The sequence below is a fragment of the Pseudonaja textilis genome, chromosome 5, assembly GCF_049901715.1.
Source record: "Pseudonaja textilis isolate UNSWEBS1 chromosome 5, rPseTex1.2, whole genome shotgun sequence".
Lineage (NCBI taxonomy): Eukaryota > Metazoa > Chordata > Lepidosauria > Squamata > Elapidae > Pseudonaja > Pseudonaja textilis.
In genome coordinates this window covers 52,857,911-52,995,245 of record NC_141994.1, presented here as the reverse complement: position 1 = coordinate 52,995,245, position 137,335 = coordinate 52,857,911, and the positions used below count along the sequence as shown (strand labels likewise).

The window sequence follows — 137,335 nt, the reverse complement described above, 5'->3', positions numbered from 1 at the left end:
CAAAAGATGCTTTACAAAAGATAATCTGAAAAGAGGTATTTTGCTCATGTTCCCACATGCTGTGAAATCATTCATAGTTTGTGCTACCCTAATAAAGAATTTCTTCATGAAGACATCTTTTGGAATACAACTGAAGTGCATGCTCACAGACATACAGATGCACACATACTTTTTTTCATTGAAAATAATATCTCAAAGTTTTTATATGCATCAGACTGAACAGTGTATTTAAAAATGCAAAATAAATTCTTAGTGCACACTAAATTGCTGCTAATCCTGTTGGATTGAAGATGCACATAAACCTCGGTAAATAAGTAAATTAATTAATTAATCTACAGGGCTAAATAATCATTCTTATGCAGTGCAGCTGTCACAGAATCCATGCAAGGTTACTAGAGTAACCAGAGTAGTAGAATAATTTCCTCCTTTTTTAAAAAAAATGGTAACTTTCTTTGAAAACAATAAAGACTATGGCTGATTTCTACCGTATTGGCATCTTGCACACCAGTTTTGTATGAAAAGACAGACAGGTTTATGCATGCAATGAAGCCACACAGCTGGCTGCAACAGATGGCCTTTCTGTAGAGACAGGTTGACATATTAGCATGTTTGCCACACTTTACATAATATCATCTGCCTCTTGCTGCTTTGATAAGCCTGCCAAGCGCATGTTGCAGGAACAAGGGTGGCCCGCTTTGTAGATTCATGTGTAGGCTGTTCCGCAAAGAAGTCATCCTTACTTGATGGTGGTTTGCCCGACTTACTTGTTTTTCAAAATACTAAAGCTATATAAAAAAGACTTTCATAATGATTAGAGATCTGAACAGGTGATTTAAATTGTTAAGCAAGTCATTTCTTGCTTATCTTATCTGCTTTTATTTACCTCACAGGTTATAGTGAGGAAAAAAAAACTGCTATGAATGCTGTTCAAGACCAGCTTAGAGTAGAAGTTCATACACCCTGAGGTTGCTCAGCCCGGGCAAAACTAACTTTGCACATCTACACACTTTCAATGTAATTCCTTGGATGAGTCAAAAGAAGCAAGATGGTGGTGCCACACTTTATTTGTAAACATACCAACATTGCATATACAAAATGGCATGGCGTTGATCACAATGTGATTGTCATATTGCCTGTTTTGACTACCCTGAGACTACCACTCTTTCCAGTTATGCCCTCTATACCAGCAGTTGCCAAGCAGTGGGCTGCGTCCCACTGGTGGGCCGTGAGAAAATTTTGGTAGGCCGCAGAGAACTCTCACCCCCAGAGTACCCCTCCAAAGTAATTAATCCAGGCTGTGCAGAAACACAAGGCTGCGTCATCCACATGGCCCGCCGGAACCCTCCCTGCTCACTCATTCCTTACCCAGAAAACTTGCCTACTAAATTGCTATTTTTCCTTTTTCTGACCATCATCTTTTCTGCTGTGCCGGGAGATTTAGATTAGCTAGGAAGCAGGAAATGGTTGGATTTCTTGCTTTCTAGCTAGTCTTTAGATCTTCAGCTCTGCTTTTAAGCACAGATGAACCTCCCTTAGGAGTGAAAGTTCTATTATTCAGTGCAGACTCATGGCAAGCAAATTTGAGAGACTGAGCTAGCCGATGACAGATAGATAGATAACTGAATGATTCTGTGAGCAACTCAATCTGCTTGCCTGCTTTGCCTGATTTTGTAAAAGTTGCTATTTTTTTTATAAAAAATTCAATATTTATATAAATGTTTATAATATTTACATACAAGCCATGCCCAGCCAGTCACATGACCACCAAGCGACACCCACAAATTAGGCCACGCCCACAGAACCGGTTAGTGGTCCCTGGGATTTAAAATTATGAGTTTGGTGGTCTCTGAGGTCCAAAAGGTTGGCAACCCCTGCTCTACACTTCTGATACTTAATAGCTAATCTTGCCATCCACAAATTGTCTACTGCTCATTAGACAATTTGTTATCCAGTCTCTTCTTAAAAACTTCCAGTGTTGGAGCATTTACAACTTTTGGAGGCAAGTTGTTCCACTGATTAATTGTTCTGTCAGGAAATTTTTCCTTAGTTCTAGATTGATTCTCTCCTTGATTAGTTTCCACCCATTGGTTCTTGTCCGGCCCTCAGGTGCTTTGGAGAATAGCTTAACTCCCTCTTCTTTGTGGCAGCCCCTGAGGTATTGGAACACTGCTATCATGTCACCCTACATGGCGACCAAAACTGGATGTAGTATTCCAAGTGTGGCCTTACCAAGGCATGATAAAGTGGTATTAACACTTCACGTGATTTTGATTCTATCTCTCTATTTATGCAGCCTAGAACTGTGTTGGCTTTTTTGGCAGCTGCAGCACACTGCTGGCTCATATTTAAATGATTGTCCACTAGGACTCCAAGATCCCTTTCACAGTTACTACTATTGAGCAAGGTAGCACATATATTGTACCTGTGTACTTTGTTTTTCTTGCTAAATGTAGCACCTTACTTTTTTCACCATTGAATTTCAATTAAAAGCTATCATAATTGAATACCACCTTTATATCCTACTATTGTGAATTCCATGGTCAAAGAATGTACTACCTGTGTGTGTCCTGCATTTTTCATCCTTTGCATGTACTAACTTGTAGTATTATGAAAGGAAATATATCTCCCTATCTATTTTCTCTCAGGTTATTGATCATTTTGAAAGAGTTAATAGCCTGAGTTACTCCCTGGATGCACAATGTTTAAGTACATTGTGTACCTTGAAACAAGACAAGGGGGTTACTTTAATTTGGTTTTTGCAAGCCTGTTAGGTCTTCTTAACTTTGCCAAAATAATTTGAGCAATATGTTGGAAAGATAGGGGAAATAGCTGAGCAATGTGAGTTTTAAGCTTTCTAGCCTTGATTCTCTTTCAAGCTAGACATTGGCCATTTTCTCATTCTGTTCTTTTTTTCTGAAAAAGGAAAGTTAAAAAGAATCAAAACATAAAAGGATGTGCTTTGGATATGGTTATTCTAGCTGGGTTTGTTCAGTTATTTCATTATCATCCTCCTTCTGAAAGTTCTACTGAGAGATGAAAAATGTATGACTCAGATGAACATAGATCAGCATAGATGAACATAGGGGTTTTTTTTTTAATATAAAACTGTAATTAGTATCACAAACAATGTCAGTAATTTCAGGAACCAAGGACAGTTTGAGTTCAAGGCCATAGGATAAAAGAGTCCATTGAAAGTTGGGAAGAAGGGGCAACATATTTAAACTGCTATGGGAATAAGAGGGGAAACAGCAATCAAATCTTCAAAAAGGTCAAACAACTGCTCGTTTTAGTTTGCAATAAAGATTCTAATCTACATTGAGAAACTTCAATTAAGTCTGTCCCCTGCAGCCAGATTAAATCATGCAAAGGCAGGGGATTGACATTCACTTCCAAGTTCCAGGCTGGGAAACATGACGCCTCCTACATGCTAAAATCAAAAGGAAGCTGCTGCATTGCTTTGTTTGCATCAACTTGACTCTCTTGTATGCATGTAGAAGCTTCTTCTAGCTGCTGCTAGAATGGAATTGCTGGATGGAAGGCCTGGGATGGAACAATACACCATGTTGAGAATTCTGTTGCTTTATCCTCTTACCAAAAATTACATTTGCAACTGTGGTATGAAGTGGTTTGTTGACCTCAGGCACTTGACATAGGCCTAGCATGGATTATTATGGTTTGTATTGTATTCTGCTGCTAATCTTTTGCATTTCAGGAGACTGATTGATTATATACACATTTTTATTGATGTGTTATTTTGAAGGGCCCTTGATGTGTAACATTGGATTTTTCAAATAACTACAGTGTAATTTAGAGCAAATGTGGGGTTCTTTTAAAGGAAAACATCTAAGGCATTTTGAGAGAAGCCAAATGGGGAAATAAGTTCAAAGAAAACTCTCAGGGAAGTTTTATTTCTTCCCACTTATGATCTTTATGAACCAGTCCATAAATTAACAAATTTATTATCCAACACATTTTGGATATTTAAAAGAAACTCTAAAGCAGTCAACGGTTCATTTAATCTGTCCTGGATTGGCCAGTTTGAAACAAGAAGAATAAATGAAATGGCTGATCAAATAGAATCATTCACCAGTTATTTTGTATAGAAAGTATTCTTCTTTTAAAAAGAAATGCACAATTTAACAGCCAAAAGAAAAAGCTGGACCATAATCAGTAACTATATAGCTCTGGTGCAACTGTAATTATAGGTTTCTACAGAGTTAAACAGCTTGGTATTTATATTTGAAGGTTCCCAAAATATCATTTAACACGTGTCCTGGTTTGTAAGTCTAAAATAATGAGGAGTTTACTTGATGGTTCCATGGTGCTTACCACATATGTGTTCTGCCAATACATGATAGTAATATACCCTATTATTAAGCGATCAACAATTCATCAGGTTGTATAAAGTATTTCTCAATGTTTTGTCCAATCCACTGGGGCTACATTGGCAGCTCTGTGCAATTCGCAGCATCATATTGCTAAAGAAGAGCTTCAGAAATCAAATCTGTATATTTTGACTAGTACAGTGAGAAGAAAATTTCTTTTCTTCACTTTATTTAAGTGAAACCATTCACTTGTTTATTCTCTCTCAAAAAAGAAGCCATACGCTAGACAATTAAATTCCATGGACCTGAATGGATCTTCATATCTATAAGCCAGCATGCATCAAAATATGAACACATTTTCTTCCCTTCTTCTCCCAGTTTGGGTTGTCGTCTAAGTCAGGGTGCCAACAACACTGTCTCAGAGTTAAGTGGAATAAAAATAAATAGCAATGTTAATATTGCCAAATCACTGAGGCATGTGAAGTTTCAATGATGCAAGAACAATGAGGTCTTACATGAAATTTAATATGAATCAAGGTGGTGATCAGGTCCAAACCTGAATATTTGAGTCTACCTGCAATCTAAGAGGAAATCCTGTTAAATACAATACTGCCTATTTCAATATAAACATGCATAAAGTTGTGTCATTAGTTTTGAAACCTCTTCATAATTGGATGCTTCGGGTAACAATAGTGAACCCACTAAACACTTTAAAACACATTTTTAAGCTTTCCTGTCATAAACTATGAAGATGGGGGGAGGGGGGAAACCACAACAGTTTTCAGGATTAGTGTGGAGCTCAACACTGTGAAAGAAGGCTGGTAGTTTATTTCACTCATGATCACTGGGTTTCAAATAGCCAAGAAAATGGAACCTCATTATGGTTTTTTTTTAAGTACATTTATACAGAGGATTAAATTCTGGATAGGACTGGTTGCCAATTTCTTGGCCTTTACATCAATTAGTTGCTGTTTTGGCAATTCCCAGAAAGTCCGTCTCTTTTCAAGAGTTGGTCGTGTGCAGACGTGAGAAGCATTTTCCCAATTAAGCAATTCACTTTGAATGGATGCAAGTAGATATTTTTAATTGTTGGCTTAACTCTGTACTTTTTGTGGATGGAAAAAATGTATTATTAAACCTTGGACTGATTAGTGAAGAAAAGAAAAAGAACATATTTGTTTTGATTTAATTAGGAATGGAAAAAGGGGTTAGTGGGAGAGTCCTTACCTTGATTCAATAAAGGATAAAAAGATATCAGTAGAAAGACTAACATTTTGAGGTCCAATGGTTATTAGTCAATGAGCAAGGCTTTGAGATGTATGAAGGAAAAATGATTTATTCTTATGTGACTTTTGCATGGTGAAAATGTTATTTTTACAATATAATTTTCTCCATTCTATTGTAAACTATTACTCAGAACTTCTCTTCAATCAACGAAGGATGAAAAAAGGCAGATTGATTTGTTACTTTAGTATTATATTCATCTGCCAATGAGTTCCAGGCAATACACATAGATCTACAGCTACCTATTGTATCCTCCCATTAGACTGAGACACCATATTCACATTTGACATTAGCTTATACTATGACTTGTTTAGTTTGGGTGTGGAGTGTTTATAAAGCCAATCATTCTGATTTCTAAACTATGATTTACAGTTTAGCATGGTGCATAAACCATGCAGTTTAGCATAGTGTATAAATTATGCTTTAATCATAAAGCACGGTTAAACAAATCATGCTTACACAGTGTAAACCAGTCTAGAATAATGAATTCTAGGTCACCCAGTAAGCTTTGAGGCTGAAGTCCATCAGAGCTTAAAGGGGATTCTCATAAGGTTGACAAAAGTGCAGAAAAATTCAAAGCCAAAATTGATTTCTGGGACGGTAGCCAGTAAATCAGTTGTAGCAAAACAAAAGCATCTTCATGGCTATGTTTCATAGGTCTTTAAGATGTCACAAAGGTCTTATTGTCGCAAAGTGCTGAAATAACTCCATATAAGAAATGTTTACATAAAGGTTATATAAAGGAAGCAAGATTTCTCTGTAATAGTACATAGTACTATTATCCACCACGTCTGCTAGATCATAGTTAATTGGTGGGCCACTAGGACACTAGATCATGAGAGGTGGCAGCTGTGGCCAGAAAGGCCTTTTAGCACTTCATAACTTCATAAGCATCTTGTTTTGGTTCAGGAGACATTTGACTTGCTGACCTAAATTTTACTATTATATTTTAATCCTATTATTTTATTCTTTAGTCTGCTGTTAACATTTTTTTTTTGTATTTTAGAGTAAATGGCTTGGAATGATACCAAATACTATATATGGGAGCCCATAAGCTTCCACTAAATTTCCCCTGCTTTTCTTAAATTTTACTTTTTCAAAAATAATTTAAGTATTCTCTTAAACTTTTTGTTTTTTTTTCTGTCTCCTTCTCTTTCCTTTCTCCTCCATTAGATTTTTTTCCCCTTTCTGACCAGAAAACTATTTCAGTAATATTCCAAGTATGAGAACCCTTGGGAAACATAGTTTCTGCATAGTTCTCATGTCTATACCAATATCAAATGCACTGACAATGTCTTTTCTGCCTGAAAAACCAAGGAGGGAGGAGGGAATATACAGAGATAGGGCCGGGATTAAAAATTAGACACTTCCCTCCTTTATAATACCATTGCTACAACATTTATATAATTAAGTGAGATAAAAGATTTTTAACCTACTTAAATCCAAACTGGAGCAAAATTCAGGAATGTCTATGAAAAATGTGTTTTATATATTTCCCGAGTCTATCTTGTAATAATTACAACATTTAGTGATGGACATAAGTTTTTGTGAGCTACAGTTTATGCTTGTTAATAACATCTGTTATTCTAAAAGGCCCAAGTAGACTCCTAATTTTTGGATACCAAAGACTAACATGGTGTTCTTCCAATAAGACCTGGTGACTTTTACAGCTTTCATGATGTACATTTTCTTAATGTAAGTTCCTTGTTCTTTAAGACATCTTCCCTGGAGCTGATCTAATTTGAGCAACCATTTAGAACAGCAGGGATTTTTCAAAAGTGGATTTTTGTATTTTGAGAACTTTTAATTTTCCCATATTACTCAACAGACTTTTGTGCAAATATACAAGGCTGTGTACAGCAACCCAAGAACTGAGTTGGGAGGCCTTAGATTTTCTCACATAAAGTAAGTTTAGAATCCAAACAGTTGTTTCTCAGAGATACACCTCTGAGTCAATATATCTGTGTTGCTTTGATATTAAATTCCATTGCTATTAAATTAACCACCCACGCAATAGATCAACTGGATTAAACAATGCATTAGGGAAGGTCAGATTTAAATGATTCATCCACTCACCACTTCACTACAATCTTTTTTTTTATTACATTTGAGAACAGGTGTAGATATATAGGGTGGTCTTTTTATCACCTCCTGACCCAGAGTTAATGTAGCTAGATTACATTACAATAGGGGAAATAGAGTGATGGCAAGTGTATTGGGTTTGGCAGGAAAAGGCCCATATTGAAGCTGCCATTCATTCTCAGTGAAGCTTACTGGGTGGCCTTGAGCAAATCCCTAAACCTCAAATGAAACCTCCTTCAGAGATACTGTAATTGTGAAAGAACTGTAAAGATTGTATGAATAGCTCCTGGTGATGTTATATGTAATGGTTAGCAAGAGTTCAGGCTCAAGATTAATGAAATAAATTCTGATTTCATGAAGCATTTCTAATATTTAATTCTATGTAGTAGGGGAAACTATCTTTATGAGGGTTAGATAGGATCACCCCCAGATGGATTCATAGCTGGCTGACCAAATGCACTCAACCTGTAATCCTTAATGGAACTGCATCTCCACTGAGGGAAGAATGGGGTGGGGATACCCCAAACCTCAGTCTTAGTCCCGGTACTGTTCAATGTCTTCATGAATGATTTGGGTGAGGGGATAGGTGGGGAACATCAAATTTTCAGACAACACCAGTGAACAATCACTGAAATATGAGTCAGCAGTGTTGATGCAACTGCCAAAAAAGTCAATGCAGATAAATTCAAGATCATGTGAAGTGTTATACCGCTTTATAATTCCTTAGTAAGACCACACTTGGAATATTGCATTTAGTTTTAGTCACCAGAATGAAAAAAGACGTTGAGGCTCTAGAAAGAATGCAGAGAAGAGCAACAAAGATGATTAGGGGACTGGAGGCTAAAACATATGAACAACAGTTGCAGGAATTGGGTAGACCTAATTTAATGAAAAGAAGGGATTACAGGATTAGGCCAGTAATTTCTTTTAACAACCGGTTCTCTGAACTGCTTAGAATGTTAACAACTGGTTCTAGCGAATAGGTGCAAACTGGTAGAATCCCACCCCTGAGTTGTCCATGAAATCTGGTTGACATTTAACAATACAATTGCAATTGATATTATCCTTGGTTAATGACTGTCCTGTTTAGCAACAATTTAAACTTACAATAGGTTTATGATTGGTTCTCAAACTTACAACAGTTGCAGCATCCTTGTGGTCATGTGATTGCAATTTGAGCTCTTGGCAACCAGAGCATATTTATGACTATCCCAGCATGCCATGGCCACATGATTGCCATTAGTGACATTCATAGCCAGCTTCCAAAGTAAAGCCACAGTAAAGCCAATGGGAAGGCTGACAGCAAGTCACAAATCATGGTCACATGATGCCAGACTTAACAACTGCAGGTGATTTGCTTATTAATCTCAATGGAACTGATGTTGTAAGATATGATCACACCAGAGGTGGTATTCAGCAGGTTCTGACCAGATTTGGAGAACTGGTAGTAGAAATTTTGAGTAGTTTGGAGAACCAAATCCCACCTCTGACTGGCCCCGGCCCCATCTCTTCTCTGCCTCCCGAGTCCCAGCTGATCGGCTGGGTCTCCTTTTGCTGCCCTACACAGGAGAACGAAGCTGGAAAGCAGGTTAGTGGGATGGGGAGGGAGTGTGGATTTTGCAGCACCCTTCCCCTACCATGCCCACTAAGCCACACCCACAGAACCAGTAGTAAAAAAAAATGAATCCCACCATTGGATCACACGATATCTCTTTTAACAACCTCATTAATTAATGACAGAGTGGCTGGTCCCAGTTGCCATCATTAAGTTAGGACTACCTCTATTCAGTCATTAACCACAGTGTACCCAACACACTGCCACTGATATATCCTTCTTGATCACGAAAGCAATGTCATTTTTCATGTCCTGAATAATAAGTAATATGATTTTTCAGTTCAGTTCATTGATATGCAAGATATCAAGATGTAGTCAATTCATTTAATCATAGTGTTCAGCTTTCCCATGCCAAATGGTTTATGCAAAGCAAGCTTCACTCTTCTATACAGACTTAAAATCAAAAAAGCCATGTTCTGAGATATCACCGTCATCTATTGCTTTTCTCACAATTTCAGTTTTCATGCCGGTACACATCAACTTTTCAGCTCTGCTAAGTTCACCAACATCAGAACATTTGGTATGGATGGATGGCACTAGCTTGTGCCATAGACCTGGTAGACCTGTGCTGTACAACATTTGCCTCCTGGTCCATTTTAAACAAAAATATAATCAAATGGATGCCTGAGAAATGAAAGTGTGTCCAGTAGAGATGATCTCTTTGAGGTTTTGGTAATGGTTGGTGGATCCTGTGTTGGTATCCAAAAAATAAAACTGCATCTTACAAAGTCAGCATCTGACCACTGTCAGAACAGGAAAACTTGCCACAGCCAACTCACTGCAGCCAACTCATCATGGCAACTCACTGTGGGACAATTCACTACAGCCAACTTGCCACAGGGCAATTTAACAATGCAATTTAAGATAAGATAAGATAAGATAAGAATTTATTTGTCATTACACTCGCAAGCGGGTGCAACGAAATGAGGTGCTCTTCCACAAGTAAAACTGGACAACACCATTGAAAGAAAAATAAAACTAAACACAACAGACCATACAATAACCTCTATACAGTTTAAAAATGTAAATACCCCATTACTCTCAGCCATTAAATTCCACAAAAATCTTATGACCCTGCATTCAAACTCAAAACTGCACTTGGATTTAATTATTTAAAATAAATAAAAACCATTTTAATTTTTGTCATTCACATTTCATTCTGTCCCTCCTTTTGCATCCTTTCTTTAATTATTCTATTCCACCATTTCTTTTTTTAATGATTCTATTTCCACCATTTCTTTACTACTAAGTGTAATTCTTGTCCTGCAGTGAGTTGCTGCATGGCAAGTTGACTGTGGTGAGTTGGCTGTGGTGAGCTGACCATGGCAAATTGTCATAAACCTGTCCAATGTCATCTTATCTCACCTCATCTCAGCATCTTCCATCACTTTGGTAACAGAAACAATGACTTTGCACTTTTGCCTTAGCAATTGTTTAGAGCTTCTAATCCAAGAAATACATCTACATAAGGTTTTTCTATTTGCTCAAAAGAGAATTAATAGCCCCCATTTTTACTTCAACCTCCCACATCCACCCTAGGTATGAAAAGCAGACAAAGCCAGGCTACTAGAGTACTTAAGTAGTGTTCTAAAACTAAAGTACTACATGCCATGTAGGATGGCTGCTAATGAGACCTAATCATTCTCTCATTGTTATTCTAACACTGTAACTGCACCAAGACAAGTGAGCCTGCAAACAGAGATCCAAGTAAAATAAAACCATTACAATCACACCCTGGGCTGTAAATCACTGGCTGGGGTATTCTATTGTGGTTTGACGGAAAGCCAGGAATAGTCAAATAATCAAACTGCAGATGGTAAGGTACTTTCTTTTAAGCAGTGGCAATGCTCCAAACACACTGGAAAAATGCTTTGTATGATACAGGAATTCTCCCATCTCTCAATTTCCTCTTAACTAGCTCTATAAAATAACCAGAAGCATTAACCAATAATAACGTTGTCCCTTAACAAGTGTGTGTGCCAGGGTGGGTTCCAGTGGTGGGGTTCAAAGAGGTTTACCATTGGTTCAGTGGGCGTGGCTTATGGGCATGCTTTGTGTGCACGTGCCAAATGCGCACTTTGTGCATGCACAGAGGCTTTCCTACTTACCTCCTACAATCCCTGTAGCTTCAACAGCTGACGTGTGGCAATCTGCTGTGCCATGCAAAGCAGCTACTCTTCAAAAGCAGGAAATAAAGGTCAGTAAGTGAGCCCAGGTGGGCAGGTGGACATAACAGCAGTTTGTCAGAGAGAACCAGTTCAGTCTTGGCTGATCTTCGGAGATACTGATACACCAGAACCAGGCCGAACTAGTAGAATAGCACCACTGGTGGGTTCACAGGTTTGGCTGACCCATTAACCTCTGTACTGCCATGCTCTGGAAACGTGATTCTTGGTATGAGGAAATATCCAACCATTTTAAAGCAGAAGTTTAGTTGGGACACATAAAATAAAATGAGAATTCTTTGCTTCCATTATTCAAGTTATGGTTGCCAGGACAATAAACGAATTGACTGCAGGCCCTACCATTGACTTAAGACTGTTAAGATGCCCACCGAGGGATGAAGCCAGATAGAGCAAAATCTGAAAATGAATATAATGGTGTGATTATAAAAATGTCTTTTGTTCTGGTAATGGCCTACACCTATCAGTTTTTCTTTATTTGATATTTCAGGAGAGGATAATATATAAACAGCACCTGAAGTCCCATGAGGCTTTGGGGATAGAAAGCAGCCTTAGAATGATATATGACTTTATTGAGTGGAATTGCAAAATATTTATTCACATTCTGTGTGTTTCTGTTGATGGATTCCAAATAATTTCAACTTCTCTGGAGCTGTTTCCCCAATTTATCATTTTCTTGGTGGTGCAGTGGTTAGAATGCAGTACTGCAAACTATCTCTGCCCATAGCCAGGGGTTTAATCCTGACTGGCTCAAGGTTGACACCCTGTCCTTCAAGTTTGATAAAATGATATTGGAGGCAATATGCTGACATTTGTGAACCCCTCAAAGAGTGCTATAAAGCATTGCAAAGCAGTATATAAAACTAAGTACTACTGCTAAGTGCTAAATTACCTATGTTATATTTATATTGATATGTTCACTTCAGTTACACCCTTGTGATTTTGGAAAGTTAGCACTGGACGAGCATTCTTGAAATAAACATAGAATTTAGTGAAAGAATATGGCATGGATCATGTGGAAATATATTTAGAATAGTGGGAATAGTGCCCACATTTAATAAAACCATGAGGAATCACTGTCAAAATCTAGTGCGGTTAGTGGTTAAGATGTTGAAGTAGGTAGACTTGGATTCAAAATCACTACCTATTCATCTGTGAAACCAATGAATTTAAATGGGTTTCAAGGGCTTCAATTAAGCATCCTGATGTCTATGACTGAAGTGGAATTTAATTTCTGCAGAAATCTACCAGCTTGCTCCCTTGCTTCTGGTTTCTTACTTCAGATTTATTTCCTTTATTTGGAGACTAAGACAATAATCTTTATGATTCTTGAAATCTTCATCTAAACAGGAATCCTAATGGCCATAACAATGTCTTTCTTGATGTGTTTTGAAAATTAAAGGGAAAAAAAACATTTTAAAAATCTGGTGCAAGATGTTGATTTGAACTGGGAATGGATTTGAAGAGATGATCCAGGGGTGGGATTCTACTGGTTCAGACCAGTTCAGGCGAACCCTTGCTCCAAAGATCAGCTGGCAGCAAACCGGTTTGCTGCAATAAGCATGTGGGCCTGGCCACCCACCCTTGCTCTTTCCTGTGGTTTATTTCCTTTTGTTAGAGCACAGCTGATTCAAGTGGCAGAGCAGTTTGCCGCATCTCAGCTGTTTTATTCACAGGGACTGCAGTAGAAGGTAAGTATTAGTGCTTTTTAAAACGCAGAGCGCATGCGCGGAGCGCAGTCACCAAACCAGTTGTTATACTGGTGAAATCCCACCCGAGTTGATCATATAGAATAAATTGTACCTTAGAAGATATATGGAACTGTTTCCTGGTGCCACACATTTTATACTAATTATTAGTAATAGCAAACTGTGGTGTCAGTGTTCTGGATAATGCACCCACTGAAAACAGAATTCAAGGCAGGTAGATTCCTCAAAGAACATGTTTATTGGATACATCATATCGGCACAGCAGTGAAAACCAACTCTAAAAGTTCCCACGGTGTGCACCTAATTAAAAGAGCAGAAGTCCTCCCTCCCAGATGTTACTGGTCACATTGTCCAATGAATATACCTGGCAGGTTGCTTGGTCACTCCTCTCCTCCTTCAACAGCCACCTATTACAATGACCTTGGTTCTCATAGGAAAATTTTCTTGTTTTAGCGGTTAGCCAGGCTATCCACTTCCGCTCTCCCTTCCCCCTCTCAGGCTTTGTGGCACCTATGAGGCAGTACAAGATGGCTTCAGCCAGGTTCGCTTACGAGTTGACAGGTGTGTTGGCATATATCACTTCTTTTCCTATTGTTTCACAATAATATTAGTATTAATTATAAACTTCTTTGGAGTGGTGCAGGGGCAGATACTTGCCTCCCACTTGGAAGATTGAGAGTTCAGTCATAGGTAGCAGCAGATGTTTCTCTATCAAGATGCAGAAAGAAAATATATGCTGCAACTCTGTGTAGGCGTCAGGAAGGCCTCCAGCCAGTAAATGCTCAGCACTATTCAGTAGCCCCCAACTCCACCCCAAGAAAAGGAATTACAGAGTTGTAAAAAGAAAAAATATAAACTTCTTTAAGGCTCATCTGTATTTATTTCTCTGCTGATCAAAGGCAATAAAAATGACTGGGTCATAATCTTGTGATCCGCAAATGTAAATAAATATATAAATAATGTTCTCTGTGGCAAATTTGTAATATAAAGTAATAAAATAATTGTAAAATGTAGCAACCCAGTATGTTTCTATAAAATAAGTTCTTTTCTTCTTCTTTCTCTTCCAGAAATATATAGTATTTATCCTATCAATCATTTTGAGGTTTTAAAAGAGATTTATTTATTTAGCATATGGCATACAATGTCAGGGAAATCTATACATGCTAGACATAATGCAGTTTGGACAGCTAGGTTGCTAGTTCATTCTGTTAGGCACTTGCGCACCTATTTTGGGGGCAACAGAGGGGGGGCAAACTAGCTCTACACCAATTAGCTAGCAGCGCTCGAGTTGCTGGCTCTTCCAGGCTCCTCTTCCTTTCTCACCTCACCTTACCTTGTGTTGCATTGCCCCTTCTCTGGCCAGGTCTGGAGCTGGCTTGTGCTCTCCACATACATGAATACAGCTAGTTTTTTCCCACTGAAGTGGTACCCATTTACCTACTCACAAGATTGCATGCTTTTGAACTGCTGGGTGGGCAGGAGCTGGGGATCGAGCAATGGGAGCTCACTCCATCTCAAGAAGCTGGGCTCAAACCGACAGAGTGAGAACTATTTGTAGCCAGCAATTCCAGGGTCATTAAGTCACTACACCACTTCCTCCCTCTTTAAAAGAGACAAATCCCATTAATCAAAAGCGTTCTCCTTAAACTAGTCACTGGTGTAAAAGTAATCTCAAATAATTTAACAAGAGTAGCTTTTCAGTTGTGGAACAAGTCTTATTTTATTCATCCCCAAATAGACTCATACATTAAGTAATTTTACCAGATTATTCTAAAACCTCAGAGGTTTTTCATGCTTGCTCTAAAGTGGAGGTAACTGATGAGAAATGCATTTTAAAGTTTATGCCTACTATTGTTAAAGTAAAACATGACATTGACTTTACTGTGTCTCCAGTGTAGTATTTTCCATAATAGGTTAGATGTTGGATTTGCTTTTGTCACCAGGGGAGAATTTATCCTTTGTCTGTGAAGAGCAAGAGAGAGGCTTTACATCCTTTTGTAGAAACTCCTGGTCAACAGCTTTAGTTCGGAATAAATTACCGATAAATTACTTTTGCTGCTCTTAGGAAATCTGTTGCAGCTCTTTGCAGGAGAGCCTTTGTCAGAATAAAAGACTCAAAGATGTCAAGGCAAGAAGGAATACAAAATGTTTTCGGGTTGGACGGATACTGATTAATTAAATTAATTAAAACATTTAATTAAAAAAATAAACTGTCTTTACTCTGTCTCTGGTGCAGTGCTTTCCATAAAATGTTAGATGTTGCACTTGCTTTGCCACCAGAGGAGAACTTATCTGTTATTAATTTTATATTAGCTTATTCTAATTATGGCATATATTTAATTATTATAACAATTGTGTATTATTTATTAAATAATAATTAATTGAACAAAACACTTCAATGTGGTTTTGTAATGTTGTAAACCACCTCAAGTAACCTGTGTATGAGATGGACAGCCCCATTGTTTGTAAATTATAGTAATAATTAACCCTTAATAGGCTATCTGACCTTTAAGCATTTTGCTGTTTATTTATTTATCACATTTATATGCTACTCACCTCGTGGTACAAGGCAATTGTTTTGTGGATGCACTCTCCTACCACATATTAGTTCGCCTTCCTTGCTTCTTATTCCCCTCTGAATATGATTTTTCAGTTCTCAAAACCCAAGATTAGACAAGGTTCTAAGGACTTCTAGACACAGCAATGGCCAATGTGCCACTGATTTCCACAAAGCAGACAAGAAGATGCACTCTAAAAATATCTAAGTAGTTCCAATTTGATCATCTTACCAGCCTCCTAAAACTTGGGGACATCCTTGATAAGTTGCATGGTATTCCCCTGGTTTCTTTGTGATTTGTTTGAATCCAAAAGCTGCAATCATCAATATAAAGGTTTATCTGTAAAATAGGTGTGATTACTTTTTATTACCATGTAGGTAGTCTTTGTTTAGCAAACACATTTGGGACTCATAACTCAGTCATTAAGTGAAGCAGAATCTAAGTGAAATTGATATTGTGTTTATGATCTTGCTTCAGGCTTTCTTTTGCTTTACAGACCTGGAAAGATTGTAAATGCAAGCATTAGTTGCAAAATTATTTTTTCATCACCATCATAATTGCAAATAGTCACTAAATAAGATAGTTGCTAAACAAGACCTATCTGTAATAAAACTTACATTATTGTTTAGAAGGAACATGCTCACTAAAGGATTCTTCTAACTGCAGGGTAACATCAAGAAATGTTATTGCCTGAACCGAAGACGAGTTATTCCCATATTATATGCAAAGCCAACTAGACTGATGGCTGAATCTAACAATATTGGCAGAGGTGGTATTCAGCAGGTTCTGACCTGTCCTGGAGAACCGGTAGTGGAAATTTTGAGTAGTTTGGAAAACCGGAAAATACCACCCCTGACTGGCCCTGCCCCCATCTATTCTCTGCCTCCCAAGTCCCAGCTGATCGGCTAGGTCTTCTTTTGTTGCCTTGTACAGGAGAATGAAGCTGGAAAGCAGGTTAGTGGGGTTGGGAAGGAATGGGATTTTGTAGTAACCTTCCCTCAGGAATGGGGAGGGAATGGAGATTTTACAGTAACCTTCCCCTGCCATTCCCACCAAGCCATGCCATGCCATGCCCACAGAACTGATAGTAAAAAATTTTGAATCCCACCATATTGGGACAAGGTGGCATTCATGATGACATTTAAAGGGATCAAAGTAATCTAAGGCATACAAGGCAGGGCTGTATGATGTTAAAATTATTGTGCTAAGGAAAAATGGCAGGATTGCCTCTGCTACTTTATCCAGACCCTGTCTATGGTAAATATATATATTCCTACAGTCTAGAGACAGCAGGATTTAGATAAGCACTTTTAGATCAAAATCAGTTATTTCTCTGCAGATCTAAGTTCCAATATATGTTCTTTTCCAAGAAATAAAGCACTGTGTACTCCCAACCCAAGTGCGGAAACTGCTGTCTGGACAAGTCCCTACTTTTACTTCCTTTACAAAGGTCATTGAGTTATTTACAAAATGGAAAAGTCTACAGAATTCCCCTCTTAAATATAACATTTAAACGGAAGCAAACTTTATACGGGAAAGCATGACTTCTACCTTATTATGTTGGTTTGTACACTTCCAGTATTTCCTCTCTACTGGATTGAAGTTGACACATGTTCTCATTTTTTTAATGCCATTCTTTCAGACATAGATTTACTGTAAATCAGCATTGCCGAAAGGAAACTAGCAGGGAAGCCCTCATTTCCTTTAATACATTCCTAAGTCTTTTATTTGGAGAACAAAATTGGTCTGGTATGTGATTCAGTGCATCATCCTCCGATTGGCATCTTCAAAATAAAAACAATGTAATCTATAATATTATGCACAGTCACTGTGGATCAAATTAAGTTGGCATCTTTGGGGAAAAAATCAAAAGGTAAAGAAACCTATTTGTTTCTTTTGCCGTAGTTCAGAGCATGAAAAAAAAAAAAAGGAGATACTTGAACCTTAGTTCAAACTCCCTGACAAGACCATAAAATTCACTGGGACCTTTGGAGTCATTATTCTCTCTTAGATAATTAATTTTATAAAATATTTCTGTGGTGAATCCTAAGTCTAATAACCACATTCCTAAAGAAGGCCTGTCTTTTCCTGCCATCTTTCTAAAAATTGGTAAACATATTCCTTTCCAGGAATTTTGATATATATACTGAACATCCCATTCCAATCAATCAATGAATCAATGAATATTTGTAGCTTGGATTTAGGCACTTGGTGCTTTTTTGCAGAAATGTTATTATCAGGCTATGTAACACTATTAATGCAAGGGAGAGTGAAGTTTTTTGGCTTCTATAAAGAGAGCATTATTTAGAGAAGGCATGCAAAGCTACTGACTAAATATCTATTCTTGAGAAATAATTGCATCTCATTCATTATAAAATATAAATGACAAGTTCCTAAATGCTCTTAACATATCAAGTATTTACGTATGTGAGTAAGTAGTTTAAAGCATCAAACTACAATCTTCCCAAAAGCATTTATAGATGTAATACACCAGTACCAAATATAGGTAGCCCTCGCTTAATAAAGGTGTAAGGTGTAATGTCACATGTCTACACCAACTTATGACATCAGTTCCACTGCTCCCAGTTGCCATTGGGTGAATTCCACAGGGTTGTTGTCCAATGGTCAAATGATCACAATTTGTGCATTTGACAAACAGCTCACAGTTATGAGATCACAGGTTCCTGCTGTTGTGTGACATCCAATCTTTATTGTCAGCTTCTGACAAGAAAAATAAATGAATAGGCTGGCAGGAAGTTACAAATGACAATAAGGTAAACCGCAGGACATTGCAATGTTCTAACTGCAAGCTGAGTGGTGGCTCGGTGGCTAAGATGCTGAGCTTGTGAATCAGAAAGGTTGGCAGTTCAGCGGTTCAAATCCCTAGCACTGCGTAACGGAGTGAGCTCCTATTACTTGTCCCAGCTTCTGCCAACCTAGTAGTTCGAAAGCATGTGAAAAATGCATGTACAAAAATAGGGATCACTTTAGGGGGAAAGTAACAGTGTTCTGTCCATCTTTGGCATTTAGTCATGCCTGCCACATGACCACAGAGATGTCTTCGGACAACATTGGCTCTTTGGCTTTGTTACGGAGATGAGCACCACCCCCTCGAACCAGAAACGACTAGCACGTATGTGCAAAGGGAACCTTTACCTTTAGCTGTGAGCTGATTTCCTGAATTGTGATCATGTGACTGTGGGTGGGATGGGATGCTGCCATGGATATGCTTATGATATTATGATATGTCATAAGTTCCCCTTGTTCATCACTGTTGAAACTCTGAACGCTTGCTGAACAAGTGGGCGCTAAGCGCAGACTATCTTTATGTCTTTCCTTCTCAGTAATATCTTGGTTCATGTGTTTCTGGGAAGGTGGGGAGATGAGGGTAAGAACAGGGAATAGAAGAAAGGCAAAGAAGGCCACAGAAACCCAGCAGCTGCCAGTTTTCACATTAGAACTGACAAAAATGATTGAACAGGGACACTCTTTAATATTCACCAGCCAGTGCTGACAGAAAATATGAACTGCAGAAGGGAGAAGCTGATATAGCTAACATAATAGTTGAGATTTTTAGAATGCTAATCTGGAGGAAGTAGAGGTTTGGAGCCCTGCCTTCTCAGACAAAGGATGCATACTTCAATCATGATATTTAACTGGGATACTAGCTACCCCTATTTCTATTATAGCAAGCTCCTGATACAAATACACGAGGAATGCGTAGACCATGCTACCATCTGAGCCCAGAAGGACTTTTCTTAGGAAATAAACATTCTGCTGTCTTCGCAGGGCCAGATTTGCAATAACTTCTTTAAAATGTGTTATTTTTTGCAATTTGTCCCTCTTCAACAACCAAAGCAAATGATGACCTTTAAACAATAGTTTGTTTCTGCTCTGCTGGGTCTGAACAAAAAGCTTTCTATTTCATATGCATGTCTATGCAGCTGGAGATATTTCTATGGTGAAAGGTCAAGGCTTTTCATGATCTTTGCAACAGATAACCTAATTGAAAAATCACTATGGTCTTTTCTATTTTTTTAATTATTGTTGCAATTTTAGAAAGGATAGTTCATTTCTCAAAATGTTCTAATTCCTTAAAATTTGTGGAAATTACTGAAATGTATCTAGCTGTTTTCATTTTTGGACCGACAAAAATTGAGTCAAATTATAGTTCAAGTTACCATGAATGAACACTAAGCCTTGAAGCTTGTTACTTACAAAGATGTTAACTTACAGTTAGAGCAATTTAGTAATTAAAGTGAAAGAAACAAGGTCATTTCATTCTCTTCCTTGCGCACACAAAAATGAAGCACTCTATGTTCTTTCCTTTAAGCATTTTTCAATGCACTGAAAGCAGAAGTTATTTTTACTCATGAAGTAATTTAGCTTTCATGAAGGCACTCATAAATTCACAAGAACTGCATTTCTGGAGTATCAATGGCCTCACAAATAGAATTTTTCAGACTTTTATGGAAATATACTATATGTGACAAACCTCTCACATACTCTGAAGAATTATCTATTAGACTGAACTGACTACTGTGGATAGATATATAGCTTCACATTCTCAGTGCATCTGAAAATTACCACATTGAGAAAGATAAACAGTCAGACTTACATTCCTGACATCACAGCTGTCTAACCTTAGAAATATTAAACACATTATGAACAGTCTTTAAATTAACTTTGATTCCCGCTTTCCAAGAATCTATTGTTTTTTCTTAAATGACAGTTTCTTTAGTATGATTATAGAGAAGATTGCCACTGACAAAGACAACAGAGAAACTGTCTTATAGGAGGAAATATATCTTACCAGGGGAAAGTTAAAGCTATTAACTGTGTACCTGTTAATAAACATTAGCTTGAATTGAATTTAAATTTCATTTTAAAATACTCCAATAGCAATACAATCACAATAAATGAGTAACGTGTGCCAAAGGATGATGTTGCTAAGATTCATTTTTTAAAATGCAGGATTAGTTAAGTACAGATCATCTTCAATTTACAACTATTCATTTGGTGACCATTCAAAGTTTCAGTCGCATTGGGAAAAAAAGTGATTTACAACCAGTCCGGGCAATAATGACCATCGCAACATCCCATGGTAATGTGATCAAAAGCAATCAGCATGTATTTACAATAATTGTAGCATCCTGGGGCCAGGCAACGACCAATGGCAAGTTTACCATCCAACTTCTGTCAAGCAAAGTCAGTGGGAGAAGCCAAATTGGCTTAAACACTATGTGATGCACTTAGCAGTTGCAGTGATTTGTTAAACAACTATGGCAAAAAAAAAGTTGCGAAATCGGGTGCAACTCACTTAACTACTATCTTGGAATAAAAATTCTGCTCCCAATTGTGGTCATAAGTCAAGGACTAACTATTATATTAGCCACACAGTGCAAGTGATAAATTATTCTGTTTATGTGTCTGAATATTCCTTCTTCCCTTTGAGTACAGTCATAACCATTTTTTTCCCCAGACCTCATGTTATTATTAGTCATTTCAAATTAAGAAATTATTTCTATTTTGAAAATTTAAAAAGAATTCATCTGAAAAAGAGATTCTATTTTAACATCATAAAAGAAAAATGTGATTTTCAGATTATTGCCAACAGTTCTGACATAATTTAGAGTCAATCAAGGAAAATCATTTTTTTATGTTAGTAAGCCTTACCTCCTCCCAAACCTAACTTTAGTTATAAAGGCTCAGGGTCAGAGGTGGTATTCAGCAGGTTCTGACCAGTTCTGGAGAACCGGTAGTGGAAATTTTGAGTAGTTTGGAAAAACAGCAAATACCACCTCTGACTGGAGATTTTATAGTATCCTTCCCCAGCCACGCCCACCAAGCCACGCCCACAGAACCGGTAGTAAAAAAAAATTGAATCCCACCACTGCTCAGGGTTCTTGTTATAAGTAAATCTTATTCTGCATAAAATACTGTGAATATAATTTTCATGTCTATAATTAACTGCCAATATCACACCTAGAGATTTATATGTCAGTCATCTGCTAGGCTTTCACTGATCAGGCTGTATCAATTTAATTCAATTTGATTTTTATTATGGTCTGCATTTTTGAAGTCAGCATTAATATTAACAATTTAGTTAAACAAGTCAGCCATTCTATTTCTATGGGTCAAAGGAAGTTCAGAGGTTACTAATTCATTCTGCCTCAAATGGGGAAAAAAAAGTAAAAACAGAAATGTGGTGGCATTCATGAGCAATGGCACTATCATGGATACTGGGTGCTTCATCCTGTAATAGGGGATGAAATATAAAAAGATGCCCCATATTTACCTGGAATGGCACATGGCACATATAGCGAACATTAACAAAAAATATCTGATCTTTTTGTGTCAAAGCTAAAATCAAGAATATGACAATAAAATGAAATAAGATTATATGGGAACAAAACAAAATGGCTTTCAGAAATAATACTTCTGTCAAAAACAATGTAATAAATAAAATATGGATTGGTAGGGGTGGGGATTTTGGGGAGGGTATTTTCTCAGGAGGCCATGTTTCTGAAAATTAAATTTTGTTGTCCTTCAGTCACTGAACATGATAACTTGTAGCCAGAATTAGAACTTGTATTATACTAAAATTAACAGATTTTTTTCCCTTTTAGTATAAGACTGAATAGCAATAGCAGTAGCACTTATATACTGCTTCACAGTGCTTTATAGCCCTCTCTAAGTGCTTTACAGAGTCAGCCTATTGGGCTGATAACCTGGCTCCTGATTTTAGTGGCCTTGGAAGAATGGAAGGCTGAGTCAACCTTGAGCCTGATGAGATCTGAAGTGCCAAACTATAGTCAGCCAGCAGTCAGCAGAAGTATGTATGATTTCTACTCTTTTACCACATATTAGCAAGGTCCACATATGAAATTGTAAAATTAAATACAATTTTAAAATTAAAATTAAAAAAATTAAGCTGCACTTTCATTAGAAACCAGAAACCCCTTTAAACTTTAAGTTTGTTGCACAAGTTTGGGAAGTTGCAAAGAGGGGGATGTGCAAAACATCAAGAGGGAAACAAATGTGTCCTGCTGTAAACATTTAAATGGCTTGTAGGAAATGATACTGAATTTATTATCAGGAAGAATGGGAAGAGGATTGGTGAAACTCAACAATTGGAAAATGGGTTGAAACTGTCTACTCACATGCTCTGCAAACTTCCATGTTTATTAGGAAATCAACTTCAATGTCGTTCCAGGTGCTCTACATCTTAAGCTGAAATTTAAGAGATTGAGATGCCAAACAATGGTGTGAGATGACAAAGATGCTCACTTATTTTTAGAGCATTCCACAAACTGTTTGTCAAGATGACGTCAACTCTTTAGTGCACATTCTAGGACACTTCACAATGTTCCTTAAAGTAACCATTAAACACTACTGCAAAGCGGATCTCTTATAGAGTATTGAAGATGGGAAACAGACGCCATTCACATTTTATCAAATTTTATTTAATAAAAAAGACAAGATCAGATTAAAAATACAAACACTTTGGGTGATTATCCAGCGTTTCCCTCTGCTTCAAAATAATCAAACCAACCAATAAGCAAAATGAAAAACAAAACATTTTCTTAAGGCAATGTTTTGGCCAAAGCTGTAAAATAATGCAGAACCAATTAAATTATACCAAAATATATTATTATACCTTTGAAATGGCTTTCAGACCAATAAATTAAAGGAAAACAAATACAAAAGTCAACTTTAAAGACAAAAAAAATTCTTTGCAAATTAAATAAGGAAAAAAATTACACAGCACTATTAATAACAATGTGCAGTCAAGAGTTCTGGTTCTTCTAAGAATGATAATATGCCAGTAAGTCCCTACAGAACATTTTTCCAGTTTGGCAGCAATCAGTTAAACCAGTGTTTCTCAACCTTCCTAACTTTTAAGATGCGTGGACTTCAACTTGCAGAATTCTAGGAATAAAAGTGCACACATCTTGAAGTTGCCAAGGTTGAGAAACACCGAGTTAATCAGTCATTCACATTTGTATACAAGATGACAGGCCTGGGCTACAACACAGAGCTAAATGTAAGAACAATTCTTAGTTCTTCCCAGGAGCTGTTGAGAGTTCCCTTTTCTTCTCAATGTTTATCAACTGCATGTTAAACTGGGCTTGCTGAAGACAAGTAGCAATTAGCACTATTCTACTTTAAAACAACTGAGACCAATCCTTAGTTCTGAAATGAAAAAGGGTTGCCTATTCATGAATCAAAACCTGGTCTTTATTAATAAATCTTAAATTTATCCAAATTACTGAACTATGCTTTTTTTTTAAGCTGTGCGTTGAAACATATGTACCCTTCTAAGGTGGAAATCTCTGAACAAATTTGCTTACCAGTCAATCCAGTGAGGCTGACTAAGTAAACATAGTTCTGGGCTTCATATTTAGCACTTGGAATTTAAATTCAAAAAGACTTGGATGAACTCATTATGAAGGTAAAAATAAAAAGTGAGACATCCAAGATAACATTAAATATTAAGAAGACAAAGTGTGAATATGAAGGTGTTTTTAGTTTTTTGAACTCAATAAATAAAGACGAGCTGTATGCAATCTAAAGCATAGGTTGGTTAAGAAAGAAGACAGTAATAAAACTTATATAAAATCGTGAAAGAGACCTCAATGTCAACAAAGTTCAGAATACTTGAATTGTAATTGTTGTGGCAATGTACAGCTGTGAAAATGGATACTGAAAGACAATGAGAAGGTAGATGACTTTGAACTATGGATTTGGGTTTTTTTAAATATATCATGACTTGCTGGAAGAACCAGTAAATTAGTCCAAATAAAATCAGATTGTTCATTTTAGGCATATGGTACAAGTAGATGATGGAATAGAAAAAAGAATTGCTTGGCAAGGTTGAAAGATGTATAAGAACTGGAAGACAAAGGATATGGTAGGTGGATACAATCAATTACTATATTACTAGAATACCTTTGGAAGCATTTCTATTTAGTATCAATGACAAGTCCAGCTGGATAGTACTATAGGGATACTATTATCATTTGGTACCATTTTGGATTATTTGATCCAATATGTTTTGGAAGAATACAATGATCTTTCTGTTATTTGGGAAAAGGAAATCAATTAATTCACTAATCTTAATGGTAGCAACAAGTTGTCTACAGATACCTGTCATAGTGCCCATCATGTTCCCTGCTGCTTCTGTTTACTTTTTAAGACGGTCTTTTAATTTTTATAAAGAGAAGCTAATCTGCTACAAAGCAAACCTCTATAGGTTTCAGAGGCATTCTTTGAACATAAAAATGTTTGGATATGTGCACATCTGTCCAGAAATAATGCAAAATTAAGCTGGAATATACAGCATTCGGTGGACAGAAGCTAGAGAAGGCTTCAAAAGAGACTTATTAGTCTTTCAGTTACAGTACGTTTTGTCATTGAACAGGATCATACATCATTCATTTTAAGAACATTAAATTTCCCTCCTCACACCAGCTGTTTCATGAAAGCATCTACATCATAGTCCCCAAATTCCAAGTGCATCCATTTTTTCAACAAAATTATGAGAACTGTACAACCACACTGTCAGTTAATTCTAATATTTTAGTATCTTTGCTTTGAAATCCTTTGGAATTGGCACTAGATTCCTGTAATTTGGGAGCCTCAAATTAAAGGGAGGGGAATTATGTTCTTTGTAATGAAACTGGCATAGCTTAAATGAAGGAAGTACTCTTAGCCTAGTTAGATTTGAGTTGGCCTATTTTTTCAACAAAGGGTTACAACACTGATTCTGTAAACTACCTTAATAATGTTACTGTACTGAAACTCTGAACTGCTTTCTGGGATATGTGTGACCTAAAGTAAGTCAGAAGTCTCCATTGCCCAGGCCTATCAACCACATAGTGCCTATTTAAAAAGAGGCTTACATTCTTTCATATAATCCAGTAAACCCAAGTGGTATCTTTATGGGAGTTGAAACCTTTAATTGAAATTTTAGAATGACATCCATGAATCATGTCTTGTTTTCTCCAATTTGATTCAACTGATCTAACAATATCATCTATAATACACATATATTCTTAAATTGAATTCCTCATGAAGTCCACTACCCTATTATCTTTTTCTTACACGTAAACTGTACTCCTTCTAAATATCTATGGAGATTCTCAGTCATCCAGGTTATGGTTATCCCAAAGGTGCTTTTCAAAAGACAACTGGGCTTTCAGAACTGAAGAAGCTTCTTGGATGAGAAGCGAAACATCTTCAAAGACAAAACAAGGAAGTCCAATTGCCTTTTGAAAAAGCACCTTTGGGTGTATTCCTTCTAGTCATCCTCATCACTTTGTTTCATCTAGCCATTCACACCACTGCCTATTAACAGGGCTCTGGAAATCTGTCCTAAACTGAGGTCTGCAAGAACTAAACTCAAAGTCTTTGATAAAACTTAAATTCTGCAGCTCATTAAATCAGCATTAGATCACTTTGCATAACATACTTATGGTTTCATAAATTATCCTTTAGAAAAACTTTATGGTTTCTATAACTTACATAAACGCACAAGTGGTGAAAAAAAACCTGTTAAAGGTTCTTGGCACTTCAAACAATTTATTTTTAATTGCAGACATACAGATTTCCAGAGTCCCCACTAATTGGGAAAAGAATATGGTTCTTGTCTCTCAACTCATCATTTTTACTACATTACTATTTCTTGCTAACTGAAGTTCTATAAAAAATGAAATATTTCCCACTTAAATTGCTAAATGCTTTTCAAAAGAAAAATATTATAACCAGCATTTCCAATAAATGGCTAGGCAAGTATGCCCACAAAGTTTTTAGCCCAGTCCTTTTTGCATGTATTTTTCAGTTAGGATCTCCTTTGGTTGAAATTCAACTTAATTAGCTGAAGTTTAATTCATCAGTATAGATACTGATAAATCCATTCGCCAATAATTTATTATTTTTAACTGTTGATTATTTTTTACTCTTAAAGTTATAGCTTTTCCACTAGTTAGTTACCTTCTCTAACAAAAATGAAAAGTACCTTTTTTCAGTTTATATTTTATCTAGTTTCAACTTACTACACTGGAAGATTTTATTTTTTTTCTATCTGCCAGAGTTTTCTTCATATATTACCATAATTTCTTTGTACATTAGGTAGTATTTTAACTGCATGAACTCCAAGTTTGAATAATAAGCATGAGGTGGTATTTTCAAAGGACTTCTCCTTATAACAATGTTGTTACTTTCAGCTAATTGATAATTGGGCCAACTCCATCATAAAGGTATCCAAGACCCTTTCTCTCCAGTCCTACTTTTTCCCCATCTGCTAATTAAATTTATTACAGATCTCTAGAGCCTTCTTGTAGACCTGAGTGACATCATCCATGTCTGTAAGAAGAGAAAAACTATCACTTGTCCGATTTCGGTAACGCTTCAGGTACTGTGGTCGTGAGCGGTTTTTTTGAAGTCCTTGGAAATCTTGGATCTGGAGGAAGTTTTCAGCAGACACACAGCTTTTTATTTTAAGTTTGTTCTCTTGCAAGTCCACCAAGTCAAAAGAGTCACTGGAAAGAATGCTGTCATCACTAATCACACTAGAAGGGCGACTGTAACTTCGAGATAATCCATCTACAGCCAGACCTGCTTCCTCCATGCCTTTCGTCACTGGTCTATCAGAATGGATCAAAGCTGAATGTGCAGTAGTGGTGGAATACTTGCTACTGTGTTTTAAAATACCCTTCCGTCTGTAGGAATGACTGTAAGACTCTATCCTTAACGTTTCGATGATATTTGGGGATGTATCACTGTTTCCTACCTCCTCATTATGATCCAGGAGTTCTGAAGATTCACTCCGTTCTGGAGATGAGTAGTATCCCGATTCTCTTTGCTGAGTCTTCTTGAGGATTCCCTTTTTTGGCATTAAAGAAGACTGCTTAGTGCTGTATTTACCCGTTATATCCCCTTCCAAAACACTCTTAATTGGTATACCTGTTCTACATAATTCTTGTTCTTTTTTAAAAGTGGAGGGCAATACTGGATTGACTACTCCTTCTATGAATCCTGCACTGTGAGATCGATGTTCACTATTGCTCCTCTTCTTCAAAATACCTTTTGGCCTCTTGGAATTTAATTTGCAGGAGTTGTCAACTCCTTCTTGGATAGACTGTGCAATGTCATTTTCCTTCTTTGATTTTTTGAGGGATCTCTGTCTCTCTAAATGGACTTCGGATCCTTTTGGTTTAGAAAGGCACTTCATTTTGGTCTCAGTCTCTGGCTGAAGGCCACTGGATCGATGATGCCAGTCTATGAATCTAGACAGCAGAGGGGACTCAGAGTCTTGCAAGGCATCACAATCACAAACAGTACTCTTATAGCCCCAGTTAACCCACCAGTGGTTGGCAATGTCTTCAATGGTTGCTCTGCGCTCAGGATTCACCATCAGCATCCATCTGATCAGGCCGCGAGCATCTATTAACAAATAATATACATTAAAGACTTTTGAGCTTAAGATTTTACATTAATACAGAATCTAACATATAATGGATAGTTGCAAATGACACGAAAATTACGCAGGGCAGTATATTGGCCTGGAAGAAAGGGATTAAGTAGGTAGGTAGTTGACTGACAGATTTCCTAGGGGTAGATTCCTGGTACAAACTGACACTAAATTACTTTTCCATATCATGAAAACGGTTCATACATAATATTTAATAATACTGGTCTGTTTTTTTCCCCAAGGTTGCTGAATGAATATAGTAAAGGGAAGCACATATGAAGAAACACAGATTCAGAAAATCTGTCAATTTTTGCATGTAGATTGTAGGGATAAAAGCAAATGACAATCCTTTTCTTAATATATATCTATAGAAATATTTATTATGTAAATATTTATCAGTAGTTTTAAGTGTTATAAGACTTTCCTGAACAACTATACAAATCTTGAATTTAATCTGCTTTTTAAAGGAAAACAACCTGAGTTGCACTCTGGAGGCTAATATGTGAGATTTATCTTTCAGTAAAATTAGAGTTTGTAATAGAATGTATAAAAATCAAAACATATATATTTGTCAAATATAGTCTACTTGGAGACTGACTGTATATAAGGAATGTATATTTGTGTGTGTATGAGAGAAAGCCTATGTATTATTTCTAATAGCTAAATGCATATAACCTGGAATACAACTAGTCCAATTCTTCTACCTTTAACCATCAGATTTACCATCTCCGTGAGAACAATGTTAAAATATTTGGTAGATTTTGGTGTTCCCATGTCAAACCAAATGGTGCCTTTAATTTTTCAGCCTAGTTTTTTAATTGCTGTCATCAACATCCTTCTGTATTTTTAATAAATTGTGAAAGACTTGTTGATGGTCAACATAGGACTAAATTCTTAAGCCAAAGTTTGCTCTCCAAAGTCTGTTATTATTTTTTTAATTTACACACATGTGCACACCCACACACACACACAATTCTAATGGCTGAAATGAATCTCTATCAAGTAACACTTTGTAGCTTCCTTGTAAAGACTAAGAGACTTTTGACTATCACCTAGTTAGATGAAACAAATTTGAAACAAATTCACTGTCACTCAGATTTGCTATGGCACATGAGAGAAAAAAAGCAGATATGTCTTGGTCAATGTTTAGGACATTAGACATTATGATCAGCAGCAACATTTCAGCCTGTCAACAGAAGTCCGTGGCAATAAATCTGTTGTGGCCCGACAGCAGCCAGCAGAGCTGGCAGCAGATTCGGACAGTGGGGAGGTTGGGAAGGAACATGGGCCAGTCCTGGAGTCTGGGGAAGGCTCTGACAAGTGCTCTGCGTAGGAGGCAGAGATGGGGCCAGGGCCATCTGACAGTTATCAGCTGCCTTCAGAGTCAGACATCAGTGAGGCAGAAGAGCTGGAGCCTGTTTCCAGTGTGCATATGTGCAGAATTGCCAGAAGAAGGGAACAGCTGAGGGACAAGGGCCGACTTGGGAGTAAAGCCACAGGTGGATGGTGAATGGCCCCTCCCATAGGGAATAAAAGAATGAAAGGGGAGTGGGGCTTTGCAGGAGACAATTAGTTCCTTCTGGCATCCTTGCCAAGTATTGCAGGATCTGAAAGATATCGGCCTGGCCATGCTCCAAGCCTGATAAAGGTTTGTAATTGGGAACTATCTTGAAAGACTGTTGGCCAGAATTTTGTTGGAGAGGAAATTCATTGTAAATCAAATAAAAGGTTTTGTGCTGTTGGGGAAGCCTAGGTCAGAACAAAATGACCTGGCAATCGACATTTTAAGAGGGAAACTGTAATACAATTCAATCTGTCTTCAAATTATCTATTATAGGAGTTCTGCATTACAGAACTAAAGAATTGAATAATGTTTGGCCAGTAAGTATTAGATATAAAATTAGAATTTACTTTCAAGTCAATATTTCATAGACATTGTTAGAACCTAGGTACCCCAAGACTGTGAGAAAGAAATTAAAACGGGTCACAGAACAGGCAAACTGCTTATTGGTGAACAATTTTCAACAAAACCTTTATATTCCTATCTGCTTTATTGGGGCTTCCATTTGTAATCTAAGAGGTGAAAACTGACTGAGAATGAATCACAAAACATGAAGTCCTTATGGTACCCACATAGTTAGGGAAAATTAAACATCAGAGAGAATCTTACAATTGTGATGAATATTCAACTGGAATATATGTCTTTATTTCTGTGGTCACCTTTTAAAAATGATTCAGGACAGTGTACAAATAAAACAAGAAAACAAAAATAATTCCATATAAAATATAGTAAAACTAACAACAAAAATTCTATCTAACAAAAAGGATGAGAACCAAATCCTCCTGATCCAGTGTCTGGGGAAAAGATGGATTATGTATTGTCATGGTTTTGGTGACTTAATTCCTTGAAGAATAGTTCTACATCTAGTAGCTTGCAGCTCTGCCTAACTAATGGTACTTGTAACCCTCTAGAATCCACCATTTTCCTTGTACTATTCCAAAGTGCTTGTCTCTTTCTGCTGAGAAAGACTGTGGACTTACACAATGTCATATTTTCAAGTATAGACTTAAGAAATAATGTATGACTTCTCCTTGCCTCTTTAGGGCAGTTGATAATACTTTCCAGCTATCATACATCAGAAATACTTGTTGCTTTAAACAGATCTTCCTCAAACTTCTCACAATACCCTTTGAAAATCAAAAGCATCCAGATAGCCTTTGATGCAAATTGAGAATCCTTAGTTTGTACTGCAGTATTTCTGTTTTATCCATCCAACTCCTCCACATAGCAAACATCAGAAAGGATGTAAAACAAGCCATTAGAAACCCCTATTATGTCAATGCACCATGCATGACACATCTTTTGATACCTGAGGGCTGTGTTGGCTCACGATATTCTCCACTACTGATCTGCCTGATCAGATTTTTGTGATCAAAGCCATCAAAGGGCATTGTTCCATAAACCAGAGTATAAAGTAAAACACCAAGAGCCCAGCTGTCAACCTAAAGCAGAAAGAAACATAAGGAGTAAAATATGGTGACTCCTGAAGATGCTGAAATTACTAAAGAAACAAAACATCCATCTACCATTATTTAAAAAGGTATAAGTATTCTGTAGAAAATCCAGCAATGAAGAATGAAAACAAGACTTTAAAGCATCTTGTATGCAAAGATTATTACTTTTTGGATTATCAAAAAAAAAAAAACATTTTCACTGAATTCCATACACACAGAATATTTACACAAACCAGCTATATAAAATGAATTAATCAATACATAAATTTATACTTTTCATTCCATTTTTAAAAAATGTTTATTTCTTCTGAATTTTGTTTACCTCTGGTCCTCGATAAGGTCTTCCATTAACAATTTCAGGAGATGCATATAGTGGACTTCCACAGAAAGTCTGGAGAAATTTATCCTTCTGATAAAGATTTGAAAGACCAAAGTCTGCAATCTGTAAAGACAAATTTAGAAGCGGTTGGCTATGGATAATATGTAACATTAATACAAGCCTTTTTTCCATTCTGTTTCTTTCTTAGTTTCAGAATAGTAGCACGAGGAGTTTATAACAGCTGTTATATTTCTTTTAATTCTCGTTTTCAATTACATTATATATTATATTATATTTCAGTTATATAAAGTATGTGTTATTGTATTAGTAAAACATCTACGCCAAAATGCATCTTCTTTCATTTGTTTTCCATGGGCAACTCAAATGTACATGTATATTATGAATAAAATAAACATTGGAACCATACAGCACATATTTGTAATGCTAAAAATATTTTCATGCAAAATAATTTATGCTTGCATACATATCATACTGCTAATTGAATAAGAATAGTAGTTAGAGGCTGCAAAATATTTTTGAACAGTTTTGAAAAATTGGAAAATAAAAACTTAGAATGAAAATGACTTTCTAATATTTTGTTCCGGCCTTTTGGCTGCCAGCAGAGATAGCTGCAGAGTCAGGAGGTTGGGGGAGGAGGAGGAGGTTGAGGCAGAGCCTGGGCCAGCTTCAGAGCCTTTGGAAGGCTCTGATAAGGAAACAGCACCAGAGACAGAGGCAGAGCCAGGGCCTCCGTCCTTCCCCAGGTGGAGAGAAAGCTGTCTTTGGGGCCTGACCTGAGTGAGAGGGAGGAACAGAAGGGGTCATCCCAGATGCGCATATGGAAAGGAGAGGAGAACAAAGGAGAGGAGAGCAAAGGAAAGCAATAAGCTGGCTCTCAGGGATACACATATCTCTGGTTCACAGATGATAGCCAGCCCCTCCTCTCTGGGAAATAAATAGGAGGTGTTTGGGAGTGGCCGGTTGTTGCAGACAACCATTTGTTTCTAATATACAGCAAGCAATTCATATTTATTGGATAAGCCCAGGATTGTTGGGACCAATTACATTTGATTTTTGTTTATCCCTGTGAATAAAAGACTATTACTGCCCTGTTATAAAAAGGGGTTGTTTTACTTGTGAGCAAAAATTTTATCACTACTTGCAAAGGCTGGGTCAAAACATATTTGGGGTCTTTCTTGGAGCGAAGCAATTTAGAAGTCTAGTTGATCCAAATATGTGCTTAGAAATAAGAAAGAGTGAGAAGATTCCCAAAGTTATCATTAAATAAAATTTGGATGAATGACAAGGTGGGATAAAAATCCAATGAATAAGAATATAGAATAATAGAGTTGGAAAGGACCTTGGAGGTCTTCTAGTCCAACCCCGTTTGAGCAGGAGACCCTATACCATTTCAGAATAAATAAACTCCAGCTTGTTTGGGAGAAACTCTATTCAATAGCAAATAAGAGGTCACACAAACAGAGGGAGGATCACATTGGTCACCTCCTATATTTGAGATTTTGAGTCTTTGGGGCTTAGTGTTAGTGTTTAGTCACAGCAATCTGTGTCCCTATAGAACAGGGGTGTCAAACTCAAGGTCCATGGGCCAGAGCCGGCCCACAATATGGTTGAATCCGGCCTACAGGGCTGTTCTGGAAAATGTAAGGGGCTGGCCTGTGTCGCTTCAGTCCAGTCTACCCAGTGCGAAGAGGAAAAACGCCAGCAGTTTGGGGAGTGGCATCGAGCTGAACATGCCCACCCAGTTGGCCACACTGCCCGACCCCCAGAGGTCAACCACAGCCCTGATGCAGCCCTCAATGAAACTGAGTTTGACACTCCTGCTATAGAAGAAAAATAAATAAAACTAGGGAAGAGTATTCTTTCAATTTCAGTACACTTGTATCTTGTAGGCTAATGAAATATGAACACTTTTTACCTCATACTGGCAAGGTTTCTACAATCCTCCCCTCTGATAGGAATGTTGCCTTCTCTACAGCATATAAATTGACAGGGTCATTTGTCGAAGTGGCCTACTGTTTTATTAAAGTGTTCTGTGAATTTAACATGCATTCCTAGCAGGAGATAATTATTGAGTATCTACTTCTTGAACAATATAATAGAGAGTATATTAAACTAATGATTGAATGTGGTGGAAAATCCTACTCTGAAGTAAAAAAACTGCATAGGTGGGCTATAGGACATTTTCCAGGCTGTGCTTTTTGATATTTCATTACAAGGACATTACAAGACAAGCCAGTAGCTATATTTTATTTATTTATTTTATTTGTTTGTCAAACATGACAAGATAACAAGTATAGGTATGAACATAAACATGAAGAAAGGAAGTAAATACAGATAAATGGGACAGTAGGACAGGGACAGTAGGCACACTGGTTCCTGATGCACACACCCTTTAAGGACCTCTTAAGAATGGGGTGAGGTCCACGGTGAGACAGTTATATTCATTTCAAAATCAATGTCTCAATTCATGTCCCATGGTTTTGGAATTGCATGCAGAAAGAAATCCTAGAAAAAAAGTCCCTGTGTAAAGCCTTCACTGTATGTCTCAAATCCCATTAGAAGCAGCTGATGTAGAACTTCAGTCTGCAAATTTTAAAAGTTCAGTTTGCAGTTAATTTCCTTAAGTTCTTATCAAATCACTCTGAGGGAGTTTGCTGGAACTTTATCTTGAGCTCATAATCACAACTCCATGAATCAGTAGATTTCCTTTACTTAAAGAAACTGTAGAGCAGATTGTTCTGACATTCATTGTACAGTTTATTAAGACAATCTGTGGTCTTATTGTCCTACAATCTACAAAATACATAGGCAAATGGGTGTGTAAGTTTAAATCTCAAACTGGCTCCAAAGCATTTTCATTTTTGACCTTCAGGAAAAAGTGTTTCTATTTCAGCCAACTCCTATATTCACAAGTTTATCCGATTTTCTAGTTAAAACTGACATTTCCCCTCCCCTCTACGGAGAACAAAATCATAGTAGCCAAGATTCCTTCAAGTTCTTCTCACTTAAACAGAGCCAAAGAATTCAAATGTTTCCCAAACAGGGAGGGGTTGCTAAAAAACCAGATGCTATATTCCCTTATCCTCAAAGAAATGATTGTTTCACTACTTATATTAAATGTGATGAAATTTACTCACTGAATATGATGCTTATACCTTCTCAATATTTGAGCTTAGGGTAATCTGAATTAACTCAAAATTGGATGGAACATAAGTTTCATACTCATTGAGTAAATTTCATTGTATTTGTAGTGTAAAGGAACATTTTTAAGGGAACAATTTCAAGCTTAACCTAAATTGTAATACTGGAAAAAGCACTAGCTTTAAGCTTTATACTCAGTGAGTAAATTGCTCAGCAAGTCAAATTTAAACAAATAATATTAAGAAAACAATTTTTAAAAAGGTAGTCCTAAGCACTGTGAAAATTGAGAAATATAAGACTATAGGTGTAGATGTGTACTGTATATGTACAGAAATTTCAAAATAGGACTGCATTGTCCTGTTGGACAAATGGTTGCATTGTTCCACTATATAAATGGAATAATAGCAAAATTGAATCCAAGATTAAAGGGGTTTTGGCTAGAAAGGGATTTTACAATTAAAAGAGTGCAAAGAGTAACAAAACAACTTTTGGTTTTATATATAATCCTCAACTTTATATATATAGTCCTCACAATTGGGACCAGAATTTCTGTTGCTAGGCAAGGCAGTTGTTAAAAAGCTGTGCCCAATTCTGTGACCTTTTTGCCACAGTTGTTAAAAGGATCACTGAAGTTGTTAAGTAAATATGGCTTAACTATGTAGGTCACTGGAAAAGTTATTTTTCATACCTAGTTCAGGTACTGTTTCTGTTAAGTTTCATTTTTTATCTCTTGAAATTCACATTAGGAAAAATACATAATGGGAGGGAGAAAGCGAAGAGGCTGTAAGAGAGATGCCACATAACCGAAGGTGACTCCTTCTCTAGCAGACATAACAAATTTGTCCGCTTTCAGACTGGGAGAGAGAGAGAGAGAGACAGGGAGGGGAATTCAATGCGTGTTGGACAAGACCCATCAAATGTACTTACATCTTTTACAATGGAAAAGAGACAGAAGCAGAAGGAAGACGGTTCCCATCTTACATTTCTTACAAGGAAGTAACAGATATGGTGAGATCCCACAAAGGGTATCTTGAAGAGGACTGAATTCAATTTCCATGATTAGGAAGAAAGACTGTTGCCAGAAGGGTTCTGGTTTTGGCCAAATTATTTTGGGGAATTATGATTTATATATAAAAAAAATACAAACCTCATTTCAAACATCAAGAGGAAAAAAATCTAGGCAATAGTGCAAAAACCAAACACTGGTCTATCTCTCAGAGCACACTGTCAAAGGCTGCCAGTTTTATTATAATATAGTATTTATCAGTTATATATCCATGACATAAAAAGCACTGGTTTGTATTACGTTAAAATTACACTTTAATAAAGGTTTTATGATTTTCCCCCCACAAAAGGGTATCCTTCTATAGACTTCTGTGGAAAAATATATACCCCAAAGTGTCTTAAAACCACCTAAATGCATATAATGTACATTTTTATAGGATCCCAGTCCACATTGTGATACTGAAAAATGTGTTTCATGTATATGTACATACTGTATAGCGTGAGGGGAGAAGGAGAGAAACAGAAAACATAGGTAGAAATATAAAGGTGAGATGAGAAGCAAGAATTACAATGACCTTGAAGCAGTGGTTAGCTGTGACAGAGGCATTCATGTATTGAAGATAAGAAACATCAGACTTTGTTTAACTCACAGAAAAGATAGAACTTTTAATGAATTCTCATTCAATTTTTTCATAAAGAATTTAATTAGTAGAATACAATGTTTCATTATGCAATTCTTCGTTCATGCTAACACAAATACAAGAATCAAATACTAGGCACAGCCCTCAACCTATAAAAGGGGTGTCAAACTGGCGGTCCACGGGCCAGATGCGTCACGCACAGGCCACACCCACCCCAGCTCCGTGAATGGGAAAAACATAGCAATACACATGACAGCAATGTGACGCAGTGAGTTTAACACCCGTGACCTATAAGAAAGCCAAAATGATGATATGTATAGTAATATCACAATGTAAAAGCCACCATTCTGTGTTTGAGCCGCAAATTCTGATGCAACTACATAGGTTGCTACAATTAGATGATGACACCAGGCACATTTTATAATTTTCCCACCCGCCTCTGCCTCATCCATGTCCTGAAGCAGATTCCAATGTTACTTCCACCAAATAACTGCCTGAGAAACACTAATATTACTCAGAACCTCAAGGGACTTTCATAGGAAGAACCTTACAATTACTAGTAGTTCAATGTAATATATACAATCAATATCTATATATACCTTATATTAGATCACATGGAGTCTGGTAGCATCTTCCAAGTTATCACATTTTATTTAACGGTATAAGCTTTTATGAACTACAGCTCATTTTACCAGATGCATCTTCTATTCTTCTCCTACACTAGGGGTATAAACTTGATTTCATTGAGGGCCACATTAGGGTTGTATTTGACCTCGGAGGGCCAGGGTGGGCATAACCAGTTCGATATCACTCATGTCAGGGTACCTGTGGTGGCCCAAACCTTCTGCCAGTGAAAATGGCATCCCAAGCTCCGCTTTTGGCTGCAATGGCTTCCTGCAATCCTCTGCACTGCAGACTGGTCCTTTGCTGTTTCCAGGGCAGCCCCGTGGGCCAGATCTAAGCACACCATGGGCCAGATTCAGCCCTTGGGCTTGAGTTTGACATCCCTGTCCTCTATACTGGACAAATTGATCAATCCCTATGGAATATATGCACCCAAATCTGACAACCAAAATAGCAACTTTACAATGAAATACAATAAATGTGTGATATGTTTAATAATACATTTCTTGGATTTTCATGAATCACTAGAACCCCTGGAAGGAAAGAATTCTTACTAAGAGTGTTTCTTAGATATGGACCAATACCACCCATTAAGTATTACATATATTTGAGGAAAAAGGGATTTATTTACATTCCAAGTACCACTAATGGGGTTCTTAGATGATATGCCAATTGTAGTTATTGACCAGGTTGGGATCTGTTTTATATCACCTTGGTTACAGCATCATGTGCTTTCATGCTATACCTTAAGGACCCTGATCCAAGATAAGAAAAATTTTATTATATAATTATAATATTATATAATTAAGCATACTTAGAAGTTTAAACAATGGAATGTGGATTTTTGGAAGCAGGAAGAGTTTCCCATAAAGCATCACGTAGCTTGTATCTTAGCCATCCCTTTTTCCAAGAAGAATGAAAAGGTCATTCCCATGCTTTTACTAAAGATTTTTGACATAGTTATGACATCACCAAAAACTAATCTGAAAGCTATCATTGTGCCTAGAGTTCTAAGGCCACTTCCTAATGAAGGGCATGTGCTCTGCTTGAGTTTATTTTGAAAGTGGATTTGCTTATTTTTCAGATGCAATCAAAGGAATGTTCAGAGGGTGAAATAAGCACTTGAAACCTGTAAGCCAAAAAAGTGTGCATGGTCCCAGCAGCCAGCAAAAAGTCATCTGTAAAATACATTATCTTGCGAAAGGGATCTACTAACCTTTGTGTTGATTGCTTAAAGGGGAGGAAAACTACTACTTTAGTTTTAAAGTAAATAAAAGTCTTAATTCATTTTTAAATCATCACAAAGATAGTCTGTTTATTCTGTAAACAGATGCTTCAAAGTAACAACTTTGATAAAAAATGTTTAAGGCAATATATATTTAAAGATTATGAAGGCTGTTTACCTTGATGTTACAATTGTCATCAAGAAGAATATTTTCCAGTTTTAAATCCCTGTGAACGACTCCATTCTGAAAGAAGAAATAAAGAAAACATGCAGATGAATATAAAGGAGATTCTAGAGGAGGGGTTTAATATTGACTGGATTAAAGAAGCAAAGCATCAGGGTGGTCTTTGCATTTACACTTCAGTCATAACACTAGTAACTAGTGACAGGAGATGCATTAGTCACTTGCTGTGTGGTTAGGAGAAGAATGACTGGAATTTGTCCTCCCACAAAGCCTGTAAAACAGCAGGGGAACTCTTTTCGGAACTTAATCCCAACCCCAATCTGCCCTCACAATGTAAAAGTAATATATTCTTCCCAGGCATTAGAAAACAATCCCTATCAAGGTATGTTAGTACAGTACTTGCAAAAGGCCCAGTAATTCTAGCTGCTAGCCTTTTTAGGCATGATGACTTATACTGTACCCTTCAAAGGCTGCTTCAATATGAGCCTGAAATCCCATAACTTCTTCAAATTCATTAATATTAAAATTATAAAAGTAAAAACTACAATCTGTGTGTTTTAAGTGGTTTTGTGTATTTCATGCTATGTTCCTCATGCATAAATTAATCCTATTGGAACAACTTCATAACAATATAATCAGCCTGGAGTGTTCTCTTAATATGCCATTATTATGCAAGGACAACTTGCAGGGATTCTTCTGATCTTGTGAACTCTGTGGACAGAGTTTTTGGCAGCATGAGCTCTCTGGGTGGACCCCAGGCTGCACTAGGCTCCTTCAGGAAGGTAGATAGGGTGATTGCATGTGAATTTGAGAGGGATTGTGCTTCTTGTCTTGAAGATTGTGGTATACCCCTTCCTGCAGAGAGCACTTTTTCATCTCATCATTTTGGATAAATCCTGTATAGTTTCCAACTTTCCCTTCTTGCACAGAAGCTAGAAATAATCCTGAAGCTCAACCCTTTCACAGTTGAGCTTCAGACCTAGGCATGAGATTGAAACTGAAGTGGTCACTCTTATGAAACACTGTTTTACAGCCCTCTCTAAGTGGCTTAGAGTCAGCATATTGCCCCCAACAATCTGGATCTTCGTTTTACCGACCTTGGAAGGATGGAAGGCTGAGTCGGTCTTGAGCTGGTGAGACTCAAACTGCCAAACCACTAGCAGCTGGCAGTCATCAGAATTACATGAAACTACTGAAAGAAGATACAGGTAGTCCTTACTTACTTATCACAACTGGCAACTCCATCTCTAAGTAATACAGTCATAATATGAAACATGACTGAATCCAACTTACAGCACTTCCGGCTGCAGTTTTGAAGCAAATAACCTGCAGTCATTAAGTGCAACATCACATGACCACTACTTGCAATTTCCTGCCAGCTTTCCCATTGTTTATGCGAAGCTGGCTATGGAGGTTGCAAATAGTGAACCTGTGACCACAGGAGACTTTGACTATTCTAAATGCACACTGATTGTGTTCAAGCACCCAAATTTGCGATCAGGTGACCATGGGGATGCCGCGACAGCTGCAGGTTTGAGGTTGTAAATCTCATTTTTCAGCAGTGAGTAAGCAAAGACTATGCTATATTGGTCAGTTCAGAATGAGGTATCATTTTATTGGACAGGAAAAGCAGTGGAAACAATGGAATGAAACAAAACAGACTGAAACTGCATTTTTAAAAGATGGAGTTGCTATTTGTCTAGAAGCCAACTTGCTTGAAAGAGGGGCCTACACTAAATTGAAACCTATTTTTAGTTGCTCTGATATAATTTCATCTTACAGTCTGAAATCAGGTATGAAAGGAAGTGCACACATAATGCAAAGATTATCACCACACACCTCCAAATATTTTTACTCACCTTATGACAATAATGAACTGCTGAAACAATTTGCCGGAAAAAGTGTCTTGTCTCCCTTTCATTTAGCCTTCTCTCACTGATGTAATCATACAATTCCCTTTTACTTGCATATTCCATGATGATCACTATTTTATCTTTGTTCTCAAATACTAAGATAAAATAGAAACAAATACTTTTATTATATTGATGAATTAAATACAAAATACTCATATACCATTATAAGCAATCGGAGCTAGCATCTTCTAATGTAGAAAGCACAAATTACTCAGTTTCAAGTCAAGAGCAGCTTTATGTTCTTTCTTAATTTATCATTTTTGCAGTTTAGACACAGAATTAGGCACATTTTTAAAATTTTTAAATACTTTTAAAAGTTTATAATACTTTGAAATATTTTCACAATTCTAAGCATATTTTCTCTCAAGATATGTATTTCAAGAGAAATTTTGTCATAGATACCTTTTATAAACATCATACCTTATAAATACTCTGATACAGTTTTGAACCATAAATTGAAACAAAGGATTTAAAATAGTGAAAATTAATTCCAATCTGCCTACTACTCAACAGATAGTGTTTCAATGCAAATACAAATAAAAATTCAGTAACATTTTCCCATAATGTTTCCCTAGGTTCTTCTAGTAACCTCATAAAAATTGTTGTGACTACATTTTTTTCTCATTTTCATAAATATAAATAGGCATTTTATTTGAAGGCCTGTTTTTAATTAGGAAAGAACAAGCAAAAAGAAATATATTGTGAATAGGGAGAAAATGTTTAATAAATGACTTTGATTGCCACAGGTAACCAATCAAGTAATTTATATGAGCTGCAGAATTTGCTTCAGGAATATAATAAACTAACAACACAATATTTAATACATTTCCTTCCTTGCTTAATAAAAAATATGAATTTCCCACTTGGAGCACAAATGAGGTCTGAAACTGAAATCACACCTTTTTCTTGGTCATGCTGCCATTAATAGAGAAAATCGATTACTATTAGCAATCAACGTATAATATAGAAACTTACGCAGTCGGTTGATGCTCTTTTGAAGAGGAGTAAATAGGTAAAATATAAAATAATGTGTGCTATGGATAAATTATGTCACTTATACAAAAATAAGGAAGCACAGTATCCAGTGAGCTGTTGTGCTTGACATATTCTGCTTGCCTTGCCTGTCTTCATGATCCAGGTTTTCACTATGGAATAAGTGTATTACTATGTCAAGGAAAATGAATATTCTATTAAAATTAAATGTGTGTGGATATTCAAGGCCAATGAAATCTTTAACTGTACATAGAGCTTTGGGGGTTATGCGTCACACAGACAGTTTCATAACATTTCACGAGGCAACTGGCATCTTCAGAGAGCTGTGTGGTACATAATCCCAAAGCTCTATGGAGTTATGCAGCGTCATACAAACCACCTTGCCTCTGAAGATGCCAGCCACATTGCCTGTGAAATGTCAGGAAACTGGTATCTGAAGCTCAACACGGTCCAATAGTTAAAAATGAATTAAATTTCTATTCTTTCCTATTAAAATCTAAATTTCAAGCTTCATTTAGTATTAGTTATACTATAACCAATTCTGGTATAACTATTTGGAATGCTTGGCTCACTGTGTTTTTGCTCCATTTGATTTATGACCTGTCATCATAATGCAGATTATTCTAAATCCGGGACAGCTTCTACTTAGGCTCTGTGCTGTTGCTACCACCAACTACTTCAGAGAAAAAAAATTAATGATACAAGATACTATAGAGATGTGGATCAATGACTATGATACACAACAGATTACTATTTAAAAACGTTAGGAATCTGTTCACCAGAACGGTTTGTTTGTTCTTTTCTTGAGAATTGGACAAACAAAAACCTTCTTTATATTCTTTGAAATTGCATTGGTTATGCTTTTGACGATGTCTGGCAGGAGCAGGATGGGTAGTGCATGCATCTTTGCTGTATTTGATCTCTCTACAGCCTTCAATACCATCAACTATGGTATCCTTCTGGAGTGGCTTTGGGTGTTGGAAGTGGTGGGTACTATGCTGTTCTGTTCAAGTCCTTCCTCTGTGATTGATCTCAGTCAGTATTGATAGGAACCAAGAAATCTGAGCCCTCATCCATGGGCTTCTGCAGACTCATTGGGGTGGGGGGTGAGGCGATGGCTCAGCAGTTAAGACACTGAGCTTGTCAGTTGGAAGGCTGATAGTGTGAGTTCAACCCCAAGCACCACACATTGGGGTGAACTCCCATTACTTGCCCTGGTTCCTGTCAACCTAGCAATTGAAAGCAAGCAAATACAAGCAGATAAATAGGTACTGCAGTACTTTCTCTGCTTCCTCTTCCCTTAGGAAGGTCCCCGTCTAAGGAGGTCCATCTAGCAGGACCAAGAAGACTTAGGGAATATCATTCCTGCAGAGGTAAGTTTGGCTACTACACTCTGACATTCTTTTTTAATGTCCTGAAGACATGGTTCTGCCTACAGGCTTGAGGACCCTAGAATGGTATGTAGCCCATCAAGTGGCTGGTCTGATTGTTGTGGCCAGGGCTGTTGGGAGCCATAAGGATTTATATTGGGATTTTATCTTTAAGACACCCAGAGTCACCAACAGTGAGTGGGACAGCCATATACATTACCTAAATGGATGGGTGGATGAATTCGATATAAGAAAAATAAAAAAGTAAGCAACAAACTCGTATTTTTGAAGGATCTGAATAGAACTTATATAATATAATAAAACTGCCAACTAAGAATGTCTATTTACTACGCTACATTTCAGTTCTGTCTACATTGCCTTTTAGCAATCGATCAGAACATCACCCTAGATCAGTGTTTCTGAACCTTGGCAAATTTTTAAGATGTGACGACTTGAAAACCAGTCCATACATCTTAAAGCTACTAAGGTTGAGAAACTGAAGTATTCTCAGTCCCTACACTGAATTCATCTACCTAAGATTGTTACAAGGCTCCTAGCCTGGAAAGATTACAAATTCAACTTGGGATGAGATTCTGTTTGAGAAACAATAGATTTTGTGGTTATGTGGGATTCTTTGGCTCTGATTCTTAGTTATTCTCTAACAGCTGCCTACATTTCAGTCTTGGCAATACATGTTAATCATCTTGTTTCAATGTACAAATGTTTTCCATCTTCACCTGCCCCCTGTCCACCCACATCCTTTTCAAAAGAAAGTTCCTTAAATAAGAATCTTGTTATGTAAATAAATACTTTACTTTAAAATAGAACTTGGATTTTTTGATGCAGCTTGAAGAATTTACAGGATAACTAAATATTTCTGACAAATATTTATTTACCTGTTCAGATATTACCACGTTGCTATTTATCCAGCAAAGTAAATTTCATTTCATCTCTATAGAAGTCATGTTGGAGCAGGGGAGGAAGCCACTTTGATGTAGTGGTTCAGGCATCAGGCTAGAGAAAGGCAGCATATGAGTTCAAGTCCTGCCTTAGCTATGAATGCTGGCTGGGTGACTTTGGGACTTTGGTAATTCTCTCAGCCCAACCCACCTCACAGGGTTGTTGTTGTTGTGGAAAATAGGAGGAGGAAGAAAGTGTGTTGGATGTGTTCACTGCTTTATTTGTAAAAATGATAAAGGTGGGGATACAAATAGTAATAGCACTTAGAATTATACCTCTTCACAGCGCTTTTACAGCCTTCTTTAAGCGGTTTACAGAATCGGCGTGTGCCCACAACAATCTGGGTCCTCATTTTACCTACCTTGGAAGGATGGAAGGCTGAGTCAATCTTGAGCCTGGTGAGATTCGATCTGCCAAATTGCAGGCAACCAGCTGTCAGCAGAAGTAGCCTGCAGTACTACATTATAACCACTGCACCACCACAGCTCTTAAATAAATACTGCAGGAAAACCTAAAATGTGATAAAGGTGGTCCTCAACACAACCACAATTGGGATCAGAATTTCTGTTGCTAAACAAAGCAATTATTAAGTAAATCTCACAGTCATTAAGCAAATCCAGCTTACCTCACTGACTGCTTGTGGAAATTGTTTGAAAAAGTTCTAAAATGGCAATCACACTGACCTCAGGATGATGCAAACCATCCTAAATACATACCAGTTGTCAAGCAACAGAAACCTGATCACATGACTGTGAGAATGCTGCAATCAATGGTCAGAAGTGTGAGAACTGGTCATAAATCACTTTTTGTTAAAGGAATGTTCGTAAGTCATGAACTACCTGTACAATTCTTCAATAGGATGTGTATATATGCTTTTTCCAGTTCCATAAACTATTCCAGAAGGTCTTTATGCAATTAGTCTAAAGTATTTATGTTTCAAACACTGAATATATTTACTTCTGCCTTAGACTCTAAAAAGAATTTGTTTATTTGATATCTTTGTCTCTGCATTATTTTTAATTCCTTGTTTCTGAACAGCTAATTGAAAACACATATTTTGGCTTTGGATTTTACTAAAACATAAGGAATGTAAAACTGGGAAAGAATTTAATTCTTAAGTTACCAAGGATATGTCTGAGTCGAAGTACATTTTGTAACACAGTGTTTCTCAGCCTATTATTCTACTATTCATAATAATTCCTGAATGTAATTTGTCTAACTATATTTAGAATGTTGAAATGATGAGCTCAGCTTCTATTTAGAGCTATAAAACAGAAAACCTCACTGCACAAAGACTTCCTCTACTTCTGCCTATTAAAAGTTTTTGAATTCTTTGCATCCAGTGAGGCATCATATTCTCTTTAAAACATACTTGGTCATTAAAAGGAAAACTGAGACTTCATTATTAAGCCAACATGTTTTTAAAGCAAAACTGGTACATTGGTATGCGCAGTGACATACCCTACTGAACAGCCATGGACCATTCTGCCTAATTCTTACATGGTTTTTAGATCCTTTATAAGTGTTATTTTATAACTAAGATGGGAATTTATTTTTCTATTTTGGAATCCTAGTTTTCACTGAAAGCTGCAGATGCTTATTTTTTATTTTTATTTTTCAAAAAAAACCCAGACATCTACCTTGAGAGTTGATTGCTTTTTGTTTACACATGTAACCTCAGGATAAGAATTTTGATTTTGTTATTTTAAGAGAGGCAATCAATCGCCTCACACTAGAACATCTGAATTCTCCTCATGCCTTTGCTCTATATCAGAACAATCTCCCTAGAATTAGTTTCAGTGTGTTGACATTCCTTCCATCTGGTGTCTTTTCCATAATGGGGTTTTTATTACCACCACCACCCCAATAGCTATAGTCAGAAGTACCATTGCAATGATACAAAGAGCTCCTATATTAAAGGATAGTCGAATCAGAACAGCAAATAAATACAATTTCAGAGACACATAACCGGTATAACTTTTTCACACGACCAAAAGCTAAAATTCTTCAAGTAAAAAAGCCTTTTTTTCTTACATATATTTAAAATTGTTGGAAAATATTATCTAAAATCTATTACAATTTATCTGTTCAGTCCAATATGATTAACATTGCTAGAATAAAACTTTACCAATGCTCTAGAACATAGCTTCAAATTATTACATCAATGCTGTAAACTTTATCAAATAATGTTTTTCTGTAATTTAATATAACCAACTGTGTCCCTCAAACCTTCACTTAATTAAGTACCATTCAGATCATCATCATCTTATGTTTAAACATAATATTATAAAGCATTTGTTAATAGCAATACTTATTAACCACAAGAAGATTGTTTGCTTTATGAATTGACTAGATATAGAATGCTGAGCACAATGCCATAAATAAAATATAAATAAAATTTGGAAATATTTTTTTGATTGGTTTTGTTCATATCAAAATCCTAACCAAAAATGTCAAGTTTTAGATTCCTATTAATTCTGGAGTTCTAGACCTGAACTCAGGCATATTCATGTCTCTTCTAAAAAGTTAAACATTTTGTTAGTTATACCTTTTCAAAAATCAAAGTGCCATAGTTAATAACTATAATTATATATGTGTCAATTAAACATTTCTACGAGCGGTTTCATATAATCATGACTGATATCATTCACTTACTTCCTTCTAGAGGCCCTTATCCTACTTTTGATAAGATCTTACAACAGTACAATATGTATGAGAGTCAACTAATGCATACCATAATAGCTTAGCTCTTTCAGCAAAGAAAAGTCACTCTATAGCATGACTTCACAAAGAGAATGCAATGCTTGCCTACTTTCCCACAACAATATTTCTCAGAAAAATATTCTAATATTCTATTATTTATCCCCTGGTTTTATAAACCAGGTTTTTCCTCCAGGAGCTCAAGCAATATAATATTTCTTTCTCCAATAAACACTAACAAGTTTTTTTTCAGATTTTCAGGCAAATTATTTTGCCATCATAACAAACTTTCATAACATTTATCTGGACATTAGAGAAGATGCTTTTTTCCACCTACAACTAGGTTACAGGAATTGAACAACAAAGATGAGAGGCCCAGGTCTGAGAAACCCAGAGTCACAGTGGCTCAGGCGTATGATATAAATTATTTAAATTTTGAAAATATGGCAAATTGCCAATTTTGTTTTAACCTTGATAGTCTGAATTTCTTTGAATAACGAGTTTTAGGTGTTAAATTATACTGACTGCAAGGATGTGAAGGATATTGATGCTGTGGAGCATGTGATTTTGAGATTAGATTCATTCTCAATCATCAGGTTTTATACATACAGACACAGATAGACACACAGACACCAGTCTTGGGTGTTACCAGGTACAAACAATAGAAATAAGTGCCAAAAGTTGAACTAAAAGGGAACTGAGTTATGTAATAGTTAAATACTATTTTTAAAACAACTAAGCTAAATGGCTGACACCATCAATTCATAGAGTTAACAGAGATGACCCTCAGCACAACATGATTTTCCTGTTTAATTTAATAAAGATTTTTATGAAGAATACCAATGAATAGGCACTAAAGCATTTAAGATGAAATGTTAGGTGTGCTATTTTGAAAAAAAAATCCAGAATGAAGTATTGGAATCAAATTCTACACATATTAATATAGTCAGCATTTTATGTGTGCAATGTAATCTATACATTCTGTTCACAAAGCAACTTTTCCAGTTTTTTTAACTTAATTAACTTAATTATATATCTGATGTACTATGAAAACATGTCCTGATGATTTTATGTATCAATTAATTTATTGATCATCTTTCTTCATCACAATTTGAACACAATATGTCAATAATATTTCTCAATAGAAACTTCTGAGTAGTAAGGAGGTGAAGTGAATGCATCACCAGCACAATTAAATCCCATGTTTAGATATATATTATCATATTTATTACATTTCTGGGAGGGAGGTTAGTATATGTGAGATTGCAGTTCTATTTAACATAGAACATACAAACTCATCATTGGCCAACTGAACTCAAGATTGTCCTTCACCATGTCAGATTTCTGAATATTTTGCTCATAATTCTCCATTTAATGCTTCAACCACTAATCCAATTTTACGAATCAGTTCTCAGAGTGCACGCAGAGAGGCAGGGCTAAGGTGACAGTGGACTCCCTCTGTCTGACTGATAACATGCACAGGCAGTCAGCACTAAAGCCAGAGGTGGGTTTCTCCGGGTTGGGATTGGTTAGGGCGAGCCTCTTGTTCTGATGATCAGCTGGCTCTTTTGAACCAGTTTGCTCCAACTAGCATGTTGGCCCTGCCTGCCCTGCTCTGTCCTGTCCTTTATGTTTTTGTTGAGAGCACAGCTCATTCGCGTAGAAGAGCAGTTTGCCGGCGCCTCAGCTGTTTTCTTCAGCTGCCGTTGAAGGTATTAGCTTTTTTTAAAATGCAGAGCACATGCATGCAGCGTGCACTCACACGAACCGTTGTTATGCTGGTTGAATGCGCACCCTGACTAAAGCAGTAACCAGGGTTCTAACCAGCTGATTGTAAATGCTTTTAGTACAGTTGTGTTGAGGCAGTTAGTATGCTCTCACACATCAACCTGCAGAAACTGCAAATGAATGGTTTACCTAGCTGACCTTCCCAGATCCAGATTCAGCAACATTGCTTTGAATTGGCATATTTTTCATGCTCACATGTACAATGACTAGCAGACAGATGCTTCACTGACATAAGATGACATGCATGTCTTCGTCATTTCTGAAACACAGGTAGCACTAAAATGTAAGGGCCCTTAGGCAATATCCCTGTAGCCACTGGGAGTCTCTGTAGATTAAAGACCTATAGTTACCTCTGAGACATTAACTCCAGTAAAAGGATTTTTCAGTCTTCAAATCACATTTTTAGGAAGTATAAGTTCCTGTTTGCTATAATTTAGCATATACTGTTTTCTATTTATTTATGTTATTTTGTCAAATTTATTAGCAACCCATCTACTTGAGTTCAGGAGATTTTGAGTGGACTTTTCCACTTTTCACACAAATTTAAGATATATTGGAAATAAGAGTTGCTATTAAAGTTATTGTCTTCATACCAAGCTTCATCAATATTATTCTTCCTCATGAGAAGATGTCTGATTGTGAAGTTCTGCAAATGCCATTCCTCGATGATGAGACCATATTAATCTTCTCTCCTACTTCAAACTGGGATGGGCAGACTCAGCCAGGGAGCAAAATGTCATAACATGATTTTGAATTGCACAGAATCAGACTGAGCTCCATATGTACAGTAATCTCTCATGGACAAATACAGGGACATCTATAACTACATGGGACACTGCATGGGCCACCAACTGAAATTTGGATGGTGTTTAAGGATAGACACATACAGAGACAAACTACAACAGTCTAATTGTTGCAAAGTAAGAGAAGGCTAATAACCATGTGCCATGCTTCCTAATCCAGAAAGTGCACAGTTGTTGCAACATGTGGAAAGGAAGGTCCTCTGGCCACAGACTCCACCTTCTGCTCAAGCAGGAGGACTCCTAAACTACAATCTCTATCAGGAAGAGAACAATACTCTCATGAGCTAAAGAAGGATTATTCTAAAATTCAGCTGAACGTTGAATACATAATCACTCCCATCTCACCATGATTCAGTTTGAGCTTGTTATTCCCACTCAGGCCCTAAGAGCTACCAGATACTGTATTTACTACAACCAAATATGAAGATGTAATTAGTGGATATGTCTATATGGTAATGATGGGTTGTCCATGCCAATGGAAATATTACATACTTTAGATGTTGCTTTCCATTTGTAACCTTTCAATATTGTCTTCCATCCTTTTTCCCTTGTCACAGAAAACATGTTAAGAAGGTAGATTAAGATGTTGAATTAGGAGCACGAAAACCCACTTAACAGGATCTCAGACCACAACCTGTCCCCCCATTTTTTATGCTGCTCTTTCAGTCCCCAGGAAGATTAAGACAGTTCACAGGTTCTACCAAAGTGCTGGCCACGCTTAACAAGCCACCTAGGGCAAATAGTTAGGGTTAGAATATTTACATCCCAATGACTCTCTGCTTACTCACTAATAGGCCTATCCAGATTAGGTAGTAAACTCTTCTGGAGGACATATATGGGGTTCCCATAACCTTGTCCATACGAAGAAGCTACTTGGATAAACAACAAAACAACAAGTCAAGTTGCCATAATGCAACTTCCAGACAACTCTACCTGGGTGACTGATAATCTTCACTGACATCAGCCATGGTAGTTTCAAGTTCACTTTGTGTCAGGCACTATTGGCCCAACCTATTTTTGGTAGGTTACTGTTGTGGGGAAAAAAGAAGAGAGTGCTATATGCAACACTTTGGGATTCAAAATAAAAAGTGAGCTGTGACTCCTATTGAACAAATGAATAAATGAATGAAGGAATAAATAAATGATTTTTGAAATGATCCATCTACTAACACCTTAGTTAATATCACTTTTATTATTGTCTTCCCACATGAAGTGAGAACTATGTAATTATTTTTCTTCAAATTCTATAAGTATATAGTATTGCCAGATGGGTAATTTTCTGCTTTTTTATTCCATAGCATGATGTTTCTGTTCATCTGGTTATTTGAATACAGGACATGGGAGGGAGGAGAGTTAAAAGAAAAGTAAGGGCTTTTTTTTTTAGTTGAAATGTATGCCATGATAATCAAAACACTTCTGGAGAAGCCAGCTTAATCCATCCAATCCTTAAAATTACTTGAAAGTACTTTCCTTTGGCTGCCGTCAAAAGGCTGCCAATTACAATCCTGAGAAGAAGATGGAGATTTCTTCTGATTATGAATGGTAAGCCTGCACTTCTTACCAGTAATACAAGATACATTGTTTTTAATCAAGTTCCCAAAAAGAATTCTGAAAAATCCTTTTTATATACATGTGGATTTAGCTACAAGTGAAAATGGCTAGTTTGTCTTGATGCTAAGTTGATAAATGCAAGTGAATCACCACATTAACCACACAAGGTTAAGATTCAAAAAACATGGATTCTGTTTAAGAAAGCACATGTTTGGAATCCACAATGTGATAAAGGTCCTCAGCTCATATAATGCATTCATTGTATTGTCTTCATTTTTCCAGATGCAGAACCTTCAACTCCAATATAGGTTTTATTATTTGAGGCGGGGAGGTTTGCCAGATCGTTGAATTTTTCTTCTCCCTTATCTTTCTCCCTTACTTCTTACTTCTTTTAGATTTTCTACTTTCTTCCTCCACACGGTATTTATTCATCATTAATGTATTTAATTATTATTTACGAAGAAAAAAGGGCACTTAATTATTTAAGTGCATTATTATTTACAGTATTTCTATAGCACCACCTTATAGAAAATCTGAAAGCAGTTTACAATAACCATTCAATAATGTATGCATCGATGTTTCTAGTTATAAATTTTGATTTCTTTTTAAAGAAGAGACTCCAACATGACAATTGAAGGTGTTGCAAAATGTAATGCTAGCCGTGAATATATTCACCATGTAAAGCAATATTTTGCTACAGTATACTGGAAATTGATAATGGATGGATTTTCATACAAATATTTCTTTGTTTTCATTTATCTTCGGTCCTACCAGACAGCCCCAGAAATACAGCCAGTTGCTGATTCTACTTTAGAAAGGGCTATTATGTTTAATATATTATTTTAATGAATAGCATTAAGCAAGATACAATTTAAGCTAAACAGAATTCTGGAAGAATATTTGGTTCCATTGTTTTCCTCATGATGACACAGCTATTTCCTTTCTCTGCTTTCTAGAATCTATTTAAAAATTTACTTAGCTGAAAAAAGTCCAGACATTCTTCCAACAAGCAAAAACCGCTTGCCCGTGTTTTGGTATGTGATTCAAGCAGTTTAGATTGGTTTCCGGCCCAATCCTATATGAGTTTAACTGATTCAATTAATAGGTCAGCAACTAAAGCTCTAACAGTAGATTAAAGTAATTCCTTCCCAACATTTTTCTGTTGAGATAGACCAGCAAACACCGCTATGGAATCTCCAAAATATACCCAGCTTTCTTTTCCCTATTCCATATTGAATTAAGGAAATTTAAAGAACTGTAAACATCAGCTGGCAAATAGATGTCTTGATTCTACTTAGTAAAAAAAAAAAAAGATGGAATCTTTATCAAGCCTTTGAAGATTATGCGTATATCCAGTAACAATGAAGTAGAGTTCCAATGATAGATGCTTGATGTCTGTTCCTGACCTGGCCTACCTCAAAAGGTGGGCAGAATTCAGAGTGGAGTTGCCTTCTTATGGGTTGGGCAGTCTGAAGAGCAATGTTGTCTTCGAGTGACTGTCTAGTTCCTTCTTAAAACTCAGTGATGGAGTGCTTATGATTTCTGAAGACAAGCTGTTCACTGATTGAATTGTTCTGTCAGGAAATTTCTCCTTGGATTCTAAGTTGCTTCTCTCTTGATTAGTTTCCAACCATTGTTTCTTGCCTGCCTTCTGCTGCTTTGGAGAATAACTTGACTCCTCTTCTTTGTGGCAGTCCCTGAGATATTGGAACACTGCTATCATGTCTCCTCTAGTCCTTCTTTCATTAATTGGTGTACCCAGTTCATGCGGTCATTCTTGTTTTGCTTCAATCCCTAATCATCTTTGTTGCTCTTCTCTGTGCTCTTTCTAGAGGTTTTGAGTCTTTTTGTAGTAGGGTGACAAAATTGGTTGCCAGTATTCCTGGTGTGCTCTTACTATAAAGCGATTTTTGAATATTTCACGTGATCTTGATTCTGTGCCTCTGTTTATACAATCCGAATTGTTAGCTTTTCTCTGGAAACCCATGGCAGACTAAACACTTGGGAGATCCAGCATGTTATTTTGGCTGAGTGCTCTCTAACCATCTTACTTCACAAGTTAGTTAGATGTTGGTGTACCATATAAATCAAGAACTCAAAACTACTCTTCAAATTAGTGAATCATGAACATGCCCTCTATCCTTAATTGCTAATATCTGTAGATATAAAAGTAAGATGTGCTCTTGTAATTACAATCAATGTTTACTTGCAAATTTAATTGGTTGCCTTTACATTAGAATCAAAGATAGATAGCTATTTATTTGTTTTGAGTTGTGTGCCACTCAACTCAAACCAGTTTGGATGGCCAGTACAAAAGTTAAATACAAAACAAGACACAAAAAACTCAAATCAGAGCAGAAAAAAAGAAAAGAACAAGGCGGTGAATATTCTAAACATTTCATCTAACATTCAACACAAGGCTCCAACCACTATAGCCAAAGACAGCCAGCTCTTTATGGACTTCCTTTATTTGCTTTATAGCACAAGTCATGAAATATTTAAGACCACTGTTACCAATGCTTAGGCCCCATGGCATGTATGTTATTTAAATATTTTAACAAGATGTCAATGACTAAAAATTTGCAAGAGTGAGAAATTGAATCAGAGTTTGGGTATTCATCAAGTCATCCTAATCAGGCACATGCCAGTTACAAATGTAGTAAGCAACTCCACCTTATAAGCATCAGTGGTGGGATTCAAATTTTTTACTAGGTTTCTGTGGGTGTGGCTTGGTGGGCAGCCCCAGCGGTAGGCGTCGCGGAAATCCTTTATTCCCTCCCCACTTTCCTGGGTGAAGGTGCTGCAAAATCATTCCTCCCCACCCCACTAACCTGCTTTCCAGTTCCATTCTCATGCGGGCAACAAAGACCCAGCCCATCAGCAGGGACTTTGGGAGACAGACAATGAGATGGGGGCGGGCCAGTGGTGTGGGTTGCAGGTTTCTCCAAACTTCTCAAAATTTCCCAGCTATCGGTTCTCCAGAACTTGTCAGAACACATTTGAATACCACCCTCTGCTTTTGCCGCCCGGGTTACACTGGTTTAAATTAAATAAACTGGAAACAACTAGGTGGGCTTTTCAGGATTGGACTTAAAATTATTTATGTTTTATATTGGTTTATAGTTCTTTGACTACTTTAAGTGTGAATGACATGGATGGCAGCTTAGGAAAAATTGCCCAAAGAACACATTTTAATCTAGTAATGGACACTACTAAGCAAATATGAAAATAAAAAGACTCAGCAAGCATCTGGAAGAGTGTACAATATACTATTGGCAAGACACTACTTTCTAAATCTCATCTGCTAAATAGTCTGCAGAACCAAGTCAGTTTAGAGGGTCCATGTGGGTTTTGCTCCAACCGCCTACTCTGGGATGATAATGTTTATACTATTGTCATAACAGCTGAAAGTTTGATCAAACTGGTTTCGAATTAAAAAGGATCTTAAATAAAATCTTTCCTCATATGTGGTCTTCATTTATTTTCCTATGTCTGCAGAATTCTCTCCTCCATAGATTCCACCAGTTCAGAACCATCAAGTTCATTCGTATGGAGCAATAATGCAATACTACTGGATTTTCCCTACATATGGAGAATGTAGAAGTGACTTGTACACCTATCAATATGAACCCCCTGAGAAAAACAATGGCTGGAAGTTTAATTCTATGTGATTTCTATGGTGGTGACACTGTTGTTACATGAAGCTTTGATACACTGGAGAGGAATTCTTTTTGAAGCTTCAATGAAAGAAAACTTTGCTGCTTGAATATGATATGCATCTAGATTTTGTTGTAGTTTCTTCTTCAAGTTTTCTAGAAACTAATCTCAATGGTACAAATGTTTTAACAAATTATATCTATGTCAAAGATCTGTGATGCTTTGTTCATGAACATGCCTTAACCATGTCATCCAAGAGATACGTTTGAAAACTAGCTATTGTAGAAAAATCTGCTTGTATTTAAACTGATTTTAAGAAAACTTAAACAATATAAATGATGTCCCACTAACCTTCATATATGGTGATGATATGAGGATGGCTGAGAGATGACATAAACTCAATCTCCGTCTGATGTGAACCATATCTTGTTCATCCTTAATTTGTCCTTGCTGGATGGATTATTGCAGCCTATAAATTCAGGAAATCGATCATTACTCTTAAAATAAAGTACATAAAAGTAATCTATAAGGAGGATTCAAGAAAATAAATATAGATTTGATGATCTTTGATAAAACATGGAATGAGCAACATAAAATATATATATCTATATATATAAAAGTGAAAAAAGCATTCTACGGCATCACAAAATCTCAGAACAATGACCTACAAACTTAGAGTTGGCATGTATGTACCTTTTTCTGAGTGCTCACTAAGAAGGTTTTTGAAGGAAATGACCATCAGAAATTAGTATTTCCTATATTATTATTAATATGTCTGATGTTAAGGAATTCTACTCCTCCCTCCCACCTGAAAAAAAATATGTTCCAAATGCAAAAACACAAGCAGAGGAGAGGAATTTTAGTTTTAGTTTCACAGCACCAAGCAGCTTTGAAGTACAGAACAGTTGAGCTAAGCCACATGAGCTCCTTGCTGTCTCCTTGCTCACACAGCAAATACTGTTTCAGTTTCAAACAGCCTCAACTCTCTCCACAATGATAGGATTCGCAGCCAGATGAATACTGAATCACCAATGGGCTGGTAGGCGAGGCAAAAAAATTTCCTTATTCCTCCCCAAACTAAGCCGATCACATAGTTTGTAGCCAAAGCACAGGTATCAGAAAGCAAGTATGTATGTGTGTGTGTGCACAAACTAATTTCATATACAGTCTAATTTCATATACAAACTATAGTATAAAATTTTTAAAATATATAAGACATGTGAACTCATGATCTATTTCCATCAGCTGATTCCAAAGAAACACTTACGCTTGCTATATTGCTCTGAATCCTGAACTTCCATATTTCCGCAAACAGCCTTCAATCACTCAGTAACCATACCGCCCTTTAATCATCTGAGTAGATACCCCCACCCTACCTAAAAACCATGGGAACAGAGGAAACAATAGCCAATCTTTTATCATAATTGGACAGTCACTTGAGAATATGTATTACATTTTCAGAGGTAAGATTTGAAGAGTTACCAAGATCAAATTGGGCAACATGTGGTCATCTAGACACATCCATATTTCAGAATGAACTAAACTTCTGCCTCTATACGCATGTCATTTCTTTAAAATACAAGATGCAAGATTTTCAAACATAGATATGCAACAGCTGAATCATTTTAATGCTTAGTATTTAGATATTTCTTCTTCTTGTCATTGCACCTCAAATCTGTGATAACAAAATATATTACTTTTCATTCCACAGTATACTGAATCATTAAGTCTTATCTTTAGCTAAAATGAAGTAGGGGCTTTCTATTAATTTCATTGTGTGATTTTAGTTTTACTATCAGATACTAGTAGAGGAAAATACAGAAAAGGCTATCATAAATATAATTTAATGTTTATTATTATTTTAGGTTGATTCTGCCTGTTATTTCACCAACAACAATACAAAATATTTTATGAATAATGATGAGTTATTATTCACATGCTATGAAACATTGGCTTTGTTTGGCGTACATTTGGTTTACTATTGGATTTATTCAGGAATAGAATTGTATGTATTTTCAAAATATTAATCTATTTTCATTTAGGTGGAGAATGAACAATATGTTTCTTCTATCTTCTGGATACAATGCCAAATTATTTTAGTTCCTGCCCATGAACAGTAAGTCCATTATCACATTTTCAAAAACAAGATTACAAAGATTTATTGTATAAAACCTATATCCTTCCAGGAAAAAAGAAATGGTGATCTTCATCATGTTCTATAATATGAACTTGCTTATTTCTATATTCTTTTTATATCATGACTTTGAATTTGAGATCAGCTCAGCCAGACTATCTGTTAATAAAGGCTGGATGTAATTTTAAATATGTATTTTAAAAAGAGACAAAGGAACTTAAAATAGCAGACAATTCATGAGGATTGAAAACAGCTTCAAATTATTAAGAAAGGTCTGTTTTCAGATTCTAATTATTCTGTGGGAGAGGCTGTGAAAGTGCATATATACTAAGTATGAAAAAGAAAGCATGTATGGGTGGCTTTTGGATCCACATGCATTCCTAAAAGGAAAAAAAATAAATGTAGACATTGATTTAAATATGCGCTAGCGTAAAATAGTTCTGCATCTCAGAAAGAATGTTAAAAGGATGTTATTGTCAAGATGAAAGAACAAATTCTTCACCACATTTTGGGACAGAATCAATCATACCATATAGGGACTGAGTAGCAGGATCTTAGCCCACATGATAAATAGGAGACGAGGCATAAATTGCATGCAGTACAAAGATCTAAGCCTGAAAAACATAATATATTTTTGGTTGTATAAAACTTAATAAATGTTCCTTCTGGCTGCTTTTAATTCAGAATCTCATGAAGAGTTGCTTACCGTGGTCATGACTGGCACAGGACTCGATTTCTGTCATAAGTGATGCAACCATAAAGCAAAGCGTACTGGCGTGCAAGGTAAGCTCTCAAAAGCAGCTCCAGAACGTTGCAGATCTGCGGCAGCTCGTCAGCCTTGGGAAGCGCCCCGGTCAGTCTAGTTTCACACCACCCTGAAGCACAAACCCCTGTACTCCCCCGCCTTTTTGCTGACAGCTGATGACCCCAGCGTCACTCATTCACACTCTGGAACAGTTCTGGGGACTTTTGACTTTTACAGTGCAAAGTCAATTGCAGCTAGCCCAGCAGTCGTGGGTACCTTCATCGAAGTAGAAGCGAATACAATGAAGGAGAGCTGGAGTAGCAGAGCAGTGGGTAGCAGGGGACAAAGGGCACAGTTGGTGGGAGTATCTTTGAGGCTTACAGTGTTGCCACAGTGGAAGTTAGTTTAATATCAGGGCTCCAAGCTAACACACCCATAGAAAACTGAACTCGTGGCAGGTGAATTCCTTAAAAAGAACAGTTTTTATGGGATATATCATATTAACAGACTAGTAAAAACCAATAGCAGCTCTCTAAGTTATGGTTTTACTAATTAAAAGTAAGTTTTCCCCCTTTCCCAAACAATCAAGTCACATGGTCCAATCACTGCTCTGTCTGGTTGCTTGATAACTTCATTTCCTCTTCCAGCCACATGTGAGGGAATGTCTTGATTCCCAGAGGAAGCTATATTGTTTTGCTACAAATCCCACAGCTATCTCTATTCCCCTTCCTAACTCATCATTGTGGCAACACTGAAGCCTCAAAGATGGCCTCAGTCAGACCAACTTCATAGTTGACGGAGATGGGCCAAGTTTATATTTCAGCACTTCTGCAGTCATAAAACTGGACAGGCTGCAGATGCCCACAACTTTGACCTTGTGGCCACAGATGAATTTTAGTCCTCTAATCTCCACTTGTTTTTGCCTAATTTGTACTAGAGAGTCTCTTCTGCCAATATATATACAATAGAGGAGCTAGGGGGCTGCCTTGTCTTACTCATATTTATCTTTATGGTATCTGTATTTTCCCATTTATTAATATTTTTGCGGTTTACATTTATAAATTGTCTTAATAAATTCTATAAAATTTTCACAAATTTCTATGCCTATCAGTTGTTTAATAAAGTTCCAATTCAGGTTGTCAAAATGCCTTCTGCTGAAGTCTAAAAATATCGTTATATTGTCTTGGTTGAGTATATACCATAATATTCTAATATATCCATAATGGTTCTTGTATTTGTTTTTATTTGCCTATGGGGAGAGCCATTCATGATCCAGTGATATAATTCTGCCCAGCCACTCTCTTTAATCTTTCTCACTTAATATTGTAGCCATTGTTTTATAATCACCATTAAAAGTGATATTGGTCTATAGTTTTTGGTCTTTGTTGGTCTGATAGTTCTTTATAAATAGGGTAATACATGCTTCCATCATGATTTAGGCATGTTAGCATTCTCAGGGCTTCATTGTACTGCACAGTCCACCAATATCTCCACTATTGTTTCTTGGAATTGCTTATAAATTCGAAGGAATTACATCTGGAGCAGTTATTTGCTTTTTGTGTTCCAATTGCCTTCCTAATTTCTTCTATAGATATTTTATTATTCAAAATTGTTTCTCTTCATCAGTAATTTTGAGCAAGTTTCTTTTCATTCAAATATTGATCAATAGATTAACTTCTGAGTATTTCTTCTTGTTTATACAATTTCATAAAAAACTCATAGCAATTTCTTTTCTTGGGTCCTGCATACATAATTTCCCTTCCTGATCTTGGAGAGCTGCAATCATTCTCTTTTCTTGTTCTTTTTTTATTTTGTGGGCTAACCACCTCCCCAGCTTATTTTCATTTCAAAATAATTTTGTTTTGCTAGTTAATTTTCATGCCAGATCTTCCTGTACAGTTAGATTTATCTTATGTTTTACCAGATCTATTTTCTTACTTAATGTTTGAATTGTTTGGGTCCTTTTGTCTACTTGTTTCCAAATCTTTCAGCAGTTTTTCTCCCTCCGTATGTTTTGTTGGTACGTCTTTTCTTTATTCTTTTTAATAATGACTTAATAATTAGACCTCTCACATAGACTTTGGCCGTATCCCAAGATTCTGTGCTTGAGAAATTATGTTCCTCTTTGTTTATTTCAAAAAATACGTTCAATTCTTTCTTTATCATTTCAACTTGTATTCTTTATCTCTTAATATGGTATTGTTAAATGTCCATCTTCAGTTTTTCTCTTTCCTTTCCATTTAATTTGAATGGGATTGTAATTCAGCCATAGATTTGGCAAAATCTTGATCCTTTCAATATTTTCCATTAGCACAGGGTTCATCCCATATCTGATCTGTTCTGGACCAAGTGGTGGGGTTTCGAAAAAAGTATATTGTTTTTATTTGGATTTAATTCTCTCCACACATCTTTTCAGTTAAATTCTCTTACCATATTATTAAAAGACGAGGGTATTCTCTTTCCTTTCTTTTTTTTTTTTTTTTTTACGATTCGTTTGATCTTTGTGTGATTTATGTGTGTTGTTCTTCCTCTGCTCTGGTAAAAGCTGATGTTGGCAAAAAAGCGCCTATTAGTTTAATGTAACTTATGGTGAAGTCTATTATAAAAGTCTTTTGGTTTGTATTTGGAGGGCATATGTTGCTGTTTAATAACATCTTTTCTGGTTTACATTTATTTCTATAAAGAGCATTCTCCCTTCTTGATCTTTATATATTATATTTGTTAACTTCTAACAAGTGTTTCTTCTTATTTTCGATCAATCCTTCTAAATTAAGCATACGTTCTTAGCATTAAAAGAAATAAAATAGTACCCAGTTAAGAATTTATTGGAGTGTATATCAGAAATATTGTCCCAATGCATCACCTACTTTGGGTTTTCAACAGAGCACAGGTAAACTGTAACACTAAGTGATAAAAACAGACACAGGCTGTATGAAAATCCTTGTGAGCCTTTGCTGAAAATGTCAGTCTCCGTCTTAATGTTTATGTTAGCAATAGTCTTGTATCACACAATACCCCCCCTTTTTTGTTTGCAAGTGCTGGGTATATTTACCCAAATTTATATTCTTTAAGAGGTCTGGCAGTTGTCTGGGCATGTGTGCGAATTACAAGTTATGTCAGCGTTTTGTTTTTGAGTTTCTCGAAATATCTGTTCTTTTTGATGATAAATTCAAACCATTGATATTATTGAAAATAAAGTGATTTCTCTATCAGTGTCTTGCTGACTGTGTGAGCCATTTCTCATTCATTCTTTTTCTAGGCTTTCTTCTTAAGTCTGTTACCTTCCACCTATCTAGTTTTGGGAGTTCAGGTGTGATCAGATTCTTTTCTCCAGAGAAATTGTTCCACTTCTTGTATTTAGTCATCTCTACTTTCTTGTTCTTCACTTGAGTCCTAGGTGCCGTTCACAAAGAATTCCTGTGCTTTTTCAATTGTATCAATTTTGTATATTTTTGTCCTGCCCACGAGCAGCCCCTCTGGGGTGAGCCACCTAGACGGAATACCATTTCTAATAAGTTGAGTTGATAAAAACTGGCGCCCCTTCTCTGCTCTCTGACTTTCCTGGTATTTGTTTCAGTTATACTTCATGACTTTTTATACAAGTGGTTCATATCTGGTCTTACTATAGAGCAAGTCTTGTATTTGTCTTCCTTATAGGTGAATGTGAACCTCTTGGGGTAGTCTATGTCTCCTCCTGCAGTGTGTGTATACTCTGTAGACACCGTCTACATCATTCAATTTCAGTTTGGGTTTCTGTCGCTGCTGCTACTCAGATTTGTCATAATTGCGCGTAAATCTTCCTTTCTGTCTTCCACCACATTTTGAGACCTAAAAGATGAAATGATGCCTTCTCTAATTCATGTGTACCATCGAATCCACGGAGTTGCGGTAAAAGCACTTTTCAATTTTGTTCTGAATCCTCTAACTTCTTCTCCACCATCTCTGTTCTTGCCTCTAATAAATTTAATTTCTGTTCATTTTTATCACTTCTTCCTGCATCTTCCAATCTTACTATTCAAATTTTGTATTTTGTTTTTCACTTGTCCTATTTCAGTTCTCATCTGTTTTGTGTCTTCATGGTTCCTCGCTATCAATGCATGGGTTTTTGCCATCATTTCCTACATCATAGTGAGCATTGCCTGTACACTGTCTGCAAGCTTTGAGCTGTCTGCGACTTTGAGCTAGTTTTTCTGCCAGTAGCATTGCATCTATAGATCTCTGCTATGGGGTGAAGACATAGTTGTTGTAAGTTTTCTTTCCTGATTTTACATTTGTAATTGATGTTGTTACCATTTTAACTTTATCATGGTAACTCTTTTCAATCTGCATGAACTATCCCTAGTGAGCACTATTTTCTCCTTTTCAGTTCAATAGTAATATTAATACATATATTATGATATTATTAATTACCAAAATTCTATTATGGAAAATCACAATCGCTCTTATTTCTATTTTTCTTGTTGAACTTATTCAACTATTACAATACTTGAAATTCAATATTAATCAAATACAGATATATTTACTCATAAAATCATCAGTCTTATATGCTTAATTAATTAAATTAAAGCAGCCAATTCATTAAAGTAATTAGATTCTTATCTATATATAAATATCAATTAATCTATTTCTTTAGAGTTCTTAATTATATGCTTACCTCAGAATAAAAATACCTCAGCTTCTCACTATATGATTATTATTTAAAGGTCTGAGTTCCTATATTTATACAACACACTTTCAATTGTCAGTTATTCAAAAATTATTAACCAGTATTCTTAGCTCAATATTCTAACACATATATATCTATTAGATTATGTTTACCAATATTATTTAGTTACATCTATGTTTGACCAGTTGAGTGATGTCCATGGATCATCTTCTTCCTCTTCTTCTTTTGATAAATACCTTATTACAGTTCTTAGTTAGAGTTAAAAATGTCTCTTTAAATTTGCAGTCACTTCCACCGTTTTGTTTCTCCTTTTCTGTTTTGGCTTCTTCTTCTTGCTCCTTTTTTATTCTTTTTCTCCACACAGTCCTAGTTCACTTATAAATCTTAGTTATCTTATTTCTTCTTTTTCATTATCATGATTTATCATACAAATATTGCAATTATAAAGTTTCTTTCCTCAATCCTTTCCTTCAGCAATCTTTCAAAGTGTCAATTGTTCTCTTTTCAGTTTTTACTCTCAGATAGTCCTTCTTCAGATCTCTCTGTCCCACTTGGACACATCGCATTTGTCACTTTCTCTTTCTTCCCACAGTTCTCAGGCGTCAGAGCGCCAAAAATATGGTTATACAACCCACTTTTCAACTCCCAAGATAAAAGTAAAGCGCTTGTTGTCTCACCCTTCAGCTCCTCCATTTTCAGCACTCCATTAATCAGCACGACTACTGTCAAGCTTTCTTTAGTTAATTACTCCTTCACGATATTTCTGCTGGCTCCGCTACACTGTTCGGACTGCAGTCTCAATTTTCAATTTCCCTTTGTAGTATAAAAATCAGTATTCTGGAAATCTTCCTTTAAGTTCACCTTTCCACTCGCCACTCACTTGCTGCTGTTCTCCACGCTTAGCTTCTTTTCCTTCTTCTTTAATCTGCACTAGGCTGCCATGTCTTTGGTTCCAATCTGTACGATCTCCTTCTTCTGCTGCTGTTTTTGGGGGATTCTCTTGTAATCTCGGGATCGCGTGCACCACCCCGAGATCTCCAGGTCTTCCTCTCTTTCATCTGTCTACCTCCGAGGTCTGACACACTCCTGAAGCCACCAAACGAGTGAAAAATCGGATCCTTTCAGAGCGGCGACCGCTCCTCAGCCCGCGCATCAGTGCAGCGCCCGGCGCGGAAGTCAATTCTTCTGTTTTAAGTCCTCTCATGACTGCAGAATTCCTGCTGAACATCTTTTCACAATTGTGTATTAATAAGATAGAAAAATATACTAAAAGAGCTGCAGTTCCTAATAACATTATCCAAGGAAATCTTAACAAGTCTGCAATGACCCAGCAATGTTTAAAATAATTATAGTTTGAAGCCTTTTATCTATCCAAATGGCCATAGAATTTAACAATAGTATAGACTTCTAGATAAGATGATAATTTTAGGAATGCCAAAGTACACCTGAAAAATTGGGCTTATTTTAACCACAGATGGGCCTACATGCAAGTATTATATGATAATAGGTTTTTAAAATACAGTTATGCATCCATATAAGCCGCTTCTGCAAGTAAACAGTCCCTCAAATATTTGATTCAAAATATAATAAATAATACATCACCCATAGATAGAACCAATTGTAAAAAGTAAAAATACAAAAATTTCAAGGAGTTGGATTATTCGCCCAGATGGTGCATTTTCATCATTTTGATTAACAATTCTAAAGTTGGCTTATCCAAGATGATGGCACATAGATGAATATATATGGCATTATTGCTATTTCCTTAAGTAAAATATGACTACCAAGTTTATTTGAAAGTAGAAAGCAAAACATAATAATAGTAAACTATACACATTCTAATAAAAGATTCAGAGCGAAGTGCTGTTGCTGTAGTACCATGGCCCTTGGTTGCTCTCTCTTGCATGTTTATTTTACTGTGAACCTGGAAAACATCTTTGTCTCATTCTTAATGCCATGTCTCAGATTACTGGAGAGAGTAAAAATAATCCCGCATTTGTCGTCTTTTGGGGAAAAAAATCAGGATACGTGGTAGATGAACGCAGATACCTCTAGAAATTCTGGATTTATGTATTTTAATTTTATATGCCAGGCATCTCTAATTCATGATAATACCAGAGACAGTGTAACAGTGTTGAAAGAAAATATAGAAACATAAAAAACAAGAAAAGAGAAAAAGCAATTCATGCAAAAATCAACCAGGAGCAAACAATCATAAATTAATGTAGCCGATGGACATCTCAGCCCCACTTCCTTGACCCCTCGCCCAGTGACATAATCAAGTCTTTAAGACCTTATGTGCTGAGCCAAGAGAGAAGAGAGGCAACGTGATCTCTGGTGTGGAATCATATTCCAAAGTGGTGAGTGCCACAAAAGAAAAGGGTTTTTTCCTCAGCCTCAATAGGTAGCATTCCTTGGCAAATGGAACACAGCATATCTCTTTTGTCTCTAATGGGACAGATAAACATAATCAGCGAGAGGCAGTCCCTCAAATAAACAGTTCCAAGCCAGGAAGGGTTTAAAAGCGCAGGATCATAAATTGAACCCAGAATCAAACTTGCAGCTTGTAGAGCAGTAACATGTGCTGATTGAGGAGTACACATAACTGTCCACACTTTTCTATATTAGCTATATCTTCTAGATATTCTTTAAAGGCAGCCAGATGTAGAGTGCATTGCCCGGTCCATTCAGGATGTGACTAAAGCATGAATTATTTGTGCAGAACCTTGTAGTCCAGGAAAGGGAACAACTGGTAACCAACAGGAAGCTGTGCAAAGGCCTTCCTAGCCACAGCTGCGGCCTCTTCCTACTGTAACCTAACCCTAACCCATATTGCATACTACTGTCTCTGTATGTGCAGGGAAGTGCAGTACTTGCCACAACTAAAGATGGTTTGTGGTCTTAGGAAGACAAACAAGGATACTTGATGGATTAACAGATGACGTCCCTTCTAGGCAATTTGAATTTTGAATTATTGTGATGATTTGTCATAATTTCTCTAATTTTTATTTCTTACAATTTTAATTTTAGGTACAAATAGTTTCTCCAGAATTGTAGAATTTCTGGTTGTTTCTCTACATTTGGTGTTTCCACAAAAACATAATTTTCAATTTAAAAGAACATCTAAATTATAACTAGAGATAAATGTAATTTAATGTTGAAGACTCAACAATAAAAAATAAAATGATTTTAAAATGTATTTCATTTCCCCAACACTCTATCCTAATTAAGTTTGTATATTTATTAAGCCCATCTGATTTCTGATTTAAAAATAGTCATTTGATACAGCTGGAATTATAATCTATGTTTGGAACAGAATTTTAGTTTGGAAAGGAAAGAATAAAACTAAAAATCCCTGATGGAGAGAAGTATATTTCTGCCATTGGGTAATATGCTTAAATGTATCAAAATTGCTTTAAAGCATTTTCTACCTTTTAATAGTTCCTTCATTACATATAGATAATAAGTATTATAAATTATGTATGTTTATTTGGTTTATTGAGTGATCCAAACTGCAGAATAACTATGATCCTGATGATGATGATATGACTATGATTATTATTCCAAATTATTTCAAATCAAAACCAGGGAAATTTCAGAGGATTTTCCATTGTTAGAAGCGCAAGATTTTGAAAGTTAAGGCTGGGACAGTTAAATTGCTTGCACATATCGATTTTTTTGATCCCCAAGCCAGGTTGTCTCTGTATATATAGCTTTAGGGTAGAAAGACCACAATGTACATCTAAAACTCAAATCTACTACAGCTAACTCCCAACTTATGACCAGTAGTTTAGCAAGTGTTCAAAGTTACAATGGACCCCTCCCCCCAAAAAGGGCAAACCTAAGATCTGGTTCTAGAGTTCCAATGGCTGCATACCTTTTCTCTCGCAGTCCCATAACTGGGTATTTCCATTGGTGCACTTGGCAATCAGTTCATCTGTATCATCTCATGCATTCTGTGGTCACGCAGCCCAATTTATGATGTGTTTTGCCAGTTTTCAGCTTTTTCAGACAGTTTCTGGCAAAAAAGCCACCCCACTTTAGGAATATATTGATTTCCCTAATGACCACTGGGTTTGTAGAATGACCATTCATTCATTTAATGATCCCTGAAATCTGTTAATGACCACTACAACACATGTCATAACGCTTGGATCTTTCAGGTAGATGCCTCAAACCATTACAATCATAATGACTTATGAAGGAAATTCCAGGTGCCATTAAGTTATAAGTTGAGGACTATCTGTATTTAGAAGTGATACAAACTGTTAGGGGGACTGTTAAAGATTTTACCACAGTAATCCAAAAAGAGCAATCAGTGGGACAATTCTGAAGTCAACACAAGTTAATTTAAGTGTGTCCTCAGGGTTTTGGATTTGCTATCCTTTTTCTTTGCAATGTACACATTTTATTTTTCTGCAATTATTTATCTTGATGCCATCTGCCTATGAGGCTGAAAAGATTCAAAAAGAATATAGATTAAACTGCAAAAGAGGAAATTTTAGAATTAAACTCTTGTACTACATTTTTTCTTGGTAAATAGCATCAAGAAGCAAAAGATGCTTTATTTATGCATAAGAGTCAAGAGATGGAAACGCCTTATATTCATTCTTTTAGCATTGACTTTAAAATAATTTATTGTACTAGACTCTGTAAACCACTTTAAGAGGTCTGTAAAGCACTATAAAGAGGTATATAAGTCTAAGTACTATTGCTATTACGAGAATCTGCATATAAATAATTAACAGTTTGCTGCAACATTTGAATCCTCAATATATCTATATAAAAAAAACTAAAAATGTAATATGCTTTGCAACTCCTATACTGTCAGCTTGAAAAAAAAGCACTTCCCTTTTTTGGCATCACAAATCAAGTATCAATCCAATATGTTACTTTAATAATTTGATGTATTCTTTTGTACAATAACTAGGATGCTTTAAATGTATGTATGTAGTGCAATTTCATTTGTCCATTTTTCTCCCTGGAAGAAACAATCTTTCAACAGGGAGATTAGAAGATAATATTTATTTGCTCAATGATGCACAGATTCAAAGAGAGCCTGTGTAATTAAAATCAAGCAATTATATCCTAAATGATTTATGCTACAGTTACGTAAGCCCAAAGGGTGGACAGGTACATTTGCAACTCCCTTCCTACCCACATGTGATAACAGGATTTTTATGCGTACTTCCTGAACCCTGCATGCTAAAGAATGATATCCTTCATTGTTTCACACTTGCTGTACTTTGACAGCTTGGCTTGTATCCTGCAAAAGTTTCTGAAAATTGTATTTTTTGCACTTAGAAAAATAATGCACCATATTTTAGTTCATTCAAAGTAAATTTGTTTGTGTAGACTTTGTTAAATGATTTAAAGGAGTCTCCTAGGAAGCAACATTTAATAATGTTAATACTTATATGCATGTCTGTGTGTGAGAAAGAGAGGCAAATGTTTTAGAAGTTCTGTAGTAGAATCCTGAATTACTTTTCTCTCTTAGAGCAGTGATGATTATAGTATGTGGAATGTTTACAAATGATATAAACAACACATACTTTGTGTCTTATTAGTAGGAACAAGGATGTAATGTTGCTAAATATTTCCTAAATTTTGTACTCAAAAAAATGAGGAAAAAGATAGCATGAAAGATATAATGATTTGAAAACAGCAAATAGTTTAAATAAAACCTTTTGTAGTTACAGAATATCTATAAGTATCAGAACTTCACGCATTTTGTCATCCAAAATGACACATCGCAGGAAGGAGGGAAGTAACTTGAAACAAAGAAATCTGGAGGAACTCATAAAACATCAAAGATATAACCTGTTTTAGAAAACAAACACCAGAAACTTTCCCAGAAGAAGTGCCATGAATAAGAAGAACCGGGTATCTTTCAAAGCAAACTCAAATCTCATTCAAAAAGGGTGGAGAAGCATATCAGAAAGTTTCACAACTGAATGAAAATGAAAAACTGTTCCACAACAGTAAACAAAAAGCCATAATTTTGACTTTAGCAATGTTCCAATACTGAGGGCCAAATCCACCCCCAAAAACAAAAACGCTTAAAACTGCAGTTATATTTAGTTTGTATTAAAATTGCAAAACTTTTATTTATTTTTGGTCTTTATTTTCACTTGGCCCAATTGCTGGCATTTCTTACAAATGGGTTGGAATTGGCAGACTACTAACCTCAGTCTGACTATGTGTAAATATTCACGATAAACTAAATCAGGGGTAGAAACTTGTTCCTGGTCTTACTATGCCCTACAAGTCCTTTTATCCATCCTGTGCAGAGCTAGACAAAAGTATCTCCTTTTTCTAAAACCTGTCTTAATTTTAATGTGTGATTTGGTTGGTGCAAATAGTATTTTTTGCTTCCTGTGCATCTGAAAAGGAATGCTTTTTTTACATAGCATGAATTCTTTCTGTTGCTTTTTACACAAGGAGAGGCATATTCTACATGCTAGATAAAACTTTACTTTCCAGTTGAGTGTTTATTCCTAGTCTTCTTCAGAAACTCAATCCTGAAGATGCAGTGGCTCATTCATGATATTTCTCAACCTGATTTGAATAGATTTCGTTTATTAACCTTGGTTTTTCATCATCAACTTCCAAGTGCTCTAAGTCCACTTGTTTGAAAAAGGAATATTCAACATATTACAAGGTCTTTAACACAACTTTTTAAGAATAATGAACAGAGAAAAATTCAAAATAAGCTCTTCCAGATGGCTGAATTAAAGTAGTCCTGGGCCAGCAAAAAAAAAAAGGTGCCAGGGGAAGAGGAACAAATACTGGCTGCTGAAGTGGGATAGCAAAGGATGACTTTAAGCTGCTTCAGATAAGGGCTGGACATCAGACAAGGGAGGCATCATAAGAACACAGAAGGGGGAAAAAAAACATGAGCGTGCTTTTAGAAACCAGATCATGTGTGTGCCATGATAAGAGGCATGCAACAAAGATAAATAAACAAACCAAGAATCAAGCAAGATAAAGATGGTAAGAGATATAAACCAAATCTGGATCTTGGCTCTTGCTCTTCAAAAGAGCTTGAATTCAAAGGCCAACTTCAAATTCTAATTTGAAGTATTAGTTTGCTAGCAGCACCAGAAGTCCCAATTTTGGACAGAACACTATTTTCCCCTACTGCTCTGTACATAACTCTTGATTAATTTAGCTGTTCTCACTGAGAAAGGAACCAAGTTGGATTGATCAAGCATTAAAAACAATTCAGGCATGATGTTTTGTTTATAGTGAAATAACATACAACAAGGATACATTAGAATATAACTTTGCAATAGTAGATGGTTCTCTATTTTACCTGTGAGGGAAATTATTTACTAATAGAGTTCCTGCAATTCATTTCTAGTCTACATTTTTATTAATCAAATTTACAGACATCCTGGAGGAGCGGGAGAAAAGCTGATACTATTTGGGCAATGATTATCATAAGAGTCATGGAATCCCTTTGTCGGGATTATGTCTGATTTGAACTTTTTTACCTTTTAGATGTTGGGCAAACATATTTTTGATCTATGAAGTCACTTTAAAACATTTTTGAAATACTTTAAGTCTTTGAAACAGTTAACTGTTCTTTAATTTCCTATTTGTTTCATTTATATTGGTTATTGTGATGTAGCAGTTAAAATGTTGGATTACCACTTGGGAAGCAAGTTAAGGTCTACGTTAACTATGGAAAAGCATGGTGTGACTTTGGACTAGACAACTTTCCTCAGCTCAAACTATCCCACTTTTTCTTGAGGATAAAAATACAGTGCTATTCCTCTGAGTTTTGGGGAAGAAGCAAACACAACATAAATCTAAATTAAATAAACAAGATTGGTCAATATTTCCAGCTTTTATTTCCTAGTACTACTATGTCAGTTTTCTACAACTACATTCCACTGAGACCTGGAATCAAATATGAATTGCTATCTAATAGCTCTGCATTTTGGTTGCTGTTACCTGTGACAATCCATATAAATCTTGTGAATATTGGTAAGCACTGAAAGAAAAATACTTACTGCTTAGATTCTAGAAAAGACCTTATTTTTTGAACTATAGGTCTAGGTGTGTTCGGTCTTTTCCCATGTAAGATTAAGAGTATCTTGGCAACGCTTCGGGCGAGGTCCCACTCGCCATCCTCAGAGCTGGTGCTTTCAGCTTCGTGCCAGTGCAAGCAGGCATGTGATTGAGCTGTCTCTCTATAAATACTGGTGGTGGGGGCTGGTGTGCTGGGCTGGTTGGCTGCACTGCTGCCTCTTGATTGGTTGATGGAGTTGATGTTGGTATAATGGGCTGCAGTGATGGCCTGGTGAGTTTTGTTGTGGAGATATCCTGGATCTTGTGCTGTAATCTCCTGGATTTGCGTTTGTTTTGTAGTGATCTTTTTCCATTAGCCTTTTTTTTTCATTAGCCTTTTCCATTAGTGTTTTAACGGCTTGGGTAATGGGTTGTGTGATGAGCTTGAGAATTCTTTTGTTGTGTTATACTGGGTCCTGCATTGTAATCTCCTGGGTTGTTTGTGTTTTGATCTCTTTTCCATTAGCCTCCTGTGTAGTAACAGCTTGGGTAATGGGCTGTGTGATGACCTTGTGAGATTTATTGCTGTGGTATCCTTTGGTCTTGTGCTGTGATATCCTCATTGTATGTTTGTATGTATGTATGTATGTATGTATGTATGTATGTATTTGTTTTCATAAAACCAAAAGGCAGTATTAGCACTCTCAGCTTCATACATTGTTCAGAGTATAAGCCGTCAAGATAGTGCAATGATGGCTAACCCTTTCATCCTCACCTACACCCATAATGCACTGTGTGCATGACTTCCCACCCCCTGCACATGCGCAGTGATACCTTGTGTGCCACATGCCTCTGTGCATGTGTGCATGATCCCCTGCACACCCACACACCTCTGTGCATGTTCACACAACCCATGTGCACTGTGCACTCTCCGCATGCGCACCCCCCCTGCCCCCACGCATGCATTGCGTAGATACACGACAATCAGGTGGCTGGCAGGAGGCACGCACACATGCGCAGCTGCATCTGATCTGGAGCGACTGCTCTCATGCCAGCAGAAATGGCTCTGTGTGCCAATCCTGGCATGCGTACCATAGGTTCACCATCGCAGGGATAGGGAAAGAAATTTTGCCTATTTCACGTCCTTAAAAAAGGTATTTTAATTAAATCAATGTCTTTGTCTTTATCATAAACATGATATACCACCACATCCAGTACATAGAACAATATCTCATTCTGGTTATTTTAGCTAGAATTTAATTTCAGCAAATACTATATATAAATCATACCATTTTCATGAGAGAACTATTTTTAAAACTTATACAGGTAGCACTCAATTTACACCATCTGTCTGACCTGAAGTTACAATGCTGAAAAAAAGTGACAAAACCAGTCATTCCACTTAGAAAGTTGCAGCATTCCTACAGTCACAAGATAAAATTCGGGCAATTGGCATATATTTACAATAGTTGCAGCATCCTGGAGTCACATGGTCACCATTTGTGATCTTCCAGGGTTCTTTGACAAGCAAAGACAACAAGGATAGTCTGACTCAACATGCAATTCACTTAACCCCAGCAAAAAGTCGAAAATTGGGTGCTATTCACTTAATGACTGCATCATTTAGTGATGGATGTTCTTGTCCCAAATGTGTAAGTTGAGGACTACCTATACAGATACCATGAATCAGCCAATTTAAGCCAGCCTTTCTGACTTTAAACTTTCTATTTAAGTTATCCCAAATGAAATGATTATGCTACTACATCAGAAACTAGAAAAATATTTCCTGTACTTGGCAAATCAAGTGAAGTGGAAAAAACAATTTTATACAAAATGACAAAAAGGATCCCACCAAGAATTAAACTCCCTTCTTTTACAAATATCAAGTTTGTACTCAATAATTGTTAAAATGAAAAACTGCTTTGAAAACATGACATGAAAATATGATATAAAAACATACTATAGTATAATCTTTCATTAGACTCTGATGAAGCATATATTCCCATGCAATGGCTTTTATATTGCTCTAACAAGCGCACAGGAATGAAGCTATAAATAATAATGATACCTTCCAATAGTGAACATAGTGAATTTGTACAATTCTTCATAAATCCTGTGACTGTATTTGATAGCCTAATCTTACCAACCCCTTGTTTAACTACTGACTTTGTTCTGCAGTGTGCTCTATAATGTTCATACCAACTTAAAAGCATGCTCATGATTGAATTAGCTTATATAACAGGATATAAAATGTCATAGCAAGTTTTGCTGGAATGATAATGAGAAGAATTTGCACAAAACAGAAACAAAGATGCTGGCTCCTACCAGCCAAACATTCATTTGATGGCAACACTTCAAATAAATTATTTCTTACAACAACTGGATTGTTATATTCTACAACCACATCCCAAGCAGCCACCCAGCTGGGCCTGTAAAGCTATTTTCCAATGTGCTGTATATACACACGAACACCCATACTTCCCAGATGTTCTCTGTGTAAAACATCTGGTTTCAAATGCATAGTAAAGTCTTTCCAAAACCCATTACATTTATTTAATGGACTCACACAGTTCAGCTAAAATATCCTGGAGCAGACTGCATTTCTACTCTATAAGCTCCATCTGCAAAAAGCAGAAACAGCAAATGAGAATTCTTTACATGATTTATGCTGCTTTTATGATCATCCAGTTCATAAAGAACAAACTTAGCTCAACAGACAATAACACACACTGTTTTAAATACATCCTTAATATACTTTCTCTGTTATACTTTCCACTGAAGCAAAAGACCCAATTCTGAAGACACAAGAGATACGAACAGCCATGTAATTTACTGTTTTCTTTTCCTGATAATTCCAAGAATCTTAGGAATTTCATAGTATATGTGGCAATGCTTCCTTTTCTTATTATCAGAGGCTAGAAGAAGACAAATTGTACTATATAGTGACTGATTTAATTTATGCTCAGAGTATCCCAATTGACAAAGGGTATGTTGGCGGTTGAAGATTCAAATAGTGCATGACAGGGTGAGCTCGCCTCCCAGCCCCAGCTCCTGCCAACCTAGTAGTTCGAAAGCATGCAAATCCAAGTAGATAAATAGGTACCACTTTGGTGGGAAGGTAACAGCATTCCAGCGTGCCTCGGCCTATAGTCATGCAGGCCACATGACCAGGGAAAGGTCTTCAGACAATACTGGCTCCCTCAGCTAGGCAATGGAGATGAGCACTGCCTCCCTAGAGTCAGATCTGACTGGATAGGGAAAACCTTTACTATTTTTTTTAATCCCAGCTATCTGTTCCAATAAGTTTACATATGAACTGATATGGTCTGAATTCATCTCATGTTCCTTTGTCTGCAGTAGCCTCACATTCATTCTAATCCTAGATGTATTTTGATTCATTTCACTGAAGTAGGAAAATCTGCATAACAGAATATCTTGGCTGAACGTTTTTCTTTTTGGACACAGCAATACATTCAATTTTTCAGATTTTATTTGAAAAATCTTGAAGATATTTTATTTATCTTTAAAAAGTCTGATTAGGATGAATGCCTGTTCAATGCATAGAAGACTCTCAAAATTAGCAATAAAATAAAGATTTCAAGATGGCTGACATATACAAAATTAGTTTCCACCTGAATAAATATAAATAAATCTTAAGATTTGGCAACTTGATTCCTAGTTGCACAGAATCTCCATACAGTCAAGAAAATCCACAAAGTGGACAGCTCTACAAGAAGAGATTTACAATAGGTAAAAGTAACTAATAACAATCACATCAAGCCTATTTTATGATAATGTTAAGGGACCCAACACCAAAACTAACTTAAACCCCAGAGAAGAAAACGTTGATTTATGTTTGTGGACTGTAAACTGTCTAGTGATGTAAGTGGTATATAAATATTGCAACAACAAACCAACAAATGATAACTAGAGTCCAGATGAACATAGCCCTGACTCAGAAGCTGGTTTTTCGTTCCAAGAGGCTGTCCAACCAGAACAGCCCTAGGCAGAAGTGGTCCATTAGCTTTATGTGAGATAACACAAGTCTCTGCCAGCACTGACCATAGCAAGCTAATATTTTACTAAAATGCTAAAACATTCCTTTTGATGTCACAACACAAGCACTAGTCCTTACATTCTTATATTGTGTAAATGGTGCATTTACAATAAGGAATTTCTGTCACAATGCAGTGTTCACTTTTTGAAATCCATGCCCTCTTCTCATAAAGATATGAAAAACCTTCTAACAATATATTACAGTTAAAATCAAACAAATAAATATACCTAGAATTATACTAAAACTTTTGATTAAATTGACAGTGGGCAAAAAAGAAAGTGATTGAAAGAGAGATAATGAAATGGTAATGAAAACCAATCTGAACTAACTGTATTTATGCATTCCATTATAAAGGTCAGTGACATGAAGACAAGATTATTTTTTTAAATACCAGATCATCATCACATGTTCAATTTCAAGCAGTGCTCTAAAATTATTTTCTGGGCTTGATCCTGCAAGACTAGAACTGAGCATTCTTAATTAAAGGGAGGGATTACCTTGTTCAGGTTGACAGTTATACTGACAGTGTAATTATGACCTGATTATGGGCATTTAAACTATGCTAATGATCATCATTTGCATGTTTCCAGATTTCTGTAAATATTTAGTTGCCAAGAAAGATATAGCATTCAATCTACAATATATCTAAGTTGAAATTCCCACTGGAGAAACTTAAGTTAAAAAAATTAATCTATATGAACATTAAAAATGTTTAAAATAATATGATTTTTACTACAAATCAATTATCATTTTTCTACCATACTTTCAAAACGCTGTACAGTAAGATTTTAAAATAATATTTGAAAAGAGTGATTGCACATTTATGCACAAATACTATGAAATACACTCAAGTGCTTCTACCAATCAACATAGTATTGGAAAATACTAGATGGAATTTGGAGTCAGAGAGAGACAAAGCAATTTGGGATCAGGAAATTTTCCAAAGGATTATTTTGTAGTAGCTGAGAACCTGAGCATCATAAACCAAAACTCTTACAATTTTGTCAGAGCATATTCATGAACTGGAATAGAGCATGGTAACAAGGTCAGCCAATGAATAGGCATAGCAACTAAGTCAGCCAATGAGGACTGTTTTGGAAACTGAAACTAGAAGTAGCTTAGGTGTGGCTCTGTATTAAGCTCTGAAGCCATGTTGAGCTCTGAGTCTGTCTATTGAAATGAAACTGCTTCTCTCCTCTGCTTGCCTGCTGAACTAAAGCTGAAACTGGAAGTTCTCTGTTCTGTTCTGCTGAGAGTTACTTGCAACATGTTTCTGTCTAAGTTTGCTTCATGTTGGAGAAATCTACAACTGGTTTGTAAAATCTACTTATTATGTTTATAAAGATGTTAAATGAAGCATCAGCCATCTGTGTTTATTTTTCTGGTAGCTGAATTAACGCTGCAAAACTCTGAATAAATTTTTAGTTTATTGGGTACTTGGGTAATTTTAAATCATTTTATACATCTAAACAGCAACTTCCTCTAGATTGGCTAAGGATATTAATTTTATCTTCCTTGGGATAGCATGATCTTAGTAAAGGCATACCTATTTTCACCAGGGTAGGCCAGATGGTAGTAAGACTGGATGCAAAAGAATAATAAAAAAGAATGTGTTTTTTGCCTTTGTTAAAATTAACCTTGCCCATGCTTGCAAATTAATGAAGTTGTGGCCATCTTATAATCATAAATATCACCTTATAGGAAGCTGTAATGGGTGCTATTCAATGCATACCCCATCATTCTACTTATATAAATGTAGCTTGGAGCAGATTTTAATCATTTATTTATTTATTTATTTTTGTCAAGCATGCATTTGATAATATTTATAAGTATAAACATGATTATTAATACATGAAATAGATACCAATAAAAGGGAACATTAAGACAGGGACAGTAGGCACGCTTGGTACGCTTTATGTATACCCCTTTCAGACCTCTTAGGAATGGGGAAAGGTCAACAATAGACAGTCTGAGGTTAAAGTGTTTGGGGTTTGGGGAAGAAACCACAGAACCAGGTAGAGTATTCCAGGCATTGACCACTCTGTTGCTGAAGTCGTATTTCCTGCAATTGAGTTTTGTGTGGATATTCTCCTGTGTACCAAATAGCCCAGATTCTGGCACTGGGGGCATCTTCAAAGGGGCTCTTCTGCTCACTTAACTAACCAGCCAGTTTTATAGCCAAAGACAAATGTTTCAGGTAGTCAGATCTTAAGATATTTATAGTTTGAAAGGTCAATATCAACATCTTAAATTGTGAATAGCGGGCAACTGATAGATCCTTCTGAATTTTCAATAGAGACTTCACAAGATCTCCATACGGTAAAATCTTGATTTTATAAACTATAATTCAATGGACTTTAGATGCAGTGAGGAAAAAATTGATTGTCCAGGCCAGACAATTGGTATACTGTTATTGATAGAAGCAAGTTAAAGAAACTTTCACAACCCCTACTCTCACTAGGGTATTTTTATCTCTTAATAAACAGAAAAAGAAATAAAAACAGAAGCCAAAGGGAAGTCTCCAAGCCCATTTGCTACTCCAAATGTCAATGATTATATCCACACTCTTTGGCCATTTTGGGACCTGCTCATATCTTCTGTACATATCTGTACATAGCTTCTGTCTATGTACATTTTCACTCAAGATTGGTGCCATAATGAAGTGGCACATATCTTCATGTGTGGATGTCCTCACATAGAGGCCCTCAAAACCTTACTGTACCTTCAAATGAATTCAAAAGCTTACTTCCCAGTGGTTCACACAACACAAATTAAGATTCCAATCTTGATAAACTAAGAAAGGGGGCTGCACCTCTGGAATCAGGCTGTGTTCTATTCAGATTTAACATGTCTCTATTTTATAAGGGGAGATCATGACTGGGGAATATGTACAAACAATCTAAAACCTGAGAAACCTTTAAAATGCATAAAATGATTAAATACTATTGAAAAACAACAAGCTTTACTAAGCCATGATCAACTTTAAAAATTAATTTGGTTCCCACAGTATGCTTAACCCTACTGAGCCAAACTAAATAAATCACCATATAGTTTAACTCAATGTCTAGCGTTACTTAGTGTAGATTCCACCTTAGTGTTGGATTAGTTCTGGTAGCTCAGCTACAACTTTGAGTTATACAAAGTAAAAGTAGTATATCAATGTAATAAATATGCAGATATTGTTTGACAATAACCAGGTCCCATATCATTCTAATCCTGGAAGTTTTATTCCATAGCCATTATTATTGTGAATCAATAGTTTCTCACAAACCATTTTTATTCATATCCCTAAATATATAAGATCTGATTCAGCATATGTGCACTAGTTGTACCATATTAGACCAGTTTACTTTTTAAGATCTCTCATTTTAATCAAACATAGATGTTTGTTTCATCCTAAAGCGAGTCAAAATATAACTATTATCTAAGATAGCTGAATGTAAAGTAGACATGACTCATTTGTATACATGTGGTTTCTTTTTATATATTTTATTGCTACAGTTTGGATATCAAATAACTTTACATTTAACTAGTGAACACAGGCATTCCTTCTCATTTAAAATGAACATTACTGAGGGGATTCTGCATGCATTAAACATCTGGAATTTCTGATATAAACCAAGATATTTGATCAGCATGGGCAACCATTCAACTCCCATGCAGTATCTCACCCATCCCCTAATGTTCTGCATCTGAAATCTCCTAATTTATTCAAATGTACAGTGTTGTCTGTGTAGATGTGGTGATACATATGTGCTTTTTGAAACTGTACTTCTACAAACTATAGCTTACAGATGCTGAGAACTTTCATGTGGGCAAGACAAATGAGAATCCTATGCCTGACTGCACAGGCTGAGTCCAAGAAACAATAGCAGGAAAACACAAATGAAAGCCTCAGCACACTTGTGGCTTTAATGAACTAGTCATCAAATACTGCATATTTATTCTTCCTATAATTCTCTCTGTTCTTCCTATAAAAATATTCGGCAAGAAAACTATGCATTTTTAATTTTACTAAATGAACTCAGAAAGCATCTGTTAAAAAGGAACAGCATTTGTTACATAGGATGTTTGCCAATTAAAGAATGTGTGACTCAAGTTTTGTGAAGAATAAATGTTCTCATGCAAGAACTGCTTGTTCCGAATAGCTTTATTCCAGAAATATTACTTATTTATTAAATTTATATGGTTGCCTATCTCCCCTGAAGTGACTCATCCCAAGTGAATATAACAACATGTAATTTTATTCAGATAAAATTTCCTTCATTTTAGATAATTTCCTAATGTTAAACATGATTATATTAAGAAACCCACTTGCAAAGTACATTATTTATCAATTTGATTGTGATCTTCTCAAATGTGGTCTTGAAATTGTTAGTGACCATTTATGAGAATGCAATAGCGCTTTTTATTTAATAGCTACTTGGCACATAGATTCTACTGTGTATTCATTTACTTCAGCTAAATTGGAGGCAAAAATCAATTTTTCATAGATGATAGAAATAACTTGAAGGATGCTGTCTTAAGATGTCAAGTGAAGCTGTCAATAATTGTAATGTCCAAAAACACTCTAATATGACAATCTTAAAGAGATACCCCTTCAAGTAAAGTTACCTCAAACATTTGTGCCTATATTATCACAGCCTTTTTAATTGATTCCCAATATTTAAAAATAGCTTTTAAAAATTCCATTGAAAAAATGAAAGCTCCAAGATGAAAGAAGTTCCTGTCACTGAAGCAAGAAATCAGTCACACATTGGCCGCAAAGAGTTATTTGAGAAATGTGTTTCTCAGCATTCCTAGGAATCTTTTTCACTCTGGGTGGACCATATCCACCATATCTCTTCCCATATGACAAGCCAAAACTTAACTAGACTGACTTTGATTTAAAAATAAATAGAACTATTGTTTCCTTTAAACAAAATAATGGAGTGGTTATCTTTTTATTAACCCTTGCATGATACTTGATTATAATGCTGTATTATGGCTGCTAGATTTCCTTTAGAAATTATCCTCAATCTATGTAGCTTTTTCACTTATGATTAACCTGCAAGAACTAAAGCTTTTATAACTGTTTATGTAGATGTGCTGCAATTGCTATACAATTGATATTTTCCTTTAAAAACCTAGTTTTGCTGCATATAGCTCACTAGCCATTGCCTGGTGTCTGTGTCTTAGTAATACTTGCAAGCGAGTCAAGAATGTATTCTTGTAGAATTTAAGACATAGTCATGAAATATTGATGAGCAATTTAACAACTTAATATCAGGTTCTCCAACCTTGGCAACTTTAATACTTGTGACCTTCAACTCCTGGAATTGAAGTCCCCAGGCTTGAAGTTACCAAAGTTGGAGACCCTGATTTAATAGACTTGTTCATTACCCTTTTGATTTGTAAGTAAAACTGATATAATATGAATTCTTTTGACTACAGTCCACAAATAGAGTTAGAATTTTTTCCTTAATTGAAAAGATATTACAAACGTGCCTCTATAAACACACCATTATTTATTACAAATAAATTCTCAGGGTAATGGATGGAAGTGAGAATAAAGGAACAAAAATGTTGTATAAGGAAAATAGTTTTCATATGGAATAGAAAGTAAAATGCAATACTAAGTAGTATCAGGAAAAAAATAAATATTATACTGACAATCTGTTGTACAGAATTCTTAGAAAATGGGAGAAAAGCAAGAGAAACCATTGCCACCACAATAACTGAACAATTTTCAAGTGTGTGTGTGAGAGGGAGAGAGGTTGGGGGAGGGAGAGAGAAGACAGAGTTAGTTTGGGCATTTTCTTCCTTGAATACTCTTTATACTTATTCAGGGATTTAAATAATAAAGTATACTTCAAGTTGAGTTCAACTCCAGGTAACTTTATAGATATGTCCATGTAGTTTCCTGGCAACAGTGCAGGAGTGATTTGCCAAGGCCCTCTTATGAGATGCTTTTTAAACTTTTAAGTACAAAGCTCCGAGATTTTCTAATAGTCTCCCTTCCAATTCTACCTGCTCAGCTTTTGATTGTGTGTGTGTGTGTGTGTGTGTGTGTGTGTGTGTGTGTGTGTGTGTGTGTGTACTAGTGGTTCCTTGAAAATAAGACCGGGTCTTATTTTCTTTTAGGGTCCCAAAATAAGCATTAGGGCTTATTTTCAGGGGGTATCTTGTTTTCCCCCCCACATATATGGGAGGCCCCCTTCTTCTGCTTGCTCACAGCAGGGCAGAAGGCCATGCAGCATGCCAGTAATGCCACCATGAGGTGGGGGTGGAGCTGCCCCACACTGGCTTACTTCAGGGTGCCGAGCCAGGCCATCCATGCCTCGACACCTGCCTCAGCTCACAGAAGTGGCATCAACATACTGCTTTGCTCCCTGCTCTGTTATGGACGCGAGTGAGGAAAGAAGTGGGACAGCGGCCATGTGGGCTCCTGCTGTACATAGCTTCTGGTGCTGCTGCCATGAAGCAGATGATGGGGCATGGATGGCCTGGCTGCGGGGCCTCTGAGGTAAGTCAGTGTGGGGCATGTGAGGCAGCTCCACCACTCATCCACTTCACAGCCATGGCATCGTGAGCAACCAGATGGAATGGGCAGGTGTACGGCTCTTAAGTAGTGCTTATTCTGGGAGTAGGGCTTATATTAGGCGCACACATTAAAAACATGCTAGAGCTTATTTTTGGGATAGGTCTTATTTTCCGGGAAACAGGTGGTAGATAAGTAGGTAGGTAGTGGGATAGAGGGAGAGGGATAGGAATAGAGTAGATGTAGATGTAGATACTGCTTAGAGTTTTTATAGGAGTAAAGGAATCAAACTATTCTACTCTGTTGATGATCTCTAGGAGACATTTCTTCCAGAATTAACCCACAGATTGCTAGTAGAGATAGACTTTGTTTAATGACTGCCTTATTTAAAGACTGTTTGAATAGATAAAATGGTGATAAAAATAATTTTGCAATCAATTCTTGCATTTACAACCTTTGCAGGTCTGTAAAATAGAGGAAAGCTAAATCATGAGCATAATCACAAATTCGTTTAGCAACTGCTTTGTTTAATGACCAAGCTGCTGGTCTCAATTGTGCTCACCATGCAAGGACTAGCTGAATTGCAATTTAAAGTGAATAAATGTATATTTATTTATTTATTTATTTGTATTCCACCTTTAATATTTTTACAAATAACTGAAGGCGGTAAACATACCCCATTTTCGTCCTCTTATTTTGCATGAAGCATAAAATTCTGTTGAGCTGTACCTGAGTGAATTAACATAATGACCACTTTTTCAGTATAGCAGCCTTGAAAATGTGCCCACAGAAAAATGAATTTGTCTGTTTAAGAACAGATAGAATTGCAGCAAGGCACAATGTATTTTAAAATTAATCGTAAATCTGGTTTACTCAGAAACAATTAGCTATCTTCACTGGGAAGATAGGAGCAAAGAAGCACTTCAACATCTGGCATGACTAGGTAGAATAAATGAAAGAGAATGAGAAATTAGGTGGCCAGATTTGATTCTATAACCAATATCAAAGACTGTTTCTTCCTTGCATATAATTCTATGTAATCCATAGCACACAACCAATGCTTAAATGCCAGCCTACCTACTGTACAGATTACTACTATTACATGTTTATATAAATCATACTTGAATTTCAGAATCCCAGTGAATGTTTGGCAGGTAAGCTGCCTCAGTATAAGTAGGCTGTATTCCTGCATTTCATTTCATTCAGCATGCAACCTAATCTCCACTACTTTATTAAGTAAACAAGAGTAAATAACAAGTTGCTGCTAACAACAAACTAAATATATCTATTTGTATCTATAATACAAATCTATCTAATTGTATCTATAATACAATTCACAGCTCAACAGCCATCATATAAGCTAGGGCTGAGAAAGTATTATACATTTCTCAAAACAAATGTCAAACTTTATAAGCATTTTCCAGAGTAAAAAACAATCAAATTCCTAGATGCCAATATCTAGCTTGTAGAGGTGTGTAGGAAAGCAAAAGAAAAGAGTGTATGTAGATGATCATTTTTAGTACATAGTCTTTTTTGATGCAAATTTGAATTTTTTCTCCCATTTGGGGATGTTTAGAGATTTTCCTGCAAATTTCATAGGATTTCTCCCAGAAGCCAAAGGAAAAGCCAGTACCTGACATTCTAATTAGTGGTGTCTGGTTTTTCTAAAGTCCACAGCTGTATGCTTCAAACCAAAATTACAAGTAATAAAATTTTAATGGAAATGTTTTTGTTTAGGTAACCTGGGGAGAGTAAGCTACCAAGGATATTTTTAGACGTTGCCCTATGTTTCCAAATATTTACATACTACTGTGTAGGAAAATGCTACCTCACCTACTAATATGACAGCAAACAAATGACATAGGTGAGAACATGACCTTGAGATTTCTAATGCAGTCCTAAGCTTTTTCTCTACATGAGGTCATGATGGGAATTATGCTGGTCATATTATACCAAGGACCCCCTCTGCTGGTTACAGTACACATTAGCTCCAATCAAAGCCCTTTAATGATTCCATAAGTTATGACTAAGGAAAAAGAAAGATAGCACAGATACGAAAGAGAAGGCTACATGAATTCCCAGTTTAAGTTCTGGGCCAAATACTTTTCATAACATTCTTATGTGTGAAGAGGGTATATTACACATATAAGCAGACAGAGATGTTTGTTTTTCAGTAAAGTACATTGCCATTTTTAACACAACTAAACATTTTCATGTGGCATGAAACACATTTCGAATTAAAACCCAAGAATCCATAAACAAGTAAATATATAATAAATAACACTTCTACTGCATTTTGATGATTTCACTCCATTTTCCTCTGTTTGTCTCTTTAACTGCAAATGTTGCATTGCTCTAGCAAAGCAAACCTAAAAACTATCCATGTTGTCATAAAATGAATAAACATGAAGTTATTGAAAAGAGCAGACTAATACAATCTGGAAATGATACTCTTCAGCTTGGACATTTTTGGAGCTAGATGTTTTTGCTAATTTTAAACCCCTGTAACATGATACACTGCAGGCAATGTTCCTTTTCAAAGAAAAAACAGGCAGCCAAAAAGAACATGAGCACTCACTTCTGCTTTTGATTAACTATCTTAATGATTTAGTAAAATGACAGAGAGCATAATACAACATTAAGACTTATCTGAACCAGGTGTTTAACGATTCTTTTCATGCACTGGGATATTTTTTTATTTTTACCACTGTGCTAGGATTTAGTGTTTTTAGCCATAAATCACACCATGGAAAAGCTTAAATGTTCTTTAATAGAGAAGGCTCTTGCATACACAATCACACCACATGTAGCTAAGGTGCTTTTTACTACTCTGTTGTTTGCTTAGTTGTTTACTTGAGTCTCTTGTTGACTGAGCAAGCAACAGGAAAAATTGAAAATACAAACAAAATGTGGAGCCTGTACCAAATCTACTGAAAAGTACTTGATCAAACAATTGCATGATTTTGCAGAAAGCACACGCATACCCAATTTAAATGCAGAACCATCAGATGTAGCCAGACAGCATCAAAGGAAAATAGCCGTACTTTTAGCCTATTACATGAAAACTTGATACACGTGCCTGAATTTTTATGATATTCAGGCACCTATTCAGGTGACAAAAAGCACCAAGGACCACTAAGTTGGTCCGAGGATAGTTACAGTACACCACAACATTAGTCTGCAAAATAAAGTGGACTCTAAACTTCGCTTTGATAGGAGCAATTGCATCAATGTGTTTGTTCTAGAGGTTAATAAAGTCCAAAGCCATTTCTCGTTAGAAAACTAGCTATGCATTTCAATGGATGTTATGTCCACACTTTGAACAACAGAGCAATGTCTGATTGCTGGAAGCTTAGAGACAAATAATGCCAATTTACAAATGATTCAGTTCTCTTTATTCAAGGAACTACCTCTGATTTCTATAAATAAGGCTCAGTTGACATCTGGAGAGAAAGGCTCAAAATAAAATTCCATGATGAAACACTTCTGGAGAACTCATAAAGACTCCTCCAGTGGATTTTTGGATCTCAAAAAGAGAGGAGGAGGAGGCAAGAACATAAAAAGACCTCCCTAGAGGCTAAAAGAAGGTTACAGTTCGAGATAAAGAAAGCAAAAGCAAAAGCAAAAGCAGCCACCATCAAGCTTCGAAAATTTAGGTATATTACAACATAAGTCTTCTCCCGAGCTGGTACCCTCCCAGGTATGTTAGAATTACAACTCCCATGACTCTCAGATGTTGTAGTTAATGGCTGAGAATTATGTGAGTTCATGTTCTTTTTTTTTAAGATGTTGAAGCAGCCTACAAAGCAAAATAGTTGTCCCAAAATTTCCCCTGAACATCATCACCTTAGAGAAGGCTGCCATGCATAAAGGGTCTACTCAAGAAGTGCCCTGCTTAGATGCTTCGATAATGCCACCAGCTCTCTCCCTGCAGTTTAGTCCAGCATCCCCTCCCGGACCAGTCCTTTCAGCCCTTACCACTCTGCCTGAGAACCTCTCGATGGCCCTCTTGACTTTGCCATAGGTACCCTTGCCCAGTGTTTCTTGCAACTCGTAGCGATGTTTCAGGTTGTGCTTATGGTGGTGCCTCTTGACCCCTTGCTGCTGCTGCTGCTGCTGCTGCTTCAGTTCCTGTTGGGGAGCGCTGACAGGGCTGACGGCCTTGGGGGTCGAAGCAACCGAGTCCCCTGAAGAAGGAGTCTCCGCTGCGGACTCCTCCATAGCCGCTCCCGCCACTTCACCGACAGCCCGCTCAGCCTCCCGGCAGCATTGCTGGGGAGCTTCTGTGCTGCTGCTGCCATCCAGCTCAGTCCTATCCATCTCCCGCTCCGGCGGGCGTGCGCCTAGAAGGCACTTGGAGCGGCGCGGGAGGAGCCTCGGGGGTCCCTCCCTTCAGGCGTGTTCCGCAAGGGCTGCCCTCATATTTTCGGGCCGGGCGGGGAGAGAGGCCGAGAAACCGGAGGCCACAGCGCCCTCCTCTCACTCCCCGCTGGGGTACTTAAAAAGCAATTACTAAGACGGGAATTTGGGGACGGTGAAAGCGGCCGGGCCGGAGGGGATTCCCCGGCTGCACCCGGTCCTTTGGCGGAAGACGCTTTTCAGTTGGGGAGGGGAAAGCAAAAAAGCCGTATCCCCCTCCTCCGTCTTTCTTTCTTTCTTTCTTTCTTTCTTTCTTTCTTTCTTTCTTTCTTTCTTTCTTCCTTCCTTCCTTCCTTCCTTCCTGCCTGCCTGCCTGCCTGCCTTCCTGTCTGTCTGTCTGTCTGTCTATCTATCTATCTATCTATCTATCTATCTATCTATCTATCTATCTATCTATCTATCTATCTATCTATCTATCTTCCTTCCTCTCTTTCCTTCCTTCCTTTCTTTTATTTATTTCTTTCTTTTCCTCCGGCCCCCAGCCGCCTTAAAAAGGGGATGCGGGACAATGCCTAAACGCGTCCGGGTTGCGGTCTCGCAAAAGCCCCATTTTCCCGGCGCTCGTTCTTTGAGGCAATTCGGCGGCGGGAGCAGGGACGGCGATGTCAGACTCCCGAGGTGACATAAAGCAGCGCAAAGCCGCCTCTCCCCGTTCGTGCTGTCAGCGAGGCGGTGGCTGATTTGGCCATGAGAGGCGCTTGGGAGAGCTCGCCACGCCTCAGAGACTCCCAGCCAGCGACTCGGGGGCGGGCGAGCCGGTGGGGCCTCCCGGCGCTGCGCCTAGGCTGGGAAAGAGCCGGGCGTGGCGCGGAGAGAAATCACTCTAACGGGCCGGTGGGAGCCGGGGACCTCCCCTTCCGAGCCTGGCCTCCGATCTGGGCGGGCTCTTTAGGGCAACCCCCCGAAGAAGGCGGGGAGGGGAGGCAAATCGAGGATGGAGGTTCCAGCCGGCCTTTGTGCCAAAGGAAGTTGTATTATTCCAGCCGAGTTACACGGATAATTTAGGGGAAAGAGACTGGCCACTCTTCCCAGTTTGTTGTTGCCTGCAAGCAGGGGGTATCTAAGAAAGCCTCTCAGCCCTGTAGAAGTAGATGGTTATGGAGAAAACAGATGGAAGCAGTCAGTTGATGACAGATTGATGACAGATTTTGGAAGACTCCCGGTAACAAAAAAGTATATCCCACCCCACATGTGTGCAGACAAGCCCAGAAAAGGAAAGTCTCCTTCCCATTTCTTTTTAAAAAGAAGGAAGATTGCATCAGTATTTAAGAATCAGATCCATCTTTGCACTCAGAGTGGGTCCAAAATGGTTCATTATGGTTCAAATACTTCATTATGTTCAGGCATGTACGATTTTTAATAACAGATTACCAAATAAAGTAATCTGGGGTAATCTTATTTAAAATCATATAACATGTAGAGGATCCACTTTTATTTGTAGGATCCTACAATTGTTGCATAGTGTAGAATAGTATTACAGAAATGTATGGGGTAGTTGATCAATAGGCATAATGTTCCCTCAAGCTCTCCATGCAAGAAAACAAGATCACCTCTGTCTTTGTTCCACAAAAGGATCATTTTGCTCCGCTCCAATATTGCCCAGATCCCCTGCTGCCAGGACCATCTCTTGTACTCAGGAGACACATGCACACATTTGCAGGATGACATTTAATAATGTTCTTTCTTGAATGTGTGACTTACTCCGTTCCTTTTCCATAAACAAGAATTGAATATATTTGTTGTAGTTGAGCAATGAGAGGCTAGACCAGGGCATGGATGCAACAAGACTTTATTGTAGCAATAAAGGACTGAACGTGTTAGCTCTGCCTAGAGCAGGCTCCCAGCGATCAGCGACTGGCCGGACCCTGCAGCTGGCTTTTATAGCCGGCTGTCGAGGAGGCCAGCCAATGAGGGCAGCAAACGCCCCGCAGCATGAACGGACCTGGGTGGGGACTTTGGCAAGTTCCAGGGACATAACACCCCTTCCCCCAGATGCGAACACGCATAGTCACTTAAATAAGCGGGCGGTCTGTGCTGGCGTCCGAGCGGCGTGTCCGGTGAGTTACCAAGTGTCTCAGAGTTCAAGGAACCCGGTGGGGTTGGTGATGGGGTGCAGCCTCGCTCTGAGGGTTGCACAGGCACCGGTGTAGTGCTTCTGGTTGGCGATGTCGTGGCCCCGTCTACTGGTGCCGGTGGCGGACCCATTGGGCAGTCCCGGTCTACTGCCAACTCCTCTGGTCCGGGTGGCGGTGGTGTAGAAGCCCTGGCATGGTCTACGACGGAGCTTGGTGTAGCACCTGAGGGTCGACCTGAGCCCCTGATCCGACGCTGGCGAAGGTACCTGTCGCTTCCTTAGCTGGTCCAGGTGTCTTCTCCAGATGCGACCGTCTTCCAGCTGGACTCGGTACGACCGGGGCCGGTGATGGCTACTATCACTCCTGGAATCCACAGTGGGTCTCCGGCATAGTTCCTCGCAAATACATGTTCCTGCAAGACAAAATCTCTGACCCCGTCATTGAAGCGAGAGGGGTGTCAGGGCAATAGTGAGGGTGGAGCCTATCCAACACAGTTCTTAGGCGTCTACCCATTAGAAGTTCAGCAGGGGATTTGTTGGTGACCATGCAAAGGGTCGAGTGTTGACTAAGCAAAAACGGGAGAGTCTGTGATGCCAATCTTCTTTGCTGAATCTGGCCAACGCTTCTTTTGTGGACCTAACGGCTCGCTCTACCAGTCCGTTGCTGGCAGGATGGAAGGGGGCCGTGAAGATATGACGGATGCCAAGATTTGTGGCGAACGGCTAAATTCTGTTGAGGCAAACTGGGGACCGTTATCCGAAACAATGGTATCTGGTAGTCCGTGTGTTACGAATAGGCGAGTTAGAGCCTTGGTAACTGCTAAGCGTGGTAGTCGTGGATAGTTGGGCCACGTCGATCCATTTTGAGTATGAATCTCGACTACCAAAAAGGTTTTGCCGTGTATTGGACCCGCTAAGTCAATGTGTAGCCTTGACCAAGGCGCGTTGGCGCTCTCCCACTTTGTGGGGGTGGTGACTGGAGGAAGGTCTGGATTCCTGGCAGGGTTGGCATGAGCTTACCCACTTGACGATGTCGTCGCGTCCAAGCCAGGCCACCAGACGTAGCTCCGTGCCAACGCCTTCATCCGGACGATGCCGGGTGGCCCTCGTGTAGTGCCTCTAAGACTGGTGTGCGGAAGTGAGGCCGGAATAACAACCGGGTGCCCCACAACAGGCAGCCCTGTATGCTAGACAGCTCCTGTTGACGGGTCTTAAAAGGTGTGAATTCGGCTGCGAGGTTAGAGCCCGGCCACCCCCTCCTCACCCAGTCCAGTACCTGGGCGATGGTTTTGTCCGTCTTGGATTTGGTGGCGATGTCGAGAGCGGTGTGACAGGAAGGTCGAGCTCGGTGACATCGAAGATGGCGTGGACCGGGGCCGGGTCTTCTGCTGGAGCTGGCAGGGGGCAGCGGCTGAGAGCGTCTGCGTGGCTTAACGTTTTTCCTGGGCGGTGGATGAGCTTGTGCGAGTAAGCCGCCAGGAATAAAGTCCACCTCATCATTCTGGGAGACAACACTTGGGGAGTCTGCTTGTCTCCGGAAAGAAGACCCAGGAGAGGTTTGTGGTCCGTGATTAGCTCAAAGTTGTGGCCAAATAGGAATTCATGAAATTTCTTAACCAGCGCCACTGCGGCTAAGGCCTCCTTGTCTATCTGACTATAGTTACACTCTGTTGCTGAGAGCGTTCTGGAAAAGAAGGCGATCGGTGCCTCAGAGCCGTTGGGTAGTCTATGGCTTAATACGGCGCCAATCCCAAAGGGGATGCATCCGCAGCTAGTACCAGTGGAAGGTGTGGGTCAAATTGAATAAGGACTGCGTCAGATGTGAGCAGTGACTTGACTGCGCGAAGCGGTGTCTTCCTTGTGTCCCCAGTGCCAAGGTGCTTTTTATCTAAGAGCCTGTGTAGAGGCTCTGCTACCGATGCTTTGTGAGGTAGAAATGATGCATAAAAGTTCAATAATCCCAAAAAGGCTTGTAGCTCGGCTTTAGTGGTTGGCGTGGGTGCCTCATGAATTGCCTTGACCTTGGACTCTAGGGGTGGATGCCTGCGGCGTCAATTCTATAGCCCAGAAAGTCCACCTGTCTAGTGGCAATGGCACATTTTTCCTTTTTAATTTGAGGCCATGCTGTCTGAACCTGTCCAACACTGCTCTGACTCTCTGGAAAAGTTGGGGTCTGTCCCTGGCCGAGACCAATATGTCGTCGAAGTAGGGTACTATGCCAGGGAGGCCCTGTAGTATACGCTCCATGAGGGATTGGAAGATGCCGGGGGCAACACTTACGCCAAACTGGAGGCGCTTGCACCGGAAGGCACCCCTGTGGGTCACAATGGTCTGCAGTTCGGCTGTTTGGTTGTCAATAGGGAACTGCTGATACGCTTGTGACATGTCCAATTTGGCAAAAATGTTGCCAGGCTCAAAAGTATGCAATAAATGTTGAATGACCGGGACTGGGTATGCGCTAACTTGTAGAAAGCGGTTGGTTGTTGTTTTGTAATCTGAACAAATTCTCAGGCTGCCATCCTTTTTAAGGGGTGTGACAATTGGCGTCTCCCATTTGGCGAAGTCTGTCGGCTCAATGACCCCTTGCTTTAATAATTTATCGAGTTCTGTGTCCAGTTTAGGCCGAATGGCGAATGGGACTCTACGCGGTTTCAGCCGGACTGGAACCGCTTGAGAGTCAACTGCAAATGAGATGGGGGTACCGTTATAACACCCCAACTCATTGCTGAATACGTCTGAGTAGTCAGTAAATAAGGAGTCAGTGTCAGAAGCTGAGACAGCATGGACTCCTGTTAACCCTAGGCCGAGGTGGGGGAACCAATCAAGCCCCAGGAGACTGGGGAGGTTGCCGTTAACTACCACTAGAGGCAGGTGGCCTTTAAAAAGCTTTAAAATTAACAAGGAACTTGCCTTTGCCGAGCACTGGAATGTCTTCTCCCTGATAATCCCTCAAGGAGATCTGGCACTTCTGGAGCTGGTTTCTGGATAGTCTGGGCTGGATTTTCTTGAGAGTGCTCCAAGAGATGATTGAGAGCGCTGACCCCGTGTCAACCTCCATACGACAAGGTTTACCTTCTAATAAAATGGAAAGTGTTATTTTACTAATAGAGTGACAGGTGTGGTTAGCATGGTAGCAAGTGTGACAATTTAGTACTTGCCTTTGAGGCCCAGAATGGGAAAAGGAAGGAACCTTTTGTGCTGAGTTGTGCGCGGCCTGGCAGACTCTGGCGATGTGGCCTTTTTGTGGCAATGGTTACAGATGGCACCCTTGAATTTGCATGTAGCTCTCGAGTGAGGTCCGCCACAGGATAGGCACAGGATGATGTGTTTGGGTGCGCTGTTGGCTTCTTGCCTGACTCCTGCCTGTGGTTGTTTGGCGTGGGTGAGGCGGTGGATGTCTGTTTGGTCGCTAGGTCGTCTTCGTTGACTACCTCTTCTGAATGAACTGTGGCGCAGCTTTGTTTGGGAATGGGACCTTGAATTTCAGTGGCTGACTGGGTTGCCAGCTCTGCTGCCAAGGCTTCCTCGACGGCCTGGGATAAATTGAGGTCCTTCTTGGCGAGTAGTCGCCTTTGGAGGTGAAGGTCTTTGACCCCGCAGACGAGCTGGTCGAGGAGCATGTCATCAAGATAGTTCCCGAACCCGCAGTGGAGGGCTGCAGTCCTCAAGGCGGCCATATATTGGTTGATGCTTTCTTTTTCCGCTTGCTTCCTCATCCGGAAGGTGAAACGCCTCGCGATTTGTGATGGTCTGGGGAGTAATGATTGGTGAGAATCTCTAGCAATTCTGCCCAAGGAACATTCTTTAACTCACGTGGAGCGACGAGTGCTGTGGCTGTATCAAAAACGATGGCTCCGCAATAACTGAGGAAGAATGACCTTTTTCTGTGCTCCCCAGCATCAGCCAGACCAATAGCGTCGATATAGTGGTTAAAACGATTCTTGTATGACTCCCATTTTTCTTCTTCCGGCTTGAACGGTGGGAAGGCTGGGTTGGAGTTCATGATGAGGACTCCCTGCGCGTTGTGCTGTTGAGAAATCTCTCTGGGACAACAAATGGCACTTGTGTTTTTGTCAGGCTAGTGACTACAGCTCTGGAGAGGCTCCACAGAACCTCTCTGCTCTCTCTCTCTGGGCTGCAATTGTGGCTAAGCTGCAACGGCTGTTGGCAGCGTTTTGATTTTCGCGCTCCTGGAGAGCGTGGCGGTGATGGCTTACCGCCTCTGATAGCGCTTTGAATTTCGCGCCTGCGTAAGTGTCAGTGACTCGGAATAACAGCACCGCGCTGTATTCGGCTTGAAATTCAAACGACAGCCGTTTGAATTTCGCTCTTTTGTATTGAGCGGCTGCGGCTCGCAGCGCTTCACTTTCCTCTGTAGCTTGCTAACAAGCGGCTACAGACGCTTATTACTTTCGCTTTTGCTGACCAAGCTCTCCGGCGGCGCGGCTGCAGCTCAGCGGTTTCAGTGATTTCAGCTGTTGCGAACTGCCTCTGGTAGCTATCCCACCTTCGTCGCCAGTGTTGTAGTTGAGCAATGAGAGGCTAGACCAGGGCATGGATGCAACAAGACTTTATTGTAGCAATAAAGGACTGAACGTGTTAGCTCTGCCTAGAGCAGGCTCCCAGCGATCAGCGACTGGCCGGACCCTGCAGCTGGCTTTTATAGCCGGCTGTCGAGGAGGCCAGCCAATGAGGGGCAGCAAACGCCCCGCAGCATGAACGGACCTGGGTGGGGACTTTGGCAAGTTCCAGGGACATAACAATATTATTTATGGACAACAAAGGGATCTCCAGAAAGGACTCAAAAGTGGGTATTCTCTGTAGGAATACGATCCAGTGGAACAACTAATCTCAGATGTGAGAATGCCCCTTTTGGTCTAATTTAATTTTTTATTATGTTTTATATTAAATACATTGCACACTGCTTTTAGAGTTCATTGAGATTGAAAATGTGTATGTTTGCTAAATTTAAAAATGGAATCTAAGAAAAGTTCTCAACTATTTCAATTATGGGACCTGTAATGCTTCCACATGTGTTCTTATCATACTAAATGGACGGGTTTTCATTTAGGATAGGTAGCCCACAAACCCCTAACTGAACTATCAAGGATGCTGTTATAGAGGTCCCTTGCTTTAGCCTTCAGAAACAGGTCAATGTGGGAAGAAGAAACCCTCCAAGTTTTGGAAGTCCTTAAAGATGCACAGATTTGCCCCAAAAACTTTCCCCAATTTGTTTTTAATTTAGTTTAGCTTTTCATAGGGAAAATAAGTTAACTGGTAGACCAAAAATATCACTTTCTCAGAAGTCAAAATATGGACTTTCCAACCTTCTCATTAACACTTTCTATTTATCACAATCTTCAAATAGGAATGCTGTGGGATGGAGCCTGTTTTCTCCCTGATCCTGTAGTGCTTAATCATCAGTACTTTCTCTCAATATCCCCCCGCCATCTTCCTTTCTGGTCAGTTATGTTCCTAGTAGACCATTTGAAGGATTTGTGAATTAAAACCTAACAGTCTTTTTCTATCAAATATGTTTAGAGAAAGATTTGTTTAGATTTCCTAAATTAGATTGGGTATTCCCTTCTCTTTGCTATCTGTTTTCATTTCATGATAGGTTATAGGGAGTCTGAATAAGAAACAGTCTAGCAGACCATTAAGCTTTAAAATATTAGCTAGATAGATCAGCAGGCTGTAAGGTTGAGAACATTATTTTTTTACTACTGATTTTCTTTAGTCATATATTTGTTTCACCTACACATCATTAGCTAGGCGTTAGAGCTACCAGGCTTTTACTCTTACCAATATATATACTCTAAATCTTCAGGAAATATACATTTTCTTCAGCACTCTTTTGCACTCTATATATCACTTTCTTTTCCTGCTTTAACCACCTTCCCAGATGAATGCGCCTTATGTTCTAAAGAAACTATTACTATCTGTAATATGTAGCTGAGTATTTTAATTATTTTCGATTGAGCAAAGTTGATTTTCTTTTGCAAGCATATTCTATCCTCCATGATATAAGCTATGTTTGAGCCAGTTCCTATATATGAAGAGAAATTATGTGGGAGACCTGCATATGAATTTAATCTCAAGATATATAAAATGGGTTTCTAAGACAGAGTTCTGTATGACTACATGAATTCTCAAAGCTGCAAGGAATAGCCTCAGGATATTACATTGCTACAGAAACCAAAGCCATTTTGCTGACAAAAGGAAAAGCCAAAAAACTTGCCCTCTTGTGCTTTTCAAAAGTATAACCTTCAAGCCCTACAAATTTACCCACATCTTTATGTGTGAAGATTTTTTTTTACTAAAAACCTAGACACAAATCTGTGTGAATAGAAATCTGTCCCACAAACTGGGTGGAATTTAAATTGATCTGCATATCTCTAGCCACAGCAGGAAGGTTTTAACCAAAGGATTAAGAAAAAATAGATTTTTTAAACCATATTAGATATTTCAGAAAATTTATCCCACAGGGCATCACAATGAAAAAATAGCAATAATATTGTTTATCAATAAGGCTGTATGGGCCTGGTAATGTCACCTTTCAAATGGATGAGTCATGAAGTAGAGCATCTAATAATAGCCTTATTTCATGGTACAGCTATAGGTCAAGAAAAGTCTTCTTTCTGTAAGTCAGATGCCTTAACCGATTTCTAGAACCAGCTGCATGCAGTTGTAAGTAGACTGTCCGTAAAACATGATAACAGCAATGGAAATATTCTATGACGGATGATTCATACAAATAGATATAGAGGAATGATGGAAATGGGGCAGAGAATTTGCATGTATTTCTTTTGGAAAGAGGCTGAAAATAGTTACATGATAGATTACATTTTAGGGATTTTATTTTTGTGCAAGGCTGAAATGTAAACCTTTTTTCATATTTTACATGCTGTTTATGTGACAAAGCTGTTCTTTTAACTAAACTACTTCAGTTTATTCACTGGAGATTATGCTGAACCCAAAGAAAAGCAAAACAGAGCTAAAGATTCAGGTTTGAACTATTTATTATTCTGGTAAGTTCAAATAAATTATTGTTTAAAAACTTTAATACATTAAAGAGTAGTAGAACATCAGAGGCTGGACACTGCCCTGTAAATAGCTTTGTTACCTTCCCTGGCTAGCATTTTGAATGTTGAAATATGACGGGAAGAGATGAGGATGTAAGGGGGAGGTCAAGAAGGGGGAGGGGAGGAGGAGAAGGAGAAACAAACCTACTATTTAAGATCCAAGAGTAGGATAAGCAACTTACATCCTGTATCATGGCTATGATATAAGGAAAGCTATTTTTGAAACAGGAAGTTGGTATGAATTCCCCTACATGGCTTGTAAAGTGACATGTTACGTTCTATCCAAATAGAAATACAAAACATGAATGTTTCGTGTTTATACTTTACTGGGAGCACCTAAAACGAACTCCCAACAGGCTCTTCAACTGTTTTTTTCATATGTAACACCTGGCCTTCTCATTTCATTGTGGTTTCCAGATCTATTGACTCCTTCATAATTGCACAAACTGGGCTATTTGGAGATGATAAAACTTGTAATACAATACATTTCTAAAATACCTAATTTAATTCCAGTTGCATTAGTACAAAAATAATACAGCTTGTTATGGTATGTCATTTTAGCCTGGAATATACAAATTATGTAGCAAGTATTTATTGCTCTGCTATTTCACAGAAAACAAGTAAGGAAAAGTCAAACTTTGTAGAATTTCGTTTTTACAAACAGTAGCTCCACCAAGTGGCGAATATTATTATTTTATGCCAAATGTATTACAGTACAGAGAATTTACCAATATTTTGACATATTGGAGACTCATAGCCATTTTCCATATAAAATGGCCATGATTTTCATCCAATTCAAAAGAATTAAAATAATGTTATTAAAGAGAAAGTCAAATATAATGTGACATTAATAAAATCAATGAATGCAGAACTAAGAAAGGATGATGAGAGAAATACATCTCAGAGTACCTGGTTCCTTTTTATCTCCTTGGTTTTTCAAAAACTATTTGATATATTTTTAAAACTATGTTTTGATTGTGACATTAAGTCAGAAGATCCAATTGGCTGTACATACCTTTCTTGCATGCTCCTGGAGAACTCATGATGGAGAGATGGCTTTTCAAAAATAAAATAATATCTTCATTTTAATTAAATCTTGAATTTGCAAAATCATCATCTTCTTTTAATGACGCCATAATCTCTTGCAGGGTGGAGTCTGGGCAACTGAATGGAGCTGAGTGTTTACTGGCCAGATGCCCTTCCTGTCGCCAATGTAGAGTTATATTCAGCAGATACATTCTCAAGTGCCCAGAGAGAGAAATATCTACCTCTACCTAGGATCGAACTCACACCCTCCTGATCGAAAGGTGAGAGCTCCACCTCTGGGCCACTGGACCACTCCTTGAATTTGCTAGATTTTGTAATACAAATACAATCTTTCAGCTAAAAATATTGAATCTATGTTCACGAACATATTTATATGTTCAATTATTATAATAAAAAGTATTATACTTTCTAAGAACATTTGTCTAAACTGGTTTTATAATAAATATATATAATGCAGATGGAATTGCAGACTAAGACTAGAGACTGTCAGTCAAAGGGTTCTGCAAGTAATAAGAAAATTCACTATGTTTAAGAAGACAAATAGTTCCCTGGAGTACATAGCCATACCCTCATTATGGTTCTAACCACATGTATAGACTATGTATGTTCAAAGGAAAAAGCTCTGGGGAAAATTAGAGTATATTATAGTCAATAAATGCAGTTCCACTGAGGTTTCTGATTAGGACAATAGTTTCCTTGAAGAACAGTTGATTATCTAAGACTTTTGGGTCAAGATATTGAATAAAAGTGGATGCTTTGAAATTGAAATATGTATTAATGTAGAATTGGCTTAACCAATTGTTTTATGTTCTGTAACCCTCTGACGCTCAGATGGTGGAAGCTGGGTCTTATAATTCAGGGACAAGCAAAAGTTTGGGGTTAGTGTGGAACGTGTTGCCACAAAATAGCTGCCATTGTATAGGTCAGGTTCTCCAACTTGGAAATTTTAAAATTTATAGACTTCAACTCCCTGAGGTTCACAAGTCTTAAGGTTGCCAAGATTGTACACCTCTGGTGTAGGTCTTTTTTAAGACAAATTCTTCCTTCTCAATCATGTTACATTTGTGCATCAATAACTGAGCATATTGTAATGAAGGCATTAATATGTTTAATGAGTTTAAGTTTACTTTATTGATTAGCCCATGGGCTATATCAAAGTGCAGAGTTCCAAACAGAAATTATTACTAAAATCCAAAAAAACAATTTAAAATGGAATTGAAATAAAATACAATAATTTAATATATGGATAAATAAAATATGATAAAATTCTATTTCAGTGTCACTCCTACAACCCCATCAGTCCCACATATGCCAATCTCAAATGAACCATTTTGCTCAAGTATTATGTGTTGTATTAAATATTTTCAAATTCTGGCTGCACATAAGGTAATTTGTTTTTATATGGACTCCCAATGGATCATTCGTTTAGTATATAGACCGAGATACCTGTCTCTCATGCTCTTATATAGGCAACAATCTAATAGGATGTTTAAGAATTTGCTTTAAGGCAAATTCTTCCTTCTCAATCATGGTACATTTGTGCATCAATAACTGAGCATATTGTAATGAAGACATTAATACCTTTAATGAGATATGTGATATACTTATCATGCTACTATAGGTAGCATAACCCTGGCTGCTGTTCTATTAGTATGTTTGTGGTAGGCAAACATTCAACAGACTTTTCCGATCTGTTTCAGTCAGATCATAGTTGTCCCAAAGGTGCTTTTTCAAGAAGCAACTGGACTTCCTTGTTTTTCTTTGAGGACATTTTGCTTCACATCCAAGAAGCTTCTTCAGCTTTGACTGGATGGTGGGGAATGGAAGGATTTATACTCCATATAGACAGCTGGTCATTCACATTCTTTTATAGAATCGTTGAGACCACCTGGAGGTTTATCTGTGTTATCAGGGCCACTTGAATCATGCAAATGGGTGTGGAGCCTTCTTGGAACTGGTTGAAAGGACTGAAGACTGGATAGATAATGTTGTATCTCTCCCCTTCTGTTGACAAAGGGCTGTTCAATTTTGACATAGATGGTCTCTTTGACTCCTCTTTCAAACCAGTGGTCCTCTTTGTCCAAAATGTGGACATTGCTGCCTTCAAAAGAGTGTCCTTTGTGTTTTAAATGCAGGTGGACTGGTGAATCTTGTCCTGATGGGTTTCTTTTCCCACCAGCCAGCTGAAGCTTTTTCAGCTTCAGAGCTGAAGAAGCTTCTTGGATGAGAAGCAAAATGTCTTCAAAGAAAACAAGAAAGTCCAGTTGTCTCTTGAAAAAGCACCTTGGGCTTCCCCATCATTAATTTTTATAACCCCACCCACTCACCCACACACAATACCCCAACCCAGTCCCTACCTTAATTTCAACCAAGTTTTACAGAGCATGGAAAACCAAGCTTCCTCCCACTACTAAAAGAACCAACAACCTGACCACTTTCTTGTAATGAATAAGTATTTTAAAAACCACATATATAGGCATACTCTAGCTCTTTTACAAATTCATGAAGGGCAGTTGAGCAGAGATGGAATGTTAACAGTAAAATGGCAAAGAAAATTAACTTTGAATTCACAAATGAATTCCAAGGAAATTGTTAATCATACTATGTTTATTATGTTTTCTGCCTTGTCTCATAATGTTTTCATTCCACTGCAGACCAAGGTGGTCTGGATAAGAAAGGCTGGGATTTTGTATATTTATGTCTAGCTCAGTGAGAAAACCCTTCTATTGCTGACCTAGTTAAAATAACCATCCTTTGTCATTGTGATGGAATGGTAAGTGTGGGTGGACTGGAGATGACTAACACTTCAATCAGAATATTTTTTCCAATCATTTAGGCTGCTAAAATGAACATCTTTCTTTTTTAATGTCCTCTGTTGAAAAGCCTGTGCAGTAATAGTCACAGCTACATAGGTTCTTCCACTTTCCTTTTCTTGAACTCAGATACCAATAGGGCATCTGAGCACTCCTGCTTTCTTATATAGCACCTGGGCAGATAAGAAAAGAAAATGATAGACACTCCATCAAAATTGCACAGGGGATTACTGGAGTTCAGGATCCCTTCACCTCTATCCTTCTAATTATTAGTTAGCTTGCTTTCTGTATTCATTTTATACACTCAATCTTCATTCACCTTTTTCAGATAATGAGAGTTCTTAAGGAGGAATGGAAATACTGGTCCTTCGTCACAATTGCCTTAAAATGTTTGATTTCTGTGCTGTAAAAGATTCTCATTGTAACCTATTGTGAACCTATTTAGACAATGAGCTCTGCATTCTTTTCTTATTAATCTATGTCTCTTTTAGCCTTCCCACTTCACTTCTCTCAGCATCTGGCTCCCAGTTATCTTTCCTTCTGAGTCACTCAACATTTTCTCCCATGGTGTTCTCATGGGTAAGGTTCCTTCTTTCCAGATTTCTGATACAGATACAGTACTGTAGATTTCAAACTTACTCTGCATTGGTTGATTTCTCTCTCTACCGTGTGAAGTTGGGGATGCCATTATACTTACAGATGCATGAGCAGAGGAAGGCTTAAATTAGGCACAGACAAATGAATCAGAAGATGGGCACGAAACTCATAGCTTGTGCAATGCATGGCATACATAGGCCAAAAGAATTATGAAAGTTTGATCCAGCCAGTCAAATTGATGCTTCTCTGCCAACTAGTTGATGAACATGGGAACAAGTGAGGGAGAAGGAGTAATAATCTAGTAAGCAAAAAAAAAATCTATGCAGAGGCATTTGGAGCTAGGCATTACTTGATTCAAATTATATTAATAGTATATGTATGTGTATGTGTGCACATGTGTGTGAAAACATCTGCTGCATGACTGAATGCATGTGTGCTCAGATTTGGGATGTAAGTGGACACATAGCTTGACTCTAACACTGAATTCAAAGGTTGCTTTGAATACAGTTTTAAAGAGATGCTGCATTCAACTCTGACATGTTCCAAAGGCCAGAAAGGAGGAAAGGCTAAGTCTAACTCAGAGGTCTCCAAATTGGCAACTTTAAGACTTGTGGACTTCAATTCCCAGCATAGCTGGCTAAGGAATTCTGGGAGCTGAAGTCCAAAGTTGCCAAGTTTGAGGACCGCTGGTCTAACTGAATCTTAGGAAATGAAATCCTGATAGTAAAAATGCTGTGAAAAGGGAAACAGTTACCTAGAGAAGTGATGATTTCCCAGTCACTGAATGTGTTAAAATAGAAGCTACAAATCCATCTCTTACAGATGTTTTTATTTGGAGCAGCAGGGTGCTGGATGAAATGGATGTTGTTTGTTTCACTCCCATCAATACATAAATGTGAGGTGTTAAATTTCTGTACTCTTATTACATGGTAGTGAAAAGACTACAAAGGTTTCCAATTTTATGTTGGCATGATATAGCATAACCAAATCTAGTAGATAGAACTGAACTCAGGGAAGAGGATGCATCTCCCATATTTGGAACTGAGTATCTCACCTATCCTTGCTTTTCTTTCTTTTGTAGCAAGACAAGTTAGTTTTGAATAGGTAATATATAGGAAGAAAGGAGCTAGTTGCTTTATTTTAGGACATTCACCCAAAAGACAAAATCCAAACGTACAAGAAGAATTGCATTGGACCAAACTAATTATCTGTTTATTTACTGTTCTCACAATGGCCAATGTCAATATGACACAAACAGAAAATGAATATCTTGTTGTGTACTCAACTGTTGTTGAGTGGTATATTGTCTCTGATACTGAAAATAACATGTAATCATCATGACTAGTAGCCATGGAAAGCTTTATTCTCCATTAGTTTTCTTTCATCCATGAATTTCTCCAATCTACTTTTAAATTCATTACCAGATCCTTGACGATAATTTTCGTGAGTTCGCCATAAGCTAAGTAGTGATATACTTCACTCTTTCAGCTTCATTGGATGATCTAAGATTCCCACAAAATTGACAAGAAATCTCAGTCCCCAAATATGTACGTAATTGCATATTTAGGAACTTGTTTATAGAAGAAACTCACAGAGATCACTGGATGACTAAATTAGTTGTGGATATATACACATCTCTGTCTCTGTCTGTCTGTCTGTCTGTCTGTCTCTGTGTGTGTGTGTGTGTGTGTGTGTGTGTGTGTCTTTGTGCATTCATTCCAGGTTTTTTTCAAATAATTACAAATTCAGCTGTACTGGTCACAACTTGAGATTGTGAAATACAGGCTCAGTGCAATGAACAAAATGCACATACATACACATATATAGATGTAACACATATGTATGTTGCACAGATGAAAATACAGATACTCTCTATGACTTTGGAAGGAATTTAAGAAGATACACTCTATATGCTTGTGATACTTCATTATTCTTAAAGCCCTACAGAATGTTGGAAAGAACATTGCAAAAGACTCAAGGCTCTGCATTTCTACCTGTCTGTAAACAGGATACTGTAGCGCTCTGAAACCTGAACAGATCAAATTTGATGTGCAGAGTGAAGTCCAGCAAATCAAAGACTGAATTAAAAGCGGTCCAGATCAAGCCAGGGAGAGTGGAGAAAACAATTCCAGGAAAGCATTTCTTAATGTATCTTTACAAGAGAGGCTATGGGGCAGTGATTACAAACAGAGCAGATTGTTTCATTCTAAACATACCTTCATCTTAATCAACTGATCAGGGAATGTCTGCTCTTGGTCTAGGGTAACTTGCCATAGCCAACTCAGCATGGCTGTCTTGCTGCAGCCATCTTGTTCTACGCTTAGCAACCACAATTAGGACTGTCAACTTGGGTGTTATGTGATCACTAAGAGAAACTGCAGCTGTGCTTAGGATCTTGCTTCAGGTTTCCTTGGCTTTACAGACCTGCAAAGGTCATAAATGCAAGGATTTGTTAAAAATTATTTTTATCACGGTCATAACTGTGAAATGGTCGCTAAGTGAGGTTTATCTGTATGCAAAAGAAAATACAATATAGATACCTACACTAAATGCCCATTGCTGCCATACTGAGTTGGAAATAACTCCAGAAGTTTCATCCTGCCTTCTTTCCCTACCTTGGGTTAACACTTAATCAGTTAATAACTGACTTATAGGAAGTAGGCAGTGAGACAGCAAAGTCTAACATCAAATTATTTGGGCAGGTAAAACTGAAAATTTAGTGCCAACTAGGGATGCAAAAGGATGTGTCCAAAATGGATAAACAGATTTTTCAGGAGGTAAACACAATTCAATGGCAGCAAGTGTGAAGAGCCCGAGCATGCTGAAGCAAAAATAAATGCAAGCTTCATGCATATACCAGTAGGGACTGAGCTGGCAGTGACTAACAGAAAATCTTGAAACTGCATGGATTATTAACCAAAAGGGCTCATTGGTGTCTGGTAAAGATGAATTTTTTTGTCTGAAATCAGATAACAGATAATCAGAGTTGGAAGGAACCTTGTAGGTCATCTAGTCCAACCCCTGCCCAAGAAGAAGACCCTACACCATTTCTGACAGATGGGAGTCCAATCTCTCATTGAAAGTCTCAAGTGATGGCGCTCCCACAACTTCCGAGGGCAAGCTGTTCCATTGCTTGATTGTTCTCACCATCAGAAAATTTCTCTTATTTTTAGGTTGAATCTCTCTTTGATCAGCTTCCATCCATTATTCCTTGTCTGGCCTTCGGGTGCCTTGGAAAATAAGCTTAACCCCTTCCCCTCTGTGGCAGCCCTCAAATATTGGAAGACTGCTATCATGTCTCCCCTGGTCCTTCTCTTCACTAGACTAGCCATGTGCCCAGTTCCTGTAACCGTTCTTCATTATGTTTTAAAAATGTAATACATCCACAGAGCATAGTAATTATAAACCAATTTATCAATATATAAATATATAAAACTAAAGTTGGACACATGTAGAATGGTGGTGTTTTCTTCCTGCACTTAAAAATAGAGAGTTGTAAAACAAAAACATTTTCACTCTTGATCTGTTTGACTATGACTTTTCCAAGCCCCCTCAGTTCTGGTCAGTTTTTTCTTCTCCTACTCAGTTTTTAACACTATCATAAATTCAGGTTTATACTTGACAGGAAAACAGTGTTCTTTATGGAATACTGAGAATCAAGCCTTGAACCTTGTTTGGCAAGGCAATTCTAGGTAGTATTACCACATTATCACTAGATGACAGTGTCCAACTGTTCCAGTGTTAAATTCTCTGGATGTTCACAGCTCAGATGTTCAGGATCACTTGGTTCTTGAGATTTACTAAACAAAGCCAAGAACCTCATATCTCTGAAGACATTCTTGAACTGGAGACTTTCTCTTCTGTACTCAAAGTAAGAGATATTGAGGGGCACAGGTAGCACTGAGGTTGTGTTTGTTCATCTCTACTGTCACTCCTTCAAGGAAAACCGGACCCGGAAACCAATTTCGTGTAGGTCAATACTTAATGGTAATTATATGGTAACAGAATCTTGCAATGTTATTCTCCTCACAGAAAGAATTAGAAGATGTTCAGAGGTATTAATGTAAGTCAATGTGATACTAATGTATATGATGTGTATCACCATGCTATTTTGAAAGTGCCTTATTTATTTTTATCCTGTTTATTATTTTTATAAATAGCTCAAGGCAGCAAACATACCTAACACTCCTTCCTCGTCCTGTTTTCGCCACAACAACCCAAAGATTTGAGTTGGGTTAGAGACAATGACTGGCCCAAGGTCACCCAGCCGGTTTTTCATGCCTAAGGCTGGACTGGAACTCAGTCTCCTGGTTTCTAGGCCTTATGTCTTAACCAATAAACCAAACTGGCTCTCCTATTGATGTGTGGATGTATACCACACATAATGCAATGTATTTTTAAATGTGGATATGAAGACAAATCTTTACAATTACCCATACACTTACACGTTGTGTCTCATTTCTTGACTCAGAAGGATTAAAAGCACCATTATCTAAGGCTAATACCAGTGAGTTAGGTGTTTGAGAACCAAGAAACGTTGTTAAAATTGTAGCTTTTACCATTTTAAGAAATACAGTTCCATGTTTTCCCCATTGTACTGAACCATAGTTTATTAAATAAGCCACAACTGGTCCAATTTGCTCATTGTCAACACATTAAAGTATGGTTTCAAACCAATAACTAAGTCTGCAAAATACTTCCATGCAGAATCAAGCAAACTGTATTATGGTTACTATACAAATTGATCTATTTATAGATGCAGTTTCTTCATCTATCCTTTGTTTCTATTATTTTTAGCTTTTCATTTTTATTATTACTAACACCATGTCCAAGTAGCACTCAATTAGCCTGGATAATAGCCTCATGTAATATTCTCCCACTGTGTGATATAAACATCACACAACTGAAATAGCTGATGCTTATAATGTTATCCAATTTGGTAATGAAACATCTGCAAGAAAACTATCAGAGAACATCAAGGACCCCATGGCTAACACTCAGCCACACATGCTCTAGCCATAGGACTTCCTTTCAATTGCAGGCTAATTAAAATATATATATAATTCAGCTAAATAAAAACAAAAAGGTTGAAAGAACAGAGGATCCTAAATCATTGCTTTTTGTTTTATTTTTAGATTTCGCCACCGTTTTTATTTTTAGATTTTATTTTTAGATTTCGCCACCACCATCCATGAGGGACAATAAAAACCATCAAAATAGTGGCAAAACACATTCTATTTAAAAAGGAGTCTAGTTTCCGCCACCTTCCTAAATCCTGTCCCTCTCCCATGCTATATGGATATTTTGTAGGAAGTTACTATTCCTAATTTAAAACATATACTTTATATATTTGCCAAAAAAAATCAGTTTGTTGTAGTGGTTTAAAATGTTGGGTCAAATCAACCATCAACCATGGAAGTTCAGACTGGATAGCTTCATTTTGAATTCCTAGAAAAATTGCAAAATATACCAAAAGAAACTTCAGTCATCAGAATTGTTTTAGAACCAAGATAATGGATTTGGGAAAACTTGCATTTTACACCTAGAATGATTTTCTTCAGGAAGTATGAATATTCTTTTCTTCATAGGAAGCATGATGGCGCAGTGGTTAGAAGGTAGTGTTGAGGCTAACTCTGCCCATAGCCAGTTCAATCTTCACTGGTTCAAGGTTGACTTAGCCTTTCATCCTTCCAAAGTGGGTAAAATGAGGACCCAAGTTGTTGGGGAAATATGCTGACTCTGTAAACTGTTTACAGGGGGCTGTAAAGCACTATGAAGTGGTATATAAGTCTATATGCTATTGCTATCTCCAGTGCCAAAGAGTAGCTGGAGAAAGGGTATTTGCCCACTCAAGAAAAAATGAGTAAGACAGGTTAATGGAAACAAACCAAGAATAAGAACAGGGGACTCCCCAAAGCTGCACATAAATTAACACAAGTATAAAAGCATGGGTATCAGAAGAACTGCATTTTTGTGGTTGTTGCTGCACCTAATCTCTGTAAGTAGTCTTTAAAACAGAATGTTTATCCACACTTGTATCTCCACCAAAACAATGTATGTTTAATAGTATTCTCGAGTAGAAATCTGAGGACGGGTAAGCTTTTAGTCTGAAATGTTAGTCCCAGAATTTAGATGTTTCAGCATGTAGTTTTAGTTGCAGGAAGTATGGCTGTGCAAAATTTTAGTAAATATGTATTTTAAAATACTTGATAGCGTCTGGTTTCATTTTACAACAATGCAGATTTAGGCAGAAGCAGATAGGAATTGCTTATGGGTTAAACCAGGGATTTCCAAACTTGGGAATTTTAAGATTTGGGGACTTCAATTCCCAGGGCTAGAGAATTCTGGGAGTTGAAGTCCACAAGCATAGCTGGCTGGAGAGTTCTGGGAGTTGAAGTCCACAAGTCTTAAAGTTGCCAAGTTTGGAGACCTCTGAGTTAAACCCATGCAGGGAACTAAAATAGGAGGATTCTGCTGTCCTGCTCCTGTTGGACAATTCCCCAGCCACTGCGATACCAATGAAGCAACGATGTGTGGATACAGTGCTGCTCTTCCCATGTCCTTTCAACCCACAATTATGAAAAAAATACGGCCTGGGGTTTTCCAAGGAAAGAATTATCAATGGTATCTTTTGTTCCTTTTGGGTAATGGACAATAAAACCTTACAGAAGCAAAAAGAGAATCCAAGGTTGGTCCTGGCTCTCCTCACCAAACATTACACATGCAGCCATGGTTTACTACAAAATGTGTACAGGTACTCCTTGACTTACAACCGTTTGTTGAAGTTGCAACAACACTGAAAAGTGACTTATGACCGTTTTTCACAATTATGATTGCTGCAGCATCCCTGTGGTCACGTGATCAAAATTCAGAGGCTAGGGCCGCTAGGCAACTGGTTCATGTTTATGATGGTTGCAATATCCCAGGGTCATGTGATCACTTTTGCAATCTTCTGACAAGCAAATTCAATAGGAAAGTCACGTTCACTTAACCATGTTACTAACTTAGCTGCAGTGAATCACTTAACTGTTGTTGCAAGAAAGATTGTTAAATGGGACAAAATTCCCTTAACAGCTGTTTCACTTAGCAACAGAAATTTTGGGCTCAGTTATGGTCATAAAGTCAAGGAATAGCTGTATTTTAAATACTGGAATGCAGAATACAATAATTTCTCTTTAGCTAAATGAAAGATGTTCTATGAGTGGCTGGTATCCATGGAAAAATATCTGGATTCACATTTCTTATTAAGTCAGGTTTTATTCTAAGCAGTTTTAAATAAGCCAAGGAGACCTCATTCACACACTGAGCCATATGTTCACCAAACATATAAAACTAAAGTTTTAAAAATATGTCATAGTTTAGCTCAATGTGTGAACTGCCTTGAACTGATCTTCTGTATTTCATTACCCTCTTTACTAGCTAACTAATCCATCCCATGACTAGAGATATAAAATACTTTATATTCTAATATATTACATTATATTTATTTTCTCAGAATAATAATCCTGCAGTCTAATGCAATCTATTCTTGTAGTATAAAAATGCTACTATGTTGGGTTTAGCTGTATGTGATGCTGCTTTGCAGACAAATAACGTAAAAAAAATGATGAGTAGGAATAGATGTATGAATCCCAACATAGTCCATGACAGTTTAAATAGTAGCAGCTATTTAGTAAGCAAAACTTAAGGCCTCAAATAAATTAATAATACAAATTATTACGTCTGTTTTGTCCCTTATCTAATTACTGTTTTTTCAAAACTACAAAAATTGGTTGACTGCAACCAGAATAAGTATTTATTTATTCAAATTACACATACCAAGAAAGTTATTTCACAGCCAACTACACAGTCATTCAAGATCCACAAAAAAGACAATAAAAGCACTCCCAAAAAATAATGACTTGATCTCAATACAAGGCATAGTTCTGGTTTTTAAGGCATTTTATCTCTACAGAAGCAGTTATTGAATACACTGCTTATGTTATAAATGGCTACTGTACACCTTCCTTCATGAGGATTACTCCTGTTACATCTACTACTGATGCTGCAAGCATTCTTTGTGCAGTCATCGTCTGTTTATCTTTCTCAACAATTATGTATAAATCAACAGAAGAACCAGGGTGATATTTTCTAAAGAAGATAAACAAGAATCTCCCAACTGTAAAACTCAGTGGTTCTGTAAAATGAACATTATGAATATCTCTTCTTTGAAGAATTACTCAAATCCAAAGGTAGTTTTTAATTTATTGTGGACTTTTTAAATAATCAATCTCAAGCCTAATTTTTGTTTCATCCAAGTCAGTAATAGGAAAACCGTAAGGCACTTAACATTGGATGTCACTGTTGCATGTTATATCATAAGAAAAATGTTATATGCAGGAACAATTCTGTTTTTATTGCCCTTTGTTCCGGGGGGGGGGATATGTTCCATGCTTATCTTTCCCGTTTTTATTATTTCCCTACCTTGACCCCATACATCTTTGCACCAATGAATTAGGCAGAAATAGTAAATGCAAATTCAGTTGACATCACAGTAAGCTGCCCCAAAAGAAGGCACTACTATAATGGCAAAAGTTCTATCCAATATTGCCTGTTTACTGCCTCTGGACACATCAAAAGCACCTTTGGTTTGTTGTGGAATGGTTACATTTTGTTGTGGAATGGCTGACGAGCATGGAAGAATCCAAACTCAAATGTAATTATTCCATACAATAATTTTCATATGAATACTCTATATATTATATATAATTACACCCCTTTGTGTATTTTAATACATAGAACCTTCTATGATTGGCTGCTTTATTTCAATGGTAGAAGACTGATGTATGCAATATAATGCATATGTATATCAGTTTTCAAAGGAATGGGACAGCTTTTGAGTATGATGGAGTCCCATGTTTGTTAAATTAAGAGGGCAATGGCCACCATAATTTGCTTCTTGGGTTCACACCCTCACCCAGTGCACTACAGATTAAGCTGCATAAACAAATTAATTTGTCCTAGCAATTAAAGTAGTAGAAATAATAGGACCTACCAAACTGGATTGTTTTAACATTTTTCCAGAGACATCAATAAGCTCCTTTTCCATTCCACCAACTTCCCACAACAACAAAACAACAAAGCTCCTTTGGATAGGAAAATAATTTCTTTTTCTTTTTTTTTGGTAATTCAGAGTTAAAACAAGCTCAATACTCAAACTATATCATGTATATCTTCCATTTCCACAAACAACCTATCCAAGTCATTCCTTATGTCATCTAAGGAATCCTTCATTGTCTGCACATTGTTCTCGTTGGTTTGATTTTCACTGAGTAAGCAACTAAACTGTCAACTGCCGTCCTAAGCATTTTTAAGTCAGATTCTACCTGACCAAGAGAAGATCGCACTTCATCAACAGAATCTTTAACAGAAGAGAGTTCTGCCTTATTATCTCCAGACTGCCCTACATTAACTTGAAGACTTTTCTTGGTCCAGCAAAGCAAGAACTTGTTTCTGGATATGATCGAGTGCATCAGCATTATTTGGTAGATCATTCAGACTTCTCTTAGTTCATCAACATCACCATAGATTGAGAGCTGTGCTTCCCCAAGACTCCTCACAGTATCGGTCAATGATTGTATATCGTTTTTCTATAGTACTCTGGATAGAACCTAGACCTTCTTCCAACGCAGCTAGCTTTGTGTCATATTTGAAAATAGAAGGTTCTGTTCCTTCTGTGCTCTGTGCAAATGATGATGTTGGAGCTTGAACATTCTCTTCTACAGATCTGAGCCTGGATTCCAATTCTTTATTGCTCTTCTGCAGACTTTCTATGTCATCTTTGGAGAATGCATAGCTGTCTTCTATACCACCAGAAGACTTGATGTGCATCAAGTCATCACTGAGTTTCTTCAGCTCCAATGGAAGATGAGAAAGAGATTCTTCTGCTTTAAGAACTTTCTCTTCTAAAGCCTGTAACGCAAAGGTGCTCTGTATCAGCTACTTCTTTAAACTTCTCATGTTCCTGTTTAAGGCTGAGAAGTGCTTTAACTTCAGACAGAACATCAGATTCCATCAAATCTAAGGCACTTTGCAAGGTTTCTATACTTTTCCCATTGGCTTTCAAGGATCTCTGCATCTCATCAACAGTGCCTTTCAAGATCTGAAGGTCATGCTTGTATGTTTCTGTTTCACCAAGTGAAGCCACCTTTTTTTTAACTTCATTGATTTCGTCTTGGCTCTGTTTCTGGATATGTGTGAATTCAGCAATATTATCGTTTATAGATTTTGTGAGCTCTGTCAGCCTTTCTTCCACAGTGTTTTCTAGTGACGCGAAGTCTCTTCTCTGGTATCTTTTACAACATGAATACCATCTGATAAATCTTTAAGAGTTTCATTTTGTAGTTTCTGGAGAACTTCACCAATGCGATTGATTTCACTAGCCCCTTGTCTGACGGTCTTCTCGGTGATCTCTTGTTTTTGCTGAGCATTTTTCAGTGTCAGTTCAAAAGCCACCCAAAGCAGACTGTAAAGACTGCATCTACAGAAGAAATTGAAAGATAGAAATACATTAAGGTTAGCCTAGTGAAATGGATCGTGTCTACATAGGAAGATCAGTAACTAACAGCAGAAGAATCAGACAACATGATGCATCAAAATAATTGACTTAAATACATATATAATATTTATTGTATAAGATAGTTTAGTGATCTGATTAAAAGTTTTAGTAACTTTCTACTTGTGATATTATTATTTCTTACCAATCTTGTATTTTTATACCAAGCAGCTTTCATTATCAAACATTTTTGATGGAAATAAAGGAAAAGAATTTAAAAACTGCAGTTTTTGAAATGGAGTCTAACATGTTTGTAATCCGATTTTGTACCAATAGCTAGATTTTGTGCTGCAGATTCACATGGAATATGCATGAAAAGCTACATACTACAATACAATGAAAGTATTTCATTAGGATTACCAGATCTGGGCTGAAAACCATAACCACCTCTAGATGGCAGCACAGGGACACAGGAAACTAACTTTTCCTCCTACTTGCTGGTTGTCCATATTATTAGATATGGTATCCTTTAATTATGCAACTATTGCATTTGTAATTTCAAATAAATTGCCACATGTATGTATGTGCTCAGGATGCTTTTCTGTTGCAGAACATAAATATTAGGCAAACTCACAAATCTTATTTTCCACAGAGTAGTCTAAATTAATCCACTGAATTATGTGTTCTGTACTTAAGCACTCTACTCTCCAATAGCTGTATATATACAGTAGCAAAGCATAGTTTTAATTTGTTTTTGATTTATCATTAGATTTATATGCAGACTTTCTGCTCATCCAACAACCAAGATGGTATTTAGTATTGTGGCCAATGTCCTTCCTTTATTAAAGAGCAAAGGGATATGCTATAGACTTCCCTGTTGTAAGGCTTCTAGCTTCTAGTACATTAGTTCCAACAACATTATGGCTGATATCAATTACAAACATATTGCTTTGTAGGAGATAAATATAGAAGGTAAATACATTCACTTTCACAGCCGATATAAACCCATTCTGTACAGAAAATTTGGGCCGTGTCAAACTTTGCCTATGGGGGCGTGGTGGTTGTACACATTTCCTTTAACCATTGCAGATTCTAAATACAACCTAACCCAAAGGGCAATTTCAACCACAGAGACACAAGCAGAATGGTATACCTTGGTGCTACTGAAAAACCTTATATTTGCTTTATCTATTTAGTACATACACCACAAATCTGGGCACATAATTTTAAATTAAAACCCTGTCACACAGTACTGCACCACAGATTAATCACAGAGCACCCCATTTCAAATCTACCTGTGTCATAAATTCACTAAACCAGTGTTTCCACAATTTCAGCAGCTTTAATATGTAGTGTGTGGACTGCTCAGGGAATTGTGGGAGTTGGAAGTCCATAGTAGGTTAAGAAACTCTGTACTAGATAGAACTTTACTAGATAGAACTGTACTAGATAGAGTTTTTCAAGCCATGGAAGTATCAGGTAAAAAAATTCTTGGAACTCTCATTAATAAGAAATAGAAAATTGGCTCTGTTTAAGTGAACTTTTAAAAAAATGATCTTACAGAACAGTATAATGGAATCTTAAAATTCTAAAAACATTAAAAGAAGTAGTTTGAAAAACCCTAGGAACTTTGGTTTTCTAAGTCTTATACCTTAGTTGCAAACAGAACAGATTGAAAGATAATTCTGTGATTACATAAAATAACTGTTCTCAACTATATGGTGAAGCTATGCCCTCCTCATCCCAAAACTACAATTCCCAGTGGCCTTTGAGCAGAAGTTTAAGAAGCCAATTACTGAAAATCCAGCACCTCAAAAGAACCACTGATTTAGATTACTTAAAGATGAAACTTTACTGAACAGAGCAATCTGTGGCCCACAAACTTCCTCTATAGCTTTGCTGAGCAATCTGCAATTTGTTCATAGAAATCTTGGAGACTTGTTCTTTAAAAAAAAGGTAAAATGTGTAATTAAATATCCAAATATTTAAGAGTGAATTAATATTCTAATCCACTTTAGACAAAATGGGCCACTCCCTAGTTAGTGGATTTCAATTTATTCCTCAATAAATCTAAGTATTGGAATTGGTCCAGTAACTCCTAAGGGCACCATTTTGGGAAAAGCCGGAATAAGCATTCAATTATTTTTCACCCAACCGAAAGTACTTATTGCAAACACTGCAACGTTAACTTTTGTAGTCAAGATTCGAGTATGTGTTATGACTCACAAAAACTTAGGGTACGTTGGGTGGCTGCAACCTGAGGGCAATTCCGAAAGAGTAAATACTACTTGATTGGCTCTGAGAAAACTTGTAATTTTTTATTACCCGATTTTTACGACAAACAGGAAAAACTAGAAAAGCCAGCGACCCCAACTGCGCAAGGCTCTGGCGTCCACTGTCTCTCGCTCGGCCATACTGTCTGGCGAAGACTAAAAGATATTCCAAATTATCAGAAAACAATCCGTTGTTAATCCTCAATAGTTGTTTTTCTCTCCCGAAAACTTCAACTTTATTGGCCAGCTATTCTCTGCAACGCCATGCTGGGCATAGTCATGCGGCGCATGGACCACACGTGCTAAAACGTGGCTTGCAAGAAAAAAAATCCCTGGGAGGAAAAATGCTTTTTTTTTTTTTTGAACTGGCACAAGCAATTCCGCCACTCTCAACCCAAGTAACGAGAGGGAGCCCATCAGCAGCCTCCTCCACCTTCCTCCGCGGGAAGACAACACCTCAAGTGCCACCCGCTTGAGATACAAAAAGCCGCCTTCTTCGGCGCTGTTGCTTCAGGCGAGCAAATTTGGCGGCGTTTCAAGCAAGTCGAAATATCGCCACACAGTTCGGTGCAATCAAAACGGGGGCATAATGGTGGACGGCTTCCGACTCCCCACCACCCACTCACCCGGTGGCCTTGAAAGGGCTGCACTCGGCCCTCCGTAGGGAAGAAATGTTTATTTCTGTATTATCCTCCCAACTACCTTTTGCACGGCGTCTTCAAAGGAACGGGTCAGCTCTTCCCGCTGCCTGGTGCAGCTTTCCTGCCTCAGGCTGATCTGGTTGACTTCCCCAGAAGGTGGTGGATGAAATAGCCAGAGGCTGCAGCGGCTGCCAAGAAAGTCGCGGACAGGAGAAAGTTCAGGATGGCGCCGCAGCTGCAGAACGAGGCAGCTTTGCCCCCGCCAGACGGCGGAGAGCCCCTTTGCTGCCTTTGGAGTGGGCCGGGGCTGCGGTGGCGGCGACGGCTTCTTGCCACGTCATCGGGTTGGTTGGAATGGGCCCCTTTTTCGGGGTTGCTGTTCTTGCTGCTCCTTTGTTTGGCCGCGGAGGATGACATGCTTAAGCTGAGCGAGGCGCCCTTGACCCTCTTGGACTCTGAAAGCGTCGGAGCGAGATGGAGACTTCACTGTGGCGCGCTTGGAGGCCGCCCGAGGAGAAAAGCGGCTGGAGCTGGGAGAAGGGTCTGCTTCCCCATTCAATTTCGGCACGGAGAGACGGGAGGGAAGGCACGGAATTCAGGCGGGCTTCATCTCAGCCCTCCTGCCCAACGGCGAGCGCCGCCTCCCGAGTTCCATAATGCAGGGGTGGGAAGGGTGACTGCCACGCACGCTGATCGAGGAGGAAAAGGATGGCCCGACAGCGCAGAGAGAAATGCGGGGTGGGGAGCTACATTTCCTGCCCCTGGCGCTTTGGCAAAAGCTTGCTTCGAGGTCGGGCAAAGTGGTGTGGAATCTCCGCCCCCCCCAACCACCAAACTTCACCTACGTTTCTGAGTTACAAACATGTTCCAGCCTTACAAGTCTTTTCGTTGCCTTGAACGCAGCCGCTTAGATGTTTATTTGGGGAAAACCCTTCAAATCCAACAATTTTGAACTTGAATGATATCTAAGCGAAAACCTAAAGAAGAGGTCCCAGGAGAGTTTTGGAAGTTGAAAATCAACTTTCGGGGGAGGTGGGTAGATGAGCTTACAGGGATTATTTTGTGTAGTCAGATATTAGTCCTCTGTTAAAATTTGGCCCAAATGACTGCTTCTTTTGTTCTTGTTTAAATGTTGCTTTTAAGATGAATAAAATGAATATAATTAATATTAGAATTACAGGCTACAGGCCTTTTCCCATTGGTACCTAGTCATGCCATAAACAAGCCTTGGTAGAATTTTTTTTGTCATAAAATTTGCTATTTTGCTAATGCATCCTTCTCCATCACGGCACTTTCTTCCTTCTCAAGCCCAACAGATTTTACATACCTTGAGGTTGCACTTGAACCCTGTTAGAATAAGGAAGAAAATGCTAACAATAATTTAACTCCAGAACAGTTAAGAGTGTCTTGAGCCTTTCTGATTTGTGGGCTGGGGATAAGCTGAAAGTAATGTCAAGGAGACTGGACACCTCCCCCCCCCCCAAAAAAAAATGTGTGGTTTTTGTGCTGTGATTAGGTACAATTTGGGGAAAGACTTACTCAGCAGGAATAATTGCTTATACAAGGAGATCTTTGCTGAACTGGTGCATGTACAGTAAAAAGAAATCCTGTTAATTTCTGTGGTATGATCTGCTAGTGCAATTCATGGGTTTTCAAGAAAAAGCCCCACCTTTTGTAGAAGGGGGGAAGAGATCATATATGGCCGTGATGGTGAACCTATGGCAGCCATTTGTGCTGGCATGCAAGCCACAGGCAAACTTACCTCACTGCGCATGTACGCGCCTCCCAGCTGATTTTTGGCCCATTTGAGGCCTTTTCATCCTCCCAGAGGCTTGAGGACAGCTTCTGCAGTCTTTGCAGGCCGAAAATAGGCCCTTTGGTTCAGTAGTCTTTGTAGGTCGGAAAATAGGCCCGCTTTGTCAAAATGGGCCTATTTTTTGGCCTGCAAAGGCTGCAGCTGTCCTCAAACCTCTGGGAGGCCAAAAATCAGCTGGGAGGCGCAGTGCAGGTATGGGGGTGGGGTGGGGATTGTGCACAAATGTGCAGGGGGCGTGCACATTGCCTTCTGAGTGCTGGCACGTGAGCATGTGTGCGGAAGCGCGCGCACAAGTTTTGGCACAGGAGCCCGAAAAGGTTAGCCACCACTGATATATGGAATATGTACGGGCAAATTGTCTTCCTGAAACTGTAGCTTTGCCTGTCTGCGTGTAATACTATTTCATAGGACTACAGTTTAAACATTCTTGGTCATAGGAATAATGATACTCTATAATGGAAAGTGCTGAATCCTAGTCACTCATAAAGGTCAGATTTCACCAAACTATAGAGGTCAGATCTAAAGAAGCTGCAGATCTATACTAGAACCCTTTCTTAGTTTCAGAATAGTAGCACGAGGAGTTTATAACATGCTGTTATATTTCTTTTAATTCTCGTTTTCAATTACATTATATATTATATTATATTTCAGTTATATAAAGTATGTGTTATTGTATTAGTAAAACATCTACGCCAAAATGCATCTTCTTTCATTTGTTTTCCATGGGCAACTCAAATGTACATGTATATTATGAATAAAATAAACATTGGAACCATACAGCACATATTTGTAATGCTAAAAATATTTTCATGCAAAATAATTTATGCTTGCATACATATCATACTGCTAATTGAATAAGAATAGTAGTTAGAGGCTGCAAAATATTTTTGAACAGTTTTGAAAAATTGGAAAATAAAAACTTAGAATGAAAATGACTTTCTAATATTTTGTTCCGGCCTTTTGGCTGCCAGCAGAGATAGCTGCAGAGTCAGGAGGTTGGGGGAGGAGGAGGAGGTTGAGGCAGAGCCTGGGCCAGCTTCAGAGCCTTTGGAAGGCTCTGATAAGGAAACAGCACCAGAGACAGAGGCAGAGCCAGGGCCTCCGTCCTTCCCCAGGTGGAGAGAAAGCTGTCTTTGGGGCCTGACCTGAGTGAGAGGGAGGAACAGAAGGGGGTCATCCCAGATGCGCATATGGAAAGGAGAGGAGAACAAAGGAGAGGAGAGCAAAGGAAAGCAATAAGCTGGCTCTCAGGGATACACATATCTCTGGTTCACAGATGATAGCCAGCCCCTCCCTCTCTGGGAAATAAATAGGAGGTGTTTGGGAGTGGCCGGTTGTTGCAGACAACCATTTGTTTCTAATATACAGCAAGCAATTCATATTTATTGGATAAGCCCAGGATTGTTGGGACCAATTACATTTGATTTTTTGTTTATCCCTGTGAATAAAAGACTATTACTGCCCTGTTATAAAAAGGGGTTGTTTTACTTGTGAGCAAAAATTTTATCACTACTTGCAAAGGCTGGGTCAAAACATATTTGGGGTCTTTCTTGGAGCGAAGCAATTTAGAAGTCTAGTTGATCCAAATATGTGCTTAGAAATAAGAAAGAGTGAGAAGATTCCCAAAGTTATCATTAAATAAAATTTGGATGAATGACAAGGTGGGATAAAAATCCAATGAATAAGAATATAGAATAATAGAGTTGGAAAGGACCTTGGAGGTCTTCTAGTCCAACCCCGTTTGAGCAGGAGACCCTATACCATTTCAGAATAAATAAACTCCAGCTTGTTTGGGAGAAACTCTATTCAATAGCAAATAAGAGGTCACACAAACAGAGGGAGGATCACATTGGTCACCTCCTATATTTGAGATTTTGAGTCTTTGGGGCTTAGTGTTAGTGTTTAGTCACAGCAATCTGTGTCCCTATAGAACAGGGGTGTCAAACTCAAGGTCCATGGGCCAGAGCCGGCCCACAATATGGTTGAATCCGGCCTACAGGGCTGTTCTGGAAAATGTAAGGGGCTGGCCTGTGTCGCTTCAGTCCAGTCTACCCAGTGCGAAGAGGAAAAACGCCAGCAGTTTGGGGAGTGGCATCGAGCTGAACATGCCCACCCAGTTGGCCACACTGCCCGACCCCCCAGAGGTCAACCACAGCCCTGATGCAGCCCTCAATGAAACTGAGTTTGACACTCCTGCTATAGAAGAAAAAATAAATAAAACTAGGGGAAGAGTATTCTTTCAATTTCAGTACACTTGTATCTTGTAGGCTAATGAAATATGAACACTTTTTACCTCATACTGGCAAGGTTTCTACAATCCTCCCCTCTGATAGGAATGTTGCCTTCTCTACAGCATATAAATTGACAGGGTCATTTGTCGAAGTGGCCTACTGTTTTATTAAAGTGTTCTGTGAATTTAACATGCATTCCTAGCAGGAGATAATTATTGAGTATCTACTTCTTGAACAATATAATAGAGAGTATATTAAACTAATGATTGAATGTGGTGGAAAATCCTACTCTGAAGTAAAAAAACTGCATAGGTGGGCTATAGGACATTTTCCAGGCTGTGCTTTTTGATATTTCATTACAAGGACATTACAAGACAAGCCAGTAGCTATATTTTATTTATTTATTTTATTTGTTTGTCAAACATGACAAGATAACAAGTATAGGTATGAACATAAACATGAAGAAAGGAAGTAAATACAGATAAATGGGACAGTAGGACAGGGACAGTAGGCACACTGGTTCCTGATGCACACACCCTTTAAGGACCTCTTAAGAATGGGGTGAGGTCCACGGTAGACAGTTATATTCATTTCAAAATCAATGTCTCAATTCATGTCCCATGGTTTTGGAATTGCATGCAGAAAGAAATCCTAGAAAAAAAGTCCCTGTGTAAAGCCTTCACTGTATGTCTCAAATCCCATTAGAAGCAGCTGATGTAGAACTTCAGTCTGCAAATTTTAAAAGTTCAGTTTGCAGTTAATTTCCTTAAGTTCTTATCAAATCACTCTGAGGAGTTTGCTGGAACTTTATCTTGAGCTCATAATCACAACTCCATGAATCAGTAGATTTCCTTTACTTAAAGAAACTGTAGAGCAGATTGTTCTGACATTCATTGTACAGTTTATTAAGACAATCTGTGGTCTTATTGTCCTACAATCTACAAAATACATAGGCAAATGGGTGTGTAAAGTTTAAATCTCAAACTGGCTCCAAAGCATTTTCATTTTTGACCTTCAGGAAAAAGTGTTTCTATTTCAGCCAACTCCTATATTCACAAGTTTATCCGATTTTCTAGTTAAAACTGACATTTCCCCTCCCCCTCTACGGAGAACAAAATCATAGTAGCCAAGATTCCTTCAAGTTCTTCTCACTTAAACAGAGCCAAAGAATTCAAATGTTTCCCAAACAGGGAGGGGTTGCTAAAAAACCAGATGCTATATTCCCTTATCCTCAAGGAAATGATTGTTTCCACTACTTATATTAAATGTGATGAAATTTACTCACTGAATATGATGCTTATACCTTCTCCAATATTTGAGCTTAGGGTAATCTGAATTAACTCAAAATTGGATGGAACATAAGTTTCATACTCATTGAGTAAATTTCATTGTATTTGTAGTGTAAAGGAACATTTTTAAGGGAACAATTTCAGCTTAACCTAAATTGTAATACTGGAAAAAGCACTAGCTTTAAGCTTTATACTCAGTGAGTAAATTGCTCAGCAAGTCAAATTTAAACAAATAATATTAAGAAAACAATTTTTAAAAAGGTAGTCCTAAGCACTGTGAAAATTGAGAAATATAAGACTATAGGTGTAGATGTGTACTGTATATGTACAGAAATTTCAAAATAGGACTGCATTGTCCTGTTGGACAAATGGTTGCATTGTTCCACTATATAAATGGAATAATAGCAAAATTGAATCCAAGATTAAAGGGGTTTTGGCTAGAAAGGGATTTTACAATTAAAAGAGTGCAAAGAGTAACAAAACAACTTTTGGTTTTATATATAATCCTCAACTTTATATATAGTCCTCACAATTGGGACCAGAATTTCTGTTGCTAGGCAAGGCAGTTGTTAAAAAAGCTGTGCCCAATTCTGTGACCTTTTTTGCCACAGTTGTTAAAAGGATCACTGAAGTTGTTAAGTAAATATGGCTTAACTATGTAGGTCACTGGAAAAGTTATTTTTCATACCTAGTTCAGGTACTGTTTCTGTTAAGTTTCATTTTTTATCTCTTGAAATTCACATTAGGAAAAATACATAATGGGAGGGAGAAAGCGAAGAGGCTGTAAGAGAGATGCCACATAACCGAAGGTGACTCCTTCTCTAGCAGACATAACAAATTTGTCCGCTTTCAGACTGGGAGAGAGAGAGAGAGAGACAGGGAGGGGAATTCAATGCGTGTTGGACAAGACCCATCAAATGTACTTACATCTTTTACAATGGAAAAAGAGACAGAAGCAGAAGGAAGACGGTTCCCATCTTACATTTCTTACAAGGAAGTAACAGATATGGTGAGATCCCACAAAGGGTATCTTGGAAGAGGACTGAATTCAATTTCCATGATTAGGAAGAAAGACTGTTGCCAGAAGGGTTCTGGTTTTGGCCAAATTATTTTGGGGAATTATGATTTATATATAAAAAAAATACAAACCTCATTTCAAACATCAAGAGGGAAAAAAATCTAGGCAATAGTGCAAAAACCAAACACTGGTCTATCTCTCAGAGCACACTGTCAAAGGCTGCCAGTTTTATTATAATATAGTATTTATCAGTTATATATCCATGACATAAAAAGCACTGGTTTGTATTACGTTAAAATTACACTTTAATAAAGGTTTTATGATTTTCCCCCCACAAAAGGGTATCCTTCTATAGACTTCTGTGGAAAAAATATATACCCCAAAGTGTCTTAAAACCACCTAAATGCATATAATGTACATTTTTATAGGATCCCAGTCCACATTGTGATACTGAAAAAATGTGTTTCATGTATATGTACATACTGTATAGCGTGAGGGGAGAAGGAGAGAAACAGAAAACATAGGTAGAAATATAAAAGGTGAGATGAGAAGCAAGAATTACAATGACCTTGAAGCAGTGGTTAGCTGTGACAGAGGCATTCATGTATTGAAGATAAGAAACATCAGACTTTGTTTAACTCACAGAAAAGATAGAACTTTTAATGAATTCTCATTCAATTTTTTCATAAAGAATTTAATTCGTAGAATACAATGTTTCATTATGCAATTCTTCGTTCATGCTAACACAAATACAAGAATCAAATACTAGGCACAGCCCTCAACCTATAAAAGGGGTGTCAAACTGGCGGTCCACGGGCCAGATGCGTCACGCACAGGCCACACCCACCCCAGCTCCGTGAATGGGAAAAACATAGCAATACACATGACAGCAATGTGACGCAGTGAGTTTAACACCCGTGACCTATAAGAAAGCCAAAATGATGATATGTATAGTAATATCACAATGTAAAAGCCACCATTCTGTGTTTGAGCCGCAAATTCTGATGCAACTACATAGGTTGCTACAATTAGATGATGACACCAGGCACATTTTATAATTTTCCCACCCGCTCTCTGCCTCATCCATGTCCTGAAGCAGATTCCAATGTTACTTCCACCAAATAACTGCCTGAGAAACACTAATATTACTCAGAACCTCAAGGGACTTTCATAGGAAGAACCTTACAATTACTAGTAGTTCAATGTAATATATACAATCAATATCTATATATACCTTATATTAGATCACATGGAGTCTGGTAGCATCTTCCAAGTTATCACATTTTATTTAACGGTATAAGCTTTTATGAACTACAGCTCATTTTACCAGATGCATCTTCTATTCTTCTCCTACACTAGGGGTATAAACTTGATTTCATTGAGGGCCACATTAGGGTTGTATTTGACCTCGGAGGGCCAGGGTGGGCATAACCAGTTCGATATCACTCATGTCAGGGTACCTGTGGTGGCCCAAGCCTTCTGCCAGTGAAAATGGCATCCCAAGCTCCGTTTTTGGCTGCAATGGCTTCCTGCAATCCTCTGCACTGCAGACTGGTCCTTTGCTGTTTCCAGGGCAGCCCCGTGGGCCAGATCTAAGCACACCATGGGCCAGATTCAGCCCTTGGGCTTGAGTTTGACATCCCTGTCCTCTATACTGGACAAATTGATCAATCCCTATGGAATATATGCACCCAAATCTGACAACCAAAATAGCAACTTTACAATGAAATACAATAAATGTGTGATATGTTTAATAATACATTTCTTGGATTTTCATGAATCACTAGAACCCCTGGAAGGAAAGAATTCTTACTAAGAGTGTTTCTTAGATATGGACCAATACCACCCATTAAGTATTACATATATTTGAGGAAAAAGGGATTTATTTACATTCCAAGTACCACTAATGGGGTTCTTAGATGATATGCCAATTGTAGTTATTGACCAGGTTGGGATCTGTTTTATATCACCTTGGTTACAGCATCATGTGCTTTCATGCTATACCTTAAGGACCCTGATCCAAGATAAGAAAAAATTTTATTATATAATTATAATATTATATAATTAAGCATACTTAGAAGTTTAAACAATGGAATGTGGATTTTTGGAAGCAGGAAGAGTTTCCCATAAAAGCATCACGTAGCTTGTATCTTAGCCATCCCTTTTTTCCAAGAAGAATGAAAAGGTCATTCCCATGCTTTTACTAAAGATTTTTGACATAGTTATGACATCACCAAAAACTAATCTGAAAGCTATCATTGTGCCTAGAGTTCTAAGGCCACTTCCTAATGAAGGGCATGTGCTCTGCTTGAGTTTATTTTGAAAGTGGATTTGCTTATTTTTCAGATGCAATCAAAGGAATGTTCAGAGGGTGAAATAAGCACTTGAAACCTGTAAGCCAAAAAAGTGTGCATGGTCCCAGCAGCCAGCAAAAAAGTCATCTGTAAAATACATTATCTTGCGAAAGGGATCTACTAACCTTTGTGTTGATTGCTTAAAGGGGAGGAAAACTACTACTTTAGTTTTAAAGTAAATAAAAGTCTTAATTCATTTTTAAATCATCACAAAGATAGTCTGTTTATTCTGTAAACAGATGCTTCAAAGTAGCAACTTTGATAAAAAATGTTTAAGGCAATATATATTTAAAGATTATGAAGGCTGTTTACCTTGATGTTACAATTGTCATCAAGAAGAATATTTTCCAGTTTTAAATCCCTGTGAACGACTCCATTCTGAAAGAAGAAATAAAGAAAACATGCAGATGAATATAAAGGAGATTCTAGAGGAGGGGGGTTTAATATTGACTGGATTAAAGAAGCAAAGCATCAGGGTGGTCTTTGCATTTACACTTCAGTCATAACACTAGTAACTAGTGACAGGAGATGCATTAGTCACTTGCTGTGTGGTTAGGAGAAGAATGACTGGAATTTGTCCTCCCACAAAGCCTGTAAAACAGCAGGGGAACTCTTTTCGGAACTTAATCCCAACCCCAATCTGCCCCTCACAATGTAAAAGTAATATATTCTTCCCAGGCATTAGAAAACAATCCCTATCAAGGTATGTTAGTACAGTACTTGCAAAAGGCCCAGTAATTCTAGCTGCTAGCCTTTTTAGGCATGATGACTTATACTGTACCCTTCAAAGGCTGCTTCAATATGAGCCTGAAATCCCATAACTTCTTCAAATTCATTAATATTAAAATTATAAAAGTAAAAACTACAATCTGTGTGTTTTAAGTGGTTTTGTGTATTTCATGCTATGTTCCCTGCGGCATAAATTAATCCTATTGGAACAACTTCATAACAATATAATCAGCCTGGAGTGTTCTCTTAATATGCCATTATTATGCAAGGACAACTTGCAGGGATTCTTCTGATCTTGTGAACTCTGAAAGTGTGGACAGAGTTTTTGGCAGCATGAGCTCTCTGGGTGGACCCCAGGCTGCACTAGGCTCCTTCAGGAAGGTAGATAGGGTGATTGCATGTGAATTTGAGAGGGATTGTGCTTCTTGTCTTGAAGATTGTGGTATACCCCTTCCTGCAGAGGGCACTTTTTCATCTCATCATTTTGGATAAATCCTGTATAGTTTCCAACTTTCCCTTCTTGCACAGAAGCTAGAAATAATCCTGAAGCTCAACCCTTTCACAGTTGAGCTTCAGACCTAGGCATGAGATTGAAACTGAAGTGGTCACTCTTATGAAACACTGTTTTACAGCCCTCTCTAAGTGGCTTAGAGTCAGCATATTGCCCCCAACAATCTGGATCTTCGTTTTACCGACCTTGGAAGGATGGAAGGCTGAGTCGGTCTTGAGCTGGTGAGACTCAAACTGCCAAACCACTAGCAGCTGGCAGTCATCAGAATTACATGAAACTACTGAAAGAAGATACAGGTAGTCCTTACTTACTTATCACAACTGGCAACTCCATCTCTAAGTAATACAGTCATAATATGAAACATGACTGAATCCAACTTACAGCACTTCCGGCTGCAGTTTTGAAGCAAATAACCTGCAGTCATTAAGTGCAACATCACATGACCACTACTTGCAATTTCCTGCCAGCTTTCCCATTGTTTATGCGAAGCTGGCTATGGAGGTTGCAAATAGTGAACCTGTGACCACAGGAGACTTTGACTATTCTAAATGCACACTGATTGTGTTCAAGCACCCAAATTTGCGATCAGGTGACCATGGGGATGCCGCGACAGCTGCAGGTTTGAGGTTGTAAATCTCATTTTTCAGCAGTGAGTAAGCAAAGACTATGCTATATTGGTCAGTTCAGAATGAGGTATCATTTTATTGGACAGGAAAAGCAGTGGAAACAATGGAATGAAACAAAACAGACTGAAACTGCATTTTTTAAAAGATGGAGTTGCTATTTGTCTAGAAGCCAACTTGCTTGAAAGAGGGGCCTACACTAAATTGAAACCTATTTTTAGTTGCTCTGATATAATTTCATCTTACAGTCTGAAATCAGGTATGAAAGGAAGTACACATAATGCAAAGATTATCACCACACACCTCCAAATATTTTTTACTCACCTTATGACAATAATGAACTGCTGAAACAATTTGCCGGAAAAAGTGTCTTGTCTCCCTTTCATTTAGCCTTCGCCTCTCACTGATGTAATCATACAATTCCCCTTTACTTGCATATTCCATGATGATCACTATTTTATCTTTGTTCTCAAATACTAAGATAAAATAGAAACAAATACTTTTATTATATTGATGAATTAAATACAAAATACTCATATACCATTATAAGCAATCGGAGCTAGCATCTTCTAATGTAGAGAAGCACAAATTACTCAGTTTCAAGTCAAGAGCAGCTTTATGTTCTTTCTTAATTTATCATTTTTGCAGTTTAGACACAGAATTAGGCACATTTTTAAAATTTTTAAATACTTTTAAAAGTTTATAATACTTTGAAATATTTTTCACAATTCTAAGCATATTTTCTCTCAAGATATGTATTTCAAGAGAAATTTTGTCATAGATACCTTATAAACATCATACCTTATAAATACTCTGATACAGTTTTGAACCATAAATTGAAACAAAGGATTTAAAATAGTGAAAATTAATTCCAATCTGCCTACTACTCAACAGATAGTGTTTCAATGCAAATACAAATAAAAATTCAGTAACATTTTCCCATAATGTTTCCCTAGGTTCTTCTAGTAACCTCATAAAAATTGTTGTGACTACATTTTTTTCTCATTTTCATAAATATAAATAGGCATTTTATTTGAAGGCCTGTTTTTAATTAGGAAAGAACAAGCAAAAAAAGAGAAATATATTGTGAATAGGGAGAAAATGTTTAATAAATGACTTTGATTGCCACAGGTAACCAATCAAGTAATTTATATGAGCTGCAGAATTTGCTTCAGGAATATAATAAACTAACAACACAATATTTAATACATTTCCTTCCTTGCTTAATAAAAAATATGAATTTCCCACTTGGAGCACAAATGAGGTCTGAAACTGAAATCACACCTTTTTCTTGGTCATGCTGCCATTAATAGAGAAAAATCGATTACTATTAGCAATCAACGTATAATATGAAACTTACGCAGTCGGTTGATGCTCTTTTGAAGAGGAGTAAATAGGTAAAATATAAAATAATGTGTGCTATGGATAAATTATGTCACTTATACAAAAATAAGGAAGCACAGTATCCAGTGAGCTGTTGTGCTTGACATATTCTGCTTGCCTTGCCTGTCTTCATGATCCAGGTTTTCACTATGGAATAAGTGTGTATTACTATGTCAAGGAAAATGAATATGCTATTAAAATTAAATGTGTGGATATTCAAGGCCAATGAAATCTTTAACTGTGCATAGAGCTTTGGGGTTATGCGTCACACAGACAGTTTCATAACATTTCACAGGCAACTGGCATCTTCAGAGGCTGTGTGGTACATAATCCCAAAGCTCTATGGAGTTATGCGTCATACAAACCACCTTGCCTCTGAAGATGCCAGCCACATTGCCTGTGAAATGTCAGGAAACTGGTATCTGAAGCTCAACACGGTCCAATAGTTAAAAATGAATTAAATTTCTATTCTTTCCTATTAAAATCTAAATTTCAAGCTTCATTTAGTATTAGTTATACTATAACCAATTCTGGTATAACTATTTGGAATGCTTGGCTCACTGTGTTTTTGCTCCATTTGATTTATGACCTGTCATCATAATGCAGATTATTCTAAATCCGGGACAGCTTCTACTTAGGCTCTGTGCTGTTGCTACCACCAACTACTTCAGAGAAAAAAAATTAATGATACAAGATACTATAGAGATGTGGATCAATGACTATGATACACAACAGATTACTATTTAAAAAACGTTAGGAATCTGTTCACCAGAACGGTTCGTTTGTTCTTTTCTTACAGGAATTGGACAAACAAAAACCTTCTTTATATTCTTTGAAATTGCATTGGTTATGCTTTTTGACGATGTCTGGCAGGAGCAGGATGGAGTAGTGCATGCATCTTTGCTGTATTTGATCTCTCTACAGCCTTCAATACCATCAACTATGGTATCCTTCTGGAGTGGCTTTGGGTGTTGGAAGTGGTGGGTACTATGCTGTTCTGTTCAAGTCCTTCCTCTGTGATTGATCTCAGTCAGTATTGATAGGAACCAAGAAATCTGACCCTCATCCATGGGCTTCTGCAGACTCATTGGGGTGGGGGGTGAGGCGATGGCTCAGCAGTTAAGACACTGAGCTTGTCAGTTGGAAGGCTGATAGTGTGAGTTCAACCCCCAAGCACCACACATTGGGGTGAACTCCCATTACTTGCCCTGGTTCCTGTCAACCTAGCAATTCGAAAGCAAGCAAATACAAGCAGATAAATAGGTACTGCAGTACTTTCTCTGCTTCCCCTCTTCCCTTAGGAAGGTCCCCCGTCCTAAGGAGGTCCATCTAGCAGGACCAAGAAGACTTAGGGAATATCATTCCTGCAGAGGTAAGTTTGGCCTACACTCTGACATTCTTTTTTAATGTCCTGAAGACATGGTTCTGCCTACAGGCTTGAGGACCCTAGAATGGTATGTAGCCCATCAAGTGGCTGGTCTGATTGTTGTGGCCAGGGCTGTTGGGAGCCATAAGGATTTATATTGGGATTTTATCTTTGTAAGACACCCAGAGTCACCAACAGTGAGTGGGACAGCCATATACATTACCTAAATGGATGGGTGGATGAATTCCGATATAAGAAAAAATAAAAGTAAGCAACAAACTCGTATTTTTGAAGGATCTGAATAGAACTTATATAATATAATAAAAACTGCCAACTAAGAATGTCTATTTACTACGGCTACATTTCAGTTCTGTCTACATTGCCTTTTAGCAATCGATCAGAACATCACCCTAGATCAGTGTTTCTGAACCTTGGCAAATTTTAAGATGTGACGACTTGAAAACCAGTCCATACATCTTAAAGCTACTAAGGTTGAGAAACTGAAGTATTCTCAGTCCCTACACTGAATTCATCTACCTAAGATTGTTACAAGGCTCCTAGCCTGGAAAGATTACAAATTCAACTTGGGATGAGATTCTGTTTGAGAAACAATAGATTTTGTGGTTATGTGGGATTCTTTGGCTCTGATTCTTAGTTATTCTCTAACAGCTGCCTACATTTCAGTCTTGGCAATACATGTTAATCATCTTGTTTCAATGTACAAATGTTTTCCATCTTCACCTGCCCCCTGTCCACCCACATCCTTTTCAAAAAGAAAGTTCCTTAAATAAGAATCTTGTTATGTAAATAAATACTTTACTTTAAAATAGAACTTGGATTTTTTGATGCAGCTTGGAAGAATTTACAGGATAACTAAATATTTCTGACAAATATTTATTTACCTGTTCAGATATTACCACGTTGCTATTTATCCAGCAAAGTAAATTTCATTTCATCTCTATAGAAGTCATGTTGGAGCAGGGGGAGGAAGCCACTTTGATGTAGTGGTTCAGGCATCAGGCTAGAGAAAGGCAGCATATGAGTTCAAGTCCTGCCTTAGCTATGAATGCTGGCTGGGTGACTTTGGGACTTTGGTAATTCTCTCAGCCCAACCCACCTCACAGGGTTGTTGTTGTTGTGGAAAAATAGGAGGAGGAAGAAAGTGTGTTGGATGTGTTCACTGCTTTATTTGTAAAAATGATAAAGGTGGGGATACAAATAGTAATAGCACTTAGAATTATACCTCTTCACAGCGCTTTTACAGCCTTCTTTAAGCGGTTTACAGAATCGGCGTATTGCCCACAACAATCTGGGTCCTCATTTTACCTACCTTGGAAGGATGGAAGGCTGAGTCAATCTTGAGCCTGGTGAGATTCGATCTGCCAAATTGCAGGCAACCAGCTGTCAGCAGAAGTAGCCTGCAGTACTACATTATAACCACTGCACCACCACAGCTCTTAAATAAATACTGCAGGAAAAACCTAAAATGTGATAAAGGTGGTCCTCAACTTACAACCACAATTGGGATCAGAATTTCTGTTGCTAAACAAAGCAATTGTTAAGTAAATCTCACAGTCATTAAGCAAATCCAGCTTACCTCACTGACTGCTTGTCGGAAATTGTTTGAAAAAGTTCTAAATGGCAATCACCTGACCTCAGGATGATGCAACCATCCTAAATACATACCAGTTGTCAAGCAACAGAAACCTGATCACATGACTGTGAGAATGCTGCAATCAATGGTCAGAAGTGTGAGAACTGGTCATAAATCACTTTTTGTTAAAGGAATGTTCGTAAGTCATGAACTACCTGTACAATTCTTCAATAGGATGTGTATATATGCTTTTTCCAGTTCCATAAACTATTCCAGAAGGTCTTTATGCAATTAGTCTAAAGTATTTATGTTTCAAACACTGAATATATTTACTTCTGCCCTTAGACTCTAAAAAAGAATTTGTTTATTTGATATCTTTGTCTCTGCATTATTTTTTAATTCCTTGTTTCTGAACAGCTAATTGAAAACACATATTTTGGCTTTGGATTTTACTAAAACATAAGGAATGTAAAACTGGGAAAGAATTTAATTCTCGTTACCAAGGATATGTCTGAGTCGAAGTACATTTTGTAACACAGTGTTTCTCAGCCTATTATTCTACTATTCATAATAATTCCTGAATGTAATTTGTCTAACTATATTTAGAATGTTGAAATGATGAGCTCAGCTTCTATTTAGAGCTATAAAACAGAAAACCTCACTAGCACAAAGACTTCCCTCTACTTCTGCCTATTAAAAGTTTTTGAATTCTTTGCATCCAGTGAGGCATCATATTCCTCTTTAAAACATACTTGGTCATTAAAAGGAAAACTGAGACTTCATTATTAAGCCAACATGTTTTTAAAGCAAAACTGGTACATTGGTATATGCGCAGTGACATACCCTACTGAACAGCCATGGACCATTCTGCCTAATTCTTACATGGTTTTTAGATCCTTTATAAGTGTTATTTTATAACTAAGATGGGAATTTATTTTTCTATTTTGGAATCCTAGTTTCACTGAAAGCTGCAGATGCTTATTTTTTATTTTTATTTTTCAAAAAAAACCCAGACATCTACCTTGAGAGTTGATTGCTTTTTGTTTACATGTAACCTCAGGATAAGAATTTTGATTTGTTATTTTAAGAGAGGCAATCAATCGCCTCACACTAGAACATCTGAATTCTCCTCATGCCTTTGCTCTATATCAGAACAATCTCCTAAATTAGTTTCAGTGTGTTGACATTCCTTCCATCTGGTGTCTTTTCCATAATGGGGTGTTTTTATTACCACCACCACCCCCAATAGCTATAGTCAGAAGTACCATTGCAATGATACAAAGAGCTCCTATATTAAAGGATAGTCGAATCAGAACAGCAAATAAATACAATTTCAGAGACACATAACCGGTATAACTTTTTCACCGACCAAAAGCTAAAATTCTTCAAGTAAAAAAAGCCTTTTTTTCTTACATATATTTAAATTGTTGGAAAAATATTATCTAAAATCTATTACAATTTATCTGTTCAGTCCAATATGATTAACATTGCTAGAATAAAACTTTACCAATGCTCTAGAACATGCTTCAAATTATTACATCAATGCTGTAAACTTTATCAAATAATGTTTTACGCAATTTAATATATACAACTGTGTCCCTCAAACCTTCACTTAATTAAGTACCATTCAGATCATCATCATCTTATGTTAAACATAATATTATAAAGCATTTGTTAATAGCAATACTTATTAACCACTGAAGATTGTTTGCTTTATGAATTGACTAGATATAGAATACTGAGCACAATGCCATAAATAAAATATAAATAAAATTTGGAAATATTTTTTTGATTGGTTTTGTTCATATCCAAAATCCTAACCAAAAAATGTCAAGTTTTAGATTCCTATTAATTCTGGAGTTCTAGACCTGAACTCAGGCATATTCATGTCTCTTCTAAAAAGAAGTTAAACATTTTGTTAGTGTACCTTTTCAAAATCAAAGTGCCATAGTTAATAACTATAATTATATATGTGTCAATTAAACATTTACGAGCGGTTTCATATAATCATGACTGATATCATTCTTACTTCCTTCTAGAGGCCCTTATCCTACTTTTGATAAGATCTTACAACAGTACAATATGTATGAGAGTCAACTAATGCATACCATAATAGCTTAGCTCTTTCAGCAAAGAAAAGTCACTCCTATAGCATGACTTCTAAAAAGAGAATGCAATGCTTGCCTACTTTCCCACAACAATATTTCTCAGAAAAAATATTCTAATATTCTATTATTTATCCCCTGGTTTTATAAGCAGGTTTTCCTCCAGGAGCTCAAGGGCAATATAATATTTCTTTCTCCAATAAACACTAACAAGTTTTCAGATTTTCAGGCAAATTATTTTGCCATCATAACAAACTTCCATAACATTTATCTGGACATTAGAGAAGATGCTTTTTTCCACCTACAACTAGGTTACAGGAATTGAACAAAGATGAGGCCCAGGTCTGAGAAACCCAGAGTGACAGTGGCTCAAGCGTATGATATAAATTATTTAAATTTTGAAAATATGGCAAATTGCCAATTTTGTTTAACCTTGATAGTCTGAATTTCTTTGAATAACGAGTTTTAGGTGTTAAATTATACTGACTGCAAGGATGTGAAGTGCTGTGGAGCATGTGATTTTGAGATTAGATTCATTCTCAATCATCAGGTTTTATACATACAGACACAGATAGACACACAGACACCAGTCTTGGGTGTTACCAGGTACAAACAATAGAAATAGAAGTGCCAAAAGTTGAACTAAAAGGAACTGAGTTAGTTAATAGTTAAATACTATTTTTAAAACAACTAAGCTAAATGGCTGACATAACGAATTCATAGAGTTAACAGAGATGACCCTCAGCACAACATGATTTTTCCTGTTTAATTTAATAAAGATTTTTTTATGAAGAATACCAATGAATAGGCACTAAAAGCATTTAAGATGAAATGTTAGGTGTGCTATTTTGAAAAAAAATCCAGAATGAAGTATTGGGAATCAAATTCTACACATATTAATATAGTCAGCATTTTATGTGTGCAATGTAATCTATACATTCTGTTCACAAAGCAACTTTTCCAGTTTTTTTAACAATTAACTTAATTATATATCTGATGTACTATGAAAACATGTCCTGATGATTTTATGTATCAATTAATTTATTGGTCATCTTTCTTCATCACAATTTGAACACAATATGTCAATAATATTTCTCAATAGAAACTTCTGAGTAGTAAGGAGGTGAAGTGAATGCATCACCAGCACAATTAAATCCCATGTTTAGATATATATTATCATATTTATTACATTTCTGGGAGGGAGGTTAGTATATGTGAGATTGCAGTTCTATTTAACATAGAACATACAAACTCATCATTGGTAACTGAACTCAAGATTATTCACCATGGTCAGATTTCTGAATATTTTTGCTCATAATTCTCCATTTAATGCTTCAACCACTAATCCAATTTTACGAATCAGTTCTCAAAGTACGCAGAGAGGCAGGGCTAAGGTGACAAGTAGACTCCCTCTGTCTGACTGATAACATACACAGGCAGTCAGCACTAAAGCCAGAGGTGGGTTTCTCCGGGTTCGGATTGATTCGGGCGAACCTCTTGTTCTGATGATCAGCTGGCTCTGAACCAGTTTGCTCCAACTAGCATGTTGGCCCACCTGCCTGCCCCTGCTCTGTCCTGTCCTTTATGTTTTTTTGTTAGAGCACAGCTCATTCGCGTAGAAGAGCAGTTTGCCGCGCCTCAGCTGTTTTCTTCAGCTGCCGTTGAAGGTATTAGCTTTTTAAAATGCAGAGCACATGCATGCAGCGTGCACTCACCGAACCGGTTGTTATGCCGGTTGAATCGCACCCCTGACTAAAGCAGTAACCAGGGTTCTAACCAGCTGATTGTAAATGCTTTTAGTACAGTTGTGTTGAGGCAGTTAGTATGCTCTCACACATCAACCTGCAGAAACTGCAATGAATGGTTTACCTAGCTGACCTTCCCAGATCAGATTCAGCAACATTGCTTTGAATTGGCATATTTTTCATGCTCACATGTACAATGACTAGCAGACAGATGCTTCACTGACATAAGATGACATGCATGTCTTCTAAATCATTTCTGAAACACAGGTAGCACTAAAATGTAAAGGGCCCTTAGGCAATATCCCACTGTAGCCACTGGGAGTCTCTGTAGATTAAAGATATAGTTACCTCTAGACATTAACTCCAGTAAGGATTTTTCAGTCTTCAAATCACATTTTAGGAAGTATAAGTTCCTGTTTGCTATATAATTTAGCATATACTGTTTTCTATTTATTTATGTTATTTGTCAAATTTATTAGCAACCCATCTCGCAGTTCAAGGAGATTTTGAGTGGACTTTTCCACTTTTCACACAAATTTAAGATATATTGGAAATAAGAGTTGCTATGAAAGTTATTGTCTTCATACCAAGCTTCATCAATATTATTCTTCCTCATGAGAAAGTCTGATTGTGAAGTTCTTGCAAATGCCATTCCCTCGATGATGAGACCCTTAATGAATCTTCTCTCCTACTTCAAACTGGACTCAGCCAGGAGCAAATGTCATGACATGATTTTGAATTGCACCAGAATCAGACTGAGCTCCCATAGTAGTAATCTCTCATGGACAAATACAGGGACATCTATAACTACATGGGACACTGCATGGGCCACCAGCTGAAATTTTGGATGGTGTTTAAGGATAGACACATACAGAACAAACTACAACAGTCTAATTACAAAGTAAGAAGAAGGCGAATAACCATGTGCCATGCTTCCTAATCCAGAAAGTGCCAAAATTGTTGCAACATGTGGAAAGGAAGGTCCTCTTGGCCACAGACTCCACCTTCTGCTCAAGCAGGAGGACTCCTAAACTGCAATCTCTATCCAGGAGAGAACAATACTCTCATGAGCTAAAGAAGGATTATTCTAAAATTCAGCTGAACGTTGAATACATAATCACTCCATCTCACCATGATTCAGTTTGAGCTTGTTATTCCCCACTCAGGCCCTAAGAGCTACCAGATACTGTATTTACTACCCAACCAAATATGAAGATGTATAATTGGGGTATCATCTATATATTAATGATAGGTTGTCCCATGCCAATGGAAATATTACATACTTTAGATGTTGCTTTCCATTTGTAACCTTTCAATATTGTCTTCCATCCTTTTTTTCCCTTGTCACAGAAAACATGTTAAGAAGGGTAAGATTAAGATGTTGAATTAGGAGCACGAAAACCCATAACTAGGATCTCAGACACAACCTGTCCCCCATTTTTTATGCTGCTCTTTCAGTCCCCAGGAAGATTAAGACCAGTTCACAGGTTCACCAAGGTGGCCACGCTTAACAAGCCACCTAGGGCAAATGATTTAGGAGCTAGAATATTTACATCCCAATGACTCTCTGCTTACTCACCTAATGAGCCTATCCAGATTAGGTGAGAAATGAAACTCTTCTGAAGGACATATATGGGGTTCCCATAACCAACTTGTCCATACTGAAGAAGCTACTTGGATAAGCAACAAAACAACAAGAAGTCAAGTTGCCATAATGCAACTTCCAGACAACTCTACCTGGGTGACTGATAATCTTCACTGACATCAGCCATAGTAGTTGATCCACTTTGTGTCAGGCACTTCTGTGGCCCAACCTATTTTGGTGGGTTACTGTTGTGGGGGGAAAAAGAAGAGAGTGCACTATATGCAACACTTTGGGATTCAAAATAAAAAGTGGGCTATGACTCTATTGAACAAATGAATAAATGAATGAAGGAATAAATAAATGATTTTTGAAATGATCCATCTACTAACACCTTAGTTAATATCACTTTTGTGTTCCACATGAGTAAGGAACTATATATTATTTTTTCTTCAAATTCTATAAGTATATGAAGTATTGCCAGATGGGTAATTTTTCTACTTTTTTTTATTCCATAGCATGATGTTTCTGTTCATCTAGTTATTGAATACAGGACATGGGAGGGAGGAGAAAGTTAAAAGAAAAGTAAGGGCTTTTTTTTTTTTAAGTTGAAATGTATGCCATGATAATCAAAACACTTCTGGAGAAGCCAGCTTAATCCATCCAATCCTTAAAAATTACTTGAAAGTACTTTCCTTCCAGCTGCCGTCAAAAGGCTGCCAATTACAATCCTGAGAAGAAGATGGAATTTCTTCTGATTATGAATGGTGAGCCTGCTTCTTACCAGTAATACAAGATACACATTTGTTTTAATCAAGTTCCAAAAAGAATTCTGAAAAAAGAAATCCTTTTTATATACATGTGGATTTAGCTACAAGTGAAAATGGCTAGTTTGTCTTGATGCTAAGTTGATAAATGCAGAAGTGAATCACCATTAACCACACAAGGTTAAAAGATTCAAAAACATGGATTCTGTTTAAAGAAAGCACATGTTTGGAATCCTGATATTATTAAAGGTCCTCCAGCTCATACTCAATGCATTCATTAGCCAGTAGTCTTCATTTTTTCCAGATGCAGAACCTTCAACTCCAATATAGGTTTTATTATTTGAGGCGGGGGGGGAGGTTTTGCCAGATGTTAGTTTTTCTTCTCCCTTATCTTTCTCCCTTACTTCTTACTTCTTTTTCGTTTTCTACTTTCTTCCTCCCACCGGTATTTATTCATCATTAATGTATTTAGTGTGTTACAGAAGAAAAAAGGGCACTTAATTATTTAAGTGCATTATTATTTGCACATTATTTCTATAGCACCACCTTATAGAAAATCTGAAAGCAGTTTACAATAACCATTCAATAATATATATGTCAATGTTTCTAGTTATAAATTTTGATTTCTTTTTTAAAGAAGAGACTCCAACATGACAATTGAAGATTATTTGCAAAATGTAATGCTATCGTAAGATATATTCACCATGTAAGCAATATTTTGCTACAGTATACTGGAATTGTTAATGGATGGATTTTCATACAAATGTTTCTTTGTTTTCATTTATCTTTCGGTCTACAGACAGCCCCAGAAATACAGCTTCAAGTTTGCCTGATTCTACTTTAGAAAGGGCTATTATGTAATGTAATTATTTTAATGAATAGCATTAAGCAAGATACAGATTTGCGCTAAACAGAATTCTGGAAGAATATTTGGTTCATTTGTTTTCCTCATGATGACACAGCTATTTCCCTTTCTCTATTTCTAAGATCTATTAAAAATTTACTTAACTGAAAAAAAGTCAGACATTCTTCCAACAAATAAAAACCCTTTTAAATATTTCAGTATGTGATTCAAGCAGTTGGAATTGGATTTCCATTAATCCTATGAGTTTTAACTGATTCAATTAATAGGTCAGCAACTAAAGCTCTAACAGTAGATTAAAATATAATTCCTTCCCAACATTTTCTGTGGGAATAGATAACAAGAAACACCGCTATGGAATCTCCAAAATATACCAGCTTTCTTTTCCCTATTCCATATTGAATTAAGGAGAAATTTAAAAGAACTGTAAACATCAGCATAGCCAAATAGATGTCTTGATTCTACTTAGTAAAAAAAAAAAGATGGAATCTTTATCAAGCCTTTGAAGATTATGCATTATATCCAGTAACAATGAAGTAGAGTTCCAATGATAGATGTGATGTCTGTTTCCTAACCTGGCCTACCTCAAAAGGTAGACAAAAATTCAGGTGGAGGTTGCCTTCTTATGGGTTAAGGGCAGTCTGAAGGCAATGTTGTCTTCAGTGACTGTCTAGTTCCTTCTTAAAAACCTCGAGTGATGGAGTGCCCATGATTTCTGAAGACAAGCTGTTCCACTGATTAATTGTTCTGTCAGGAAATTTCTCCTTAATTCTAAGTTGCTTCTCTCCTTGATTAGTTTCCAACCATTGTTTCTTGTCCTGCCCTCTGCTGCTTTGGAGAATAGCTTGACTCCCTCTTCTTTATGGCAGTCCCTCAGATATTGGAACACTGCTATCATGTCTCCTCTAGTCCTTCTTTTCATTAGACCAGACATACCCAGTTCATGCAGTCATTCTTATGTTTTAGCCTTCAATCCCCTAATCATCTTTGTTGCTCTTCTCTGTGCTCTTTCTAGAGTTTTTGAGTCTTTTTTGTAGTAGGGTGACCAAAATTGGTTGCAGTATTCCTGGTGTGCTCTTACTATAAAGCGGTACAGATATTTCACGTGATCTTGATTCTGTGCCTCTGTTTATACAACCCGAATTGTGTTAGCTTTTTCTCTGGAAACCCATGGCAGACTAAACTTGGGAGATCCAGCATGTTATTTTGGCTGGAATACTCTCTAACCATCTTACTTCACAAGTTAGTTAGATGTTAGTTAGCCCCATATAAATCAAGAACTCAAAACTACTCTTCAAATTAGTGAATCATGAACATGCCTCTATCCTTAATTACTTTAATATCTGTGAATATAAAAGTAAGATGTGCTCTTGTAATTACAATCAATATTGCCTTTGCAATTTAATTAGTTGCCTTTGCAACTTAGAATCAGATGAATAGCTATTTATTTGTTTTAGTTGTGTGCCACTCAACTCCAAACAATTTGGATGGCTTACAGTACAAAAAGTTAAAATACAAAACAAGACACAAAAAACTCAAATCAGAGCAGAAAAAAAGAGAAAAAGAACAAGGCGGTGAATATTCTAAACATTTCATCTAACATTCAACACAGGGGGCTCCAACCACTATAGCCCAAGAACAGCCAGCTCTTTATGGACTTCCTTTATTTGTACTATAGCCTGATCATCGAAATATTTAAACCATGTTACCAATGTAGGCCCCATGGCATGTATGGCTTATTTAAATGACACAACAAGATGTCAATGACTAAAAATTTGCAAGAGTGAGAAATTGAATCAGAGTTTGGTATTCATCAAAGTCATCTAATCAGGCACATGCCAGTTACAAATGTAGTAAGCAACCACCTTATAGCATCAGTGGTGGGATTCAAATTTTTTTACTACCGGTTCTGTGGGTGTGGCTTGGTGGGCATGGCATGGCTTGGTAGGCGTCGCAGGGGAAATCTTTATTCCCTCCCCACTCCTGGGTGAAGATTACTGCAAAATCCCATTCCCTCCCCACCCCACTAACCTGCTTTCCAGTTCCATTCTCATGTGCAGGGCAACAAAAAAAGACCCAGCCCATCAGCAGGGACTTGGGAGACAGACAATAGATGGGGGCGGAGCCAGTCAGACGTGGGATTTGCCGGTTCTCCAAACTTCTCAAAATTTCCGCTATCGGTTCTCCAGAACTTGTCAGAACCGCTGAATACCACCTCTGTATAGCACCCTTGCCCAGTTTACACTGGTTTAAATTAAATAAACTGGAAACAACTAGGTGGGCTTTTCAAGGTTGGACTTAAAAATTGTTTTATGTTTTATATTGGTTTATAGTTCTTTACAATAGCACAAGTGTGAATGACATGGATGGCAGCTTAGGAAAAAATTACTTCCAAAAGAACACATTTTAATCTAAAGTAATGGACACTACTAAGCAAATATGAAAATAAAAAGACTCAGCAAAGCATCTGGAGAGAATTAATACAATATATACTATTGTAAGACACTACTTTCTAAATCTCATCTGCTAAATAGATGTCTGCAGAACCAAGATCAATTTAGAAGGTCCATATGGGTTTGCTCCAACCGCCTACTCTGGGATGATAATGTTTATACTATTGTCATAACAGCTGAAAGTTTGATCCAAACTGGACTCAGATTAAAAGGATCTTAAATAAAATCTTTCCTCGTATATGGTCTTCATTTATTTTTCCTATGTCTGCAGAATTCTCTCCTCCATAGATTCTCAGTTCTGAGAACCATCCAAGTTCATTCAGCATGGATCAATGTCACAATACTACTGGATTTTCCTACACATATGGAGAATGTAGAAGTGACTGTACACCTATCAATGAACCCCCCTGAGAAAAACAATGGCTGGAAGTTTAATTCTATGTGATTTCTATGGTGGTGACACTGTTGTTACATGGCTTTGATACACTGGAGAGGAATTCTTTTTTGAAGCTTCAATGAAGAAGGAAACTGCTGCTTGAATATACAGTATGCATCTAGATTTTGTTGTAGTTTCTTGGCCTGAAGTTCCTAGAGAAACTAATCTCCAATGGTACAAATATTTTAACAAGTGCCTCTATGTCAAAGATCTGTGATGCTTTGTTCATGAACATACCTTAACCATGTCATCCAAAGAGATACATTCGAAAACTAGCTATTGTAGAAAAAATCTGCTTGTATTTAAACTGATTTTAAGAAAACTTAAACAATATAAATGATGTCACTAACCTTCATATATGGTGATGATATGAGGATGGCTGAGAGATGACATAATCTCAATCTCCCGTCTGATGTGAACCATATCTTGTTCATCCTTAATTTTGTCCTTACGGATGGATTTTATTGCAACCTATAAATTCAGGAAATCGATCATTACTCTTAAAATAAAGTACATAAAAGTAATCTATAAGGAGAGTTCAGAAAATAAATATAGATTGTTGATGCTGATAAAACATGGAATGAGCAACATAAAATGTATATATCTATATATATAAAAGTGAAAAAGCATTCACGCATCATCACAAAATCTCCAGAACAATAAAGCCTACAAACTTGAAATTTGGCATGTATGTACCTTTTTCTAGGTGCTC

At 37.5% G+C, this 137,335-nt stretch overlaps 2 protein-coding genes and 1 pseudogene across 3 annotated transcripts; all 3 read right to left on the bottom strand.

Annotated features, from left to right (window-relative positions):
• Window positions 1-23,200: 23,200 nt before the first annotated feature.
• Window positions 23,201-85,462, bottom strand: NUAK1 (NUAK family kinase 1). The gene is given in 8 exon segments (XM_087935608.1): window positions 23,201-28,203; window positions 31,102-31,234; window positions 31,569-31,688; window positions 38,401-38,466; window positions 40,266-40,414; window positions 54,493-54,549; window positions 54,552-54,591; window positions 84,183-85,462. Coding segments are annotated over 8 exon segments (2,124 nt in total). The 5' UTR covers window positions 84,600-85,462; the 3' UTR covers window positions 23,201-27,061.
• Window positions 85,463-106,083: 20,621 nt separating this feature from the next.
• On the bottom strand, window positions 106,084-112,369 carry LOC148125652 (cytoskeleton-associated protein 4-like; annotated as a pseudogene). Its single transcript, XR_015743906.1, has 2 exons — window positions 111,821-112,369; window positions 106,084-108,830 (listed from the first exon to the last, which is right to left on the bottom strand). The product of XR_015743906.1 is annotated as a cytoskeleton-associated protein 4-like (transcript).
• Window positions 112,370-115,885: 3,516 nt separating this feature from the next.
• On the bottom strand, window positions 115,886-137,090 carry LOC148125651 (NUAK family SNF1-like kinase 1). Its single transcript, XM_087934879.1, has 4 exons — window positions 136,974-137,090; window positions 122,655-122,806; window positions 120,780-120,845; window positions 115,886-119,035 (listed from the first exon to the last, which is right to left on the bottom strand). The coding sequence occupies exons 1-4, from the start codon at window positions 137,044-137,046 to the stop codon at window positions 118,940-118,942; spliced, it is 387 nt and encodes a 128-aa protein (XP_087791005.1). The 5' UTR covers window positions 137,047-137,090; the 3' UTR covers window positions 115,886-118,939.
• Window positions 137,091-137,335: the final 245 nt, after the last annotated feature.

Bases quoted from the DNA above. Each gene is read 5' to 3' on its own strand.
- LOC148125651 (XM_087934879.1), bottom strand. From the start codon at position 137,046: ATGGTTCACATCAGACGGGAGATTGAGATTATGTCATCTCTCAGCCAT. The intron at 122,807-136,973 runs GTTAGTGACATC...ATTTTATCTTAG, and splicing joins TATCATCACCATATATGAAG to TATTTGAGAACAAAGATAAA. The intron at 120,846-122,654 runs GTGAGTAAAAAA...TTCTTCTTTCAG, and splicing joins CAGTTCATTATTGTCATAAG to AATGGAGTCGTTCACAGGGA.